At 34.3% G+C, this 117191-nt stretch overlaps 3 protein-coding genes and 1 long non-coding RNA gene across 4 annotated transcripts; 2 read left to right on the top strand and 2 right to left on the bottom strand.

Annotated features, from left to right (window-relative positions):
- Window positions 1–32646: 32646 nt before the first annotated feature.
- Window positions 32647–41313, bottom strand: LOC127874102 (probable E3 ubiquitin-protein ligase MID2). Its single transcript, XM_052418242.1, has 2 exons — window positions 40890–41313; window positions 32647–33888 (listed from the first exon to the last, which is right to left on the bottom strand). Exons 1-2 carry the CDS (start codon window positions 41219–41221, stop codon window positions 33651–33653), a joined length of 570 nt encoding a protein of 189 aa, XP_052274202.1. The 5' UTR covers window positions 41222–41313; the 3' UTR covers window positions 32647–33650.
- A 2559-nt stretch (window positions 41314–43872) lies between these two features.
- Window positions 43873–49102, top strand: LOC127874107 (uncharacterized). The gene is made up of 3 exons (XR_008046625.1): window positions 43873–44003; window positions 47014–47122; window positions 48867–49102. It is a non-coding gene; the product is annotated as an uncharacterized LOC127874107 (long non-coding RNA).
- A 2055-nt stretch (window positions 49103–51157) lies between these two features.
- LOC127872213 (uncharacterized) lies at window positions 51158–52417 on the top strand. The gene has a single exon (XM_052415542.1). The coding sequence runs from the start codon at window positions 51158–51160 to the stop codon at window positions 52415–52417; it is 1260 nt and encodes a 419-aa protein (XP_052271502.1).
- A 20854-nt stretch (window positions 52418–73271) lies between these two features.
- On the bottom strand, window positions 73272–103635 carry LOC127874086 (transcription factor 21-like). The gene is made up of 2 exons (XM_052418199.1): window positions 101887–103635; window positions 73272–75686 (listed from the first exon to the last, which is right to left on the bottom strand). The coding sequence occupies exons 1-2, from the start codon at window positions 102205–102207 to the stop codon at window positions 75552–75554; spliced, it is 456 nt and encodes a 151-aa protein (XP_052274159.1). The 5' UTR covers window positions 102208–103635; the 3' UTR covers window positions 73272–75551.
- Window positions 103636–117191: the final 13556 nt, after the last annotated feature.

The following is a 117191-nucleotide window of genomic DNA, read 5'->3' as shown; positions in this document are numbered from 1 at the left end:
AACAAAAGGGGGTCACTGCACTTTTAACAGAGATTTTTTGTTTTAACTATCCCTACCGTCTATGTCAAATTTCATAAAATACAGCAAGTAGGCAAAACCCAAGTACCGGTACATAGATTGCTATAAATATGCATAAACATTAGAAATTGTTTACAATCTTAACTGGGATGATAACAGCTTACCAAAAGACATTAATAAAAAACAATATTTAATCACAAACATAATACCCACCCCAGGAATCCCGATACCTTGCGGGTTGTGTAATACCATAGGGGACAGTGCTGTGCATTTTGGCATGAACTTACATAGGGTAAGTAAATTGGAAAAATTAAATTTTTCAAAGTCCAATTTGAAACAACTGTGTATTAACATTGGTAACAAAGGTATTGGCCTACATGTAGACAAAATCCTGACAAATTTTCTTAAACAAATGAGCGAAATGTGGCTCCCTGAAGTAGAATATCGGGCAAAACGGGCCATGTTCAGGCATTTAGGGGAGAAACAACTGCTTTAATTTGCAAGCCACTACAATAACTAAAGGATGTATGCAAACTTTCACATGTCTGCCATAACCTCTCAGCAGGGTTTCTCCAGAAAACTATTTATTGTGGAGAAATTTGCTTTTTTTAATGACAATGTTGGGAAAACATTGATACCATCTGGGGAAGACCAGGAAACCATATGTGGGCAGTGACTTTATAATTCTTTTTCAGCCATTTTGTTGCAATTTCTTTGCTTTGTAGAGGCCTACAGAAAGTGTATGTGGGCACATATGCATTGTACTTTAAATGCCTTAAATATGATCAATTGTGCCTTTTCAACACTCTCGAGTTTTATTTCTTTTTATCCACACTACTTTGGAAAATATCAAGAAAGACTTGACTGCTTTGTCGCATACAATTGGTTAGGTACATAAAAATTGTGTCATAATAAGTTTATATGTTGTTTTTTTTATGTATAATATTTATGTGGCGTGTTCTGAGACTTTTGGTGCTAATTCGGCAAGTGTCATAATGAGAAAAACTCAGTTGAAATGAAGTTACTAAACTTGCGCTTAATTTTGTTTACATTGCCTTAAGTTTTCTGTGATTCTACTGTTAAGCGTATTTAAAAAACATTAAAATCGGCACAGACTGGCCTTGGAAAGAATTGTCTATCAAACAAAATAATATTTGATTTTGACCATTTAATCTTAATGAGCTGACTTGTTACTCCCTTTTTAACGAAGTTGGCCATTGCTAATTTATAGCCGCAAACAAGACTTCAACACTTGACGTTGATACCGATTTTATACATTTAACCACACAAAGTACAGTTGATTAAAAGAATAACACTTACCTTGTTCACAGACAAGTTTAATCATTGTTATGAATTCTTGAAGGATATTTGCTGAAAAACTTAACAGATAAGTTATTAAATGATTACACTTTTAGCCATTTGTTAAAACATAATGTTTTTTTTATATTTTAAGTGTTAAAATTTTAACGTAATTCCCTATGTGTTCGATAACTGGTTCGTCCACCATATTGTCAATAATAACCGCAAGGGGAGTTAGACAGTATAGATAGATAGATAGATCCCACTTGCAGATGTAATAATGCAAGATGCCAACCAAAATGGGACAAATAAAAGCTCGTATTACAGCTAGTTGCTGTAACAAATTTACAATCACAAGCAGTCTTTGATTTTGTGCAATGACAATGATAGATTTTAGAGTAACAATAGTTCTCGTGTTGATATAATATGTTTGAATGTTGAAGACATTTTACCTATACTCGCTTTATTACAGTATGCATTTTTAATAATTTATATTACATTCCACCTGTGATCTTAACGGTATGTGTTGCGCAAAATTCATTGATGCATCTACATATGAGGTTTTTAGAACCCAGGAAGGGCCAATGTAATGTTTCTTTATCAGAGAACACAGTGACCTTTGACCTAATGGCCAAATAATGAAGTGTGATGATGTAAAACTCATTTAGGTCAGGTGTATCTACATAGGAGGTCTGAAGATTGCAGATGGAAGCATTTTTGTTCTGAAGACAACATTAAAGTTTTCTATTAGAGGTTGAAGTGACATTGACAGTTGACCTTGTGATCTGTCACTTGATTTGACCTGTAAAACTCATAGAGGTGCATCAATATATGAATTTTGAAGGCTGTAGGTGGAAGCACTTCCATTATACAGTTATAAAGTGATAAAGTTTTCTATAAGAGATTTAAGTGACCTTGACCTATGACCTAGTGACCTTAAAGATGGCGGGGTGTATATATAAAGCTAATAAGGTTGCATCAACATATGAAGTTTGAATGTCGTATGTTCATTTGTTCAATATTTGTTTCATGAAAATAAATCGGGCAGACAAACGGACAAAAAATCGGGAGGGACGTAACATACTGGGACAGAGACGGTCGGGACAAACTGATTCCTATATAGCCCCCAAACAGACTTTGTTGTTTTTAATGATGTGTGTGTGTGTGGGGGGGGGGCAACACTAGCATTGTGATAGCTTTTTTACATATCTAAAGTGGACATTGAATAACCACATACACTTACTATAGGCCTCTACAAAGCAAAGAAATTGCATTAAAATGGCGGAAAATTAGGTTTTTTGTCCTGAAAACGAATTATAAAGTCACTGCCCACATATGGTTTCCTGGTCTTCCCCAGATGGTATCAATGATTTCCCAACATGGTCATTAAAAACGCAAATTTCTCCACAATAAATAGTTTTCTGGAGAAACCCTGCTGAGAGGTTATGGTAGACATGTGAAAGGTTGTATAAATCCTTTAATAATAGTAGTGGCTTGCAAATTAAAGCAGTTTTTTCTCCCTTAAATGCCTGAACATGGCCCGTTTTGTCAAATCTTCTACTTCAGGGTGCCACATTTCGCTCATTTGTTTAAGAAAAATTGTCAGGATTTTTTCTACATTTAGGCCAATACCTTTGTTATCAATGTTAATACACAGTTGTCTCAAATTGGGCTTTGAAAAATTTAATTTTTCCAATTTAATTACCCTATGTAAGTTTATGCCAAAATGCACAGCACTGTCCCCTATGGTATTACACGACCCGCAAGGTATCGGGTTTCCTGTGGTGATAACATACAGTATAAAACTCGACCTTAATCATTAATAACTTGCATGTACTTGTTCACAGATTTCGGCATGTTTTGAAGTTTGTTTCGGCATGTTTTGAAGTTTGTGATTAAATGCTTTAAATTGATAAATGTAAACAACAGGACTTAAGAGCTCCAGTATAAAACAATAATGAAATTAAAGAAAGATTTTTTTTTTAACCCCACCTGTGATCGAACCACTGACAATTGTATGATGAACATTTCTGATGACACTGATAACAAAAATATTGAGTTGTGATAATAGCATCAGCGGTGTTGCTATTAATATATCCTCGGTTAAATAAACTGCCGCAACACTCCTTAATATTATGACATTTGACTGTTAAGAATTGAATCATGTGACATTAAATTGCTTTCATTATTTTTCTATTAATATTTAAAATGAGTGTATCCTTAATTACATGTATTGTTTGTCATATATACAGTGTAACTTGGGTGTTTATGCCCCCGGTACGGTGGCATATAGCAGTTCAACTGTGAGTCCGTCTGTATGTCTGTCAGTCTGTGCGTTCGTCCAAAAACTTTAACATTGGTCATAACTTTTGCAATATTGAAGATAGCAACTTGATATTTGACATGCATGTATATCTCATGGAGCTGTACATTTTGAGTGGTGAAAGGTCAAGGTCATCATTCAAGGTCAAAGGTCAAGAAACAAAATCAAGGGAAGTAACGAGCTTTAAAGGAAGATAATTTATATTTTATTTCATTTAGCAGGTACAGATCACTTTCCCAAGGGAAGTTATAATTTTCTTTAAAGGATATACTCATTTTTTCTATATGTTCTTAAACTATTAACTAAACAAACACAGAAAAAATAGCTTACATGTGGTAGAAAAAAATGTGGTAAAAGAAGGAAAATTATCAAGATGAGGAAAATCTCTCTATCCAACATTTTTTAAATTGTCTGCTAAAAACCTCCTAAAATGCCGTTATTCTTTAGAAATTAATTAAAGGTGTCTTTACAAGTAAACAACTGGTATGCTGTTCAATAAATTTTATATTGATTGTATTCATTACAATCTTAAATAAACCAATATACTTATTAGCACCCGAAATCCGGAGGTTTGTTTAAAATTGAAAAATATATCATTTGAAATATATGAATCACCAATGTCATGAGCTCCTAAAGGGGCTTTTTCACGTTTTGGTAAATTGAAAAAATAAAAAAATGTTGTTTCAGATTCGCACATTTTCGGTTTAGTTATGATATTTGTGAGGAAATAGTTATACTGAACATTTACCATTCTCTAAAATATCAATTAAATGCATCTTTTGACGATTTGAAAACCTGAAAATTATAAAACGTTGCAACGCGAAACGATTGAATAATTTGGAAATTTCTGTTGTTGTCGTTTTGTGAAACTACAAGGATTGCTTATATAAAGTAAAATAATACATCCCCTCATACCATGGATGGACGAGTCGTCTAAGCGGAAGACATTTTACTCCAGGACTTTATGGATCAGTGGTTCGAGCCCAGTTGAGGGTTAGTTTTTTCTTGTTTTTAATTGTAAACTTGTGTTTTTTTTTACTGGAGATTTTTATGTCCAATGTTTAAATTTATCAATATAAAGCATTTAATGACAAACTTCAATACATGCCAAAATCTGTGAAAAGGCCCTTTTAAAGCCACACACCTTGCCTCTGACTTTGAAACGAAAAACATGTTAATCAATACATATAGATGCAATTTGAAAGTGTGCAAAATTGTCATTAAATCTATACCCTAGTTAGCAAGATTTTTTTTTTCAAACAGTACCGCTTTTAAAAACGAAAGAAGGATTTCTAAACGTATACGTCCATTCATTTCGACAAACGCGATTATTTTTAAGTTTTAAAGCGCAAAAAACACGGATTTCTACCTTGTAGCCACCAGATATATTCTAAATGGAATATATAAAATTAAATGTATAGCTTAGTTAGCAAGTAATTCATTATTTTTCAAACGGTACAGCTTTTAAAACAGAAAGAATGCTTTCTAGACGTATATGTCCATTGCGACAAACGCGATTATTTTTAGGTTTTAAAGCGCAAAAAGACGGATTTCTACCTTATGACCACCAAATATTCTAATTGGCATAGATAACATATGTTTCTTATTTATACTTAAATTTACTATGCCAAAACGGAGTGTTGCTTGAATAATATAATTTAATGTATAATAAGACTTAAAAACAGTGTTGTTAAAGGGGAAATTATATGCTACGTTCAACTATAATTTTTAATGAATGTAACATAGTTGGGTTAAATATAATAGATGTAAGTTCTTTTGAAAAATACACAAAAATAACATGGCAAAAGAGATAATTGTAAGGCGAAGGAAATTGTTATTCACAGGTCTAATCATTTATAGGCTTTAAAACAATATTTAATACTGATAAAGTGTTTGCAGAGAATATTTTGACCAAAAAAATCCAAATAACCTATATTGCCTATATTATCGACTTACATAAAAAAAATGTAAAAAAACCTGAAGAAGAGAAACATACTTATACAATATTTATTAAAAACTGTGATTTTCCAGTTTGTCATTCGAGTAAAAAGTGACACAATTGCAAAATACTTGCAACTAAATGCAGGATTATTCGTCAATTGAATTCTCTTGGTAATACCTATTCATATTAAATGTCAGGAAATAATGCAAATCAAAAAAAGTATGATATAAACATAGTGTGACTAGAGATTAAACAGTATATCTTTTATAGACAATTAGAAGCCCTACAAAGCATGGTTTGTTAATAGCATGAAACACGGGCTTGAAATATACAAAAAAGCAGATGAGTTTGGTCCGATAACACACCATAACGCATAATATAAATATTTTTTTTATTTCACAAGTATTGTGCAAAATCTTCATTATCAGTTTATATTATACAATTCAGCATGTAAAAGTTACTTTTCTTATGTGCATCATGTATATTTATGTACCGTACCAATCAAGAAGCTCTAAACGAAATACATTGTATATAAAATTCAAAATTAATATATAAAACTCATATTGCTATATGCTTTGCTGTAATATTCTACAGGGAAAACAAAATTTTGCACACATTAAAAAAGTTACTTTCATGTTCATCTTGTAGCTAAATGCTTTAACCCTTTACCAAATGACACATTTTAAACGGATGTAGATGGCAAATGAAATTGAAATAAATAAGGTCATCCTCTAATACCTAATTATAACTTGTTCTATATACACCTCGTGCCATCAAAGATTGGAGACTATAAGGAATGAGTACAATTCGGATATTGCAAGGGTTTCACTAGGTCTTTGTCCATAATAATTAGGATTTTAACAATAATTTATATTGACATATTTCAAGAGTCTACAAAACCACGTCACAATGAAGTAGCATAATATCAATATTGTCGTGTTTATAATAAAGATTGTTAATAACAGTTAAGTTAAAATTCCTGAGCTCCAACCCTGTACCATACCCAGGTCTTCCGAGTTGCAACCAAAAACTCTAATAGCGTCGCTTAACAGCTAGCTTAACAGCATGGCTGTTGGAACAGGAAGTAACAGTATGTAACTACAACATAAGATATTTTTTTACAACACTTTAGTTCACTCCATTACTTATGCCAACATTGTTGACTGTTTAAGTGTGTTGCGAAAGAATATAATAATATCAAAAATAATTGTTTACTTGCAGATTGGCATATCCTCCTTCCAAACAAGATGTTTATTTGTTTGAATAACAATTGTCTGTCCCTATTCATGTTATAATTCATCATGATCTAAGACATACACTGTTTTAAAGTTCTGGTGGGGCTGTACACGCTGCTTTTTTCATGCTGCTGTAAAATTCTTCGATGGGGTAAATCAGTTGTGTTATCTCGATTGAAAGTAGTCAGTTGTGTTATCTCCATTGAAGATTCTCAGTTTTGTAATTTGTTTTGAAGGTATTTAGTTGTGAAACTCCCTTGAAGGTAGGTAGTTGTGTTATCTTCCATGTAAGTGCTTAGTTGTGTTATCTCCCTTGAAGGTGTTCAGTTGTATTATCTCCCTTGAAGGTGTTCAGTTGTATTATCTCCCTTGAAAGCAGTCACTTGTGTTTACTTTCTTGAAAGTAGTCAGTTGTGTTATCTCCCTTGAAGGATCTTAATTTTGTTTTTTTGCTTTGAAGGATGGCAGTTGTGTTATCTCCCTTGAAAATAGTCAGCTATGATATCTTCCTCGAAGGCTTTCAGTTGTGTTATCTTCCTTGAACGTAAGATGTGTTACCTCAATTGAAAGTAGTCATTGTGTTTTCTTCCTTGAACGTAAGTTGTGTTACCTCCATTGAAAGAAGTCAGTTGTGTTATCTCCCTTAAAGAAGTTAATCCAAGGAAAGTTCAGGTTACTCAATTTTCAACAATCGTGCGTTACATCAGCATTTTCTCACCATTTTGGGATGGGTATCAGTACGGGTCCAATTGGGAAAATGAGCGTCGTTTTCATCAAAATTGGAAAATTTGGAAATTTAATTATTTACTAAAAACTTTATATTTCATGTACAAACCATTGGTTATAATTAACAAACTAAGAAAAAAACAACACTTTTAAACAACTTCTTTGTGAAATTAATTTACAATATAAAGAAGTGAATACAAGCACTATGTAAAAAGGGTACATGTTAATTTCCGTAGGTTACATGGTCTTGAACCTGTTAATAGTCTTGTCAATCTGTTCACCAGTGATTTATATGTAGAGCTACAAATTAAATGTGTGAATTGTTCCTGTTTATGTCTGATTTTTACAATACGCAATTATTTCATTAAACTAAACACCCTTTCAACTGAAGCCATTCTTAAGGGCATCTGTCTAAATTGGACTTGACTTGGACCTTACCAGGTTTGGGTTAATAGATTAGGACGTCGATGAAACGTTATTAAAATCAACATCTGACAATGGTAATTTGGAGTGGCATTTAAAGAGCTACCTGTGACATCGCCGTATGTGTATCTGTGATATTAAACTGTAGCTAGTTAGAGGACTGCACTTTTGAACAGTATTTTTGGTACATTTGTTTTAAGTGTGACACGCAATCGAAATTCATGATTTGTGAACATGTTGCTTTATATGATGCTAAAATAAGCTTGACGGATTTATACCGCATTTTAGTTTCATTCAATAATTGCACAAATTTAAACATACTTGGTCTTCTTTTGTAAAAATTAGCCAAATAAGTATTTCTCACATTGTAATAGAAAGGACATATCAGTACACAATAGTATTCATCTTCAATTGTGTTCATTGAACAGTGTGTACATATTCGTTCATTTCTGGGAATATAATGATGTCTACCAGTTTCAATAAAAAGGCTATGGGATGATAACCGCATTCTTGCAATAATATGTCTGAATTTTCGAATTCTGCACGATATCTAACGACGAATAAAAAATGTCTTTCTTAAAATCGGCGGTAAACATTGCAATACTTTGCCAAGGAATTCAGGCTTTGGATTTTCTTAAATTATATAATTGGAGATAATGTGCATAAAATCAAAATGTGACACATATTTCTGCGTGCTTTTACAACCGATGAATGATTTCTACAGCAAGATCACTGACCCGTCTCTTAATGGGGCTATCTTTATAGTCGTCTGCCGGGAGGGGAGGGAGAGGGAAGGTAAGATTGGACAGAGCTTCTCTGGACCACGGATTTCTGGTTACATGAATATTACAATTCACCATTGTGACCTCAAACAACCAAAGTTTGGTCTTAGAAAGCTTGGATGACATTGTTATTCCAATTTCTTAAATACACTTTTTTATTATTGTACATCTTACAATGAAAAATAAAAAAGTGAAACTCCAGCTGCTGGAGCAGTATTGAATTTTCATTAAAAACAATTAAAAAATAATAAAAACACAATACCGCCACCAGCCTCTGAAGGCTGAAAATATTACAACATCGAAGATATGTACGGGGATACACGCTACTGCATCCACGCAGCACACATCAAACTGTTGTGCAATGCAATATAAAGAAGTGAAACTCCAGCTGCTGGAGCAGTATTGAATTTTCATTAAAAACAATTAAAAAATAATAAAAACACAATACCGCCACCAGCCTCTGAAGGCTGAAAATATAACAACATCGAAGATATGTACGGGGATACACGCTACTGCATCCACGCAGAACACATCAAACTGTTGTGCAATGCAATATAAAGAAGTGAAACTCCAGCTGCTGGAGCAGTATTGAATTTTCATTAAAAACAATTAAAAAATAATAAAAACACAATACCGCCACCAGCCTCTGAAGGCTGAAAATATTACAACATCGAAGATATGTACGGGGATACACGCTACTGCATCCACGCAGCACACATCAAACTGTTGTGCAATGCAATATAAAGAAGTGAAACTCCAGCTGCTGGAGCAGTATTGAATTTTCATTAAAAACAATTAAAAAATAATAAAAACACAATACCGCCACCAGCCTCTGAAGGCTGAAAATATAACAACATCGAAGTCATAAGGGATTCACCATGCATATCTGTTCATAGGTTTGTTTTGTGTGTACATGTCTGTTGTCTACGTTTTTTATATTGATGTAAAATTGTGCATGTTCAATGTTAACAATTATCGAAACTATGCCCCTTTTCAACTTTAATGGCAAACAATCATTATTCTGTAGTGTTTGCTTTCATTTTAAAAAAATGGGTGTTTTCTTTTAGTTGTGTGAGTAAAAATAAAGGACTGCAAAGAGTTTCTGCAGACTTATGCCCCTTTGTTTTTCCACAATATTATTTATAGTTTTTATGAATCTTGTGTCACAACTCCTCTTTAACCTATTTGTGGATCCGGCTCAAACTTATAGGTTGAATGACCATAATTTGTAGTAAATAGCAAAAACACATGTCGTGCCTTAAAGGGATCTTTTCACGCTTTGGTAAATTGACAAAATTGAAAAAAGTTGTTTCAGATTCGCAAATTTTCGTTTTAGTTATGATATTTGTGAGGAAACAGTAATACTGAACATTTACCATGGTCTAATATAGCCATTATATGCATCTTTTGACGATTTTAAAACCTAAAAATTATAAAGCGTTGCAACGCGAAACGATTGAATAATTTGGAGAGTTCTGTTTTTGTCGTTAAATTTTGTGAAACTACGAAGATTGCTTATATAAGGTATAAAATACGTCAAGTATGTGTACTCGGCGGAATAGCTCAGTCGGCTAAAGCGTTTTTACTTCAGGACTCTGGTAAGACTCCAGGGGTCACTGGTTCGAAACCTGTTCCGGGCAATGTTCTTTTCCTTTTTTAAATTTTATTCTTGATTTTTTACTGAAGCTTTTACGATCCAATGTTTACATTTATCATTATAAAGCATTTAATGAATAAGTTAAAAAATGCCAAAATCTGTGAAAAGGCCCCTTTAAGCTCCTCTTTTACTACTAGGTGAAATAGTCAAACTTTCATTGTTGAATGACCTTAATGTGTAGATCATTGTAAAGAAAGCAATGCTAGCTGCGAAATATATTGGCTGAATTATGGACCTCTCTCTGTTTGTCGATTGTAGGAAATGGATCAGTGTTTGTCTTTGACATATTTCTAGTTCCCCTTACGAAATAGCCAAATATATATTCACATGATTATCAATATTATTGAAACAGGTTGAGACGAATTGTTCTTATCCAAGATATATTTAGCTATCACATGAGCACTCATGTTGATTAACACATTCTTGTACAGAACAAAGACAGTCAATCAGTACAAGTATCAGATGGTCTTTTTGGCCATTTTGTTATCAGCACCGTTGTACCGAATGGGCGAGTTGCTTAGTAATGTTGCTGCAGTACTGACACTTTGTTGCTTAACACCTTATCCAATGTGAATAAGGACAACTGCATGTGGTTGTTAATCACATAATGGGGACATAAAATGGTGGACATAACTGCATTTATAAAAGTTTAAAATTATCATTGGTAAGAAACGTTATTCAAGGACTGAACAAACTTACATCCTTAGAAATATGATAGATTTTAACACACTATGTAAAACAGGCAGTTTATAAGCAATCTCGGCTATAAAAAGAATAACCAACTTGCATAAATGTTTTAACAGAACAGAACAGAATATTTACGACTTAACCATTTACAGCTCATCGTCACAACAATATTAACAGAAAAAATATTGCGTCAACAAAACATGTCATTGTATACAGTACATCAGTTATATAGTAGCATAGCTTAATGTAAGAATGCCAGAACAATATGAGATGACTCTTAATTTGCAAAGAGTTTTAAAATGTAATACTTGAACAATTCACATTTAAATAATTGAATATATATATTTTTGAAAAAAAGATCCTTTCACATAAAAAAATAATATAACTTATTTATTTATTGTCAGCCCTACGTTTAAAAGCTTTGATGCTAAAATTAGCTAGACGAATTAATACCGCATTTTAGTTTCATTCAATAATTGCACACATTTAAACATACTTGGTCTTCATTTGTAAAAATTAGCCAAATAAGTATTTCTCACATTGTAATAGAAAGGACATATCAGTACAAAATAGTATTCATCTTCAATTGTGTTCATTGAACAGTGTGTACATATTCGTTCATTTCTGGGAATATGTTGATGTCTACCAGTTTCAATAAAAAGGCTATTCTTGCAATAATTTGTCTGAATTTTCGAATTTTCCACGATATCTAATAAAACTGATCGTTCAAAAATATGTTTTAATTCTTTGTAAAGGTACATTGAGGAACTTTCATTAACGCCCGTTCTCCAATTTTAAATAAAAATATCTTTTAAAAGGTTTCGAAAAGTTGGAATAAAGGTGTTTATATGAACAGATTCTGGATACAACCAAACGTCATTAAAACCAGATTCTTGTAAAAGGTTTCCAGCTTTGCATGTCCAAGATTTGGAACTTGTAATGCTTTTTGCTTCTTCGTATTGTTTACGAATAATATTGTTTAAAATACAATTGACAGATTTTAAGTCAAAACATCTCTAAAAAGATTGTTCTTTTCGATAATAACGGCAAATATACAACGAATATCTTCTTACTTCGAATGTGTGGAGGATTTTACATTAAGCAGCCATTTACAGAATTTACGCTGTACACGTTAAATGATTCCAGCCTTAGTAAATCCCCAAGTATTGCAACCATAATTAAGGATCGAAGCGACATATGCACCAAACAAATTAAACATTATTTTGATTGGTACATTTAGCGATTTCGTAATACTAAATAATGAGTTCATCGCCCGAAGCGCTTTCGCCGACAGCGTTTTTGTAGCCTGTATATGGGCGCCGCTACTCGACATAACAATACCAAGGTAATTGAAATTTTGTCGACTTCAATTTGATTGTTATTATATAACCAACTGTACCCGACTGGCAAACGACCTTTATGGAAGATAACAATTTTTGTCTTGTCAACATTTACATTTATATTCCTATTTAGCAATATTCGTTCAAATTATTCAACGACGATTATAATCCCTCCCGCTGATTCAGAGAATAATACTGCATCATCGGCAAATAACAAAAAATAAATTGATAGCTGGTCAATGTTTATGCCGGCATTTATATCACTTTGTAAATGCATTTCAATATCATTTAAGAACAGAGAAAACATAATTGGTGAATATGTTTTCCTTTGCAATAAACCTATGTCGGATATAAAAAAATATGAGATACTATTCAAGTGGTTAACACCTAATTTAATTTGTTCATATAATAACCTTATTACGGCCAATAATTTCCTGTCGATACCGGGCTGAATAAGTTTTAAACAAAGATGCATGCGATCCGTGAAATCGTAAGCCCTTAAGTAATCGACAGAACAACAGAATAGTTTTTTCCTATCATCTAAGCGACTGTCAATCAATGATTGTTAAACGAAAATCGCGTATACAGTACTCTATCCCGGTTTGAAACCGAACTGTGCTTCTGTTAAAATATCATTTCCAAGAGGCAACTTTTGTAAATGCTCGTTCAAGATAATTGTGAAAAGCTTTGTAAAACAACTCACAATAGTAATACCCCGATAATTATTTGGAACTGAAGAGTCTCCCTTTTTGACGATGCTGGAACAGCGTCGTCCAAGGTTTCATAACCAGTAGAAAACTTTCTCAGAATAGATAGATAGATAGATAGATAGATAGATTTATTTCGGCATAGGAAGCATATACACAGTTTACAACATAACATAGAATAAAATAATAAGCAATTATTAAAAACTATATCATGTACAATAAACTATGACATGCTCACCAAACCAAGGATAACACAAAAAAGAGCAAGCTCTTATTTCCATTGTGGTCCTTATTATTGGTGGCATGACAAAAAGAGGCAGACCTTAAACATAACTATGTTGACTTTAAACATAACTATGTTCAAAGTAAAATAATTATTTAATGAAATAAAAGATATATATCACCGTTCAAAAGAGATCAAACTAATTATCACAGTAGTGCTCAGAAAATATGACAGGTGCTGGAAACTAAGATCAATTGATAATATTATCAATTATTGCAACACATAGATATTTTGACAGTTGCAATTTGATGATATGAGGTATCATGAATTATCTAAATTAAATATATTGCTAAAATGTATGTTATGAAGTATGAACTAATAATTATTAAAAATAAAAACCTAAGCCGAAGTTAATATCTGCTTATTAAAAGTGAAAAGATACACATATATAAACAATTAAATATTATTTATTAAATGACTTTAATGACAACCTTAAAGCCTTCTAACCTGTTGACCTCTGTGAGTGACTCAGGTAAAGAGTTCCAGAGTTTAATGCTGTTAAAAGAAAAGGATTTGGAACCATGACATTTGACCTTGGGTGAACAATACCCACCCTTTTTACTAAGCCTAGTGCTGTAATTATGCATAGAATCTTGGGAAACAAGTGTTCACTCAAGTAATCTGGAAAAAGGCAATTTCTTATTTTGAAGACATGACATAACATTATTTGATTTACTCTCATGTGAACTGGTAACCAGTTGAGGGACTTAAAGTGAGATTGGTCAATATGAACTCTAGAATCAAGGTCAAGAACAAACATAATTAACTTATTTTGACATGTTTGTAACTTATTTCCTAAAGACTGAGTTATACTATTATACCAAACAGAACAAGCATAATCATAATGACACTGAATCAGTGACATTACAAGAAGTTTCTTCGTATGCAAAGTAAGGAAATCTTTCTTACGATAAAGGAATTTTAACCTAGAATTGGCCTTTTTCAAAAGAGACTCAGCCATTGAGCAGAAAGAAAGGTTTTGGTCAAGGGTAATTCCAAGATACTTAACGGATGATGTAGAAGCAATGGGTGTACCATTACAAGATATATCAATGCTAGATTGAGACCTAAGTTTTTGCTTGGACCCAAACACAATTGACTCAGTTTTACCTAAGTGCAATGACAACTTATTGTCGATCAACCATTGGCTAACCAAGTTCATATCATCTGTTAGTGCCTTTTCAACATCAAGTACACTTTTACCAGAAACAAGGATTCCAGAATCATCAGCATATAATAACAATTTATTTTTAACCACAGCTGACATATCATTCACGTAAATTAGAAAAAGAAGGGGTCCAAGGATTGAGCCTTGGGGTACACCACAGGTTATACTTGCCTTAGAAGAAAAGGTACCGAAGACATCAACAAGCTGGTTTCTATCCGACAAGTATGATTTGAACCAGTTTAAAACGCCATCACTAAGACCGGATGCTCGAAGCTTCATGAGAAGAATTGAGTGGTCGACTGTATCAAACGCCTTCTGTAAATCTAACATAACCATGCCAACAATATTACCTTTATCATTTTCATACCTGATAAAATCTGTTAGGTGAATTAAACAAGTATCCGTGGAGAAGCCACTTCTAAAACCTGACTGAAATTTATACAATAATTTATTATCTTTAAAATAAGATTCAACCTGGTCATAAACTACCTTTTCAAGGATTTTAGAAACAACATTTAAAATGGATACAGGCCGGTAATTACCTACAGACAATTTGTCATCCTTTTTATAGAGGGGAACAACTCTTGCCGTCTTAAGATCATCGGGGACTTGACCTTGTATGAGGGACAAATTAATGATGTGAGTTAAGGGACGAACAATAACAGAGGACCCGTCTTTGACAAAACGCGAAGGTATGCCATCTAAGCCAGTAGCTTTCTTTGTACCAAGTGAAGTTAAGTATTTAAGAACTTTACTCTCAGTTACAATTGGAAAAGAATAACTATTAGCATAAACACCCTTATTTGCATAAAAAGAATTAACAAAATTTAAACCAAATTTGCGTACACTTTCAGGTAATTTTGCAACAAGTTTACAGGCAATAGTTGTATAGAATTCATTAAATGTTTCAGCAATAAGTTTCTTTTCAAAACAAATATTATTATCAATTTTTAAACACATGTTGGAGCCAGATGTAGCTGAACCTTTCTTGGAAGGCAAACCAAGATTTTTAAGAGTTTTCCATAAGGATGATGAATCATTTTTATTTTGATCAAGTACAGTGTTAAAATAATCTTTTTTAGCATTGTGAACAAGTAACTGAACTTTATTTCTAAGAGTCTTAAATGTTTTATAATTATCTACACTTATATCCTTTTTATAATTGTAAAAGGCTTTGTCTCTTTCATTCATAGCACTGAGAATGTCTGATTCTATCCAAGGTTCTGTTCTCTGCTTAATTCTAGTTTGTTTTACAGGAGCTATGTTGTCTATCACAGATAAAAATAGATGTTTAAAAATACACCAAGCTTCATTAACACTATCACATAACAGAACAGGAGTCCAGTCAATGGCTAAAAGAGTTGCCTGAAAGTCTTCTGTATTATAATTTTTAAAGATCTTAAAGTAACGTTGTTATGAGAACTAATAGGAATTTTACTAACTTTCCTAGTACAAAATATTAAACTATGATCACTAAAGGAAGTGTGAATTACACCTGACTGAGTAATGTTGTCTATATTAGAAACCAATATCAAATCAATTATGATTTCAGTGGTAGAACAAGTTCTAGTTGGTTCTGAAATCAGTTGTTTGTAATGAAACATATTAATAAATGATTTGAAACACTTTAAAAGAGTATTACATTTGTTCATGGACACATCAGTGTTAAAATCACCCAGTAAAATAGATTCATGTTCTAAAAAATCATTGCATGAAGAGCACAAAGATTCTAGACTGGTATAAAAGTTTGGTTGCAAAGAAGGTCTATACAAAGCACCACATAAAATAGGTTTAGATTTCGGTAATAAAATGTCAATCCAAATAGCTTCAAGATCATCGCGATTCAAATCGGCGGCCTATGTAAAAGACCGAGCCAGATCGATTGAGATAACTCGATTTTTCAGTTACTTCCCTTTTGCATACGCCACTGCGTAGAAGCATTGATAACATTTTCCTAGCAGAGTTGTCGTTCGTGTTTCAACATTCAACAATGGCTGCCTTAATGAGAGTCTCGATTCAAAACTTTCTTACTGCATACATTGGCTTGTTTCGCTATTTAGAAGCTGTCATTTAGGATATATGAATTATTTATTCACTAAATTTCCGCTTATGACAACAATAGTTGGAATTCGAAGGATATATAGTCGATGTGAATGAAGGACTTTCTGGATCGTAACAGCTTGACACGGCAAAACTGGCATACTGATTACTGGTATTTTTAGTTATCAATATAAGTCACATTGTGCTTTATAAATTGTATTCGAGCATTTTGCGACTTATTGAATGACTATGATACCCGATATCAACATTTTATCGGGGATTTGCAGATCACCAAGCTGTCCTGAGATTCAACATTGATTTCAAACTCTTTACTGGTTAGTACTCTTTCTTAGTGTTAGTACTATTTATCATTTTAAAGTTAAATGAACTGTGTCACAGTAAAAGAGACATTAAGGCGATTGTGGCCAGTTTAGATCTAGATCAGCCAGCAGTCGCTCGAAAGCTGTTTGCTTAAAAGCGTTTTTCTGACAATAACAAATAATTTAATTGGATACTGATTTGACTGCGCTTTTCCTGTGACCTGGCTCAAATAAAGAATTGTCATTGATCAAATTATTTATTTCGAACATTAATCAATTGTTTTTCTTGTCCCTCGGGATCAATGACTCCAGCACTTTCCTGTTGAGAATTGAATACTGCTAAAGGCGATGCTAGGGGGCGTGAGAGATGTTGCACCTTCCAGTATCGCTCGATTGTTCATTGTCGTCTCGGGTACTACGTACATGTACCCTGGGTACTCTTAAGTATACTTGCATGTATCCCGGGTACGGTAAATGTACTAAAATGTACCCGGGAAATTTAACCTTAAATCAGTCGTTGTCGACTATTTTTTGTAATAATTATATATACACATTTATGTCAATTTTCTGTAGAATGGCCTCTATATTATCGGAACACATACTCAAAAAGCATGTTGATGCAGTGTTTTTTGAAGAGAAGTGTGTTTAAGATAATCGGTTGCGCCGACATCGGATTTTGGGCGCGAATACAACTCGGGTACAGTCTTATATGGACCGAGTACAATTACGTTTATTTACTGTACCTGGGGTACATGTAAGTATACTTAAGAGTACCCGTGGTACATGTAAGTAGTACCAGAGCCGACAATGACCAATCAAGCTCCATTATCCCTCATGAACCGACTCAAAAAACCGAGTCGGCAATATTTGACTTAATTTTTGGTTTTGTTGCTCTCGAGGGATCGAACATTTCAGAATCTTCCTTAAAGCCCTACGGGTTTGATCCCCAGAAGCGACATTGAAAACTAGCATTCTTTGTTATCTAAAAGGTTGCTAAAACTGATTTACAATGATAATGTTAATTTTCTCTCACATGATGTTCATCAGTCATATTATATAAAAACTTACAGCAGTAGTAAACAACTAGACAATAATTAATGAACGCATCTTTCATTTGTCTTTGACACTTAGATTTTGACATGGCCTAGATTTAAATATGTGACTGGACTTTACCAGCACTCTTGTAACAGAGCTAAAGTTTAAATGTACCATTGAAGATCACCTAAATCCAGATTTGCTATTATAGACGTGTAGAAAGTTTTAAGGGTGTGACAAGTAAGCAAAAATTGGTCATTACCCAGAGGCCACAACTGATCTATGACTGTATTAAAACAAGAAAAAGCAGTGCCTGATTTAGATTTTCTTAGATAGTTCAATAAAAACTAATTTCATAAGTCTGGTAACAGTTTAACGGTAATGCTACCAATGTGTCACACCAGGGCCTTGAATTTGAAATCTAGGAAATGCATGGTCATTTCTTCATGAAATCAGGACACAAAATTGTATTTTAAGTCCTTAATTGACCTGGCTATAGTTCTCAGATTATAATAAGCTCAATCAGTATATTTATATCATTATTTATGCTTTGTGTATTGTAAACATATACACAATCATGCAGTTACATTATAGCAATAAATAATATCAAAGCTACCCATACTATAAAGGTCATTGACAAAGCCTATAGTCAAAATGTGAACACATTGAGTGTAATCGCCCTCTCGTGCCAGCAAAAACAACACGTTGACAGGTTGTCATTTTTGACAGTTCTACTTTCACTTTCATTTTGTGATATCAAACTTTTAACAATTATGTGGCTGAGAAAAATATCGCCATTGCTTTTTGACGATGCTGGAACAGCGTCGCCCAAGGTTTCATAAGCAGTAGAAAAATTTCTCACAATGGCGACCTATGTAAAAGACCGAGCCAGTCCGATTGAGATAACTCGATTTTTCAGTTACTTCCCTTTTGCATTCGCCACTGCGCATGAGATTGCTCGTCATTGATTACATTCTCCTAGCAGAGTTGTCGTTCGTGTTTCAACATTCAACAATGGCTGCCCCCATGAGAGTCTCGAGTCAAAACTTTCTTACTGCATAAATTGGCTTGTTTCGCTATTTAGAAGCTGTCATTTATGATATATGAATTATTTATTCACTAAATCTCCGCTAATAACAACAAAGGATGGAATTCGAAGGATATATTCGATGTGAATGGATCACTTTCTATGGCTTCGCCCACGAGAGACTTGATAACACTCGTGTCAAAACTTTCTTACAGCTTAAATCGGCTTGTTTCGCTATTTAGTAATGCAACAATTAATGGAATTCGAAGGATATATTCAATGTGAATGAAACACTTTCTGGATCTCGACAGTTTGACAAGGCAAAACTGGCATTCTGATGATACTGGTATTTTTAGTTATCAATTTAAGTCACATTTTGCTTTATAAATTTTGTTTAAGCATTTTGCGACTTATTGAATGGCTATGATACCCGATATCAACATGTCATATGGGATTTGCATATCACCAAGCTGTCCTGAAATACAACATTGAATACAAACTCTTTACTCAAATTACTGGTAAGTATGAATACTTTCTTCTTTCTATTTAAGTAGTTGATGTCATTACAGTCCAAATAATTAGACGTAATTTACCGTTTAGTCCATGTATATTGACCTCATATTTTTAGGAGTAGATATTATGTTAAAAGGGGCCTTTTCACAGATTTTGACATGTTTTGAAGTAAGTCATTAAATGCTTTATATTAATAAATGTAAACATTGGATATTAAAAGCTCCAGCTGTTAAAAATCCAGAATAAAATTCTTTAAAAAAAGTAGTCCGCAGCAGGGCTCGAACCAGTGACCCCCTTAGTCCTGGAGTAAAAACGCATTAGCCTGCTCGACTATTCTGGCAAGTATAAATAGTTGACGTATTTTATACCTAGTATAAGCAATCTTCGTAGTTTCACACAATTAAACAACAACAACATAACTCTCCAAATTATTCAATCGTTGCGCGTTGCAACGCTTTATAATTTTGAAATCGTTAAAAGATGCATATAATGGCTATATTAGACCATGGTAAATGTTCAGTAATACTGTTTCCTAAAAATAACATAACTAAAATGAAAATTTGCAAATCCGATACAACTTTTTTCAATTTTTGTCAATTTACCAAAACGTGAAAAGATCCCTTTAAAGTTAAATGAACCATATCCCAGTAAAAGAGACATTGAGGCGATTGTGGCCAGTTTAGATCCAGTTCAGCCTGCAGTTGCTTGAAAGCTGTTTGCTTAAGAGCGGTTTCTGACAATGACAAATAGTTTAATTGGATACATATTAGACTGCCCTTTTCCTGTGACCTGGTTAATTAAATTCAGAAGCCTGGTAACAGTTTAACGTTAATGTTACCAATGCGTCAGACCAGGGCCTTGATTTTGAAATCTAGGACATGCATGGTCAGAAGATGTCATTAAAGATTATACATTTTTTCAAACACATACAAATGCATACACATATAAATAGTAAAATGTACCAAGTCAGAAGGCATTTGACCTTGGCTGGTGCCTTGGCACACCAGGTGTTTCGGTTGCAATAGTTTGATGGACTCACTACTTGGATGTGTAGTTACATTATTTACAGTATATCAAACAGTATTTAGCATGAACCAATGATTTTTTCAAACATAAATTATTGATGTAAAATGCTTGAAGGAATAATATTTAAGGTTTAAGAAGGCATTTTCTTTTTGTTTTAAAGGATATCTTTGAAAATTATATTTTCATGATTTTTTTGGCAACAAGGGGTAATGCATTTTTAAAAAATGTGATTAATTTGCTGACAAAAAACTGGTACCATGAGTAGCATGAAACAATATTTTTTTTAAACATTTGTAATTGATGAAAAATGATTGCAAAAATAATATCTAAGGTCATATAAAGCATTTTTATGCCCCCCCCCCCTTCGAAGAAGAGGGGGTTTATTGCTTTGCACATGTCGGTCGGACTGTTGGTCTTTCGCTCCGTCCACCAGGTGGTTTTCCGGATGATAACTCAAGATCGCTTATTCATATTCATACAATGGCTGTCACTACAACGGAGAGCCCATATGCGGGCATGCATGTTTTACAAACAGCCCTTGTTTATTTTATTTTAATAGGTTACTCTGAAAATTCTATTTTTCATGATTTTTTTTTGCAACAAGGTGTTATGAAATTTAAAAAATGTTACGGGATTTTTAGACCAAAACTGTACTATGATAATACTATCACTTCGCCAAAACATTTATAATTATATTGTTTATTCTTGAAAATGTATTTCCCCTATTCACTAAATAAAACACTTTTGATCAGAAAATTCATATATAATGATGTTTACTTTTATTTTCAAGAATCATAATGCCTTTTTTTAGTTGTATTTAGCCACAAGTTCTTGTCAGCCACTTAAGGGTTATATGTTTCCTTTCTTTTACTAAATGCAAAGTGATTCTACACTTTGAGACATTCATAAAATATTTTATGTCTTTACAACACCGACAGGCTAATACATTTATATATCAAGTACTTCCATACTAACAGGACCATTCTAGGCGGGCAACCTAGCAACCTTGATTTGTTCATATCTTCCTATCAATCTGTTATATGTGTTATGAGTCATTTGTTCGGAGAACATTTAATGTTTGTTATAACTTTTAAATAATTCAATGTTCAAAGTGATATTGTTATTGACCGATAAACCAACATACTGATTAAAAGGGAATATTTTATTAATTATTTGCATTTTATCTTACATGAGAAATATTTGCCTAAATGTTTTTCAAACTATAGAGAAATCTATATACAATTAATAATTGACGACGTTTAACAAAAAAAAAAGAAATAGTAAAATGGTTTCCGCTTATGCCTAGGATCATGAAACTTCATAGGTACATTGATCATGACTCGAAGATGACCCCTATTAATTTTCAGGTCACTAGGTCAAAGGTCAAGGTCACAGTGACCCGAAATAGTAAAATGGTTTCCGGATGATAACTCAAGAACGCTTATGCCTAGGATCTTGAAACTTAATATGTTGATTGATCATGACTCGCAGTTGACCACTATTGATTTTCAGGTCACTATATCAAACGTCAAGGTCACGGTGACCTGAAATAGTAAAATGGTTTCCTGATAAAAACTCAAGAACACTTATGCCTAGGATAATGAAACTTCATGTGTACATTGATCATGACTAGCACATGACCACTATTGATTTTGAGGTCACTAGGTCAAGGTCACGGTGACCCGAAATAGTTAAATGGTTTCCGGATGATAACTCAAAAACGCTTATGCCTAGGATCATGAAACTTCATAGGCTTATTGATCATGACTCGCAGATGAACCTTATTGATTTTCAGGTCACTAGGTCAAAGGTTAAGTTCACGGTGACCCGAAATAGTAAAATGGTTTCCGGATGGTAACTCAGAACGCTTTTGCCTAGGATCATGAAATTTCATAGATACATTGATCATGACTCGCATAAAATTATGACCCCATTAGAGGTCACTAGGTCAAAAGACATGGTCACGGTGACCCGAAATAGTTAAATGGTTTCCGGATGATAACTCAAGAACGCCTATGCCTAGGATCATGAAACTTCATAAATACATTAATCATGACTCGCAGATGATTCCTATTTAATTTCAGGTCACTATGTCAAAGGTCAAGGTCACAGTGACCCGAAATAGTAAAATGGTTTCAGGATGATAACTCAAGAACGTTTATGCCTAGGATCATGAAACTATATAGGTACATTGATCATGACTCGCAGATGACCCCTAATGATTTTCAGGTCACTATGTCAAAGGTTAAGGTCACAGTGACTCAACTTTAAAAATGGTTTCCAAATGATAAGTCAAGAATGCTTACGCCTATGATCATGAAACTTCTTAGGTACATTGATCATGACTCGCAGATGACCCCTATTGAGTTATAGGTCAAAGGTCAAGGTCACGGTGACTTGACTCAGTAAAATGGTTTCCGGATGATAACACAAGAAAGCTTACGCCTAGGATCATGAAACTGCATAGGTACATTGATCATGACTCGCTGATGACCCCTATTGATGTTCAGGTCATTAGGTCAAAGGTCAAGGTCACAGTGAGATAAAACAGTTTAATGATTTCCGGATGATAACTCAAGAATGCTTACGTCTAGGATCATGAAAATTCATAGGTACATTGATCATGACCTGCAGATTACCCCTATTGATGTTTAGGTCACTAGGTCAAAGGTCAAGGTCAAAGTGACTCAAAGCAGTAAAATAGTATCCAGATGATATCTCAAAAATGCTTACGCCTAGGACCATTTAACTTTATAGGTACATTGATCATGACTGGTATATAACCCTTATTGATTTTCATATCACTTGGTCAAAGGTCAAGGTCACAGTGACTCATAACAGTAAAACTGTTTCCTGATGATAACTCAAGAAAAGCAAGGCATATGATCATGAAACTTCATAGGTAAATTGATCATGACTGGCAGATAATCCCTATCGATTTTCAGGTTACTAGGTCAAATGTCAAGGTCACAGTTACAAAAAATGTATTCACACAATGGCTACCACTACAACTGACAGCCCATATGGGGGGCATGCATGTTTTACAAACAGCCCTTGTTTGTCTTATGTTGGTAAATGTTCATCTCTGTCAATTCTAGTTTAAGTTTGAAAGACGGTCATATGTAGGTCATATGTGGTCCAAACTAGGTCAACAAACCAAATCACAGAAAAGGTGAATGAACACTCCAGAGGTCACATTTTCTTCCAGATCTTCATGAAAATTGGACAGAATTGAATGTTATCCCGATGAAATAAAGTTTCAGATTGAAAGTTGGTAGTTTGTCAAAAACTAGGTCATTAAAATATAGAAAACTTCCTTTACCTTTCTACAGGTCACATTATCTTCCTGATTTTCATGAAAATTGCTTACAATGATCTTAATCAAATCAAAAGCTGAATTTGCAAGTTGGTCCTGGCAGGCTAAAGCTAGGTTACAACTTAGTCAAATCATACACAAGTTTTTGACACTATTGAAGGAGTTTTGAGTGAGCGATACAGGTCTATCTTGTTTTAGAACAGCCTGTAGTAAGAAAGGGAAGGTATTGTATTTGTTTCAAAAGTAACATTTTATTGTTATTGGAGGTAACTGAGCAATTATATGATGTCATAGTTTTGGTTATTTTGCTCACTTGTTATGATGTGACAAGGTGAGCTTTTGTTATCACTCTTTGTTGTATTTTATCCAAAGTTTATTGTGAACACATAAGATAATTTGGGTGTCACCTCTTTGTCAGATTTTTATGAAACTAGTCACCTCTATGTCATTTTTGTTTTCATATTTTATCAAAAATTAGGGAACTAGGTCAAATATAAGAAAAGCTCTGTTAATACTTTAGTGGTCACATTCTCTCTCTGATCCACTTGTAAATTGGTTAGAACATTATTTTAAATGATATCAAAGTCAAGCATGAAAGTAGAATATTTAACATTTAGGTCACAAGGTCTAGTCTCAGTGATTAACAGGTCACGTTCCAAAGTGGGTCATGTGCTTCCAAGCAGTTGATCAATAACTAAAATCATTAAAATCCATGTTAAAACTTACATTTTTTACCTGATCTTCATGGCAATTGATCAGAATGTTCAAATAAATAAAAGTAGGATCTTGGTTACAAGACTCAACTAGATCTGATAGACGCAAATAGTTTGTTCATACTCACAATGCATTTTTTTTCTAGATCTTCATGAAAAATAAGTTAACACCACTAGGAAACAATCAGTTTCAGGTGAGCTACATTGTGCTGTTAAAGCTATCTATGTATAGTATAGATTGTTACAAAACCTTGTTTATCAATAAAAATAAATGAAAAAAATGGCTTTCTAAAACGTGTAGTCTTGGATGATATATTCATCAATTTGTAATCTACGACAATCTTTTGAGAAGAAAAACAAAGTTTGATTATTATTATACCCCAACATACTGTGATTGGGGGCTAGCACAGGAATCCTAAATTATGTTCCTCGAAAAACAATGGGTTAGCATATTGTTGCTGTTTTATCCAGTTGTCTGGACCATTTCTCCCAAAAGAATTTTAAGTTCAAATATGAGATATTTAGGTAAATAAATTTCATTGAACTGATTGAAGGGATGCAGTGTCCAAGAACGAAAACGATTGCACCACAACCATTAACTATTTGCCTGCGGATAAATGACAAGCAATAAAAATTACACAATTGCGGTGATGTAGATTAACTTAAATGGATGCTTATTTATGTTATGCTTTCCGGTGATTTATACAGAAATATCAGTGAAATAAACTGGTATTTCACTTTTTTAAACAGTGAAAAATAACAGTGAAAATATCGATATTTTTTGCATTTTTTTCTGGGAACATCGATATGCCACCGAATCCAACAAATATCTTCTATATATCCATCCTCTTCAAAAGCATCGTCAAACCAGTACTTTCAGTACTTTGATTATAAAGGGGGATAATCAGGCCTGTGGACCAGCTACTGGGAAATTTGCCTGAAATGAGTATGCAACTTAATAGCAGTTCCAATGCAGGTCTTATAACATGAACACTCTCTTTAAAATATTCGTTTATGATGTTATCCGACGAACGCACCTTATTGTTACCCTTCCAACGAAATATGCCTGTCTAGTTAAGGATAATAACTTGCCCTTTCGTTACAATAGTCAAATTCTTAACAAAATTAAAATTGTTGTCATTATCACGAAGGGCCCCACTATTTGCAAGACTTCTAAAATGTTCGACAAACTCGTTTAAATTAATTGTTTCCGCTTTCTGATTCGTAGACGGTTTACTAAACAATTTCCAAAATTCTTTAGGTGATATAGATTTCATAGTATCCATCTTGCGGCCCAATTAACGGTTATAATCTGCCTTGCATTTGCGACATACATATTCGTAAGATTTTCTTTTCGCAAGTACTACTTGTCGGGCGTTATCATCCTTGTTCAAATGAAAATTGTAGAAAGCCTCTTTATATTCTTTACGTTTCTGTTTACAGTCCTCATCGTACAATTTTTGTAGGTTTTTATAATGTGTCTCAATTGTATATGTATTGGAGTTTACAGTACGCATGAAAAAGATTGCCTTTTGTCGTTAAATAATTGGTTAACATTTACACCAAATCATCCGTGTTAATACTATTTTCTATACCATTTATTAACTGGGACTCGAGACTTGCAATGTCCATTGATATTTCGGAAATTAAAGCATAACGGTGTTCTGTATTCCATTTAATAAAGGTTTGTGCCCTAGGGATAGACACGCTATTTTTTACGTAAGTTTTAAGATTAAATTCAAGTGGTGCGTGATTGGAAAATTCATTAAAATCTTTTATTTCAAAGTGCACACTATTTTCAAAATTTGGAATATGCGTTAAAAGGTAATCTATTACACTTTGCCCGTTGTGAGTGTAAATTTTAGCAATCCGCGTTACATCGTATAGCGGAGTACTTTTGTCCTGACGGACATGAGAAAACAAACCGGTTTCGCAAGTTTGTTTGTGTAGGGCTATTTATAGAAATAAATAGCGTTCGATTTCAGTTCTAGCGAAGGCGTCTACGTGGCAACATCAAATTTAAACTCATGTTGTTGTTGTATACAAGATTATATGTGTATGTTTATGCTGTGTGTATGTTTATGAATACGATTTTTTTAAGAAGATGCTCGGATAAAGGCCGTCATCCCTATATTCTGAAGAATGGATTAAGTGTATGGCTACGGTTCACACGTTTCTTCCTTCGTTACGTTTTCAACCAGAGAAAAGTACAGGGAGTTGTTGTGGGCGACTACCATTCTTGTGATGAATATAAGGTTTTATCTGTAGTTAATCGGAAAAGAAAAGTACTTTATGGTAACGCGGTTCAATTTTAGAAAGTTATTTTTAAGCTTGAACCAGCTTGAACCAGGCGAAATTTACATAAAAAATTACTACAGATTTTACCGGAGCAAAAATTTATGCACATAATACAAATATGTGCAAAAATAATACTTGTAAGTATAGATTAGAAGTTTTGTACTTGCTATATAAAAAGCAAGTTTGTATTGAAGCTATATGTGAACATGTTGCCACAATATATGCGTCTCTCGCAAATCGCACAACATAGTTATTGTTTACGTTTGTTTAAAGTAAAGTTAGGACCAGGTTAATTTGCCAATGTTCTTATCGTTATGCAATCTACCGTTAAAAACTCGAAAAGTTGTAGCTATACATAAATCTAATAGTCCCCAAAGCGGTTTGACTTCGTATCACAAGTTGCCCTAGGCAGTGGATAATCAATATCAATATAATCGTAATTATTTAAACAACGGTCATGTGCTATATTATCCTTTTTAAGCCTATTCTTGAATTCGTATCCCCTGTCCCATGAACAGTTCCAAGCTTTTCAAAGTCGTTTATATCAGATTCTAGCATCTTAAAAATGTCGCTATCAAGTCTGTTATGTATAGGTGTATTTTCGGGCGCTATATATGTAAATCCAATGTATATATCATTTTTCATTTTAAAATTTGTTTTATGAAGTTTAATCCATACTAAACAGTCGATTTCATTTTTAACAAGAGACACTCCTTTCCGGATGTTATCGTTTATAATTATATATTCCGACTATGTTGAAAGTCAATTCAATTATATTTTGTAAACAAAGGCTTCCGGCCCAAAATACATAGTGATACATTATAACTAACTATTGGATCGTATCAGAGTTGTGTCTAGTACATACTTATAAAAATACATACGGGTTGTGTTAATTAATTAATATAGCAATATACATTATAAAGTTGTTCATATTTTAGATATTAACATATATCCAAAGTACTTTTGTTGTTATTGATAATTTTCTATATATGATACACATATATACTTAACTTTTAAAAAATAGTTTCATCATTAGAGCTCATTAAGCTATAAAAATTAAGCGGTTAATCGCCTGAAGAATACCAGTTATAAAGATAATTTAATGGTATTTCATTATATTTGGTACAGTTGAAGATAGTATGGTATTCGCAATCCAAATATCGAACTTCGTTTGTAGAACAATCATTACATGTCTGGTCTCTTTTTGTACATTATTGTGTCTACCCAGTTCGATATGTAATTTATGGTTTGAGGCACGGAATTTTGAAAGTGCAATCTTATATTTTGGTGTTAAATCAATTGATAAATACTTTTCTATGTTAAGTAGGTTTGTGTTATGTTTATAATGATGACATCGACTCGAGTTTGAAACGTCGTCGTGCCATTTTTGCGTACAACAATCAATAACGCGTTGCTTAAAAGATGATATAAACATGTTTTTATCACCAACATCTTGGCTTATCCACGCATAACCAAATCCGTATGTGAACAACACATTTCTTATTTTCGATGCCCAGCAGATTCGCCCAGCGTCATCTAGTGATTTAAACAGTAAATAGCAATTTCTCGGATAACGATGCGCGGGCATTTGTAAAAGGTTACACCAATAACTAATACAATCCGTAAAATAATTTACACACAATGGATGTCTACCACATTCTCCCAACACAATATTTGTGTTTTTATTAAGTTTCAGGATTTTTTAAACAAAAAGTGGTGCGAACAGTTTCGATTGCTTGTATGTACTCATATCCCCATATTTGGGATCCGTAACAAAGAATGGGTTTGACCATGGAATTCAAACTTGTGAACATTTCGAGAGGTTGAAAGTAACCAAATGGCTTTTGAAAATTATTTATTGAGAATATATCCTTTTGTGCTTGGGCAGCTAGCTTATGAAGTGCCAATTTCCAAGATAATGAAGGGGTTAAAATGAGGCCCATAAACTTGTATACTGGTGTTGTTTTTACATCTTTGCCCCGAAAATACCAACGTTCCGTGCTTTTTAATAATCCACCATTACGAAATACGATTATCTCGGTTTTAGTGAGATTTACTTCCATTTCTGTGTTTGGACAGAATAACTCAATTAAATTAATGTGTCCTTGTAATTAGCTCGGCTGTCTTCGGAGAAAACCCGAGGTCTTGTCATAGCCAGCTCGTCATGTCGTGTCGTGTCCGTCGTCGTGTCCGTCGTCGTGTCCGTCGTCGTGTCCGCGTCGTGCTAAAACCTTAACATTTTGTCAAGGTTTTTTAACATTGGCTCTAAAATCAAAGTGCTTCCACCTACAACTTTGAAACTTCATATTAAGCTGCACCTTGATGAGTTCTACACGCCACACCCACTTAGGTCACTAGATCAAATGTCAAGGTCATTGGGACCTCTTAAAAAAATCTGACAAGCTTTCATTTCTTCAAAAATGCACCCGCAGCCGAGCGGTGCTCTTGTTTTTGTTTTGTTTCCGCGCAATTTGCGATATCGTCAGCGAACATTAAATAAAAGATGTCGGGAATATCAGTGGTGACAGAAATACCAGAACCATAGTTTTCACGCAGAAAGGAAGATAACTCGTCTATTAAATTTCATTTCAATAAAACATGATATCGGGAAATGATCGGAGTAATCTCTATCTAATACTCTGAAATCTTTCAAATGCGCATTAAAAAGTTCTGATGACGCTATTATGTAGTCAACTACGCTTGAACCGTCATTTGAGAAGCAGGTAAATTCGCCATTTTTATCGGATTGAAATCGGCCATTAAGAATATGGATATTAAAAATGCAACATAGATTTGCGGGAGAGAGGGCAAAATTATTCCCAATTTTATCTTGATTTTGCCTAGGTATTTCGTATGTACTACCTTATAGTCGATTTCACCGTAGATATATTCTAAAGTATCACATGGTATAAAATCGAGATAATCTTTCGTTCTGCTATTCAAATCACCTAACAAAAACAGAGACGTACCGGGATAGTCAAACCTAATTTTTTCTAGGTCATCATAAATTTTGGTAATAGTAATACCGTTAGAATAATCAGAATAATCAGTACTGTTATAAATAGTCGATCCTTCGGGAGATACATAGGTAAAGTACATAATAACATCCTTTATGTCATAACATTTGGAAAAACAAAAGTGAATTACAACACAATCAACGAAATTATTATATACCCTTTTTACAATATTAAGTGATTCTAGCTTATTGTGTCAAAAGACACTAATGCCACCACTATTCCGTAAGGTATTCAGTTTAAGTTTTCTGACATAATCATATCAAGAAAATCCATCTAAAAAATGTTGCCCCATGTTTCACACAAGTTTATCATGTCGAACGTCTGTAAATATATTTTTTTTATTTCTGTATTGTCCTGATGTTTGTCTAAGCCGGCAATGTTTCGCGTGAATATACTGCATTTTTCACAAGGGTTTTTGTGTAGGCCTTGGCCCGATTTCTATGAGATGATTGATTGGCTCGGAGTGTCGTCATCCTCGGAGATGTCCGAACGAATAGCGGAAAGATTGTCGGTAGCCAATGGAGAAAGGCTGTCATCGGTAACGGATGGTCCATGTGGTATTTCGCCCTGGTGCCATTAGTGGTCATCGAAGCGTCGTTCGTTAAAGCTGTTATTGTTATTGTTATACCCACGTGGATGATGTGCACGTGGTTGAAAACTCCTGCGTAAAGCGCTGCCTCAACACTTTGTGTATTGGCATTAAATGTGTAGATATCGTTGTTTATGTATAGTTTATAGAATCGTATGGATGCATAGTTGCACTTTTTTTCGCTCAATGATCGTCCGTTCGCCTAACGTATTCCGGTGTCGCTTGACTCGATCAGAAAAGTCTTGCTGCACAGAAACAGGCGCGTTTGATTTCAATGTGGTTTTTGCTTTGTTGAAAATAAATTCACTATCTTTGAATCTGGTAAAACGAACTATAAGTGTACATTATGTTTTATTGCGAGATTTCACTCTGTGTGCCCTATCGATGTCTATATTATCTACTTGATCACCCAGTCCTAGCGTGTTTTTCATAAATTCCCTCAGTTTTTGTTCTGTAGTAGCCCATTGTTCATTGATAGCTCCTGGTATGCCATGAAATTTAAGATTATTGCGCCGTGATTGGTTGCAGTAATTTCCAGTTTTTGTTCCATGGCAGTAACTTGTTGTTTTAGATCAATGTTATCCTGTTTAAGGCGTTCGTTGTCTGATTTAAGATCACTGATCGTCGACATGAATTTATCCATTTTTGAATCTATAGTTGTATTATCAGTCGAGACTTTATGATGTTGCTTATTCACATCGTTCCTTATCGTCGAAAGCAATTCCAGAATTTCGAGACTGTTGACTGACCTGTTTTCGCCCCGCGTGGTCGAGTTTGTTTCTTGTGACCATTCTTGGGAATTCGGATGGAAGACAAGCGGAGTCGCATACGTTGATATACGTCTTTGTTTTGGATCAAACGCTGTTTGATGGGTGTTCTGAGACTGAGCGCCATGTTTGTGTATGTGTTTTTCTATGTGTTGCTCGACTCACGGGACGGTTGGGTACTGACCCATCTAGCGACTACAGAGCGGTATCTTGGTTGGAATGCTGTGTTTTGCGCTTAGTTCCGGTTTCTTTGGGGGACCCGGGTTGGATTTTACATCGCCACATGTGAGATTTATGGCGGCAATGCACATGGCAAGTCGAAAACTGGTTAAAATCTTACAATGAGCACCTTTAGAAATCACAAGCGTTTTAATCCGACACACTGTTTTATTTGGTTGGCTAAAACAACCAATACGCACTCTCCAAAATACAATATGTATCCCCATATTCTTAAAATAAAATGAACTGCACGAGGCTTCAAAAATACTTCCATGCTTATCAAGCAAAGTATTAACATTGATAATGTTTATAAACATAATAAACATTTAGATATACCTCTGTTTTTCGATCAACAATGAATACAGTTTTTTTTTAAATATTGTCATGATAATGGTATTCAGTATGTTAACGATATTATAACGACTGTGGATAGTTTGTGTCTCTTCAAGAGCTCCACATCAAAATGAATAAATCAGTAAACTTTTAAAATTATGAAGGCTTAAAAAAGGTTCTTGCTGCATACTTTGCCTCAGTAAAAAATGTCAAATTAGACCAGTATAAAGTACATTCAAATCCCATTGTTGATATATATAAAACAACTATAATTCTAAATTCATGCATTCATGCACAAAGATATTATACATTATGTTAAATGGAATTCCAGTACCACAACAAGCCAAACAATATTGAATAGCATGTAATACTTAGCAAATGATTCCATAAACATTGGCTTGTCGGATAGTAATACATGCACTTTTTGCAAAATGTCAGAAGAATCAACTACCCATATATTCTGGGAGTGTAACGCAGTACAAAAACTTCCTAAAGATTGCAAATATACAAATACTAATAAATTGCAAAATTATACCTATAGGTGATTCAACTGTGATATGTAAGACAGTGATGAGATGTTGTTTATAAATGGAAATGATGGTAATGCTATAAAAAGTAATGAGTCTAATGTTCTTGATAAGAATGAAGCATAACTTTCATGTAGTATTAAGTACATACACAGAACATTTGATTAAATTAATGAACATGGATAAATATACATAGAGACCTCTTTGGACATTGAAGTATAGTAAATTTCAAGTATAAAGACAAGTTATATTGTAAATGTGATACAGTGTTGTTCTTTATTTTGATACACTGGTTAAGTGGTTAATATCAATACATAATTGTTTAATTATTAAGATTTTGTTTATTTGCATTGTTTTCATTTAAATGCATGCAAGCAACTTTTTGTAATTTGGTTCAACATGTTAAGCGCATTATTTACATAACATAGATTTGTTTGATGGGATTACTGGTATATGAACATTATAACATTTTGATTTCAATGATAGTTAAAGCATAGGTCTTTGCTATAATGATAGCCATAATTATTACCTGTATTTCTACCTGATGCATCCTCGTACATCTTGCTCACCAACCTTCCATCCACAGTGTAGTGATACAAAGCTGTACTATCTGTAACATACAGCTTACCCTGGTGATGGGCAATACCACAGCAGTAATGTTTGAACTTCAGTATACTGTCCTTTATCAACTGACCATTGGTTACTCTGATGATGTTGACCTCGGAGCCATTATACATAGTAACAGCCACCAGACTGGAAACCATATACTACACATGGATGTTGGTCCATAAGGTAAGACACATTGGTCCACCACCTTTAGGTCTGATCCAGCAGCTTCACATTATTGTTCCTCAAGTCTGTTAAGAGGAGTTGTCCAGCAGCTGTCTCACATATACCTGTTATGTGGCATTCATAAGAATCGTTCTTTACTCTTACTTTATACTTTTTACTACTCGTCACTTTGATGACTTGGTTTGGATCCCATATCGATGACGGTTTGGTAACATGACTTGAATGATGTAGGTTGCTGAGTATTTGTCCCAACCCTGAGAGGATGGACAGGGTTTGTTTGATGGTTGTATCAGGATTAAAGGTAAGTGTCATCTCATTCTTTGTTGTCATGGATTGTAAAACTGCTTCTGTCTTGAGGGTCTGGTCACGGCATTTTCTGTACTTGATAAATTTCAGTGCTTTACTTTTGTCTTTTCTTCTAAGCCAAACTTCTTTTAAGCCTGTTATATTTTTGATAGACTGATTGCAGTTTTCGATGTCAGTCTGAATAGATGTCCTCATGGTGGCCAGCAATGTATCCAATGCTTGCTAATTATTCATCTCTAATTGATCCAAAGAATCATTAATTGTCTTACGTAAAGCTTTGATTTCTTCCAGAATTTTCTTGTAAGATTTCTCAATAGAATTCATATTTTCCTCAAAGTCATCTTTTTTTTGTATCAACTGCCTGTGTTGTGAATTTAATGTTTCTGACAACTTCTTGAAGTCTTTTTTTAGATTGGAGTCTTTCAACTTGTCAGCTATAAGTACAACATGATTGCATTTCCTGCAAAAACAAACCCACATTAATTCATGTATGTGTTTTTCCAAGCATTTTTAATATTCCCAGATGTACAATTTGTAACCTAAGAATATGACTTAAACTTCCAAGTAAATATTTTAACATTGTCGTTTGGACCAGAAGGGCGCACAGTACTAAATAACTTACTATAATACACAGGATAATTAATGATTTTGGTAGATTATTGATTGTAAGGTACAATACTTGTATTAAATGCGCTTTGTGTTAAATTGTCGTATTTGGTAAAGTTCAGTTACCTCGAAACATTCTATGTGCCTAAAACTAGAATATTAATTTAGTCAAAATGAAAACAAGATATATGCATGAATATTCAACCACAGAGGTAAAATGTACGCTTTTACGCAAAAAAGCCCATGACATATGAAATATGCAAAGAAAGAAATAAAAATCAAAATGTCAGATAACAGGTATAAAACCTTAAATCACAGATGGTCGTGAAGATTTGTTTATGCCAATTTTCGAAGAAGCAGAGATATATTGCATTGCACCTGTCCATCGGTGGGCTGTGTATAGGTCATATGGTCAGTAGACCATTTGTTTCTGCGTTATATCTAGAGAATGCTTTGAACTATTATCATGCAGATTGGTATAGTGGTTACTTGGTTGGAAAGGGAGTCATCAGGTCGAAGGTAAAGGTCACATAATTTTATTAGATACAATTGTGTTTCCACACAATATCTACAGAACGCTTTGACCTATGGCCATTTAAATTGCTTTGCTGGTTTCTTGGGAGGATAGGAAGATGCCTATGTATTGAGACTAATCAGTTAAAAAATCAAGGTCACATGTTCTTGTATCTTAAAACTTGCTTATCAATATATTATTTGGTATGCTGGCCATTTAGATGAAGGATAGTATTCATAGTAATTTCAAACTAAAAGATCAAAGGTCAAGGTCAGTTTTTTCAAACCAAGGGATCAAACGGTCAAGGTCACAGGGAATACTTTTGCTGCATATATGTTCTCAAAAATATTTGTTGTTTCACGAGTGATACCGTAAATGAAAATCGATAATGTATCAAAACTAACACATTTTCTTTGTTTATGCTTTTTATGCCCCCGGATCGAATGATCGGGGGTATACTGTTTTTGCCTGTCTTTCTGTCTGTCTGTCATTGTATGTGTGTGTCTGTCACTAAACTTTAACCTTGGTCATAACTTTTGCAATATGGAAGATAGAAACTTGATATTTGGCATGCATGTGTATCTCATGGAGCTGCACATTTTGAGTGGTAATGGTCAAGATCATGCTTCAAATTCAAAGGTAAAATATTTGGCTTCAAAGCAATAGGGGGCATTGTGTTTCTGACAAACACATCTCTTGTTTGAGAAAGTACAAGTGTTTAACTAGCAACATAGTTAAAAATGAAATTTGTGATGTCAAAATAATGGGGTGATTTCTCAAGGTTTGAATCAGGCATTGATTACCATCCTAAATACATTAATATTGGGAACCAGGAAAATGTTGTAACTGTGAAAAAGTGAAAATTATTGATAATTTTCACTGATATTTTTCACTAAAATATGTTTATTTTCTTTATGTTCTTATGTGAAACATAATATCAGCATTAATATATAATAATGTTGTTTGATTTTGTATAACTCCCACTATAACTTGTTGGTCTTTGAATGAAATGGTTTAAAGACTAAAGGTAACACAACAAAGTCTTGGTAAATTTAAATTGTTTTTGTTATATCTTTATAATATTGTACACATTGTACACATGGTTACAAACCACACAATTTAAGCAAGAATTATTACCCTGTTTGAACTTATATAAATACCCTTAAAAATACATTGTTTGCATCAAATAACTTGCTGCAAATTACTTAATGTTGAAAGAATCTTGTGAACTGAAACATTTAGAGAATGCTTTGATGTGAGAGTTTCGAAGTTAGTATGTTGGTTAAGGAAAGAAAGAAGCCTACCAGTGTTCATGAACGTGGTGAGTCTTTTTGAATGTCATAAATATCTTTTGTTAAGATTTTGTCTATACATGGCTTTTTAAGTATAGCCTAACATGCGAAAATGCTGCAACATGCAGTCTTAAATTGTTTTTGCTTTACGATGGTGCATAAATTTAGGCGAGGGGCCAAGGGCTTTTTAGTCTCGCTTCTTTTCAGAATGTTTATGCCCCCGGATCGAAAGAAACTTGAAACATGAAACTTGCTAATTTGATTAAACGCCTATTTATATAATTATATTCAATGGCGTTGTACAAAACATATATATGTACATAAAATTGATAAAAAATAAGAGGTATTGCTAATATTATGCAGCATTAATTAAAGGATTAATGATCTTAAAATGTGTGATATAAATAAGAATGCTGTAAGGAACTTAAGCAATAAAACAATACCGGCTACACTATTAAAACACAGTAAAAGTAAAATATTATGTAATAAATTGATATAACTAGAGTTAAGAAAATAATTATAATGATAATATGAGCAAATATTTGGCAATATAAATACACTGTTTTTCATTAACTAAAAGGATACGTAAAAGAATATTTCTGCACTCTGGCTGTCGGATCCCACAGCTTCCGGTCACCTGTCATACTAAAGGACACTTCTTTTGGGTTTTAACCTTATTTGAACTATCGTGACTACAAGTCACAAATAGACTGACCAAGTGTGACTACAAGACACAACTTGAAGGTTAAAATTAAAGTGTGACTATAAGACACAACTAGAAGGCCTAAGCATGACTAAAAGACAGCTGGTTGATGTAATTCAATCATTGAGCAAAGAAGCCCTAATGATTCTTGGTTACCAGTCACTTGTACAATAAATATCATTTTCGAGCAAAGAAGCCCGCACAATTCTTTAATTGCTTGGTCATATGAGTCCTAGTGACAAAAAACCCGTACAACTGAGTTTCGATTATTTTTTTTAAATCATAGGTTTTCAAATTAAAATAGGTTGTAAAAGTCTCTGAAGAGAAATGTTTTCAAATTCCTTTTGAAAATGTTTATTGATGCGGAAGTCCGGATGCTTGATGGAAGGTCATTCCACAGTTTCGGACCAACAACTCCGAAACTCCTGTCCATGAAAGTTTTTCTCTTTGTGCGTTTCACATCATAACATCCGTCATACGAGAAGGTAGATCGTAGGTCACGTGCTGGTACTTTTTCTTGTAATAGTTCTGTAAGGTATTTTGGCGCGTTACCAACAGAACAATTATACATGAAGTTCAGTAATTTGAATGTTATCCTAGCCTTTACTGGTAGCCAGTGTAGTTCATACAAGGCATCTTTTGAACTGTCATATTTCTGTCGGCCGAGTACCAATTTGGCACACATGTTTTGGATGCGTTGCATTTTATTTATTTCGAATTGAGCTGTTCCATACAAGATGAGATTACAATAATCTAGATGGGATATTACCAAAGACAAAACGAGTATTTCTGTTGCTTCTTTTATTAAGTATTTCCTTATGTTTTTGATTTTAAGGTAGTTGTACATGGCTGTACGTCACTTAATTTTGATGTGTTCTTTAAAATTTAGTGTTTCGTCTAAATATGCACCCAAATACCGTATGCATTTTTCTGCTTTAACAGTGTCACCAGCAATATCTATTTCTTTAGATTGACATTTATTTATTTGGTGTCTACTACCGAACATGATGAATTCCGTTTTTGATGCGTTCATTTTCAGTTTATTCTCGTTCATCCAGTTGTTAATAACGAGTGCACAACTTTCAAGTTCTTGAATGGCAGTTCTTTCAACAGAAGAATATGTAGGTTTGAATCGCTTGTTTGCGGTGTGGTCGTCTGCAAAACCGTAGACTGTGATGGAGGGAGGAACGACATCAAACGGTGTTCCAGCGTACGTCAGGTAGAGCCATGGACCAAGACAACTACCCTGGGGGACACTACACTCCAGAGAACGTGCCGCCGAAAAAGCTGAATTATCACTTATGCGACAGCTTTTTGGACGAAGATACGAGTCTATCCAGTTTAGTGCCGTGCCACATGCACCGTATTGTTTTTGCAACACGTCTAGTAGAATGACATGATCGACTGTATCGAAGGCAGCACTCAAATCAATGGCGATAAGTGCTGTAACCTCTTGTTCTTCCATACCTTCGAGTATATCATTGACTAGTCTAAGTAAAGCAGATTCACAAGAATGGAATTGTCTGTAGGCTGACTGATTTTTTGGAGGAGATTGTTTTCATTTACGTGTATATTGAGTCTAAACAGAGCAGCCTTTTCAATCACTTTCGATAGAAATGATAGGTTGCTCACTGGTCTATAGTTGGCATAACTCAGGTCTAGTCCAATTTTCTTAAGAAGTGGTCTTACTATTGCCTTTTTAAATTTTGAAGGAAAAACTCCTTGACTCAGAGAGAGAGATTAACCAATTTTGTCACGAACGGTAGTAACTCGTTTAAAAATGATTTTATTACTCTTGTTGGCAATGATTCTAGTTCGCATGATTTTGTTTGAAGATGATTGATGATCTCTTTCACTTCATCTTGGGTTAGCTCCTCGAACATACCGAAACATGGCACTTCCTTGTGATCGGGTGTGCATTTTTCGAAACTTGCAAGGGCATCTCGAATTTTGTTAATTTTATCAAGGAAGTGATCGGCAAAATTTTCAGCTATCGCGGTGTCGCTTTCACCTTCCGGCATAGGGTTATCAGTATTTTTTCCTGTTAATTCTGATACAAACTTGTTGAGTTTTTTAGAATCTCCGTGAAAATCAATTACTTTTTGACTAAGCGATCGTTGCTTCTCTGCATTCAACTTGAAAGTGTATTTATTTCTGGCATTTTTGAAAAGTTCATATTGGTCTGGTCCACATGCGTTCCAGTTTGCGTGTTTTACGTTTTAGTTCAAGAATGTTTTCATTAAACCATGGTTTTGATGCACGATATTTTGTTTTTCACAATGTATGGAGCGTGTTTATCAAGAATTCTACAGATTTCATCTTCAAATTGCTCAACAAAAGTGTCTGCTTTGTTTGCTGTTATTGACATTTCATTGAGGTCGTTAGTAAATGCTGAGTGGTCTATGTTTTTAAAATTTCGAAATGTTATTGTTTGACTCTTGATATTTTCTTTTTGTACTTTGGTAACGACTTTAACTACACAATGGTCCGAAAAGAAAGGGCCTGGTTCACACGAATTGATTTCAATACCATTTGTAGCCTCAGAGATTACTAGGTCGAGTGCATTTCCCTCTGTGTGTGTGCTGAAATTAACATGTTGTTCCAAACCCATTGCTACAAGAGAATTCTTAATTTCAGTTACAACACTGTTAGTTTTGTTGACATGCAAGTTGAAATCTCCAAGAATCATAAGATTTGAATAGTTGGGAACAATGTCCTCCATGAATTCGAAAAATTCTGTTAAAAATTGATGTCCAGTCCCTAATGATTGTGGTCTGTAAACGCCAATTACATTAATTGTAATGTTTTTGAGAAACTGTTGCCATATACCATGTTCAAATGTCCGGGTATTACTACTTGACACTTTTCGTACAGTAACCCCAGTCCGACAAGTTAAAGCCACTCCGCCGCCTGTTCTATTTGAACGATTTACAGTACTCATTGTATAACCATTTTGATTTAAGTCTGAGGTATCTATTTGGTGTTGCTTTTCATCTGAGAACCAGGTTTCTGTGAATACGGCAAAGTCGATTTTTTCTTCTCTCAGATATTGACCAATCAAAACATCTTTGTTTCTGACAACAGAATGACAGTTCAATGTAAGGCAAGATATTTTTTCGTTTAGACCATTTAGTGTATTGCAATTCTTGGGGTATGAGAGGTTGTTTAAGTTTGCATCTGAAATATTTTGTGTGCTGTGTCTTTTCAAAGATGTTACAGTTGGAATTTGTGATGGTAAACTTTGTAGATTATTTAAATTTACTCCACTATTTGTGTCCCATACACGTAACTCTTGATCTCTACCGCCTCGGGTACCTCTATATTTCAAAAGATTGTATTGCTTTAAAATGGTTAACATTCCTTTGTTTGGTATTGTATGATTTCTCGACACTGCAGATAAAGCCAATAATTGGTCCCTATTATATCTAATCAGACACATTGTGATTGCAAGTATGTTAATCCGTTTAGAAAGTGATCACCACAGGTAAAATATTAATCCGTTGAGAAAGTGTTCACCACAGGAAAAATATTAATCCGTTGATAAAATATTCCCAAAATATTAACACAGATCAAATAGTTTCTACTAATATTCTACTTTTAGCATATCTTTTTTTAAAGATAAATTAAGTATTGCATCCGTCAAACATTAATGAATATCACTGACAAAAATCACATTTTCCTGTCACTGGTATTCTCAAAATAATCCGAAATATGAGAGCACAAATTTTGGCAGCCTACACTTTGGCGCCCACAGATCGAAAGATCGTGGGTATATTGTTTTTGGCCTGTCTGTCTGTCATTGTGTCAGTCATTGTTTATGTGTGTCACAAAACATTAACCTTGGTTAAAGTTGTATAACTTTTGCAATATTGAAGATAGCAACTTAATATTTGGCATGCATGTGTATCTCATAAAACTGCACATTTTGGTTGGTAAAAGGTCAAGGTCATCCTTCAAGGTCAAAGGTCAAATATCATTGTATTTTTCGTTCCTAAAACATTAACCTTTGTTAAAGTTTGGTCATAGCTTTTTGAATATTAAAGATAGCAACTTGATATTAGGCATGCATGTGTATCTCATGGAGCTGCACATTTGGAGTGGCTAAAGGTCAAGGTCAAGGTCATCGTTCATGGCTAAAGGTCAAATTTATGGCTTCAAAGCGGCGCAATAGGGGGCATTGTGTTTCTGACAAACACATCTCTTGTTTTATAAGAATTTTATATGGATATTTAGAAGATGACAAGCATTTTTGTGTAATTTGTACAACATTAAAAAATGAAGGATTGTCAAAAGTTTGTTTAAACCTGTGCAAAACATATTTTTATAACGAGTGCACCTGTACTTACTGATGATTGTGGACATGGCAGACATAACATATCAGCTGACAGTGGTCCTCACAGAATCCTGTCAGTTTTTCTTTCTGGTGCTCCTGACATTGCTCCAGTGCATCCACAGTGGTCTGAGGCCATTTGCTGATGTTCTTCGTGCTTAAAAGTGCATGCTTGTTGAAAAGATAGTTATGATGCTCCACACATTTGCTACAGTACAATTTAGAACATTCCTCACAGTAAAATTCAGCGTCGTCGGTATTTCTGTTATTTTCCTTACAGGTGTTACAAGAAAAGTCATATAACCCGTCTGATCCTTTATTGATGGAACTCTCAAAATTGGAAGCCATTTGTATCACTATTGAAAACTTCTTTCGTTGTTGACATAAACATTGAAATACAATCTTAGTTTATCTGTGTCAGGTTAGATCTGGTCATGTGACTGCTTATTGCGTCTAGCTTAAGTTTTCACATGTACCTCTATATTGATTTACCAACTTGTTCGATCTGATCACACCATGATATAGGAAGACGATGAATGTAAACAAAATAAACCTAAAATGTGGGTCTGTAAACGTTATCAGACACTTGAAAGAGGATAACTGCCAAAGATGGAAAGTTATTCGGATGGCCTGGTGTAAACAAAATGGCAAGTGACAACACGTTTAACTTTATGAACATAATTATTATGACGGCTTTTCTGGATGTAACCTCATTTTGCAGATTTGTTTGAGGTTTAACATGCGCAAATACATCCATTCTTTGTTCAATATAAAGTTTGCAATATTTGCTATCAATTTTCATCATACCCAAGATATTTTCAATAACATTGGCATACATAGTTGGAAAGATAAGGCCATAACGTTTTGAAAACACACCTTAAAAAATTATATGTGCTGTTACTCAAATTTTTCACCATAGAAATTACACACCCGCATTCAATGGCATGAGGGTTGCCTTTTTATGTCCCCGAGTCTATAATAGGGGACATATTGTTTTTTGCACTGTCTGCTTGTTGGTTTGTTTGCTTCAAGCGTTAACATTTGCCATAAATTTTGCAATAAGAAGAAAGCAACTTGAAATTTGGCATGCATGTGTATCTCATAGAGCTGCACATTTTCAGCGGTAAAAGGTCAAAGGTCATATAAATGGGGGCATAGTGTTTCACAAACACATCTTGTTTTTCATAGAAAAACAAACAAGCAAAATGATGAGAGGCTGGAATTGAGTATTACAATAAAGTACAGTCAAAGGGGTAGTTTTCTTGTAGCTTGTATGTTAAATTCAAAAATACAAATTCATTAAACTAGTTTTCACATTTTATGCATCAATTCATTCAACCATGGTTGCTTATTATCAAACTGACAGCATGTTTAGTTGGTGTCAGGATTTCAAGTCTGCGAATTTGTAACCTTGATCTTTACCAGACATAATAACATAAATGTGTCGGCATGTGCTTTACTTGTTTTCCAGGAGGTACACAGACAGTTATTTATGACTTTGTCAAAAAACGTATGCACAGGACTTTACATCAGTTGTAATCTAAAATAAAACAAAATGAGTCACAACGGGAAAATATATAATGTTAGATTTTTTAATGTGATGCTTAATCAAAGAAAAACATCGAAAATCAATTCATTTTTTAGCCAGCACTGCTTTCTAAATTCCTCATATGATACAGTAAAAAAAAAGGTTGTGATTTTTTTATTCAACTTCTGTGTACACGGTAAAACAGCCAGTGAAATTTTATTTTATTTTGGCTGCCAATGTACAATAGTTATATTATGGGCATTTTAATATGAATCTGCAACAAAACTGTTGGAAAAACAAAGCTGTCAGAGGACGAAGCGCTCAACTATTCGAGTGCATGACAGTATAACGTAGGCACTCATGGGGATATTGTTCATATTTAATAAGGTCAATATAGTCATATTCTAAGTGGAAGAGAACCATAATTAAAACATTGATCGCTTATGTTTTAAAGAAGTTGTACTTTATAGACGATTCTGAGTTCAGGTATATTTTCCACAATCCATTGAAAATGTGTAAAGACATAACACAAACTAATAAGATTTTATTTCAAGTTTGAATTAGCAATGATGGTTGGATGTCCTTAAAAAATAAAATTAATTAATGTTTGTGTGTTGTTTTTTTTACCATGTTTTAAAGAGAAAAATCTTTTTGGGTAGGTGGGGGCGGGCTGGGGGTGGATAGGGGTCATACTTTTAATTTATTAGATGATCTTTCAAAAATAAAAAAATAAAGGGAAAAACATTTAAGGGGGGGGGGAGGGATTCTGGGGTGGGTGTGGGGGATGGTTTGGGTGGAGTCCATTGTGGAATGTCAGGTAAGTGTTGTCTTGTCAAATAGTGAATCAAATCTTATCATAAATAAAGAAGTTATGTCAATTTAATATAATTTTACTAATTGGACCAAGAGAGTCAATGTCATTCAAAGGTCAAGGTAAAATTCAACTTGCCAGGTACAGAACCCTCGTGATAGTAAGAAAGTATATTAAGTTTGAAAGCAATAGCCTTGATACTTTAGTAGTAAATAGGATCTAAACGCACAATTAAACAAAATATTCTAAGTGACTAACACAAAAAGCGCCATAATTCCATTAAAATGCAAAACCAGAGTTATGCAACTTGCCCTGTACAGTCCCCTTACGATAGTTAGCGAGTTTTCCAATTCTGAAAGCAAAAGCTATGATACTTTAGTAGTAAAATGGACAAACGCACAAAACTTAAACACATTTTAAATTATCTTAGTATAAAAGGGACCATAAGTCTTACAAAATGCTTGTTACAGTTGTCTGCTCTTGTTTATAGATTGGGGTCATGTTGGTAAAGAAGTATGCAAAATATGAAAACAATTTGTCTAGGGACATAGTAAATATATGAGGTGATACGCAAACTTTAACATAGATTTATCAATAATATGCATATTCTAAGTGAAAAAAGGCCATAATTCTTACAAAACGCTTGATACAGTTGTCTACTCTTGTTTGTAGGTTGGGGTCATGATGATAAAGAAGTATGCTAAATACAAAAGCAATATGTCAAGGGACGCAAACTTTAACATTCCAACACTCACGCAGATGCTCACGCAGACGCAGACGCCGACGCCGGGGTGAGTAGGATAGCTCCACTATATATATTTCATATATAATAGTCGAGCTAAAAATGATCCTTAAGTTTACAAAGTATTGAATTTTAAATGACCTTTTAAATATACACTATACTTAGATTGTTTTTTACTATATAAATAAAATAGTTTAACTTTTAAAATAAACCATGTTTTAAATAAGATAAATATGTTATTCATGTTTCCCCATTGACAATAGATTAGCCCAGAATAACACTTGGATCACCATATATTAGGCCGGGGGCACTTCCCCCAGTCATAAAAAGCCCGGGTTTGTGAAATATGACACTCCATTAATAGTCTACTGCAATACTAAAAGTTTTTCAAGGTGGTTTATCTACCTTTGCCGTTTAAATACAAATTGTTCTTCCGCATTCAGCTCTTTGTTGATATAGCACATTGAGTGTATTATAAAGAGTTTTAAACAGATTTTGAAAACCTGGAGTCAAATTACCCTTGGTCTGAATTGTTGATAGGTTGATATAAACTTTTCAGATTCAGATATACTGAAATCATTGTTATTTGCTTTCTTCATACTTGTTGAAAGCTCTACAAATATTGCTTTCTTTACATTAATCTTCACAACTTTGTTGAACAATACAATTGAAAAATTAAACAAATTCACTGTCGAATTTTACAAATGGTAAACACATGAATGAAAAAAGTAGGCAGCTTATTTTCTGCAGTATAAAATGATTAAATTGCAATTGGCTTGCATCACAAGTAGAATTAGTGGAGCTCTAGTAAATCATTACACGACAAGACTTTATAGTTTATTAATAGATAAAAGCCCTTCGCCTCAAATACAGTAAACAACAATACAAGTCATTTTACCAATTGAGTTGTGTTAAATAAATTTTAATCTGTATATTTTTCAATAATTTGTTTACAAAGAGTGTGGTGCATTTTAAAAACGTGTTTGCCTTTGAAGTTGGCAAAGGATAAAGTAGGTTTAAACATTGTTTTCACAATAATATTGTACCATATCAGAATATATAATTTGACCATGATATCAAACTACAAATTACAAATATTCAGTAAATGTAAATCATAAAAAAATTTGTTCATAGGATTAAAAGCAAAGGTAGATTTTCTTGCCTGAGCCGCAAGTTTTTATGTAGCTTATTTTCATGATAGTGAACGGTGAATAAAGTAGTCTCAAGTATTAATATTCAGACCTGTATGGTAATTAAGAAAATGCTTGTCTGACCGAAGTGGACCATCAACATGATAAACCATAATTTCAGTTTATTTCAAGACAGAGAAAAATTGTGATTGTAACTAATTAGCATTATTGTTTCAGTTTTTGATGTTGCGAGCAAAAAGAAATATTGGTAATAAAAGTTCTGAGGAAGGAAGAACACTCCTATAATGTACAGGTTGAAGATAAGTGTGTTGCTGTCATTGTTTCTGTGTATATCGTCTGGTAACACATCCACGACAGGTTATTTAGGCCTTTGATATATTTTGTATCAATGGCGAGCAGTGTTCATTGTTTGCTTTATTTACCATCGTTTCACCCCACACACAAGAAGCAGGGAAAATTTGTTTTGCATTACATTTTGTCCGTTGGCAAGATGGCAGATATCTTGATAATGCTTGACCGATGATCATGCTTCAGGTCAAGGTCGCTGAGGTTTGTAAAATTGGCACATGAAATTAAATGGGTTAAATAGTGCTTTTGAGCACAGTAATAACTAAACAAAGCATCCCTTAAGAAGACTTCCAATTGCGATAAAACACTATCAGAAAATTAGATACCGTGAACTTGTAGGATATATTATGGTACTGCGTTGGGTAAATATTGTTTGGCATGTAATCCTCTTACGGTGTTTATGATAAAAAACTTGTTTCAGCCAGATTCATTACCCATAAATTTATTTGTGTTGATTCCTTATTTCAAACGGTGAGAGTATTGAAACCCTTCACAACTTTTGTTATTTGGAGAAGGAAGGTAGAAATATATTTTCTGCAAACATCTCTTGCTTCACAGCTGCTGACCTGGCCACATAACTTCTATGGCCATGATAATTAATACTCGTCAATGTTTCCCTAAATCTGATTCAAGTAGGTCAGTTGTAAGTTTCTGGCTTAAGAATAAGCAATAGAACTGGTAAACCGGCTTAGGTAGAGAACAATACAGTATTAACTGATGCTGAGATATGACTGAACTTACTGTTGAAAATTGCAGAAAAAAATCAACATGAACAATAAAAACTATGCGCCATGTTGAGAAAACTGGGATGTATTCATTTGCATCAAGTTTCATCCCAGATAAGCATGTGCAGTCCGAATAGGCTAATAAGGCCCACCACTTTGTGCCTTTTATGGTATTTTTTTGTTTTAAGGAATTTTCTTCTCTAGTTTAATCCAATCCAAACTAATCTTGGTAGGCTGAACGGAACGTCAGTTACTTGCAGGCTGTTCTGGTTTTATGCTGGTTGCATATAGCCATTTAAACTTTGCTTCTGATTTGGGAAGGGTTCAAAGGGAAATACTCAAAGGAATGTTTAATAATAGCTGATAGTAAAATGCATTTTGAATGGCATGTATGAATTGGACGTGTGATAAAATGAGTCTGATGAATTTGCCATAATGTGTTGCCATATTAATTTTTATGAACAACCAAATAGTGCATGAGGCAATCTGTGTGTGATATTAGTAGCAAAATTGAAAGACATATGTTAATGTATGTTATACATATGAAATAATTAGCACAAGAGTTAAATGAGAATGAGTATGTGTCTTATTATGTGTCTTACAACTAGCAAATATATATATATATATATATATATATATATATATATATATATATATATATATTTGAATGCGCGGTAACTATCGAATAAAATGTTAGAAAACAAGCATTTGATTTCAAGCAAATATATACATTTTCCAACTAAATGTATGTAAAGTAAACAATTATTTGCAATAATATGAATTGTACTTGAGTCCCTTGCTATTATTTCATAATGTTATATTTACGCAATTTCAGATGTTCCAGTAATCCATGACAAGTTGCTGAAGACTACAGAGGAATGAACGATCACACATCTTCATCAGGATCGCTGAAGAGCTTGTTTTTAGCTCTAGATCACACAGAGGTATGGGCTATCCAATGATTTTATATCTAGATCACACAGAGGTATGGGCTATCCCATGAGTTTATATCTAGATCACACAGAGGTATGGGCTATCCCATGAGTTTATATCTAGATCGCACAGAGGTATGTGATATCCCATGAGTTTATATTATAGAACTCGATCGAACAGAGATATGGGCTATCTAATCTTTTTAAATCTAGATCACACAGAGGTATGGGGTATCCCATGAGTTAATATCTAGATCACACAGAGGTACGCGCTATCCCATGAGTTTATATCTAGATCACACAGAGATATGGGGTATCCCATGAGTTTATATCAAGAGCACACAGAGGTATGGGCTATCCCATGAGTTTATATTAGGAGCACACAGAGGTATGGGCTATCCCATGAGTTTATATCTAGATCACACAGAGGTATGTGGTATCCCATGAGTTTAAATCTAGATCACACAGAGGTATGGACTATCCCATGAGTTTAAATCTAGATCACACAGAGGTATGGGGTATCCCATGAGTTGATATCTAGATCACACAGAGGTATGGGCTTTCTCATGAGTTTATATCTAGATCACACAGAGGTATAGGCTATCCCATGAGTTAATATCTAGATCACACAGAGGTACGCGCTATCCCATAAGTTTATATCTAGATCACACAGAGATATGGGGTATCCCATGAGTTTATATCAATAGCACACAGAGGTATGGGCTATCCCATGAGTTTATATTAGGAGCACACAGAGGTATGGGCTATCCTATGAGTTTATATCAAGAGCACATATCAGTGTTTATATCAAGAGGTATTGGGTATCCCATGAGTTTATATCTAGATCACAAAGAGGAATGGGCTTTCCCATGAGTTTATATCTAGATCACACAGAGGTATGGACTATCCCATGAGTTTATATCTAGATCACACAGAGGTATGGGGTATCCCATGAGTTGATATCTAGATCACACAGAGGTATGGGCTTTCTCATGAGTTTATATCTAGATCACACAGAGGTATAGGCTATCCCATGAGTTAATATCTAGATCACACAGAAGTACGCGCTATCCCATGAGTTTATATCTAGATCACACAGAGATATGGGGTATCCCATGAGTTTATATCAAGAGCACACAGAGGTATGGGCTATCCCATGAGTTTATATTAGGAGCACACAGAGGTATGGGCTATCCTATGAGTTTATATCAAGAGCACACAGAGGTATTGGGTATCCCATGAGTTTATATCTAGATCACAAAGAGGTATGGGCTTTCCCATGAGTTTATATCTAGATCACACATAGGTATGGGCTATCCCATGAGTTGATATCTAGATCACACAGAGGTATGGGCTTTCTCATGAGTTTATATCTAGATCACACACAGGTATGGGGTATCCCATGAGTTAATATCAAGAGCACACAGAGGTATGGGCTATCCCATGAGTTTATATCAAGAGCACACATAGGTATGGGCTTTCCGATGAGTTTATATATAGATCATACGGAGGTATCGGCTATTATGAGTTTATATCTAGAGTACACAGAGGTATGGGCTATACCATGAGTTTATATCAAGATCACACAGAGGCATGGGCTTTCCCATGAGTTTATATTAAGGTCACACAGAGGTCTGTTCCATGAGTTTAAAATCTATTTTACACAAAAGGACGAACAAGTCAATGATTTTTAATCTATAACACAAAGGTATGTGATATTTAATGAGTTTATATATTCCTTTATTTTCTCGTTCAGAGAGAACAAGCAGAGCATGTTAAAGACTCACAGGTGATGGAAGTTACTAGTGTTTTATTCATGGAAACATCGATGAATGAAAATACATTATATATATAAATGTAAGTTAAAGTAAATGCAAGTGAACATGAGGGTGTTAAAGCAAATGTAAGGGAACTAACCCAAACAGTGTTGTCAATTGAAACTTATGATTTATTTCCCTTCTTAATTTTACAGTATAGTACAATGTGTAAGTATCTAACTACATTGGATGCATCATTTTAATGTCAACATTCAGTTTTGGATAAATTTCAGCCAAATTACTAACTTTTTGAGTGACTGGGTTGCTAGTTTATGAGAGATAAAGAATACTAGTCCCTTGTCCGGTCAGACAAAGCACATTCTCTTGTTTAGCTCATGACCCACAACGTGCTCATAGTGAGCTTTTGTGATCACCTTAAGTCCGTCGTCTGTTGTCAACATTTTGCCTTGTTAACACTCAAGAAGCCACACATTGATCTGATCTTCATGACACTTGGTCTGAAGAGTTATCCTAATGATATCTTCGTCGAGTTCGAAACTTGGTCACGTGAGGTAAAAATCTAGCCGCAGTTTCCTAATAAGACTATATTAAAGCATGATAACACTCTTGATGTAATGAGGATGTTGTTCCACAATGATAATGGTGGTGGTGGTAGTGGTAGTGGTATCGGTTGCGGTTTATTTTTGCAGAAATTCAACATAGTATTAAATTGCAATGACAAAAAAAATATCCTACAGTTAAAATATTATTTGTTTTAGGATTATACCAAGGGATTATCAAGGTAGTACATCAAGGGATTTGCACTCATCAATAAACACAATTTATTTGGACGGTATATCAATTCAAAGAATACGCTTGTTACAATATTATGTCTTAATACAAGTAGCCTAGTTGTGTAGTATTAAAGCATTATTTTGTAAGATAAATAGAAAGAGCTATATTATTAAAATATTATTTTCTAATGTAAGAGTGTAATGTTGTATTATTAGAACACATGTATATCATTATTTTTAATACAAATAGCCTAGTGTTGTTTGATCGAAATATTATTTTTCAGGAGAAATAACCTGGCTTTTTATTTTTTGAAAACTTCTTTTAGAAAATAGGTCAGTGATGTATTATAATAATAATATTTTATTGTTCACTTTATGTCATATAATTAATACGTGACAAAACATTATGAGGGAAAGTATCATATTTCAAAAGATGAATATTGTAATTTGAATATTAGGCTATTTATTCAAGTTAAAGGGCAACCGCTACTTAACAAAACTGACAATTCAGAATTGAAACTGAGATGTTTGGTCTTGCATTCAAGTGGTTATTTGCAAATTCATTTTTGTCTCATGGAATGTGATCTAAATATTATCGTGCAGGGTATATTTGCTGTAAGTGCAGCAACTCTGCCAAGATCCCATTCCGCGCACAGGGTGACCACATTACCTGCATGGACTGCTGGCGTCAGGTGTTTGAATCCACGAAGCAGTGTCCCTCTTGCAACAAGAGGGTGCGTAGACGCCATCGTGTGAGACTTGTGTTTCCAGCCCCACCTAGTGAATGGATTGATCATGCGGATGCGGGTGGCGTCTGCTGCAAAGTTGACGTCAGTTGCAGCACGGCAAGGTCATGTGTAGCACAGAATGAAGTCACTTGTGGAAAGGCAGGATCATGTACAGAAGAAAGGTGGTAAATTGAGTTGATCAAAGGCTGGTGTTTGATGTGTTTTGTTGATGTCAATATCTACTTTGGTGTGTGACCCAGTTTGTATACTCCGGTAAGTAGTGCTCGCGGAAAAGCTATTCTCGCGGTATTTGATAAACAGCGCCACCTGCTTTGTTTACCTCGTCAACAAGGTTCCGGTTTTTCTCAACTCGCTGACAAAGCTGATTTCAGAAGAAATGAATCATATTATGGTAAGATTTTTATTTTAAGTTGTCATAAATTGATATTTGACACGTTTTCTATCCGAAAATAAAACAAATTTGAGTTTTCCATTCATAAACCGCTTTGTTTTGAGACGTCTGCCATCAACACAGGAGGTTACAATATAGTGAATATAATCAACTGAATCCCTGTCCAATTTTTAAATCGTTCAGAATGTAGTAAATTCATTTTCCGTTATTTTCCCCCCACATCAAAGTTGTGTTGTTTTGTTTATTTTCAGAAACAAACACATGCAAGAAAAAAAAGCCCTATGACAGGGATAATTTATAGAGAGCTTTCCAGGCAACCTTGTCCGGGACCTCAGTGTATAGGGTAGCTAGCACGTATGTATGGGGTTCCTGAGTCAACACTGAGGGATAGGACCAGGGGGAATGTAGCGCTGGACTGCACCATGGGGCCAGCCAGACTCTTCAACCTTGAAGAAGAAAAGCGACTGGCAGACCATAGTATCCATATGGATACTATTGGTTATGGATACCCAGTAACTGAAGTCCTCGGTGTAGCAGCGGGATATGCCAAGTCGCTGGGTAAGACCATTGCTAAAGATCAACTGAGCAAACCATGGTTGTACTCCTTCTTGAAAAGACACGAGGAGCTGAAAGTTGTAACCCCACAGAAACTAACCTCTTCAAGGGCTAAATGTTCATCTGAACAGACAATGTCCAAGTACTTTGCAGAACTACATTCTGTTCTCCAACAAAATGACCTTTTGGAAGCCCCTGAGAGAATCTACAACACTGATGAAACAGGCTTCTCTACGGAACACACTCCCCAAATGGTTGTATGCGGAAGTGATTGCAAGCCACAGGCCATCACATCGCCAAAGACCAGGACTGTGACAATTGTTATCCCACCATTATATGTGTTCCCAGGGAAGCGATGTGTGGATCATCTATTAGAGGGCGCACTCCCAGGTTCATCTGGAGGAATGTCAGACAGTGGCTTTGTCAACAGGGGCCTGTTTGAGACCTATCTCATGGGTCATTTCGCAAAGCATGCCAGATTAGACGGAGCCTCGCATAAACCAGTTCTGGTGCTTAATGATGGTAACAAGGTCCACTTATCCTTGACCCTTGCTGACTGGGCAAAAGACCACAATGTGGTTCTATTTGTGTTGCCACACCACACTAGCCATCTAAGTCAGCCCCTTGATGTTGGGATATTTGGTCAACTGAAGAAACTATACAACAGAGAATGCCAGTCCTACATCCACAGCAACCCTGGGATATCTATCACTAGATATGAGATTGCCAGATTAACAGCAAAACCATACACCAGAGCCTTCACACCAGAAAACATAACCTTTGCATTGAAAAAGGCACGCATATTTCCATTTAATGACTTAGTGATCATCAACATACAAACTGCCCCCTCAACAATCTACCCCATCAATGATGTTAGTACCAACCAAAGTGACACTGAACCAACAATAACAGTAATCATAGAACAGTCAACTGTCAATAATAACAACAATATCAGTACAGAGATTGAGTACCTGAAAAGTGGGCGGATAACAACCGTGACACAGAGGTCTCGAAAAAATATATATTCCACCGCCAACAGTCACAGGGAACTTGCTCTCTGAATCAAATGTAAACACAATGAGAGAGCAAGCAGAAAAAAAGAAATCCTCAAATATAGAAAAATCAACTAAATCAAAGGAGAAAGCGTCCGAAATGAAAGAACAAACAATGGAAAACAGCAGACAACTAAATTCTAAAACCAAACCATGCACTTCTGGAGTCAAAACCAAACACATAATTGACCAGCATGAAGAAGCCGCATTAGATGACAGCCAAAACAGCACTGATACAGAGGAAGATGTGTGTTGTGTGTGTCACAAAAGGTTCCCAGCAGCGTTGAAAGGATGTTCATCCCTCGTCATTGTAAAATGGGGTCATTGTGACCAGTGTGGACACTGGGTCCATCTGAGGTTCTGTACCTCTGTGTCAGTCTTAAGGAGAGACTCTGAGTTCAGGTGCATCCATTGTCCACAACCGCAGGCTGAAGAGTAAAAAATAAGGACAGATGAGTAGCACCCATTTGCTTGATGAGAAGCAAAAGCATTTGTGACAATACTTAATTTTTTTCTTTATTTTTTAATATGAACACATTTTGCATTGAGTTTTGGAGTTGAATAAATGATATTGTAATGTAACCTGTTTTTTAGTTCCTATAGTGTAACCCGCGGACTAAGCTTACTTGCCTTTAAAGATAATGGCTGCTAACTGTATGGGAATAATTTCAGTTTTTTAATTAGTTTTGGTTGGAAGACATGTGTAATACATATTTAAGTAAAAATGATTTATTAAACGGATGGGTATGTGAAAACAATTAGATATTTTGTGTTTTATGAAATATTGGCAAAAATCGGCTTACTACCGCGAGCACTGCTACCTCGAGGCTATGCAGGAGCATGCATGTCTAAATGAACAATCACTGACCAAGATCTTGAGCCTTAACCAGGTTTTAAGCATTATGATGCCTCCTTGGATACTTATAAAGGCCTGGTGAAGGTTTACCAGCAAGGTTAACGTTTAAATGTAACAAGTACATTTCTCTGTAACTAATGCAGATTAAATTCACCTAAATAAATTGGTAAAAAAGTAAATTTATCATTTTTGGCACAATCATATTATCAATTAATGATCTTTCATCTTTATGTCAATTGTGACCTATGGAAATGTGGGCTGCCTTTTGACAGCTCTTGTTATAAGTTAAATAATTCGTCCAGATTTTTAATGATGTGGCTTGATATTTAAAATGCATCAATGTTAAATAATGCTGCTCCTGTATATGTGCAGGTAAACTATTCATCTAAATGTTTAATAATTATAACAGATATTACATTAATGTTACTTAATGTATAATCTTGTGAGGTAACGCTAAACAATGAAGCTTTATGTATTAATGTTACTTAATGTATACTATTGTTTTGTAACACTTAATAATACAGCTTTATGTTTAAGCGAGATTATACGATTTTGTCAAATAGTTATTAAGTCATATAAAATATGTCAAAAAACGTATTCAACATATATTTTATAATTAATTAAAATAAAAATTAAGAAGAACATGTGTCGAAAATTGCGAAATAAGCCAGATATTTAATTCTGAAATAGAAAAAGGCTGTACAGTCGAATTCGCCAGCATGTAAATCATGCATGTACGATGTGAATCTTTATTAAGTTTAACGGTCCATTTTAAATTCCTGCAACGATATCGATTCATACGACACACGAAAACTAACTAATAAAACGAATGCTTCAGTTAGTGTAGGAAAATATGTACGAAATGTCTTCGTCACAATCGGCTCGGGGCGCTAATTTGTCTTTGCTGCATTTTATGAAATTCGTCTCCAATGTATACTTTTTCTTGCCTATTTTGTTTTATTGTAACATATTTTGTCAAATATTACAATTTAACACATATAAATTTAATCGTATAATCTTGCTTTAAGTATTTTGAGGATTCCTGATTTATATTTAAAAAATGTAGTTAAAGCTTATCAAATGAAACTTCTTATGCATCTGTACAAATAATAGAAACGTGCATACAAATGTGACTTTTAAAAGATAATGCTCAACATGATGCAAATCACTGGAACCATAAATTATATGTTATAAGTTTAACCATAATAATGCTTATTTATTTTTTGTCAATGGTTGAGTTTGTATCTGAGTGTTGCTTGCTGAGTGTAATAAAGTTTAAGGTGATAATATTGACACTGGTCACGATAATCTAGGGATCAAATGAAGCAACTGATGCCAGGAAACTGTGCCACATGATTTCCATTACCAATATTCCTGTAAGTATTATGTGCACTTACATGAATTATGCATGTTTTTATTTTTTTACTTGATGACTTACTTTGCTTATAAAATTTCATGACCCCCCCCCCCCCCCGCGATGAAAAATCTGCATATATTTGTCGAATTATCTGCTTAATGTCTCTTTGAAGTTCTCGTCTCCTCCATAACAGTACCATATTTTTAATGAGCTTAGCATAAATGGATGCCATCATGAAACCTGTCTCGGAGGTTAAGGTCACACTGAGAGGTCAAGTCTCTTTGACCGTATAACAGCTTAAACATCCCAGTCTCATCCATAAAGTTGTAATAATGATTATATTGATGAATTAAAAAGCTTGCACACATTAAAATAAACATAAAAAGACGCATCGCGTTTAACATATTTTCGCTACCACAAATGTCAAGGTCACACTTAACACTTAAAATGTTAAAATTTGGTTATAAAACAGCTCGTCTGTACTGAAAATGTGTCATTCATCATACCATTTTAAAATTAGTTACCACATATAACCAAAGCGAGGAGACGGTATTTCGCGTGTAAAACATCTCTGCTTAACCGGTACATAGGAGTCAGTGTAATGCTCGGAGGTCAAAGATCATTTTGCGGTAAAGGTTTTGTCCATAATTAAACTGTTTTATTAATCATGACATAATAAGATAATTTACCACAAATGACTACCACGAGGGGACTGAGTGTATGCTGTATAACGCTTAGCGTTATCCAAAAGCTCAGGGACAGGTTGAAAGGTCAAAAGTATAAATTGTTCATAAACGGCTTGTTTTTTTTACGTTAACGGAGTTTTCAGATAAAATTGGAAAGTAAGGGCATCCGTGCCCTTTGGACGCTCGTATTATTATTTGTTGAAGGTACTTGATCACATATTGTCGAAATAACAATTTTCACAGATATTAATATAATACAGAATGTCAGGAAGCGAAATAACTTTAATGACGTTTAGAAATACTGAAACCCGTTCGTAAATGAGTAATCAGCGTTAGAACATAATACAATTACAAATCATTACAATCGCGAAACGATTGAATAATATGTATTGTTGCTCTTGTTTTCGTTATATTTTGTAACAAAAAATGTGTTGCTTTATAAATGTATACGCTGTTTGACGCTATGTAACACAACGAATTGTCAAGCGGTTAAGACGAAATATTTTAATCCAGCAGCCATTTTTTCGAGCCCAGATGGGGAAAATATGTTGTTTTGTTGTTTTTTTTTTGTCAAAGTTCATAATTGTTTTACAGTTATGCTTTTAGTTTTATTAAGTTTAATTTGTTTAATGTAAACAATTCAAAGACGAACTATAAAATGCCAAAATAACAACTCTCTTTTATGATACAGTAGTAGAAACATTTTATGATATCTCACTTTTAAAAAATAGTTGGGGTATAAAGTTCTCTTAAAATTTGTCCCAATGTTCCTGAAATCATTAAGAAGTTAACTTATTTGGTGGTACTGGGGCACAACCCGAGTCTCATAATAAGCAGCTCTTTTATAGAACTCTATGTTAACTTCTAATATTAACTTAACTCTCGGTTAGCGTCGATTCTTTTAAGATAGGTACCCCTTGGCTGGTTCGTCAATTGTCCAATCGTCCGAAATTCGACAGGATCATTCCGAGTTGAGTCAAGTCCCGCCATGTTTTGCATATATCCCGCTAGTAAATCTCCCACGGAAAGAACGCACGCAAAACATATTCATCGCTAGCGGAAATAAAAGAAATTACATGGAAGAAATCATTTTGAGAAATAAGGCCGTAGAAAATTCAATTAAAATGCATGGATTAAAGTTTCGTCTAATTCTTTCATAATTAAATAAATCGCTTATGATATCTTGGGAGCAGAAACGTTCAACGGTGTTGCAAGGTCGTAAAAAGCAATGTTTTTGAAGCATTCTCTCATTTGGGTTTCATTTCAAATAATTGACAAACGGCCGATGAAGTCCACATTTTTAAGCTCCAGATAACAGATAAGCGCTCATGTTTTTCTTTTATAATTAAATGCTAGAAAAATAATGTATTGAAAAAAGTCTTATCATTCAATCAAAATCCCTATCGTCGAGGCAGACTAGAGTGTGCATAAATTGTCTTAGCGTGTCTTAAAAAATCTAGAAATTCACTGCAGTCACTAAGAACCCGACATAACGCTCTCGTGGATGAATTGTTTCTACCTACGTGTAGACATTCCGTCGGTATTTGATATAGTTTGAGGAACGAAGCAACGCTTGTCAATTGAAGTGGCGTGTTTATATTTGTCATGCTACTGTTGAACATTTATCAAATAAAAAACGGTGTATTTGTTGGTATACAACACAGACAAACGTCTAATAGAGAATGAACACGAAATAACTTGTACATGAAAATAGATTGTTATGTCCTATTTTTGTTGTCTTTGGAATAAAGAAAATGTATTCAACTATGAAACAAGTGTGCATGGGTTATTATCTCTTTGAGTGTGTGCTATACTCAGATAACGTAATTCAAGATATTTCTCTGAAGAAAAGTATTCGTCTCTGCCATTACTACAGGTAGCTTTTATTGGCATTAAGGACTTACTGTTAATGTTGCCTTGTGACTTTGGTTTTCTTCCAACATGGCCCGTGATCATTAATCATAAATGTTATGGACTATATGTTAAGTGTGCTTTCAAATTGAACCAAGATCGTTGAGACACATGCTTAATTACATGTAAGTTTATGTTTCGATGCAATGGTCTGAGAGAATGTTATATCTTAGATACGCTACAAGATTTCAACATCAAAACTAAATGGGTGTATAAATATCAATGAGATGAATTGTAATGCATAAGACCAATTACCCTTCACTGAATTATTTTTTATGATTGTATCGTATATCAAAGGCTTTGCACCCATCTTTAAACCACATTTTTGGCGGGGGATATCAATTCAACGAATTTGCATGTGTATTTATCATATTTAGTTATGCTTGTTATGCTTAAAATACAAATTATTAATAATACACTTAACAATACCACTAAGAAATAAGAATTTAATTCAATATTTTACCAACAAACATTTCCTGTATCTTGCTTGGAGCCGATGTGAAGTGGTGTGTTGGAAAAGGACCCAATAGGGAGTTTTACCAAGACTATGGAAATTGTTGGCCATTTCGCATGAAAATATTTTTAAAAAATCTCTGAAAACATTAAATGCGCAATGTTGCTATTAAACACATCGATTATATACAGCAAACAAATACACATTGGATTTATGACAGAGTAATGTTTACCGCATTTCCCTAGACACTATTCCTTTTTCCATGTGAAATGAGATTTTGATTTTATTTTTTTATTGTAATTCAATATTTGCTCTTTTTTAGATGGTATTTCAATGTTTACTCACACGGGTGAACGAGTAAAGGGCGCTACGCGACTGAAAAACAAACTGTATATCTGAAAATAGTTTACGTTTTAAATGGTTGCTAGTCATAAGGGTAAATAAAGGATAGAATAAAGATAAACGTTTTTGATGCGTTTATCGAGATTGTGTGCATTTGAATATATTGAGTTAATGAAACACTGTATTAAAAGGGTTTCAATATTCAGTTGAATTTCTTAATATTAAGAAGTGAAACTCCAGCTGCTGGAGCAGTCTTGCATTCTCATTATATACAATAAGTTTGTCCTTTATTTAAGGCACGTGACCAATGGCCTCAACAGTACAAAACAGCAGAATATGAAACAACATAGACACATTTTTAAGAATTAATGGAATACTTTTTTTTCAAACTAGGACAAGTTCATCGTTAAAAGATATTAGCTTGCACAATCTAAAAAGAAGGAAATGTTACAAACACATTCCCACGACGCCTCCTCTGGCATGACCAACCTTAGTGCTACTTACAGCTTTTAACCTTAAATTGTCCTTTAAACTTCTACCCATAAATCTGCGTCATATGGTTTAATCTCCATTAATCAGAACTCGTGTTATTTAATGTGCGCTATGAGAAATAGCGTTTAATAAATTATTGTGTTACATTTTTAAACAAGTTGTTATCTTTTTTCATTAAGTACCTATGACAAATTTGTGTATGCGTACCATTATTTGTTCCTGGAAAGGAATGTATGTAAATTGAATAAACTTGTTTTCAAATCCATTTATCACGTGTACATGTTAATGCGTCTAGTAATTTTATGAAGTAAGAACCTGAATTTACATATTGCTACTTGGCAGGTTGATAACAATCGCAAACAGGCCGCTATCGTAAACATTTGTCATCACAATGACAAGATCCTCTATAAATTGTCCCACAAAGCATTTAGTTCAAAGCTGCTAACGCGAGTGCGGTGAAGCGAAATTGTCAGGAGGCGGATGGTAAGCTCTTTTCGCAGACTTTAAGACGGCATTCCATTCCATTTTATTTTGCGTAAAAATGGCATCCGATAAAGCCTGACTGCCAGTTCTTTCGCTTTTCTATCAGTTTTGCTGGAGGATTTTAATGAAAAGTAATTGTCTCACAACAAAATTTTGCCCGACTATTATAAAATAGTTTAAGCGTTACCACACACCCCTTCGTCGGCTAATGATGTGGTGAGGGTTTGCGTTAAACAAGTCCATGTAAAGTGAGTCTTAATAGTTTATAATTTCAGACGTTTTCGGGGTCATTGGCACTGGCAAAGCCTTAGTTTCGAGCAGAAATTTAGTAAAATTTAGTTAAGTCCTTATTGATAGCTACATTTGTCAGGTTGATGTTTTTGTGCAACAGCTCCAAATATGTATATTTGCTAATGATAGTATAATGATAAAATAATTAAAATGTTATATCTGTGCTCAGGGTCTTAAAAACATCCCTTACCGAGTTTAATAACTGAAAAGAAAGTTTCCAAAATTAAGCCCGTTTTGTACTTATACAGCCAGGTAAAATTTGCTTGCAAGATGCGATTTAGCTTCTGGTTATATTACAGGAAAAATGTCTCTTTATAAAACGCAAATATTCATATTAGAATTGATATACAAATAAGATCACGATACGAGGTCACTGAGAATAATCCATAACTGCGGAATTATTTCTCTCTTAGCTCACCTGAGCACTAAGTAATCAAAATGAGATACTATGGTCACCCTATGTTCGATTTGAGCTTGCTTTTAGTTTAGAAGCCATATTTTTCATCCAATATGGACAAAATGTAGGCCGCGTTGCGTTTTAAAACTAGATCACCGCATCAAGTCTTATAAAAACATAGTTTCCACTATAGAGGTAACACTTATTACTTATTATCGATGAAACATTGTCATAATGTTTTATCTTGAAAAGCGCGAATCTTTGTCCATCATGTTAAATCTTAAATAAATTAATTATCCAAAACGTTGTTACCACTATAAATGCCACCTTTTTGACTTAATCGTGATAAAACTTAGTCACAATGTTTGCGTTTACAATATGTAGGTCGACTTCGAATCTGGGTCATGTTCGTACAAAAACTCGGTAACCACGTCAAATCTTACAAAAACGTTGTAACAAATCCAAATGACACCCTTAAGACGCAATCTGTGTGAAATGTTGTCACTATGTTTATATTGAAAGTATATGAACCATTTGAGAATCTGGGTCACGAGCATCTACAATTAGGTCACCAGCTAAAAAACGGAAAAAAACAAACAAACACATTGTTGCCAACGTTGATTTCATATTCATAATCAGTCTTGGTGAAACTTGGTCATAATGTTTATCTTCACAAAAAGAAGTTTGATTTTTGGTGCAGTCGGGTCAATTAGATGTCTAGTCCATGTTTTCAATGACTTAAACACTTTCTTTAAATGAACTCGGGTGAGTGCATAACGGCCATCAAAGCCCTCGTTATATTCTTTGAATATTCTGTGTAAATGTGTTAGCTATGATTCATATTTGTACTTACACCATATATATTCTCTTTAAACTTCCAACATGTTTTTGGTTATGTTGTGAGGTAACAGTGGACTGCATTTGGTATTCGTTGTAAATTTCGTCAGTAAATCGTGCCCAAGTTATGCAATATTTATACTTTGTCTATTTTTTTGAGAAATGAAAACCTATTCTGAAATAAATTATTGCATTTGGCACATTGATTACAATGCGAATGCGTCGCTATCACATGCGCTTTTCATCACATACATGAACCTCTTTTAATTACCCCAATTGAGCATTTGCTTTTAGTACGACGAAACGAAATTGCCAGGAGGCAGATGGTTTGTAGTTTTTTGTAGTTTTCTAGACGACATTTTATTCCAAGCGTTTGTCAACAAGTAAAGTCAATTTTGATAAAGCTAATTTACGGGTTCCAGTCGATGTTGTTATTGTTGCCAAAATAAATGCGGCTTCGCATATAAAGGTTTTATGGTCAGGAGTGATCTTATAATACTAACTGATGATGCATGAGTGTAAATAAGTATATATTTTTTGTGGCATAATCATAAAGTCAAATTAAGGAATATAAATACACTCAACTTTCACGCATCTTGTCCGAAATATTAGAAATCACTTGAAATCCGCCATTTGTATGTCAGTGAAAATGTTTTTCTCACTTAGCCTATACCCAAATAGTAAGTGAATTAACTATTCACTGCAAAAGAAAAATGTCATGAAAAATTTACTTTATTATTTGACTCTTCAATTCTTCAAGGGGCCGTCAACCAGATTTACGAAAAAAGAAAAGTTCTAAAATACCGTGTGTTTTTTTTTTTTATCAATTATTAGTTTATATTGATTAAAATATCACGACTGGTATATTACACTACTTGAAAAAAGTTCATATTTTCAGTATATCCGGTAATAAAATTTCGCGATGATATTTTATGTCAAGACAGCTGAATAAGTGATGTGTCGCCTTAAAGACATGCTCGTATGGTGAATATGCAAGAGTAAATGATTTAATAATCCCAATCTTAAAGGCGAGCTATCCATGTCCAGTGTTCATTTGAACAGTTTGCATGTCCTAATATTAATCCATCTGTTAATGGCATTTAACCAGATTTACGAAAAAAAGAAAAGTTATAAAATACCGTATTTTTTGCAATTATTAGTTTTATATTAATTAAAATATCACGACTGGTATATTACATTACTTGAAAAAAAGTTCATATTTTCAGTATATCCGGTAATAAAATGTGAAATCGAAAGTACATCGCGAAATTAGGTGACATAATGATATACACACTATAAATAACGCAAGTAGATTGATCAATTTATTATATTAAATATATACAATTCACTGGGCATGCACAATTTGCATTCCTGGGTTTACCAAGTGACGATGATGATCAATCTTCTTGCGCTATTTATATTTAACTTGTAGTAACCTGGTACACATACCCAGTAAAATTGTATTACCGAATATACTGAAATATGAAAACTTAACAACTTTTTCAAGTAACATAATATACCAGTCGTGATATTTTAATCAATATAAACATAATAATTGTAAAAAATACGGTATTTTAGAACTTTTCTTTTTTTCGTAAAAATCTGGTTTACGACCCCTTTAACAGATGGATTAATCTTAGCCTATATTAGGACTTGCAAACTGTTCAAATGAACACTGGACATGGATAGCTCGCCTTTAAGATTGGGATTATTAAATCATTTTTTCTTGCATATTCACCATACGAGCATGTCGTTAAGGCGAAACATCGCTAATTCAGCTGTCTTGACATAAAATATGCGCCGTTGCTTTAATTTATTATCGTCATTAAGTATAAACATTGGTAAGGGCGATTGTAATGTGTTAGACTTTAATAGGTTCATAATTTATACGCACTGCAATTTTTGTTTTTACATCAGATTGCCTGGGGAACATAAAAATAAAGGTGATATTTCCATTTGCTGAAAAAAATCTCATGTTATTTTTTTTAAACGGATGCCACGAAGAAAACAGAAATACGTGACAGTAACGTTTTTAAAGCGTAAAGTAACGCTGCAAAATTACTTATGATGTCGTATTTTTTTTTTAATTTAATAATGCATTTGCAACACGTCATTTGTATTTGCTTTGAAATACATCAAGAGTAAAGTGTTGCGGACAAGGAAAATAGTGTCAAACGTTTTTCTTAATATGTATCGTTGTAATAAAACTTCACTTTGCTCATTACATATGACCTAGGTTTTTTTCAACGCAGACTCAAAATTCAGATACAAAGTTTGTTAAGAGAATCATTGACTTGCTATTTTTGCAGTAAATAAATTATAAAATAATTTTGAATTAACCCTTGAGTATTTGTGAAATAGCAACGATTTGGTGCTCCGAGTAAGGCATTAAACAATATGCAACGGTTTGGTGCTCCGAGTTAGGCATTACACAATATTAAAGCGTTAGGCAGAGATATGCTCGCGATTGATTACGACGACAAACAGCTGTTTATTGAAATGTAAACAACGAAAGAAAATGAAGCTACCATGATTTGAGCCGTTCTGAGAAAACTGTGCTTAATGCATGTGCGTAAAGTGTAGTCCTAGATTAGCCTGTGCAGTCCGCACAGGCTAATCAGGGACGACACTTTCTTCTTAAACTAGATTTTCGGTTAAAAGGGACTTTCTTTAAACGAAAAATACCATTACATCGGAAAGTGTCGTCCCTGATTAGCCTGTGCGGACTGCATAGGCTAATCTGGGACGACACTTTACACACATGCATTTTGCCCAATTTTTACAGACACGACACATTTTATTAAAATATTTGAAATGAAAATGAAAACAATATTTTGCTGCACCTTTTTCTGCGTTCTTAGTGAGTAGCTTTGTGACGTTTAGTTCTTTGTACACTCGAAGATCAGCTTTGATCATGCTGGAAAAAAGTATAGGTTATGGTTATAGGTGCTGAATCTGGATCTTCAGACATTTGTTAAAAGAGAACTGCTGCATTCTCCGACATCAATCGGATAGACAGCAAACGGACGAGTTGATGAGCTAGATTAATAGGCAATGACAACAGTTTCAATAAGTTTTAAGATGACTTCAAATTATTTTATCAGTAGTCGTGTGAAATGGATATCTTTCGTGCAGCTAATGCCTTTATTTTCAAAGCCAATTATTTTACAGATTCGGCATCTGTAATTCATGCTTAATGAACACACATTATATTGCTGAAACCGCTAATAAAATAAAACAAGAGGGCATAGAGTTCTCTAGGTCACTTTAGTTAAGGGAAACATAATGAAATTTTAAATGTTAAAGCCACTTAACATTAATGTTAAATGCTGACAATTGATGGACAAACAATTCAAGACAGTGTAGCACTTTTTTACCATAAGCACAGTTTGTTAAAATTGATTTATGTTCTGTATTAGTTTTTGTTATTCAAAGCATTTTTTTTAATAGAAAACTTGCTATTTGGTACACAAGAAACTGGGTCTTGCAGTGCAATTTATCGCCTGCCTGCGCGTTCGATGTTTACCGTCTACGCTGCGTGTGGCGCCGGACAGCGTCGTGAACAGCTTAATGGCCATCTTATGGCGGTCGTTTCCTTCTTGTTTTTGAACTTCCGGTTTGCGAATCCTTAATTTATGCTACTGATTTTGTCCGATTGGTCGGTTTTACGGCAGATGACACAATACTAGAGACAAAAATCGCATTTACATTAATCAATGCTCACAACATAAATGCACGCAAATGTGAAATCTAATCATAAATTTATTATTAATATTGTTAATTTATGATTATCAGATTATGCGTATCAATAAAACCTTATAAAATTATATTAACCTTACATCATCATAATCGAACATTTCCTGTCACAAATGTGACTTAGCATGTGCCGCAATATGTCTTTTACTAATAATACAAATTTAGTGCACGTCCGGATCAATATAATTTTGTTAATTAGAAATGTGTGCGTTTGTTGAAGTTTTTTATGTCCTTCCGCGCTCGAGGCTGCAGCTAGTAAGGACCTAGAGTGTGCACCAACATTCCTACCTAACTTACTGCTGGAGTGTGCACCAGCACTCCTACCTAACTTACTGCTGGAGTGTGCACCAGCATTCCTACCTAACTTACTGCTGGAGTGTGCACCAGCATTCCTACCTAACTTACTGCTGGAGTGTGCACCAGCATTCCTACCTAACTTACTGCTGGAGTGTGCACCAGCATTCCTACCTAACTTACTGCTGGAGTGTGCACCAGCATTCCTACCTAACTTACTGCTGGAGTGTGCACCAGCACTCCTACCTAACTTACTGCTTTACTCACGAAAGCTGGGACGAATTTTAAATAATAACTGCAATGTCCAGCGTTTTGTTTGTACTGGCCATTTTTAATTGTGTTTTTGTGATTTATTGTGGTCTTTTGCTGTGGGGAGGGGGGTGTAATCCGGGTCGTCTTAATGAGAAGCGCGTGTAACCAACACTACGCACACCGGACAGTCTTTCATTAACTATAACTGTCACTGCCATGCTTTAAATAACCGCGCATGCCGGTTTATCAGAGTGAATTTGTAGATTATTTTTAAAAACTGGTTTCACATCAATGCAGGTTTTTTTTATCCCGTGATATTATTGTCAAGATATGTCCTTGACAAATTTTGACTTGAAAATTAATACGGGCAATAACTGTGCGACAATAAAGTCATAATGTGATGATTCATGTTCAGTACACTTCTATCCAAAGAATTCTATCTGCGTACATGAAGTTTAATGTTAAAACCTTTGAAAATAATCAGTATAAGCTTCAGACAAAAAATGAGCAAAGAAGAAAAACTCTGAAAGTATTGAAGTTTCAAGTTGATACTTTATATTTTGCGATATAAGCCGCGGACTTATCTGTAAAATCAATGTGGAAGCAAGAGTTATTGCTCTTGTGCACTGCACATTCCCTTAACTTGAACTATCTACAACTTAAGTTTATAGATCATACCTCAGTTTGCAAAAAAGTAAGGAAGTAAAGCAAAAATTTAACACAAATGTTGATACCTAAATCGGAACAACTTTGACGTCGTGTTTGACCCGCGGACAAGAAAGTTTGAATTAATTAGCGAAATCACATTTTATACGAAAAACGCTATTTCGCATCCCACAGTTCTAAATGTCATGTTACGGTTGTTAAATTCTATCTTCATAAATCAACCCATAATTTCAATATTTCTTTCTCCTTTCCTTTGATTTACGCTGATGTAGGTAAAGTCATAAAATTGTCGCGTACGTCAAATTTGATTTATGTGTGTGTGACGCCGCCGCCTTGTAACGTCACATTACGGACTACCGCCGCGTGCTCTGCTTTTAAAGAGACGCCGTGTACGTACATAAGTTTTCCTCTTGCACAGTACATTTAATTTACAAATAATGTTTGATTTTATCTGCTGATAATCAACTCAGGGTACGTAGGTATATTTAGGTACACATCCGACAGAAAAATAAATATATAATTGTGTTCTTACATTCTGTGATGAAAGTTTATGCATAGCGAGTACATACGATGTTGTTTACATAGTTTCAAAACACATAAAATGTTGAAGAAGTAAAAATGACTAACAGTTTAAAACGTGGTACAGAAAAGTCATAGACATAGGTGGTTATATTTTTTTAATAATGATCTCTTGTAGAGTAGAAAACTCAGCATTCTGTGCAGATTTTTGTTCGTAAAGCACATATGAAAAATGTTTGCTCTGCAGCAAATACGCGAAAAGTGTCGGTATCGGCTGAAACTTGGTCTTTTTAATTGCGTTCAACACAATTTAACATATTGTCATTTTGTAAGACAGTTAATTGAATTTATATATTCATGTATGTTTTAAGACTGAGAAAACACAATGTTTACATTAAATCGTATATACAGTCAGGCCGCCTATAAAGTAACACTAACTACTTCCCGTGCGATTTATTTATTAATTATACTTATCAAAATTTATCTCAAGTATTAATACAATAAGTTTTTCTGGTTTACACGCTTACCAATCTTTTTTATTTAGCCCTGCTATATTTTCAAAATTGAGTTTTACATTTGGCAACAATATTTCTCAATCCCAAAACATTTTTTCCCAATAAAAAACACGTTAATTTATGTTGTAAACAAAATTTAGGGTCATGTCAAACATTGTATTGCACTGTAAGTTTGTGAAAACAAAGTTACTGATTGAAAGCACATATAAATTGTTTAAAAAATACATTTCACTAATCGTGATAGAACAAAAAATAAAGCATTCATTAATAATGAGAAAAAAACATGTCACCACTCATGCAATATACATAATAATATATGTGTATGTATGTATAATACCAAATTATAACTAACAAAGAAACCGAGTAAAACTCAAATGAAAAATTAAAACAGATCAAGTAACTTGTGTATTGTATTTATTATTAGTAATAATGTTAGAATTATAAAGCAAAAGACACGAAGTTAAAGACAATTATTTTATGATTATTAAAACAATAATTGGCAATATCAACAACTAAATTAAATGTAGACTGTAGATACAGATCAAGGGACGTACACTGTATCTTATTTGTGGAAAGTGAAACACACATAAATTATTACAAAAAAGTGATTAAAATATAATGATCCTTTTTTATTTATATGTGACTTCTATCACATACACACTCTGAATGTACTTAAGAATATTTTTTTGTTTAACGGTTTGATGAGTCCACACGAGGAATACCAAAATGAAAACAAAATGCCCATTTTGACGGTAAAATTCAATATTGAGTCAACCGCTAAACACAATACATGTATTTGAACCGCGAACCCTGCGTCTAATTTCTAAGCGAAATCTCGCAGTTACAAAAATGTTGAAAACAAAATTTTAGTTTATTGAATCTAGACTTAATACACTTTTTTTCATTCTATTGTGTAACTATATTAATGACGTATAGGACGCAGGTAAGATTTGTACTAATCGTGGTTAACGATTAAACGTTTGAATCTGTCATTCAAGCGTTAGACTCTCGAATCTGTCATTGAAGCATTAGAGGATAAAGAACATTGTTGAAGTATTCTTTTATGACCCATGGGTTGTTTTAAAAGCTCGGATAACATGTTGAAACAATGACAAAATACTATTTTTTAATAAGGAAACGTTAAGGACAACATTCAACAGTATCTATTATTATTTCCAAAAATGAGGAATTTCCGCTATCGCTTTACTATGCCCAGGTTCGCTACTTCTTTTTTGAAATGTTAATTAGTTGTTTTACAAGGACACTTGTTTTCTTTGTCAAAATGAAGATACACAATTAATCATAGTATAATATGATTATGAGGTCTTGGGTAATATAACATGTAAGATAATGTGTTTTTAAGGAAAACAAGAATGGATATACACGTATCCTTTTCATGACGTTTGAGTCAACATTTCAACACCAATAACTTATATAAACAAAGTTTAAGTGTAAACAAGAAAAACGATTATCAACTAACGCCTTTTAAAGTACTTCACATATTCTGTACCTTTAAGGACCGTTCAAAACGACCGAGTCCCTTTAAACATCATTGTAATGTTCTTTCTAATTTCAAGTAACTGTTGAAACCGCAGATTTAGCAAACATGTATTTTGTTGATGTCGTGTGGTTTTCCTTTGGGCCAAGGTCGTTTCCTCGAACTATTTTGCATTTCATATACGACCCAGTGGATTCGTGATTTGAATTATTTTCAACATATTATTTTCAACATAACATTTACCATTAAAACTTTAAATGGCATTTGCTTCGAGGATACTACTGCTTTGAATAAGTATATAATTCCTATTCTCAGATTTAATAGAGTTACAAGTACGAGATTGTTGTTTAATGCGCTTATGTATTAAACTATTTACATTGACATGGTTTATTTGGGTACAATTTGCCTTTTCGCTGCATATACGAGATGCCTTACCCCCGTCACACCGGACTGGCGTCCTTACTGCGGTTTACGGCGACCCAGGTCGCAGTGGGGATGCCATAGACGCCGGAGGAACGCAGTAAGAACGCAAGTCCAAATTCCAGCAAATTCGATGCAGTGTATATCAGTAGAATGTACACAAACATGTACAGTATACAAATAAAATGGATGTGGATACTATCATATTATTGTTAATATTTCAATATAGAACTTGTCCTCAGAAGAATAAAGATTCTGCTCTGGAACCAGCCCCTGAATGCTTACCATATACTCAAATGTGCATGGTTTTAGGTCAATGACTTCATTCATCGGTATACTGTTACAACGATTGCTACTGTTTGCCTATTTGTTTTCTTGACTAATGCTAAACATATTTTACCAGCCCTTGTATAGTTGGTGTGACCAACTGTCTCTACCAGCCCTTGTATAGTTGGTGTGACCAACTGTCTCTTTGGCATTCATGTAGTTTAATATTCTTAAATTGAACACGCTTCTGCTGCACTGTGAGCAAACGACTCAGCTGTAACGGAAGCGAAACGACTCCGCTGTAACGAAAGCAAAACGACTCCGCTGAAACGGAAGCAAAACGACTCCGCTGTAACGAAAGCGTAACGACTCCGCTGTAACGGAAGCGAAACGAATCCGCTGTAACGGAAGGAACACGACTCCGCTGTAACGGAAGGATTACGACTGCATTGTAACGGAAGCAAAACTACTTCGCTGTAACGGAAGCGAAACTACTCCGATGTAACGGACGGAACACGACTCCGCTGTAACGGAAGCAAAACGACTTCGCTTTAACGGAAGGAACACGATTCCGCTGTAACGGAAGCAAAACGACTCCGCTGTAACGGAAGCAAATCGACTCGGCTGTAACGGAACAATAGACTCTGATGTAACGGAAGCAAAACGACTCCGCTGTAACGGAAGCGAAACGACCCCACTGTAACGGAAGGAACATGACTCCGCTGTAACGGAAGCGAAATGATTCCACTGTAACGGAAGGAAAACGACTCCGCTATAACGGAAGGAACACAACTCCGCTGCAACGGAAGCAAAACGATTCCGCTGCAATGGTAGCAAAACGACTCCGCTACAACGGAAGCAAAACGACTCCGCTGTAACGGAAGCTGAACGACTCCGCTGTAACGGAAGCGAAACGAGTCCACTGTAACGGAAGGAACACGACTCCGATGTAACGGAAGCGAAACGATTGCACTATAACGGAAGCAAAACGACTCCGCTACAACGGAAGCAAAACGACTCCGCTGTAACGGAAGCTGAACGACTCCGCTGTAACGGAAGCGAAACGAGTCCACTGTAACGGAAGGAACACGACTCCGATGTAACGGAAGCGAAACGATTGCACTATAACGGAAGCAAAACGACTCCGATGTAACGGAAATAAATTGACTCCACTGAAACGGAAGGAACACGACTTTGCATTCCTATCAACACGATTCCACTGCAACAAAATAAACACGAAACCGTTGCAACCATAGCAACACGATGCCGCTGCAATCCTAGCAATACGACTTCGCCTCAACGGAAGCAACAAGACTCCGCTGCATACCTAGCAACAAGATTGAACTGAAACCAAAGAAATACGACTCCGCTGCGACCATAGCAACACGATTCTTCTTCAATCATAGCGGTAACACTAAACAAACAATGTTGCAACCATAACACATTGGCTTTGCTCAAAGTATTGCAACACGAATCCGCTAAATAAATCCGCTGCAACAATTGTAAGTTGTGAGTTCGTGCCATTGCGATTCCGATGCAAACCATGCAACACGACTAAGCTGTTAACATAGAAACGCGATTTCGACGCAACCATAGCAACTCGTCTCCTTTGAGCAATCTCCAATATCGTCTGATACTGACGGATTCCTTAAGCAACATATAAGTTAATGTATGTATACAGATGCATGCGCATATATGCGTTTACAATTAGAATTGAGCAAATGTGTGTTTTTTAATATAATATATGCTCACGCATTGATAACTTCTAATAAAAGGTAAATGCAAAGTTTTTTTCTGTACAGTACATTATACCTTATAAAAGTAGATGAAAAAATCTGCTCTAAATGATACATAATCATTTATTTGAATTACTTGTTAAAGGATATACAAACAAAGCTGTACATTTACATATATGAATGCGTCATGCATATGCTAACATATGCTGACGGGATGACACGATTACAACATGGAGCATCATTTTACATAACAATTTTTCATACAACTCATACATTTTAACATAATACAAGTGAGCATAATGCGTATTCAGAAATTGTACTTAGAAAGTAACTATATTGCATAGGCATTTTGAACTTTTCTGCATCAAACAACCTAACGTTGGTCATTTAGTACAAAATCAAAAATATATATTTAAAAACGACCTCAAGCAAAACCAATAAGCTTTAAAATTCTTTATCACCTGTTTATGGTATAGCTTTTTTGTAAATTGATTCCAAATAATGATGATGGATATAAAGCTTGTAAATAAGACAATCGTGTTGTACGAGTAACCAATTTATCAAAACACGCCTGATTAATTTGAATGTTATTTATGTATTACAATTTGCAATGTATCTCTCATATTTTTTAAACAACTCTTAACCCACATACATCAATCACATTTTACAAATCAGTAAGTGTGTTCTAACGGAATACTGAAAACTTTTCTTCGTATTTATTAAGGATACACACTTGAGAATAAATATTTACAGTTTTTCTTTATTTCCACATGCTCTATAATTGTATTTAACGAGGCTAAGTAATGAGCTATTTTCTACAATACGCACAATGTCAAGAGCTATGTTCACATATTGTGTTACGACACTGCAAATGAGTGAAACCAAAACACATGAATGTTTAAGTTTTTGTCCAACACACATTTACGTAACGTAGATAATTATATAATGAACAATAAATAAGCCGAGCTCTGTAAAAAGGGGGGTGTAATGCATATGCTTAAAGTGTCGTCCCAGATTAGCCTGTGCAGTCCGCACAGGCTAATCAGGGAGGACACTTTCCGCCTAATATTGATGTTTGCTAACAAGAAACTTTCTTGAAATGAAGCATACCATAAAAGCGTTAAGTGTCGTTCTGATTAGCCTGTGCGGGCTGCACAGGCTACTCTGAGACAACACTTTACGCACATGCATTAAATCCCATTGTCACAGAGCACGGCCAATATATAAAACGTTCGTGAATAATGAACCAACTCGCAGTCATGCAATTGAAACAACTGTGTACAATTATTGACTTTTATTAACATTAAAATAGTATTTTATAGAATGTATAGGAAAAGGCTGGCATTGCTATAAGAAAACTTAAATTTAATTGTTATTGTATATGGGATTAAATAAAAGTATAAAAATTAAACATGAAAAACACATTGTTTTAAACACATTATAATTTGCTTCAAGTTTTTGTTCCCGTTCGTCATTTAAACATATCATCGTCAGAATGATGACACGCGTATTTATATTTAAAAGTTTTATATGTAAAATCAAGTTAACCAACAATAATTCAGAATTTATTACCTTTGCGATATAAGGGCTTTTCCCAGTGACTGTGATCCGGCTAATTGACCTTTTTTAGAAAGTGGATACTGACTTCATGACTTAACATAATTATCGTCAGCACTTTTTTTGCAAACAACTTTTATTACAAAATAAACATTTATCATAGTTGTTTTAAATTAAAATATATTTATACAGATAATGAATTATTGTTGCTATCTAATTATTATTGGGGTTTTTAACCTTGGTTGCATTTAAATATAATACTGCATTGACTTTTCGTAATATAATGTAAATCTATGTGAATTGAATAATAATAATAATAATAATGGGGATGATAATATTGATGATAATAATTATAATCACAACAACAATAATAATGCCAGTTTACGTTTTTTTAAGTTTTTAACTTTATATCGTTTCTTCCGATATTGATGGGGCTGTACACTAGACCGACATACACATTTATTAGCATATTCGTAATATATCAAATATATCGAAAATTTCCTTGATCAATATAAATCATCCACGAATGAAGAATACAAATCATGCTAAATCATATTTCGATTGTGGACACCAAAAATCCACTTAGTAATTCAATTACGGCAATAAAAAATCCGATAATACATTATCTAATTATGCAATAATTTATGCGGAGGCAAATAACACAAATCTTTCTTGAACATGGAGACAATAAGATTTATGGCACACAAAAACCGCCTCAGCTTGTCTACAACTGTCAACGCATGACGAACAGTCGTCAGTCGAATATTTGGCAATTATTGGCTTTTCATGCGCATCACCAATACCTCCACGAGTGCAATAAGTCACTTTTTGTAGCACTTTTCACGCTTGCACTGTTTTTTTGTTACTATTAAGTTACTTTGTTGTGGCATTTACACGATTTTGCGAGCATGCCTGAGGGATTACGCAGTGGATGCACTTATTTTGGGATGCTATATTTGATCAAAACACTGAAAATAAGTTTTTACTTTTACGTTGCAATCAGCTCGCAGTTGTTTTTGTTTTTGGTTATATATCGTGCTAATTTCACAGTTTGTCAAATTAATTTTTCATTTTATATGAAAAACTATAGTGTTTTTTTTTCATTCCCTGAAACACAATGTTCTGCTAGCTGAACCACTTTAGCAATATTTTATATATATATATTTGCCTTGTTCGTGACTCGAAATGTCTAAACGTACATACACAAAAACATTACGTTTTAATATATGATAAAATCCATACTGTGATGTGCACGATATCTCATAAACAAGACCACGTCGTAAGTTATTTTATTTGCATCAAGGCACAAACATCATAATATAGACAAGTATAAGACAATAATAGCACTTCGTTGTAGTACACATTCTATTTGAAAAACTTGACACACATAAGTGTTAAGCATTTAAATCAAACGCTTTACAAAAAGGGATACATCGTCTTTAATTACGACCTCAGACATCAACGTGCATTCAATTAAATAATAAATAATTACTTCTATATAGAGGCCATCGTCGACATCCCGCAAATTTCCAACATCGCAAAGTAATCAAACCATACAAAGTAGATAACATGAATACCATGGTAATAATTTCACTACCCTTATATTAACCCATTTCTTAGATAAATTAAGAAATGATCTCATCATAAATTACCATCACTTTCATAGGATCTGTAAGGAACTATAATGCGCCTTCAAGATACAATACAAATAGTTTAAATTTTATATTAAATTGTAAATCATTCATAAATAAGTGTGCTGTGAACATATTTATTTTAAAACAAATATCATTACTGTTTATTTTTTGCTCTTTAATAAAAATCATTGGTCGCTGCGTCAGTTATTGTCTTCCCCGTCGTAATCCATAGGAATACCTTTCGTCCATCCGTCTGTCACTCTGCCAGTTAGTTTGCCCGTAACCCTTCCATGTTCACTGTATACATGTATATGCTATACTCTTCAGCCGATTTTCATGAAATTGGCTCATATATTGAGGCCATTTAGACGATATGCAGAAGAAAAGAGTCAGTCACGATTGCCATTGTTCAATGTAATAGGTTTGAGCTCCATTTCGGTGTCTGCTCATGGCCTTTTGAATGATTTTCATTATTTGTCTGTACTGGTAGGGGAATTGAGACGATGTGCAGAGGTCATGAGTAAGACATGCCGGCTAAGGTCAAGGTCATTCTTCTCTGTCCAATGTTTTTGCATAAACCATTTAAAAAAAAATCATGAAACTTTGTTACTTTTTGAATTCATGGGTTTGTCACGCTTGCTATCGGTCAATGATAAACTCAAAGGTCAAAAGTTTGAGCCTCTATATCCGTGCCGGTCATTTGAACGTTATGAAAACGGCATAAGGCATTCAGTCATGTCAGCTCAATGTCATAGCTATCCTTCAAGGGCAAAAATTGAGCATCTATTGTCCATATCTCCTATATGAACTAAATAATTTGCACGAAACTTCGAAACATAATAAAGATGTGCAGAAAGCATGAGTCAGTCACGCCGGCTTATGGTCAGTGTCATATTTGAAAGTCAAAAGTTGAAGCCTTGTTTTTGTGTACGGTCTGTATATGATTTACCCATTGAAGGATTTTACTTACGGAAGGATCAAACGTAATCAAAATGTTTAAGTAATTGGGAGAATATACAAAAGGCTTGTTTAAGTCACGTTTCTAAAGATCAAGGTCACCAATTGACAGTCAAAAATTCTCGGCGGGGATATGACTTTCTTTTGGACTGAATTTTTTTCAAATTGCCATGAGCGTTTCATAGGCCTGCCTGGATAGTCACAGAATTACCATCCACAACCGTTCTGTTATGTAATCTGATCGCTTCATAACCATGGTTACTGATAGTTTTAAAAATGCCATACTTACATAAACCATTATTATGTGTAACATACATATTGAAATACGTTCGCAAAATAAAAATATAGTCTTAAAACGAAAAACGTGTATACAACATATTAAAAATGTATGTTGGAAATACAATTGATCTACTGCATTGTATTGGATCTAGGTCAGAATCCGAGTATTATGCATTTTAGTGGGACATGTTTACAGATTCTCAAAATTACATTTTTCTAACAGATTAAAAAAAATGACACAGAGCGAAATAACACCAATGACGTAGACAAACTCAGAACGATTAAATAATGTTGAATCATTATGCTATTTTTGTTTAATTATGTTACAACACGTGGATGACCAAAATACAATTTAAAAAGCATGAACAGATAAGTCCGGACGGCCGATTGGTTCAGACAACAGATGACAGTGGTTCGAAATCCGAATTAGAGGAACGTTTCATTTATTTCTTTCTAAAATTATATGTGTTCTATTATAGTGAATCTCTACAGTTCCGTGGTTATAATCTAGCATTTTAAGGCATCTATGGACACACTTAAAAATGTCCCAATCTGTAAACAAGTCCCTTAGCACTGATCAAGAACAAACAGCACTTCGATTTATCATCCCACACAAACCTTTTCGAGTAAAACCAGTTATCGCACAAACTGTGCCATTTGTTTATGTCAAATCATTTGAACACGTAATTATGGTGATTCAGTAACTAAATCCTCGAGACAATGGTCCTCGGATAAACTGGAAGTGTCTTTGTCACTCCTGGAACTGTCCGTTGGAGAGTGGTTTGGGTTGTCGCCCTTGTGTTGAAAACTAAATGGCCAGGTCTGGAAATATAAATAATACTAATAACAATAATGATGATGATGATGATGATGAGGAGGAGGAGGAGGAGGAGGAGGAGGAGGAGGAGGAGGAGGAGGAGGAGGAGGAGGAGGAGGAGGAGGAGGAGGAGGAGGATGGTGATGATGATGATGATGATGATGATGATGATGATGATGATGATGATGATGACGATAATGATAATAATAATGATAATAATAATAATAATAATAATAATAATAATAATAATAATAATAATAATAATAATTGTACACGTCCGGTATACTCAATGTATTTTACGTTGAAAGTGACTGAATTACGGAGATACCCGTCCGGTTTCCGGTTTTCAGAGAGTTCGGTTTATTCAAAAAAAATTAACAAAGAAATAGAAGGAGAAAATACGGGACTGGCCCGACCGTCCGGAATCGGCAGAGTTCCGGTATTTAGAGAGTCCGGTATTGGCAGAGTCTACGCTAATAACAATAATAATTATACTATTACTACTACTACTACTACTACTACTACAACAACAACAACAACAACAACAACTACTACTACTACTACTACTACTACTACTACTACTACTACTACTACTACTACTACTTCTACTACTACTACTACTACTACTACTACTACTACTACTACTACAACAACAACTACTACTACTACTACTACTACTACTACTACTACTACTTATAATAATAATAATAATTATTATTACTACTTCTTCAAATAATAATAATACACATTATTATTATTATTTTAAGTATAATCATAATAAATTAATAATATTAAATTATGTTGCAAAAGAATGAATCATCTTACAAACAAACTGATATCTTGAACGTGTGGTCTCATTACAGGACTATCGAGCCTGTGTCTACGCACTGCTCGTGATAATAAATTAATAATAACATCGTTAAGCGTGTCTAGATAATGACCACGAGATAAATTGCTAATTAATGCAGATAATTTCGTTATTCCGTTTTTGTCGTGTTGATTATGTCCTTTAATGACCCTGATTCGCTCACAGGCAGGCAAAATAACAAAACTTGCGTCGGCGATAAAAAAAGAAACAAATCTTCCAATCTCTGCGAGCTCGAAATGTGTAGTCATTGTAAGTATTGTGTATATATTGATGCCTTAAAGTGTTTTAATTCAAATAAATCAGACGCTAGTAGATCAATGCTTTGTCATTATAAGAAAGTTTATAAAAATTTAATACGGAAAAAGAAGGGATGTGCATACCGTACAAAAATGTCTGATATTGAAAACTTAAAGAAAAAAAAACCTCGCGATTTTTGGAAATTTTTCAAATCAAAGAATAAACTAACCAGCCATAACATTTCATTGGAAGATTTTAAGTTATTTTTTGAAAACCTTAGCAACAGTACTTTTAATTGCAATAATACCGAGGCAGAGCATTTTTGTTCCAGCTATAATTTTAGCGAAGAAAATGTTGTGTTTCCAGAGTTAGACCAGCCTATTAGTGTTGATGAAGTTATATGTGCAATTAAAAAACTAAAGAGAAATAAGTCAGCGGGTGTTGATTTTATATTAAACGAATATTTTATAGAATGTAGCGATATATTGTGTAACCATTTATGTGATATTTTTAATTGTATACTACAATCTGGTTTTTTCCCTGAAAAATGGACACATGGAATTATAATCCCATTACACAAAAAGGGCTCTGTAAACGATATTAATAATTACAGAGGAATTACACTTGTGAGCTGTTTTTCAAAACTATTTACTACAATAATTAATAAGCGCATCGAATGTTTTTGTGAGAATAATAATAGTATTTCGGATGCACAGTTCGGATTTCGTAAGGGTTATTCAACAATCGATGCTATATACATATTAATGTCTATTGCACAAAAATATATTAATGACAATAAAAGGCTCTATGTAATATATGTAGACATGATGAAATGTTTTGATAGTATATATAGAAATGCATTGTGGTTAAAATTGTATAAAACTGGCATTAGAGGTAAAATATTGCAAATTGTTAAAGACATGTATGAAAATGTTAAATCGTGTGTTAAGTCATGTTCTACTTATTCTGACTACTTCCGTTACTCAGTTGGTCTACGTCAAGGGGAAGTTATGTCCCCTTTGCTATTTTCTCTGTTTGTAGAGGACTTAGAGATGTTTTTACAACATAATATAGAGTCTGGATTAACCATTGACGATGTTTTACTTATATTACTCCTTTTCGCCGATGATATGGCCATATTGGGTAAAAATCCAGAAGAAGTACAAAACCACTTGGATAATCTGCTTGTGTATTGTAATACTTGGGGCCTTAAAGTAAACACTTCAAAAACTAAAATTATGGTTTTCCGTAAGAGGGGCCGCCTACGCAAAAATGAGGCATGGACATACGATGGCCAAATCATCGAAACAGTTGATAACTTTAATTATTTAGGTACTGTTATACATTATACAGGTAGTTTCACATTCAACCAAGAACATTTAGTAGGTAAAGCCCTTAAGGCTATGAATACTTTGCTATACAAGTGTAAAATGTATGATCTTAAACCTAAAACACTTTGCCAGTTATTTGATGCATTTGTTGGTTCTATTCTTAACTATGCCTCCGAAATATGGGGTTTTACAAAGTCTAAAGAAATAGAACGTATCCATTTAAAGTTCTGTAAACGAATGCTACAAGTAAGACTCAACAGTTGTAACGCATGTGTTTACGGAGAGTTGGGTAGATACCCACTTTACATAAATCGTTTTATAAGAATGTTAAAATATTGGTTTAAAATTAGATTGAGTGATAATATTATTCTCCAAACTGTGTATAATATGAATGTTGTAGAGTGTCATAAAGGAAACATCAATTGGGTCTCACATATTAAACAGTTGTTAAACGATTATGGTTATGGATATGTTTTTAATAACCCTAGCTCTGTGTGTGTTAATTCTTTTATATGTCAGTTTAGAAATAGACTTATAGATACATTTAAACAGGAATGGTTTGGTACATTAAGTAACAGTACTGTATTAGACATGTACAGAGTTTTTAAACCTACAATTGTATACGAATCTTACTTGGATTTGTTACCAAGGAGTTTGCGTACCCAATTTGTTAAGTTAAGAATTTCTGTTCACTCACTGAGAATCCAAACTGGGAGATATGGGCGTAATAATATTCCTCGCAGCGAAAGATACTGTGTTTGTTGCAATAGTAGGGAAATTGAAGATGAGTTCCACTTTGTTTGTATTTGTCCATGTTTTAGTGTTTTACGACAAAAATACCTTAAAAGGTATTTATATGTTAATCCATCTGTGTTTAAGTATCACCAATTACTGACTTCATCCGATAAAAACGAACTTGTCAAGTTGTGTAAATATATAAAAGAAGCATTTGTAATTCGCAATTCATTTATCAATAATACCATATAGAGTCTAACCGGTATCACCTACAAATCTTTCTGTCATTATATGTTTAGAAAATTTACTATATGCTTTTTCTTCATTTGTATTTTTTGTGTGTGTGTGTTTTATATATATATTTGTTTTCAACTTAAATGAAATGAAAACGTGACATATTTATTTTATACTGTTTGTATTAAGACGATGTACTTATGTATAAGTCTAAATAAAATGTCTGTTCTGTTCTGTTCTGTTCTATATAATTAAAAGTACAGTACATTCGCAGTAACATATTATTTGAAGTAATTTTGACATTTGTTTAATTAAACAAATCTACGAAATTTTACTGTTGATTAAGCATCTGTGATTTTAAATCAGTCTTGTATATATACAGATTAACGATTTGACGATTGTCAAACTCGTTGTCACAAGACAAGACCAAAGTAAGTGTGTATCGATGAAACAATAACAAATAATTATAAAACATTTGTGTATGTTTTGCTCGAGTGGTTTAACACAAGTGAATCGCTTATATATATTAAAACAGGCTTCGGAAAATTAAGAAGTGTTAAGTCAACATCATATATTGAAATAATAATGTCTCTAGGAGTTGTTTAAATAAACTACAACAATAAATTAAAAACTGTCCAGCCGACTTTCATTTTCTATACGTATCTCTTTTTTGGAGCCTTTATCTGGCAATAATTAGTATAACACGCACGATAGCTTACAATGGATAGTTAGTTATGATCATCTTTTAATTATCTTATTTTCACAGACCCTCATTCACTGTCTGTGTTAAACATGATTTAGTTCCTTATCTTCAGTTTCACGATATGCAAACGTCGTTTGCAACACATAATAAACTTCTTTACGACCTCATAGTTTGATTTACGGCAAACCATATGTTTTACGACATTAATGTTGTCTGAAACAAAATACCGGCCGATAAATGCGAATCATTGTGAGATTTGATAAACCGTGTAGGCATAATTAATTCTTAGTTGTTAGATTCAAGATTGCCGATGCACCTCCGATATATGTAATATGTCGAGTAAAAAATCGCGTTATGATTCGATTAACTGTTCTACTACCTTTGACAGGGGGCCTGCGTATGTGGGAGCTTACCGCGTTTAAGCGAGAAAGTTGGAGCAAAACTTCAAAGATGGCGTCGTTTTAGTGTTTTTCGTGAAGGAGTAGCGGATATTTTCACCCGGTAAGCCAGTTTATATTTATATTTCTTTTGAACGAATACGCCCTTTCGGCTCTCCGGTGTTTGTGCTTCCCTCGGTTTTTTGTTTCAAGATCGTAGACGTAGGGATAAAAAAGTTATTGAAGGTAAACCGTTCACAAATCTGTTGTCTCCTTACGTGACGTTCGAGAAATGGGATGTGCAAATATCATTTTCTCTTATAATTAGGGATGTCAACGAATATCCGAATATTCGGTCCCGGACCGAATATTCGGATACTGTTTTCCGAATCGAATATTCGGAAGAAAAAATTAAAAATCGAGTAATTTCAAAGACTTTGTATTCGTAAAATTTGCTTCAAACATTGTCAAAAAAGTTGTTCCTCGTGTCATAATGTTTATTCCGGTAGGCGCGATAATGCGTCGCTATGGTGATGACAGTATACCGGTCATAAATCCCGCTAACAAAGCCAGAAACTTTGTGTCAAAATTATGATAGGTGCAAATGGCGTCGGCAATCAAAACACCGACCTGCACTTGATCCAATGACTCGAATTACATTTAAAATTATCAAAGATTAAATGAGTAAAGGAAAAGCCAACTTTGTGTAAAAAAACAAATAAGACCGTATGGCAATTAAAACACCGACCCGTCTTGATCTAATAACTCGAATTACATTTAAAATGATCAAATATTAAATGGGTAAAGAACGAGCCGACTTGGTGTGAAAAACAAAACAGATCGTATGGTTATAATCACGTTGTCCAATCAAAAAAACTTTTGGAAAATAATTTACTCAACCTCTAATGAGTATTTGCGTATCGTATGGTCCAAACATTAATTAATTACTCAATATTCAATCAGGTATTATACTTAAAGAAATGTTTTTGGTATTTCACCCTCATTTAATTGAAAATATTATAATTGCTACACGCATAAAGTAAATATCTGTCCAAGCAAAATGCCACCTACGCCTTCCGCTGCTTGGAAGTATTTCACGACATCATCCGATAAGAAGTCGCCGATCCAAGTGTCTTTTAAACGTGGCAACTTTAAAAGACTGACTGTTTAGTCTGTTAAACAGGTTCAAAGTGTGTTGTGGCTATGTACATAATTCGTTTAAGTTCAGCTTTAATTATATGTAGATCTAACTGTTTTGTCATGTAATTATTTTGTCGTCATGTAATATTATGTTTCTCGTTCTATTGTTGATGTACGATATTAATAGTTTAAAAACAGTTTTTGTCATTCAATTTTAACAATAAAAAATAATCAACAAAATCAGCTTCGAATTAGCTACGGCAACGCTGTGTCAATATTTAGTCACTTCCGGTGAACTTCCGGTAAAAACGAAAGTAGAATTCATGGAGTAATGGTACGGTAAACAAAGTTGACTTTTTTCCAACAGATGTTGATCGAATATCCGAATATTCGTTCGGAAGGGTGACCGAATATTCGAATACTGAAATCGGTATTCGTTGCCATCCCTACTTATAATACACAGTATTGATGCACGTGTACGGTAAAATATAACTAAAACCATGATTATTTCATTTTCGTGACGCCGTTTTATCTCTTATAACTAAGTTATTGCCAAAAACTATTGGTTTTACCCCTCTTTTTGGAACAGACTTCCTTTAAAGCACATTTTGGGACATGACTTCTTAATACACGAACTTTCTATCGTGAATGAATTTACCATTGATATGAATGTTTTAAAGAACGTTTCCTCTATTTAAATGTTTACCTCTTTCATACTTTTCAAAGATACGAAACCTCAAGCTACATTAAAAAAGATGAAACATAACTTGTATTGTTAAATAAACTGCGACATTATACGTGGGGAGCTTCACTTTTTTGCAATATACATGTACTATTAAGCAGCATAGCGCCCTTTTTGGAAGGGATATTATGTTCTGAAGTTATGTAATCGACTAACCGGTTCGGAATCTATTTTAAACTAATTGGCGGGTGCACACAGCAGCGGATAATATGCAGGTCAAAAATAGATTTTACATCCGGTGATGCTGGTTTTGACAGCCGACGCATATATACACTTCTGAATGAAAGGCTTCATGAACGTTGACGTCGCTCTTGGTTACCAGAAAAATTCCCACGTACGGATTTCAACCGTCATTGTTTACACTCTATTAAGTGCACAAGTACTTGAATTTGTATAGCGTTTTTTAAAGGTGTATGTCCAGAGCGTGTTCCGGGAAAACATGGCTTAATGTATTTTTTTGTTCAGCTCTATAATATTTATATCAAATCTGTATAAAAAAATGTCGGTGAACATTAATCCGGTGTTAATTTTTAAAAATATTGAGGCGTTCATTAGTTATGGATCTAAAACGGAGCATTAATCCGCATATTAAAAAAAACACCGGGCGTATTGCATATTAGTTCGGAGACATGAAATTATTTCGAAAGAAAGCAATAAGAGGTTCAATTCTATATGAGCAAGTCTCGCTGCGCACGATTACGCTCTTACTTCTCGTATATATTTGACTCTTATGAATCTTGGCAAATACCTAGTGTTTTACTTTGCTTAATCTAAATGAAGTTATGCATCTATATGTACTTTAAGCAGCATAACATGACTTCGAAATGACCAACAGCTCTTTCATATGTGAAAGAGATTGACACGAAATACCTACCCATCTATAATAAAGTTTATATGTGTACTTCAATATTATAGTTTTATAGCATTTTATGTGGTGCAATATAAGTGTTTTCTTAATCATTTTACTGTAGAATTATAAAAATATTGTACACAAAACCTGCCGACCAACTGAATCAATTCACCGATTTTAAAGAAGATAGGTTGTGGGGTGGCTGATGTACGTGATAATAGAATGTTTATCAGCCCTTTCAGTAATATTTTAATTAACTAAATGTATTTTATGACGTGTCGACCTTATTCTGATATGAAATTTTCTTTAACCATTCTTTTACTGTCTATTCAGATGACGAAGGTTAAAGGGCGATTATAAGTCCATCTTTCGTTGCAGTATAAAATTATGTAATTAGGAATTTAACATTAGCGGAGGACTGGGATACCATTCCCCATTCATGGACCACATGAGTTTAAAGGGGCCTTTTCACAGATTTTGGCATTTTTTAACTTATTCATTAAATGCTTTATATCGATAAATGTAAACATTGGATCGTAAAAGCTCCAGTAAAAAATCAAGAATAAAATTAAAAAAAGGAAAAGAACATTGCCCGGACCAGGTTTCGAAACAGTGACCCCTGGAGTCCTGCCAGAGTCCTGAAGTAAAAACGCTTTAGCCTACTGAGCTATTCCGCCGAGTACACATACTAGAAGTATTTTATACCTTATATAAGCAATCTTCGTAGTTTCACAAAATTTAACGACAAAAACAGAACTCTCCAAATTATTCAATCGTTTCGCGTTGCAACGCTTTATAATTTTTAGGTTTTAAAATCGTCAAAAGATGCATATAATGGCTATATTAGACCATGGTAAATGTTCAGTATTACTGTTTCCTCACAAATATCATAACTAAAACGAAAATTTGCGAATCTGAAACAACTTTTTTCAATTTTGTCAATTTACCAAAGCGTGAAAAGATCCCTTTAAATGTAGGATATGCAAGAGAGAGTCCTTCAACAGAGCCGGACTAAAACAGCAAATAAAACAAACGAACCAAACAAAAAATGGCTGATGTATTATGAGTTTTTTGTTTGTTTTATTTTATTATTTCTACATACACAAGTCTGACATATAATTACTATGAGTGCTACTTAATTACACGTTTTGTTTCCGTATATGTCATGATGCTAGTTTCTCACTTTTTTATGAAAATACCATTATCTGTGTTACGTCATTTCTTCCAACGATGTCTCTGCATACATTTTCATTTGTATTCAGCACTTACATACATGATAAAAAAAAGATTTGGGTCGGAATGAATTCGTTATGCACTTGACATATTAACTTACGATTAAAGGCAATGTTAGGAACAAACGAAAGAATTTTTCTATGTGAACCAATACTTTATTCCCTCAATACAACAGTCTTAAATAATATGTATTCACATATGTATAAAAGAGAAACAATACAAGTATATATTGATCATTTCTACTGAAATCATATCGTGTTTTGCATTTGCACAAATCTTTCTATCCACAGCAAATTCACTGTTTGCGATTATATAGAGAATAATAGGTTAGTGTTGATTATAGATCAGGTTTATCATGCGAGGCTTAGAAAACAAAAAGCACGAGCCTTGGCGAGTGCTTTTTCGTTTTCGTGCCGAGCATGATAAACCTGATCTATAATCAACACTAACCTATTATTCTATTTATCCCACTTTTTATTCAGTAAACTTTTTTTATTTAAACAAAATAAGTTTTCATGAGTGTTTGTCGTACTTTGATAATGACTGTAGTGTAACCAAGGTCAGTGTATTACTCCGCGTTCCAAAAATAACCGCTGATCAAATAATCATTTTTTTAAATAAGAATATCGTTCTGTAACAAAGTGTCGAGCGTTATTAATTACAATTTTAATCATATTGAATTGCAAATCTTTAAGTTTTATGATATCAATATGACATTAAGTTGTTATATACAAGGAACTACATTTGTTTACAACGTAGCCTAACACCACACACAATTCACTTTCGATATCAAACTATCGAGTCGATCACGAGGTGCACAATATTTGCTTCTTTGTTTGTGGTTATTTCGTGACGAAATAACAAAGATTACTTGGATTTAAGCTAATTATATACATTAACATTTTGAATGTTGAAAGTGGCACCAAAGAATTGTGAGGCAAAGTTGTTCGAACTAGAGAAAGACATTTGCTGGTGAAGTGACTGGGTGGGCGAACATCAAGATCAACTTGTTCGACGGTAGACAGTGATTGTCTAGGCTGCATTTCGGCCATAGTTTCGGTGCATGAAGGTGAACAAGAGGAATCTGTTGGATTGTAACATTTACTGGACTGAGCAAGAATGATCACTTTTGCTGCTGTTCAACAGATATGTTGGAATAATTGGTTATGGACTGGACATGTTTGTGCCCTGTTATGGCCATGGTTTCAGTGGCTGGAATGTTTGCATTTCGAAGTTTTTGGACCAGTAATTTGCGAACTGAGTGGTTCGTTATTTTATTCTCTTGTGCTTGAGAAAGCCGGCGTCTTTTGCCATGGCCTTCAGCATCTGACCTAACTTGTTGACACCCAATTGTTGACGCAAGAATCACCGGGATGCAGTGTCATTTGTGCGTATTGCCAGGTAGAAAAGATGCTTTGAAGAAAAATCAGATGGACGCATATCCGAGTACAGCTTGTAAATGAACACAGGATTTCTTGGTCCAGACGATTGTTTTCTACGGTCAAAAGGGAGCAACTCGAACTGACTTCTTCAAAGGGGAGCAACAACAACAGAACCTATTTGCATAGTGTTAAATTTACCTAATACTAGGTTTTAATGACAATAAATGACAAAAAACTCGTTTTTGCTACTTTCCTTTGTTTTAAGGTCATTAAGATTGACAAACATTTGAGATTGTTTTTATTATTGATGCACTTGGCAAATACAGGTGACGAGGTGCGTGGGAAAAAGTAGTCCCGGTTCGGCAGTTGATGACGTCATTTCGTGCCATTGATTATAGCCTTGCCGTTGATTATAGATGAAATTTAATCAACGGGGCTTTAATCAACCGATTTCGCTGTAAAAGTGGGATAAAATATAGTGACCAACTCAGAACTGGTTTAAAAGAAGGTCGTCCAAAATGTGTCACATCAAAGTCACATACATGTATCAGTATCGTTATGGTAAAACGTGTCAAATGTCATTGTATTAAATAAACAATTAATATTTAAGTTTTCATTAAAAAACATCCACCGATATGCATCATCTGAGCAGGTGTCAGGTATTCCAAATTGCGTCATGTAAACCGAATCGCAACAATGGCAGTATTTGGTTACAGCAACCTTATACTAGTATCGAAACGGCTTTACTCTTTTCTGTTTTTCATTACACTTATATTGCACGTACATGTGATTGTTTGGCGTGGTACTTCGACGTAATCTTTTTTGTTTGATTGGTGGGTTTTCATGTACCTTTCGCTTTCTAGAGCGGTACACACTTCGTTACGCCGTCTTTTTTAATCTTGGCATCCTCGACATATATAACTGGCGTCTTGATATCTGGAAATAGTAAGCATTGTATTCCGTTTAGTAGGCATAGTATTCCGTTTGATGCATATTCAAACATAAGTATGTCCATATGTGTTAAAATAAACAGGTAAGAATAACACTGTGTTAATAATACCGTCGAATGTCTTATATTTTACACACACTAAATGTTAGCGTAAAGTACGCGATAAAACATATAATGATAAAAATTAATATTATAACAATTAATAAACAAGAGCACCGCCTTGCGGGTGCAGAAGGCTCATCTATTTTCTTTTTAAAGGTGAAGGGACTCTCATTTTCAATCACAAAGGAGGGAAGGATGGAGTGAAGAGGGGTGTATAGTGTGGGGGTGTGGAATTTATTACATTATCGTCCAAAAATGCGAAAAAAAAACGCAAAAAAAAATCGGGGGGGGGGTGGGGGGGAGTGGGGGAGTGTGTGTGTGTGTGGGGGGGGGGGATTTTTGGGTGCGATGGTTGGACGGTATTTCAAACATAAAATAATAAAAATAAATATTTGTGCCTTTTAACCGTTTCAAAAAAAAAAAATGGGGGGGGGGGTGGGGGGGGGGGGGGGGGTAAAGTGTGAGGGTGTGGTGGTAATTTGTGAGATGATCTTAAAAAAGAATTAAAAAAAATAGGGGGGGGGATGCGGGTGGGGGTGGGGGGGATTCTTGGGTGCGATGGTTGGACAGTATTTCAAACATAAAATAATAAAAATAAATATTTGTGTTTTTTAACCGCTTAAAAAAAATTGGGGGGGGGGTGGTGGGGGGGGGTATAGTGTGAGGGTGTGGTGGTCATTTGTGAGATGATATTAAACTTAAAAAAAAAATGGGGGGGGAGGGGTGGGGCACAGGGGATGGTTTGGGTGGAGTCTATTGTGGTATGTCAGGTAAGAGTAGTTTTGTCAAAGTATCAATCAAATGTAATCATAAATAAAGAAGTTATGACAATTTTAGCAAAATTTAATAATTTGACCTTGAGAGTCAAGGTCATTCAAAGGTCAAGGTAAAATTCAACTTGCCAGGTACAGTAACCTCATGATAGCATTAAAGTATTTGAAGTTTGAAAGCAATAGCCTTGATACTTAAGAAGTAAAGTGGATCGAAACACAAAATTTAACCATATATTCAAAGTTCTTAAGTCAAAAAAGGGCCATAATCCCGTAAAAATGACAACCAGAGTTATGCAACTTGTCCTTTTACTGTACCCTTATGATAGTTTGCGAGTGTTCCAAGTATGAAAGCAATATCTATGATACTTTAGGGGTAAAGTGGACCAAAACACAAAACTTAACCAAATTTTCAATTTTCTAAGTATAAAAAGGGCACATAATTCTGTCAAAATGCCAGTCAGAGTTACATTACTTTGCCTGCACAGTCCCCTTATGATAGTTAATAAGTGTTGCAAGTATGAAAGCAATAGCTTTGATACTGTAGGAATAAAAAGGACCTAAACACAAAACTTAACCAAATTTTCAATTTTCTAAGTGTAAAAAGGGCACATAATTCTGTCAAAATGCACGCCAGAGTTATCTCACTTTGCCTGCCCAGTCCCCTCATGATAGTAAGTAAGTGTACCAAGTTTGAAGGCCATAGCATTGACACTTTCTGAGAAAAGTGGACCTAAACGCAAAACTTAACCGGACGCCGACGCCGACGCCAAGGTGATGACAATAGCTCATATTTTATTTCAAAAAATAGATGAGCTAAAAAAGATAACTCTTGATTTCCTCAAGTGAAAATGATTTCCAAAACATTCGCACCAATGCGGAATTCATTCACGAAAGTTATTTCGCATAAAACCTTCTAATAGGAAAGAGCTGTTAATCATTTGGAAGTCAGGTCCCAAAATGTGCATAAAAGGAAGTTTAGTTCCAAAAAGGGGGTTCAACCGTTATAATTCGGCATTAAATGAATTAATAGACATAAAAACGCGTTGAGATAATAAAATAATCGTGATTTATGTTATATTTTACTGTAAACATGTACAAATACTGTTTATTGTGAGAGAAAATGATATTCGAACATCCAACATCTCGAAGGTCAAGAAATTAAACAACAAATTTGTCGACGGTTTTGCTTCAATAACTTTTTTATTCCGACGTCTACGGTATTGAAACCAAAAAACCGAGGTGAGCACAAACACCGTAGAGCCGAAAGGGCTTATTCATTCACAAGAAATATAAATATAAACTGGCTTACCGGGTGAAAATATCCGCTACTCCTTCACGAAAAACACTAAAACGACGTCATCTTTGAAGTTTTGCTCCAACTTTCTCACTTAAACGCGGTAAGCTCCCATATACGCAGGCCCCCCTGTTTGAAAAAAGCTTAAATTAACCAAATTTTGTTGCAGGCCCATTTTACCACAATTATTGTTCACATAGTTGTTACAGCGATCTTACTCATCTCACAATAGAAGAATTACCCGGGCAAGTTTGTGATATGTTCTCACAATAGAAGTATTACCCGGGCAAGTTTGTGATATGTTATAACAGTATAACATTTATTAACACATAAAATGCGTTGTATTGTCAGTTGCAAGTATGTAAATTAGAATGTGACATAATCGCATCCTATTTTAACAAATTAGCTTTGTTTTGATTTGTGCAAACCATACGCTTTTCATGATTATGAATAACTTTAGACGGAAGACTTCCTAACCAGGCACGTCCCCTTTTTCGTTTCTGTTTTCCTAACCAGGCACGCCCCCTTTTTCGTTTCTGTTTTCCTAACCAGGCACGCCCCCTTTTTCGTTTCTGTTTTCCTAACCAGGCACGCCCCCTTTTTCGTTTCTGTTTTCCTAACCAGGCACGCCCCCTTTTTCGTTTCTGTTTTCCTAACCAGGCACGCCCCCTTTTTCGTTTCTGTTTTCCTAACCAGGCACGCCCCCTTTTTCATTTCTGTTTTCCTAACCAGGCACGCCCCCTTTTTCGTTTCTGTTTTCCTAACCAGGCACGCCCCCTTTTTCATTTCTGTTTATGTAAATAGTGCCATGAGCTCCTGAGTGCCATGTCAATTCCTGATTGAACGTTGACAGATATACTTGACCACTTCACTAGCAAAACGTGCCAATCACGTGATTACTTCATTCCGAAGCATGCCGCTACCTCGTTTTATATTTACGCTCAATTAGCATTTAGAGGAAAAAATGATGTCATTCGCTGTCCAGAAAAAACATCATGCTATAGTTTAGTGTTTCTTTATATCTATTTATAGATTATATCTTTTCTTCAACATGACATTATATTTTAGACCAACGTTTTTAATATTTTGTTTTACTGAAATCCTTACCGAAATTGTCGACAAAACAACAACACATTAATAGTGAAAGCATTATTCGCGCAATGTTTTCATTATTTCCAAGCCGAAATCGTTTTTGATTAAGACCAGATTCTGTAGTAAAAATAACTTATTCGAATTTGGAATTTGGAAAAGTAATATTACTACTAAATTAATTTTATCAGTTCGAAATATTTTTATATGAGTTTTTAACGTATTTCTTTTTAATAGCCATGCTCTTTAAGTGCTTGACTAGTAAAATGTCTTCAAAGGTAAAATAAAAAAAAGATATTTTTATATTATATGAATTTTTATTATCGATCTGTGCAATCGGATGTACTTTTTATATTAATCCTTCCATCGACTCAAATAAAAACAACGACCGAAAAACAGAACGGAAAAATATATGTCCTTAATTTACATCGGATTAGATATGGGATATGGGTACCGATAGTGCTATCTATTCCGAGTTTAAATGGATTGTAAGAAAACGCACTACGCACGATCGTAAGCTCTGTGACTTCGTCATACTAAAAAGAAAAATCAGAAAAAAATGTGTTGATAGTTTACACTCACGATGTAATGCAGTTGAGCATAATAAAAACCAATTGTGAACAAACCAACCATGTTGAGCATTATAAAACATAATTATATGTGAACAAAAAAAATCGAGTTGAGCACCATAAAGCATAAGATAGGACAATCACAATCGAGTTGAATTAGATACAAACGTGGATACAGAAAGAAACCTTAAATTGAAAAGGCTGGTGCACTTATACTCGTGCAAAGCGTTGAGCCTGCAGAAACTGTCTGACAAACGTAGGGTTATGCTTTACATGCGGATGCAAATCGAACATTTTTCCACATTGTAACTTTGATACGAATTATCTTGCCCGAGGCACGACTCAGGTCGATACGATCTGTGTGCATCTCACTCATCGACAAAAATCTTCTGACAAACCAACAGCTCTAGGAATCTAGTGTCAATTAGTGTTTTGTTTAAAATGAACTCGTTTTATTTCGTTATTTCAGCAAACAATATAGGCTTCTTTCGCAATTTTGTAAAGAGCTGTTGGAAGTGTGGTACATGTACTTGTATACAATTTTATTTTTAATGTCATACACTATATGAAGATGTTTTACATATATAATTGGTCAACTTATTTGATGGTAGAAATGATATGACGCCCTGACGAACATAAGTATGTAAATATACACGAATAAATGAATGAATGTATGAAAACCAAAAAAAAATTATTAATTAAAATATGAATATAGTTAAATATGGATATCTTAAGTCTCAAAATTTATAGAATGTTTACATAAAATAGACAGAACATATCAGTTTGTTTTTTCGCCTACTCATTTTGCATGTTTTAATACGTAATCTCTCTATAAACCCTTTTGTAGTTTGTACTTACAATGTCTACTATAATTAGTGTTCATCTGTTTGTTCGATGACGGTTATAAACATGAATAATTTAATAAAAAACGTGTATGTAAGAGCTAAATTAGAACGAACAAAAAACACCGTGGCAATTTTAGATAGATTAAAAAGATGTATTGTGTCTTGTTCTGAGAAAACGGAGCATAATGCATTTGCGTAAAGTGTCGTCCCAGATTAGCCTGTGCAGTCCACACAGGCTAATCAGGGACGACACTTTCCGCTTAAACTAGATTTTCTTTAAACGAAAAATACCATTAAAGCGGAAAGTGTCGTCCTTGATTAGCCTGTGCGGACTGCACAGGCTAATCTGGGAGGACACTTAACGCACATGCATTAAGCCCAGTTTTCCCAGAACGCGGCTCAATTTATTAAGCTACTGATACTCACGCATGAAGTGATTTACCAGGGATATCAATTGAAGCAGAATCCTGCTTTGTATGCAAGCATTAGGAGGTCTCCTCACGTTTGACTCCTGCAAGCATTAGGAGGTCTCCTCACGTTTGACTCCTGCAAGCATTAGGAGGTCTCCTCACGTTTGACTCCAGCAGCATTAGGAGGTCTCCTTACGTTTGACTCCTGCAAGCATTAGGAGGTCTCCTTACGTTTGACTCCTGCAAGCATTAGGAGGTCTCCTCACGTTTGACTCCAGCAAGCATTAGGAGGTCTCCTTACGTTTGACTCCTGCAAGCATTAGGAGGTCTCCTCACGTTTGACTCCAGCAAGCATTAGGAGGTCTCCTTACGTTTGACTCCTGCAAGCATTAGGAGGTCTCCTCACGTTTGACTCCTGCAAGCATTAGGAGGTCTCCTCACGTTTGACTCCTGCAAGCATTAGGAGGTCTCCTCACGTTTGACTCCAGCAAGCATTAGGAGGTCTCCTCACGTTTGACTCCTGCAAGCATTAGGAGGTCTCCTCACGTTTGACTCCTGCAAGCATTAGGAGGTCTCCTCACGTTTGACTCCTGCAAGCATTAGGAGGTCTCCTCACGTTTGACTCCAGCAAGCATTAGGAGGTCTCCTCACGTTCGACTCCTGCAAGCATTAGGAGGTCTCCTCACGTTTGACTCCAGCAAGCATTAGGAGGTCTCCTCACGTTTGACTCCAGCAGCATTAGGAGGTCTCCTAACGTTTGACTCCAGCAAGCATTAGGAGGTCTCCTCACGTTTGACTCCAGCAGCATTAGGAGGTCTCCTCACGTTTGACTCCAGCAAGCATTAGGAGGTCTCCTCACGTTTGACTCCAGCAAATAAACTGCCTTGCATCATTTTGAGGCTTTTGTAACCGTCTAATTCCAAAATATATTTCATATCGTTTAATTTCTTTTTTCCATTGCATTTCACTTAAATATGCACAAAACAACATTTGTTGACTATTTAACAAATATGTACAAACAAATTAACTCTTGACTTCGTTATTTTTACCCCTTAAAATTGTAATTGACCCCTGACATTTTCAACATTTGACTCCTGGTTTTCAAAATCTATTGAAATCTATCATTTACCAGTATACATAAAGATCAACAAATACCGCCTTATACTATTATGCTATATAAAAACGTCCAACAACAAAAAGTGCAATACGAAGGTTTATTACGATAGGAAGACTCTAAAACAAGTAACATTGGTGTAAAAACGCTAAAATACAAATGTTCTGCAACTTTTTAGCATCTAAAAATCGTTTCACGATGTCATCTGGTTCCGTTTTACCAATGATCTCGAGACAAGATCGGTTTCATTCGGTTTGCGTTAATTTGCATGATTTGGACAGCACTTGCTTGTGCTTTCTATTAGGTCCGCGCGCTATTATAATAACGGACAATTTCAAAATCATGGGAAATCCCAATTCCTTCCTTTACGCAGTTCCATTCAGTTATGCATTCAGTTACGTATTACATATACACTTTCATTTTTTCACGCTCTCTATTTTTTTTTCTGAATCGCTAAGAGCTGGACGTCCTCGCTTGAGCTCCGCTAATTAATAACATTATGATTATTCATGAGGACTACATCATACTTCCGACGCTGCCCGAAGCCAATCTCGCGTTTGCTCGATAATTTTTAATGGAATATATTTTCCCACATTTTTTTTATATAAAAACGAGCATTTTGTATATCTTGTAATGAATTGTATCACATCTAGCGTTGACAATTTTTCAGTTGCTATAAGGAACACTGATTTTTTATGGGTAAACTTTATTTTACGAAGTATTCGTTGGTTTGGAGTGTTTATGGCTCTTTAAGTGCATGATGTTTGCAAAGAAAACAAACGTCATTGGCCGTCCGAACGATGGAACGTGTCAAAGATTTATTGATGGGAGATGCCATCATTTACGGGACACCATTTGCCATCATTTTTCTATTCTCATTCTCTTTTCTTAAATTGTGTGTATCATTTGGTTATACTTTTAATACCATTTAAAAGATATAAAACATATCTCTTTTTGCAATATTTTAAGACAAATATATTTAAAACGTTCTCTTAAATCTTAAAAATTCACATAAAACGCCCAAAACCTTCCGTAATTTCATATATGCGCATCAACAGTCGTTATCTTCTAAAGAATTCGATAAAGGCAGTAGATGCAAGTAGTATATCGTGTTCAATTTAATCATCGAGAATCTGAAAAATTATTTTGATACAGGTGAAGTACAGGTAAACAACACGCCGTTTATGTGTAGCAAAAGTTATCTTATATCACGAAAGTCACGAAAGTGTAACAACTGGATGTGCTCCTTCCAAATAAAAAATCTGGAATACGGAGTGCAAAAATATCTAAATATCTATTCGCGACAAAATTTCAGTCAGCGGATTTCCATAACGGGGCCAGATACGCCGATAAGCCGCCGTTTAATTTCCCAGGAATTCACAAATTTATGCGTTATTTTGTCAGTATACACGCATTAATGTTGTCTTGTGTGGCATTTCTTGGTCGAAAGATTAATCGAAAACCATGATTTTGTTCTTGAGTGTTTATATGTCAAACTTAAATGTGTTAACAGACACAAATATGCAATTAATTTCAAATTCTCGAGATTACAATCGAGGCTGAGCGGTGGAAAGGGCAAAAAAACTCTCTCAGATTTTGACGATTGCTTAGATTTTAAGTGGATAAACACAAACAACAAAGCATAACAGCGTGTTCTTCCGTCACACACATGCCCTGGATTTTTATTCTGTGATTATATTAAGGTTCGCACTGTCGCAAATTACGAAGATGACATTGGCATTTATCGAGATAAAATGGAATTGTTTAAATGTATGACCTTTACCTTCTTGATTTAACGAATGACCCTGAAATGTAACGATCACTTTTTTTAAAAATTTAAATGATTATTACGCAAGAGAATTTAACTAAGCAACACGCAACTGTGTACTGGCTTTATCTTTCACGTTGTATGACATATATACTGTAGCAATTACGCTATATGACCTATGTACTGTAGCCATGACGTTGTATGACTTATGTACTGAATCTATGACGTTGCATGACACATGATCATCACATGTACTGGAGCAATGACGTTGTATGACATATGTATTGTTGCAATGACGTTTTATGATGCAGCAATGCATTAGGATTGCATACGTACTGTAGCAATCCCGTTGTATGACATATGTAATGTTGCAACTACGTTGTATGATGCAGCAATGACGTTGTATCACATTAGCACTGTAGCAATGACGTTCTATCACATAAGTACTGTGGCAATGACGTTGTATGACATTAGTACTATAGCAATGACGGTGTATACTATTTGTACTGTAGCAATCCGTTTGTATGACATAATTATTGTAGCAATGACGTTGTATGATATAATTTCTGTAGCAATGACGTTGTATGACATAAGTACTCGAGTACTGAAGTTTTGTGACATAGGTACTTGAGCAATGACGTTGTTTAACATAGGTGCTGTAGCAATAGCGTTGCGTGACAAATTTACTATAGTAATGATGTTGTATGCCATAGGTACTGTAGCAATAACGTTGTAAGCAACAGGTAATGGAGCAATAGCGTTGTATGGCATGAGTACTGTAGATATGACGTTGTATGGAATAAGGAATTCAGCAACTACGTTGTATGACATAAGTTATGTAGGAATAACGTTGTATGGCATAAGATTTGAAGCAATTGCGTTGTATTACATACGGTCTGTAGCAATGCCGTTGGATGACATACGTACTGAAGCGATGCCGTTTAATGACATAGGTACTGTAGCAATGACGTTGTATGATATATGTACTGCAAAAATGACGTTTTACGATATACAATGTATGAACTGTTGCAATGAAGTTGTATGGTGCAGCAATGACGTTATATGAATAAGTACTGTACATAGCAATTACGTTCTGTCACTTAAGTACTGTATCACGGACGTTATATTACATAAGAACTGTAGCAATGACGTTGTATGACATAATTATTGTACCAATGAAGTTGTATTACCTAAGTACTGAAGTTATGCCGTCTTATTAAACAAGTACTGTAGCAATGACTTCGTATGACATAAGTTCATGTACTGTAGCGAATACGTTGTATGACATATTACTGAAGAAAAGAAATTACGTTGTATGACATCAGTACTGTAGCAATAACGTTGTATGACTTTTTTTTGTAGAATGACGTTGTATGACATCAGTACTGTAGCAATGACGATGTATCTGACATATGCACTCTAGCAATCACGGTGTATGCCATATTTACAGTAGAAATGACGTTGTATGACATCATTACCATATCAATGACAGTGTTTGACATATGCACTGTAGAAAGAACGTTTAATGGCATTTGAACTGAAGTAATTATTAAATTTGTATAACACAAGTTCTGCTGTCAAAATTTTAAATTGCGTTTATTTTACAGTAATAACTGCAGGTGTCATAAGTATTGATATCGCGTTGTAAGATAAATATATACGGTGACGGTATTTAATTAACTAGGTACTTTAGAACTGATATAATTTTTAATAAATTTCACGTTTTATGGCATAGATGCAAATGAATGACAATGATTTAATAGTTAAGACGTTCTGGTAGACGTATAACGATATTTTAATGTCTTGGTATGTAATATGAACATACCTTAAATTTTGCCTTAAAATTTAGGCAATTAATTAAAATTTAAATTAAGTTTTGCCGTAAATTACGCATATATTGATTTGCATCTATAAAATATATTATACAAAATATGTGTGTTCACATGTTAATGTAAAAGAGTTTTAAAGAGACACTAGCACGCGATAAATATTTTGAAAAATAAGCGTTTCATTAACAGCCCTCCTTCCCCTATTGAGGTCGTGCGCCATTAACAGCCCTCCTTCCCCTATTGAGGTCGTGCAGCCCTCCTTCCCCTATTGAGGTCGTGCGCCATTAACAGCCCTCCTTCCCCTATTGAGGTCGTGCAGCCCTCCTTCCCCTATTGAGGTCGTGCGCATATTATCTTATCGATCCGGTGTTTGTATACGTTTACTTAGCGTAAATATTTCTATGAATTAGCGTTTCGCGCACACAGTGGCCACGTTATGTTTATAAGTTCTATATGGGGTGCACAATGCTTGTTTATACTACGGGATATAAAATGTTTCTACTTGAATGAAGGATTTACGGTGGATTAGTGTATCGGCCTAGGTGTAAAATATGTTGGTTTCATGTTACAGTACCAGTAAACATTCTTTAAGAAATGATAAGAACGTGGGCCGGAACATTTTTGGTATATAATTTACTCTTAGAGAGTGAATAGTCAACTTGAACATCCTTTAACCCATTTATGCCTAATGGACTCTCCCATCCTTCTAAATTGGATCAAGTTATTTCCAAAATTAGGGATGTCTAGTATACTTATTTCTATACTTCTTTATTCCTTTACGCAAACAGCGCAGACCCAGATGAGTCGCCGCATCATGCGGCGTCTCATCTGGGTCTACGCTACGCTGTTTGCCAAGGCCTTTTTTCTAGACGCTAGGCATAAATGGGTTAATTGAGTTAATAACTATTTCAAGAATACATGTGATACCCTGAAAAATCTTGCAAAACGGGCGATATCAAAACAAACATTTTTTTTAAAAAACAGCATTAATGGTGTTTATTTTATTTTTATGCTCAATAAACGACTTAAAAATAACAGACCAGACAAACTAAAATTGTCGATGAAAGGTCATTTTAATGTAGGTCTTTATACCTTGTACACACACATTTGTTTGCCTAGGGTATTAACAGAGACAACTTAGCAAAATGGTGTTGGAAATTGAGGGTAATTTTCTAATTAAAACGAACTTAAGAATCGTACATTTTTATACTTTAGGTCGACATTTAATGCATATGATCCGAAAATTAGTGTTGTATTTATAAGTAAATTATTAATAATGACATGTTGAGTGCAAATTTTCTTGCTTTTATGGTTGTGTTATGTCGTGAAAAAATCTACATCAATCGAATTTCATCCGATATATCGACATGCTAATAAAAAATATTATCAAAACATTATTTAATATTACTTTTGGAATTAACTTGTGTATTTCTTTAAGACAGTGAACACCATTTTATTTATTTTCATTTAGTTATATTTATTATCTGTAAAATATAAATAAAAGCTTATTTGACTGAACAAACACAATTAACAATAAACCTGTCATAACATATTAACAATCAACAAAAATCGTGTTGCTTTGAGTTATCAATCTTCACTACTCGGATAAACAGACAACATGATGCTTATAGATGATGGTTTTATTTTATTTTTGTTTGTATTTAGTATATAAGTGGTCTTGCAATATAAGACATATTTACAATTCGGAAAGTTGTTTACACACTATATGCAATAAAGCGTTGAAACGGGCATGAACTATTTGCGTTATTAAGTGATACTCAGAACTTAACATGGCTGCCGAAGTTTATATAGCAAACAATAAAACTCCAGATTGTCAATCAGGAGAAAAATTAAAACTCGGATCTACGCATGGGTACGGTCGTTAGGAGTCTTAATCGGTTTTAGGTCAAGCAGGGATCTACGCAATGGAACGGTAATTAGGAGTTTTAATCGGCTTGAGGTCCAGCCGGGATCTTCGCATTGGTACGGTCATTAGGTGTTTAAATCGGTGTGAGGTCCAACCAAACCTCCCACTTAGCTCAGAATTAATCACAAACCAAACGCACTTCTTAAACGATCTCATTCAAACATACCTATGCTGAAAGAAAAAAAGAATGCTAAAAATTTATACATAAATCGAAAATATAGTTTTAGTGTTCTCGTGTCGTAAGTAAAGAATATATTCACTTGATTAAGGGATAAGTTTTAAAGGGGCCTTTTTACGTTTAAGTAAATTGACCTTGTTTAAAAAAATTTGTATGAGATTCGCAAATTTTTTATGTAGTTCTGATATTTGAGACGAAACAATAATACTGAATATTTACCATGCTCTAAAATATCCATTATATGCATTTTTTACGATTTAAAAGCCTGAAAATTATTAAGCCTTGCAACGCCTAACAATTGCATAATTTGGAGAGATCTGTTGTTGTCGTTATATTTTATGTTACTACGAAGGATTGCTTATATAAAGTATAAAATACATCACTCAGTGTATGGGCACGGATGGCCGAGTAGTCTAAGCCATAGACTTTTACTCCAGGGGTCAGTGGTTCGAGCCCAGCTGAGGGTTTATTTTTCTTTAATTGTATTCTTTTTTTACTGAAGCTTTTTAGATCCAATGTTTGCATTTATTAATATAAAGCATTTTATGATTACCTTCAATGCATGCCAAAATCTGTGAAAATACCCCTTCAAAGTTATTAGTAGATCTACATAGTAAAATATATGATTTTAAACTTATCGAATTAGCGATGTATTCATTGAAAATAGGAAAGTTGTAAGAAAAATCATATTTTTTACATTATTTTCAAATCCAATTAAAAAATATATCTACGGCAAGGGGGTAATCTGTCAAGTAATCAAGTGTTCACTCAAATCGTTGAGGAAATTTCGTTGGTTAATATATTCCTATAAAATGTCATTTCATATCTTGATAAGTTGTCTTAATTTCAAACGTTGGTGGGCATGGCATACTTGATGATTTAAACATATTTCAAGAACATACGAATCCGCTAATTGTCATATGACCCTCCGATTTAGTATGTGGTAAAAAACATTTATAGCTTCATAAGTCGGTAGGGTTTCTTATGAAAGTACAATATTTATTAGGTCATTCTACAGATTAAAATGACAATTTTAAAGTCAATGTTACGCCACGTTCGTATGGAATTTCACATAAATTTCATTTATTTTATAATATTGCAATATCAAGTGTGTCTTCATCACGGGTTCAACCCATTCATGCCTAGCGTATAGAAAAAATGCCTTGGCAAACAGCGTACACCCAGATGAGACGCCGCATGAGGCGGCGTCTCATCAGGGTCTGCGCTGTTTGCTTAAAGGAATTTCTGTAAGAAATATTCTAAATATAGAAATAAATATACTAGACATCCCTAATTTTGGAAATAAATTGATCCAATTTAGAAGGATGGGAGAGTCCACTAGGCTTAAATGGGTTAGACGATAAATCGCTGTCAAGCGATGCCTGTAATCGGCCACGTGGCGGTCCATGCATAACAGTATGACTTGTTTTTCCACGTTGCTGATTTTCTAATAAAATTAAGCTGGTAAAATGGCCAATGTCTTGCATAAAGAACTTTTTGACCGTAAATACGATTCACTGTTTGTAAAGGCAGTGTTAAGAAGTATCTGATATTGTAATTAAAGTCAAATCTTTTAAGCAATTGTCAAATTCCTTATATCCAGAAACAGGTATTCTGAGGCACTTTCCAAGCTTTTTAATCCACATTAAATTTATAATTTTAAATATACATATTATATTGATAAACTATTGATTGATTCGCATATTACTAAATGACGCTTAACAATGTTTTTGTACTTCCAGAAATTGCATCATGCTCTGAATTTATGATGATTATATGAGTCGCGTTCTGAGAAAACTGGGCATAATGCATGTGCGTAGTGTCGTCCCAGATTAGCCTGTGCGACGTTTGTCAGGGACGACACTTTCCGCTTGTATGACATTTTTCGTTAAAATGAAGTCTCTTCTTAGCACAAATCCAATGTAGGCGGAAAGTGTCGTCCCTGATTAGCCTGTGCGGACTGCACAGGCTTATCTGGGACGACACTTAACGAACATGCATTATGCCCATTTTTCTCAGAACACGACTTACATTGTTAAAGAAATGAGCCAGCTCGTTTATTTGATTTTTTGTTACAAATATATATATAATTTATTATAAATTAATTATTTATAGTATTATGCAAAAGATATTTGCATATTGGCGCCATAAAAACTCGCTTCTACATGGATGTTGAATAATTTGCCATATGTATAATATTACAACGTTGAATACAATATTGGGGATACTTATACAATTTCGGGTAATAAGAACATACACATCATTTATAACAAGTATGTTTTGTAGTATGAAACCTATATCGCGATTGTATCATTTTCATATAAATTATTTAAATGAACTCCCGGTTTTTTAAAATTAATTTAAGACACAAGCAAATGTACTAGTTTTTTTCGTGTGTTGAAGCACAACGGGCCGTACATAAAGAAAAAACATAAATCATTTAATAAATGAATATACGGTTATTTTTATTATTGTACGTGTTAATGGGAATTTATAACTGTACTACTACTACTACTACTACTACTACTACTGCTACTACTACTACTACTACTACTACTACTACTACTACTACTACTACTACTACTACTACTACTACTACAACTATTATTACTACTACTACTACTACTACTACTACTTCTACTACTACTACTACTACTACTTCTACTACTACTACTACTACTACTACTACTACTACTATTAATTCTACTACTACAACTATTACTACTACTACGACGACGACGACGAATAATAATTATAATAATAATAATAATAATAATAATAATTATTATTATTATTATTATTATAATAATAATTATTATTATTATAATGATTACAACAACAAGAAATCAAACTAAGAAATAATATTGAAATATTGAAACTACAAATAAAAAGAAATCAAAAAGGAGCGCAAAAAAAACACAAGAAAAGTAACACCAAAAGATGCGTTCATATATTGGTTGGCTGGAGATGTAGCAACGATGTGTTTAATCGCGGTTGATCGTCGTGGATTTTCAAAGTAAAGTAAGTAAAAGTAAGTTATATGATGGGCATTTAATAGAAAATAATCGAATATATTAAGTCTCCGCTTTCCCATATTTCGAAAATAAAATAATAATAAAGCTCTAGAAGATGAAGCTAATAAGTAATACATAAAAGCTGTGAATTTCATTCCGCCTATGTTAAAACCTTGACCAAACTTTATAAAATTTTAACTTTTAACTAAAATGGTACTTTAATTGTCGTTAAAACACCCACACCATATTGATCTACCATATAAAGAAAAAGCATAGTTATTAAAATAAATATAGTAATAGTGTCGAGTTATTTTTGACGTCAGCATTTTGATTCTGTGTGAGGATTGAGGATTGATGTTCGAACCCATACCGGAGTCACCTTTTTTATTATTCTTGTTGTAATGCTATTTTTGAACATTATACTCTAACATGAGACAAACACTCATAGCATAACATTGTGAACATGATTCGCTATATCAAAGCTCTAACAACATCACCAGCAGGTTACTCACCAAATTAAGCGGATGAATGGCCGTTGTTGGGTTACACTCGATCTCGTCGTCATTACCGTCCAGTATCTGCTTCAAATGCGCGATATAGCTGGAGGCCAGCCTTAAAGTGTCAAGTTTGGATAGCTTTGTGTCAGACGGAACCCACGGTAGCGTCGTTTTGAGTTTCGAGAACGCCTTGCTGAGGACGCGCATCCGGCATCGCTCCCGTTCGTTGGCGGCGTGCCGCTGGATCGGTTGGTGTTGCTTGTTGACCTTACGGAGTGCCGCGTCCTCGTCGTCGTCGTCGGCGCTCAACTTAGCGTCCTTCCGGCGGCGAGGCATTGTCCTTCTTCAAGTGTTAAGATGTCCGTGGTGGACTTTTACCTTCAATGTATTTAAGCTCCTCTTGTCTGCGAAAGTGATATCAGTTGCACTTGTCGTTTGAAGGGATTTGAAATGCACTTTTACTTAAAAGCGATTCAAACTGCACTTTCCCTTAAACAGGATTTCAACTCCACTTGTCCGTTCGTGCGCTTTTAATTTGACTTGTTAACTCTTCGTTTAAGGATATGCTGCAGAATACTTCCCATCAAGGCAATACGCTAATAATAGTTGTTTTCTCTGATTGTGTCTAACATTTCAACTCAATGTTAAAATTAATACCCATTCGTATTATTATCGCTTCATAACTAATTTCCTTTTATTTCACACTGTGTGTTATTTGATATCAAAATAATTATGTCCTGATCTATCTACAAAAGTACGAGACCTTTATGTATTTATAATCACATGAATGCTGAATTAACACCAAAATGTATATTTCTTTTTATACCTAAAAAAGTAAGATCACTTTTCCACATGAGAAATTCAAATATCGGTGTCTATGTAGCGGATATCCTTTCACATACAATCCGGGGCTCTCGCCTCATTATAAACCCGAAATTTGCATCGATCTCGATCAATAGTTGGTATGCTTTATGTCAGTCCTTTTCTTGTAATCATAACATGCCTTCATCTGCCATCGGCACTCTCCGCAACAGTCAAATGTCACACTAACACCTGTCTGTACAGCGCCCCGCCGTTGGGCTTATCGGACTATCCATTGAAACCCGAGCCTCGCTGGAAAGTCGTTGCGCGGTGTATAATACGGTGTTTCCCGTGCAATAAACAAGTCACCGAAACGCTAATTATGTCTTAATTGAAACTTTATACGAATACAAACCAGAGACCGCAGTTAATAGTGTTTTATGGGTTGTAAAACAACGCACGTCATTTATGAACGGTAAAAAGATTAGATAAATTTGATCCACTCGTCCGAATTTTATATTACTAACGAGTCGGAACCACATGCGTTACCGCAAGCTGAATATTTTGTATCGTTTGACTGAATGTACCAGTATTATAGTACCCGAAAATATAATTGTATATTGGTAGTACATATGTAACCGCTTTATTCAATGCGGTCACATCGCAAATAATGCAACGATATTTTTGTGAAAATAATTTCGAATTAATGAAAAGTTATTTTTTATTTCAGCACACTCAATTTAAAATTGTTCCGATCAAAAGCGTTCTTTTTATTATTTTCTTCCAACAAAATGAGGAATATCACATAAACATCAGTTTTATGGGTTATATCCGTACGATCGTTTTCGAGTAAATATTGCTGCGCTTTTTTCCGCACGCACGTGCTAAGCGCGATTTTATCGGACGATACAGCAAGGAAGTGTCCGTCTGTCAATAAATCCCATAATTCCACAGCTGGACGCTGTTTCCGTTCGTAACGTCAGGCGACGTTGTGTTTATATACACGCGCGGACTCGACATTGTAATAACCGCAGGTAGGCGTGTTCAAGAAAACAGGCGGAGTTTGAAAGTGTTCACGCCTGCAGAGAGAGCAGAGATTTCATGTGTAGCCTCACGTGCATGCAAATATCATTGGACGAGAAACTGCTTTCACGTAAATTATGTGTTATGGAGTTTGGCCTTTTGTATTTACAGCGCAGTAACATGTTTTATGAATAGGCTCAGTTTCATGACAAACCTCATTATGTTTGATCCAGATTTCAACAAGCTGTTAAAAAATACACACTTTTTTAGAAGTTAAGTATACGTGAGTATCGATTACTTTTACTTATTCATTAAAGACAGTTTTTTTCTAATAATAATATTAATAGTAATAATAATAATAATAAATTAAATATATTATTATTATTATTATTATTATTATTATTATTATTATTATTATTATTATTATTATTAGCAGTAGTAGTAGTAGTAGTAGTAGAAGTATTAGAACAAACTATCTTTGATAATAATAATAATAATAATAATAATTATAATAATAATAAGTTAAATATTTATTATTTATATTATTATTATTATCATTATTATTATTATTATTATTATTATAAAACATGTAAATGAACTTTTAGTAGTTTAAATGTACGGAGAAAGAACACGATCATCCCTGAAAACAAAAGGTGTTCGGCGTTTTTTGCGTCGTTTGACTTTTTTTCTTATATTTTCAGCTTAGTATTAATTCAACTCGCATATTTTTTTGTTTTGTCACATACTTAAAACAATATTGCAACGTACTACTCATTATAAATGCATTAATACACTAAAACAGCCAACTACAAACACATCTGGATAGGTCAGAGCCACAAGGCCATTCTGTTTAAGTCGTTACAAAATGCCAAAGTAAATGGCATAACATTTGTTTTTATACTTAATGTAAGTCAAAGAATATTGTACGTTTATTTAATGATTGTTTAATGAGATGAAATATAATTGGTTTAACTTTCAAAGGTCAAATAGAAAATTGAGCTTAAAGGAATGAGATCCTTAAATAATTGGGAATCATCCGTGATAATAATAGGATATTCTTAACAAGTATAAAGAATTAACATCAATGAGTTATTTATTTTACCGCACTCTGGGTCGATTGATGAGTGGTCACTTTGACATATGTAAGCAATCATTCAACTATATGGCGGTTATATAGTGGTAACACTGACATACCTGTTTTATGAACCATTTATGGATTATTTATGCATTACTTATGTCTAATTTTATGTTTCAGAAGATGATAGATTGGAACGACATCAGTGCGGTAGGTGTCGGTGTGTGTGCTATTATATATGAACCCTGCGCTGTGAAAATGAGGTTTCATGCATGTGCGTTAAGTGTCGTCCCAGATTAGCCTGTGCAGTTCGAACAGGCTTATCAGGGACGATACTTTCCGCTTTTATGATATTTTTCGTTTCAAGAAAGTCTCTTCTTAACAAAAATCAATTTAGGCGGAAAGTATCGTCCTTATTAGCCTGTGCAGGCTGCACACATGCATGAAACCCGTTTGTCACATAGCAGGGCTCATCTTTATGTCAAAGCATAATTGTAAAAAAATTATGAGAGTTGATAAGGGGACGTAATAACAGTTTCTTTTCTCCAATGTCATGTACGTGTTGTAAGTGAAAACACATTGCCAACATATCGCCCCATTGACATTAAAATTAAATGTCACCTTGTACCTTTTTGCAACAATGGGGTGATATAGACTTATCAACAAATGCATTCCGACCATATGACCATGACAATTTGAACTCTAGTCGTAAGTATTGAATAAATCCTTTACACATTTGTATTTATGGACTTATTATAACATGCATATTTTTATGCTCCCCCAAAATTTTTGGGGGGAGCATATAGTCGCCGCTTCGTCTGTCCGTGCGTGTGTCCGTCCGTGCACAATTTTTGTCCGGGCTATTTCTCAGAAATTAATGACCGGAATTCAATTAAACTTTATGGGAAGCTTCATGTGCATATTATCAGCCGGTTCTGGTCACTTATGGCCCTTTGAAATTTTCCATTAACTGTACATATAGTGCAATTCTTGTCCGGGCTATTTCTCAGCAACTAATGACTGAAATTCAATGAAACTTATGGCAAGCTTAACTACCGTGAGGAGATGCGCATGTTATTTGTGGGTTCTGGTTAGATGATTTATTTAGAGAGTTATGGCCCTTTGAAATTTTTAAGTTGCTAAACCATCCATCGTATTATTTTGTCCAAAGTTTGCCCCTCAAGACGTTTCCTTTAATCTGAATATATAGTGCAATATTGTGACAAAAAAACTTTGGGGATCATCACCCGTCTCCGACGGTTTCTTGTTTAATTCAGCGATGGGAACAAGCTACAATCATAGTGAACCGTTGACATGTGTCCAATATACAAATACGTAAAAGAAATATCCTTTTTGTGAAGACCACTCTACCTACCATATAGGTCGAACCGATGTCAGGATTTTCAAGTCAATGTCTTATAAATGCATGTTTGATCTCGTCCGCTTAACTCAACGAGAGAGCAAACCGAGTTAAAATGTGATTTTGAACGGTCTGATTCCCATTGACTTATAAAGCTATGTATACAATTTTGTGATTAATTGCACACACCACTTAGTGTATGGCCTACTATGTTGTTTTAAAAAGTTCCGTCCCACTACGGAACTGTTAACGTTTCGAACAACTTTTCAATACTCCTGGTCAAATTTGTTAACAACTTGTATACTCACGTTCATTTGTTCTTGTCGTCTACCAAATCGAGCTGAATTTACAAATTTATTTAAATGCTATTTACTTTCAAGATTTTGCCAGATTTTCAAATAATTGCACACTAAAATGTTTGTTTGGAGGTAGGTTAGAAAGTTTATTCACGTGAGTACGCTCTCCTGTATACAAATGCCACCATCGCTAAAATAAAAAATTTATTTTTAAATTTTGCGTTATTTTTAAAGGTTCCTGGTCAGTTTTGTTGGAAATTTACTCAAAATGTGTATAAGACGGTCCTATCAAGTCCGCCTACATGACCTAGTTTATGCGGTGTAGTGGGTAACATTTTAGTTTTTTCAATGAAAATCAAAATAACCACGTGGTGATTTTATTTTGATGCACCCATGACTTACGTATTATTTCAAATACTAAATCATTCGCTGATTAATGCCAACAAAATTTACGATAAACATTTGCGATGCAAACTGATCAGGGGCGTAGCTGCTATAAGGCACAGCTGGCCCGGGCCTACATTTTTTTAAACATGAAAAAAATAAAAATGCTTCAACTTAGAAAAACGCATTAACATGTTGACCCTGAGGGGGTGAGGTGTTAAAAATCTGCATTTTATATTGGCATAATGCTCAGACAATGGATTCTGGTCGTGTTCAAAGGACATATCTTCCAATTATCAACTCTACTTCTTTTTATGTGCATAGATTCTAGCTCGCTTCTTTTCACATGACGTGCTGTTACAAGTTTACATAGATCTACATATAGATCTACTTGTCTCCCTTTCATAGCTACAGTAAGTTGTAATTGATTATCGTTGGGTTTTTAAGAAACATTCCGAATGATGTTTATGACGCGGACATTTAAAATGGAGCACTTGCCCCCGTATCCCGATCCATTGACTGAATCCGGGTCGGTTCGGTGGAATAAGTGGTGTATTAAACTTTTAAATGTTTCTCTGTTACATATTGTTTTCAAATTTAGTTCTGTGGTATAAAGATAAGACAGTAAAATTTAGTTATCTGACATTGAGTTTAAACAGTAAACTATCAAAGAAAAAAATGCCAAAGTTTTACATTTTCTTATCTTAGTATTTGTCTAGATATGCTTTAAATCTCATCACAGGCGTATAGGATTTACAAATTTTACGGGGAAGGACCCCCGGAATTCCCGTTTTTATGTATTATAGCCGGGCCTACAGATCACAAAATGCTAGCTATGCCCCTGCTGATTGTTATTTTGTCAAAAGAATTCTGGTCAGTTCTGGAAATCTACTCAAAATGTGTATTGGACGGTCCTACAAAACCTGTTCAAGTCCACATTGTTTATACGGTGTACTGGGTTACATTTTTGTTTTGATGAAAATCAAAATAGCCACGTAGTGGCTTTATTTGAGGCAACCATGATTAAAGTATACTCGAAAATGCGTATTTATTCAGTAATTTTTTAGAAAACAATCAAAATTTACTATACACATTTGCTCCGCAAACTCATTAAAACTATTTGAATGAAATTTCTTATGATTTATGATCGCTATGACAAGCAGTGTGTTACTTTATATCGACGTTCATCGCCATCTTTTTGTCCTCGTGTACATCCTAAACATGCAAATATTTATATTTTGAGAATTTGGATCAATTTTGGGTTTGGTTTAATATCTTGTGACCGTACTAGCTCTCGTTGGAATAAACTGTGTTTTTAAGTTTTTAAAATGAATGAGAAAATTGTAAAAAAAAATGAAGTTAATATTTAAAAAAGGCCACTACTTTCATTGTATTGACTTTGACCAAGGCCTCAGTCGGTACTATTTTGAATACCTGCATTTGTCTAGTAAACACTAACATTCTTTTATAGCTAACTCGTGTAATGAGCACTAAAATAGAAAATATTTTTGAAATATATTTTTTTAAAGCTTACATGTTCACATTTAAAGGGGCAGTCAATCAGATTGACGAAAAAAGAAAAGTTCTAAAATACCGTCATTAAATGTTTTATATTTATTAATTTAAACATTGGATCTTAAACTCCCCAGTAAAAAATCAAGAAAAAAAAAGAAAGAGTCCTTGTGTAAAAAGGGTAAAAAGTCTCCCATTTAGACCACTCGGCCATCCATGCTCATATGCTCATACAACGAGCGTTGCATTTTTCGTGATATACAGCAATCTGGTTGACCGCCCCTTTAAGTGTGAGTATCCAGTCATGGAACTTACACACCCGTGTTACATTTGATCAATATTGCCAAAATATATGAAATAAATAAAATAATAAATACAATAATAAATAACGTAAATATATATATATATATATATATATATATATATATATATATATATATATATATATATATATATATATATATATATATATATATATATATATATATATATATAAATACATTAATAAATTAATGCATTTATAAATATGCAAATCAATGAATAAATTAATAAATAAATAATAATTATAGAAATCCCAAAATCAGACATTTTTGCATGGGAATATGCAACTTCACATACGCACAATCTTATTGTGTACGAAAGTTCACGCCATCAATCTTGTTCAAATCCTGTCACACCAAACGATTACATTTTAGATACTCTAACTGAAACTTCTACATAGGAAAAGAGAATTCCACAGCAATTATCAGGATTCTTGTTCATCTCAGATGTGCATTTATTGATGAAAATATGCCTATAGAACTAAATCAATACATTATCAAAGTACCGCGTCTTGCGAAAATGCCTCTTTGGTTTTTTGCGCTCTATAAGATTATCTTTTGTTAAGTTTAAACTTGACCTTCGATCCAAATACTCAAACACAGTTGCTTATCCCCTTCCTTCTAGCTATCAGCAATATTCCAACCAAGTTTAACGATCCTAGACAATATTCTGTAGCTCCATGATATTGCCAAACAACAAAAACAACAACAACACATGTTTGGGAAATGAGTACATTAATAGACATAATCGTTTTATTTCTAAACTCATCAGGGTCAGAAGCACGAAGTTGTTCTCATGAGCTGCCAGAAGCAAATCTCGCGTTCGCTCGTAAATGTATGAATATCGTCGCGTGAAATTTAAATGGAATATATTGTCACTAAAACTAATAAAAACGAGCATTTTGTATCTCGTTAAATCTTTTTTACCAAACCATATCTAGCGTTGAATTTTTGGCTATTGCTATAAAGAACACGGATTTTGTATGTGTTAACTTTATTTTATGAAATATTTTACGAAATATATGTTGAGTTGAGTGTTAATGGGCTTTAATGAAAATGAGACTGACGAAGGGTTAAATATTAAAATTGTTTTATTACAACAAAGAACCACTAGTAGAATTACTTGTAAATTACATAAACTGTAACATATTTGAATAAAAGCTACTAGTTAGTATATACAATTTTTTATTCCGTCTGCATGCGCTCATATCCCACTGTAGGCATATTTTCTTGCATGCCTTTATAAATATGATATGCACATTGGATGCACTTGATGCTTCTTATTAAATGCTAATTATGTATTGTTAAGTTTAAAATATGCTAAAGATCGTGTTTCAGGTTTTTCTTTTAAATATATCGCTCGTGATGCATTTTTTGTATAAACACAGTTTACCTTTTTTGTAAATTTCGGTCAAAATATGACATTATAATTTTATTACTAATGTTCTTCGTTTTCTCTCTTTTGTTATAAGTTTGCGATGTACGATATTTAATGATTTGAATAGTATATGAGTCACGCTCTGTGAAAACGGGAATTATTGCGAGTGTGTACTGCTAAGGCTTATCTGGGACGGCACTTTACGCACACGCATTAAGCCCCGTTTTCCCAAAGCAAGGCTCATTTGCTAGTTGTACGTTAAAAGAAGCACAGCTCCGCCAAGGACGTCGTTAGCCGCAACGCTTACATATCTACCCTATCTTTATTGGTAACACAAGACATGTACCATCCGGCAATTTATCACTGTTAAAATAATCTATTAATTAGCTCTAACAATGTAAAGGGTCACATGGGGCCTCTGTGTATCAAAATTAACCCCCGGAGATTCGGCGAAAATAAGCCGCTATCGTGCATTACCCTGCAGCGAAAATGCTAATTGGAATACCTCGGCGTTTATCGCGCGCGCACGACAGTGAGCCAAATAAACCATTTCCTGTACAATGCGCAGAGCGGATAAAGTTCCAATGCAGAAAAATAAATCTGATATCTCCCGATGTAAGCGATATCTTTGATTCAAAGGAAATCTTTTAAAGCATACCAACGAAAAGGGATAGACGGTGATTAGGATAATACATGGTGTTTATATGAAATATAGGAGCATGTGATTACTTCTAAGAAAATGCGACCCGTTCGAGATAGCGTATCTTTGTTCATGTAAACAATACATGATTCTGAAAGTGAGTGTTTATTGTTTTATTCATAAAATCCATTTCGGATTCCGATTTTCTTTGATTAACTGCTACTGATAATCAGTTTTGCCATACAATGTTAAAGGTTAAGAAATCGATCAAATCGCGTCATATCATGGCTTAAAAAAAACACATTTACCTATGTAATACTTCTCACAGAAATCATAAAAGTAGTGCGAACCTGACTACAGCGCAGTGAAACATAGTTCTCAGTAAAGTGCGCACCTACTTATTAACGCTTTTAGAATAAAAACATGTGTTGCAGCGTTGTCATTAATCGGTCTAAAAGCAAATGCTCATCATTCTGATTGGTGCCTATTTCACATTTCATTTTAATTCGTACGATGCATATCGATATTTTTGTTAATTGATTGATATTAAACAGTCCGTCCATACGATTTTCAGAAAAGGAAATTTAGTCTTTTTGAATTACACCTAAAGACGATGACACTTGTTTTCATTATTAGGATGATGAGTTTACTGATAACGCTATAAAATCAATTTGGCATTAATTGTTTCTATTAGTCATTTTCTGTTTCCATATGCCCGACCGACCTTTATTTTGGGTCATTATCCCAAAAGATTTCTTTGTCTGTTTTCCAGTTTGAATTTTTATTGGTGATTATTTAAACAAAAATCACATTTGCGAGCATTTTGCTACATTCAAATATAATCGCTTTCTTGGATTTACATTACGTAAAATAACCTTTATGAAGAATGTCTAATAGAGACAAGAAATATATCTGCATGTCATTGCATATACGTATCATATTGGGAATCGTTACAAAACGTTTAACGGATCTACCTTACCTACTTTTATGGCGATATTAGTGGAGTTTTTGTTACCTAACTAGGCTATCAAAATGTTGGAAAATAGGTAAGTCGTGATGCAGTGGACTAACTTCATGGGTACTTTGTTACATATGAAGAAGCACATATGACAGCAGCAGCAACAACAGCAGCAGCAATAACAGCAGCAAAACTGAATGGTTATAGTAACTTCAGAAACATCATCAGGTCCATCACCAAAAATCCCCACAAGAAACAAGTAAAACAGCAGTAGCAGCCGCAGTATCAGCAGAAGTAGTCGTAATAGTTTTGCCATAATCATTTTTTTTCCAAGTACATGTCGAAGAATCTGTTTAATCTACAACGAGCGTCTAGGCATTCCGAAACCAAGCGTCTACTCGATCAAGATGGATAAACAAGATAAATGGCGGATTAATGGCGATTTTTCTGCCAGTTTGAATATTAATGCGATATTTTCATGTAAACAATTTGTAGAATCTCGGCGATGAGCGACTGATAGAGCACCGAGAATACAAGCCACTGAAGACCACCTATCAGAATGTCCATCACTTTGTGGGATCGTGTTTCTAAATTATTCGTGCATCAGATGTTAGACTTAGCATCGAAACATTAAACTGCAGATATCATAGCGTTTTCATTTTTAAGCATTTCATTTTCACCGTAGTTTTCGGTCAAACTTTGACCTACTTCGCAAATTAATACTTGATTGTAATGTTGACAAACTGTTCATTTAAGACACATTAACAGTATTGTTACCGATATAGCATGAATTTAATTTCTTTAGAAAAATATTATAAATCTTGCTTCAAGAACAAAATAGTCTATATGATCAATTCGTAAATGGTATGGTTTTACAGTATTTACACTGTAATGTTCAGAGGCATAAATATGTTTGTGCAAAAAATGACGTTTTAAAAAAAAAAATTCTCTTTCACTATAATATTTCGAATAACAGTTAATATTAGAAACACAATTGCATCATAAAATTGTAAATATTAAAGAAACAGTTGCATGATAATGCTTTATACTTCACACAATATTTCGGTAAAACACCTAGTTTTCATAGCAACTGAATTGGTAAAACAATAAATAATGTTAATTAACCCATTTATGCATAGCGTCTAGAAAAAATGCCTTTGCAAACAGCGTAGACCCAGATGAGACGCCGCATCATGCGGCGTCTCTTCATGGTCTGCGCTGTTTGCTTAAAGGAATTTATGTAAGAAATATTCAAAATATAGAAATAAATATACTAGACATCCGTTATTTTTAAAATAAATTGATCCAATTTAGAAGGATGGGAGAGTCCACTAAGCATAAATGGGTTAATTGTTTGATGAACGGTCATGAGTACGAGCCTTTTTTATTAGAATTACAAGCATACCGTTCAACAAGAATTACTGTTATATGTAAATATGTGACCTTAAAAAGTAAACTGAACTTTACTACATATCATCAGATAGTCTTGTTTTTTGTCAGAACCAATATATAATAGGTCATATTCAACTTATAAATTATAATGAAAGATGATATATCACAATCCATAACAAATACAAATCTTTGTTTCACCACATACGCTCGATCCATCAAAATTACCGCGACACCACAATTGTATGCGCCAAGAAAAAACTATTTTGTAAGTAATGATATTTTGTCAGTAAGGATAGACGCTTGAATAAGGCACTTAATATCGTTATAATTCTTCGTATTTTTATCCATTTTACGACAAACTAACTAAACATAAAGCAAGCGTCGGCGTTCATTTCAACATGTCAGATTGTTTTTGAGTCAAAATGTATTTATATTAATAGTTAATTCTTCATTTTTTGTATAAGTTACCACATAAAAGGATTTATTTGCAGTTAAACACTGATGTTCCCACATTCAACTTTGTCTCAAAACTCGTGTCGAAAACAGGGCGATAGCTACGATTATTGACAAAAACAACAACAACAGAGGGCACACGTTTACATGCCGATTATTATGTTGTTTTTTTTTTACTTTCAACGCCTCAGCAGTAATTCTAAAAAATTCCGTGCCACACAAAAATCTGACACAAACGGATGGACGGAAGAGAAGGAGGTAAGGATGGACAAGGCAATTACCCCCCCCCCCCCCCCTCATTTGATAGTCAGCCACAATGAATACATCATTTCTAGCTTCGTCTGCCACAATTTTGGAATGATGAATACAAGTCTTACACTTCATTCTGTGAAAAAGAAAAACAGTTGAGTGTGTTTGTGTATACTATCGCGGATATATATATCATAATCCAAGAGAAATATTTATATTAAAACAGATATCAATTGCTTTCTGTGTAATGTCATTCATAGGGTCTTGCTATATATATAAGCCTTGTTTTGTGAAAACTGGGCTTAATGTATGTGCGTAAAGTGTCATCCCATATTAGCCTGTGCAGTCCGCACAGGCTAATCATGGACGACACTTTCCGCCTAAACATGATTTTCGATGAGGAGGGACTTCCTTGAAACTAAAAATACCATAAAAGCGGAAAGTGTCGTCCCTGATTAGCCTGTACGTACTGCACAGGCTAATCTGGGACGACACTTTACGAACATGCATTAAGCCCAGTTTGTCAGAACGCGGCTCATATCATAACAACGCTTCTAAATTAGTGCTATGAAGAGATTTCCTAACGTTATTATACTGAGTATCGCAATTTTTAAGATTTCATGCGAAATAAATGATCACCTTATAACGAAGTCTATTACATCTTATGTCTAGGACTGACGCAAATAATTTATCTGATTTAGACGTAAAACCCTTTGTTCCGATCATATATTAAATACAGTATCCGGACATCATGGCCAACCATATGTAAATACATATCAATGATGTGTTGAACTTTAAACCTTATGCTAAAACACATTGCATAATTTTTGGGCCAAGCGTTCAAATTTTGAATTGAAAATTTAAATAGTCTAGCTGTTGAATATTTGCACGCGAACCAACATAATTGTATTTAATAGTCAAACAATATTATTTGTTATGCATTTCATATTTACTCATCTTTAATTTGTATTCTTGCAGGATTCCCTGTCTTGGCCATATTTTTATTTATATAGTAATTGGCCAAAGGCAGAATGCGGCATTTCCAATAAACTTTGAAACTTTTGAATTACTTTATATAACAAATAAAAAACGCTTTTGCAGTATTACAAGAAATATAGGGTATCCCTTAATGTGACACTGCTTGTCAGGTAACGAGTGTGCATTATCTTCATATGTAATCTGTTCCATACATTTGCAGCGTTCCACAATCAACCCCACGTGCAATTATCACACGAGAAGACTTCCTATAAAATAATATACCAAAAAGCGGAAGGTGTTGCCCTTATTAGCCCGTGCGGGCTGCACAGGCTTATCTGAGACGACACTGTACGCACCTGCATTAAGCCCCTTTTCCACAGAGCTAGGCTTATATTAATAGACAATGTTCACATGTGTATACAATAATGACACAAAAACTGAAAGTGAAGAGAGATTTAAAGCTATCAATGGTAATAAACTCATGAATTATGTCAGAACTACAATAAAAGTATTTTAAGTTTTACGTGTTTCTTTTGTAATAATTTAATCTGGTACGGTCATTTAGTTCAGTTAAACTAAATAACAATGCTCTATTGGTTTCATTTTCTATTTGTTTGTTATTGTTACACCGACTGTGCATGTGTGCATGCAGTCATGCACTCCACTTTAAAGTAGATTTTTAACACTTTATTTATCTAGTTAGATTGCTTAGAGTTTCATAAATACTAATCTATATAAATAACAATATATAATAAGTATTATTTAGTTAGATTGCTGACAGTTTCATAAATACTTATCTATATAAATAACAATATATAATGAGTACGTTATTTCCCATTCAAAATTATATATAAATTTCAAATCTGACATTATATATTCGATAAGATTTATAAAGTAGATCTACATAAACCGTCGGTACATGGTAAACGTTTTTTATGTCCTTTTTAAATTATAAAGTGTAAAATAAAGTAAGGCTCTAATTTGTCAAGTGTCTGATAAGCCTGTGTTGGTTTGATAGAAAAACTATCAAATGTGTTTCAGGTCTCTAATAAAACAATCGTATAATAATAGGATGAACCTGTGCATTACTTGAATTTTTAAACTGGAAGTACAGTCAGGCCACTCCAAATTGATGTGTTGGTCGTCGGATTTGCAGCACCTATTTTTTCAAAATGGAAAAAAAGAATATTTTTTTTACCGCTCGCACTCATTTTTGTGTCCTTCTGTAACCATAGCGCATGTGTTGTTTTTTTAATTTGTGAAAAAAAAAACAATCTTGCAGAAACGATTTTGACACTGAATATAAATGTCAAATATAGTGTTTCGTTACCTTTTTAATCGAGAACTGTAGTTGCTCGAAAATTCGATCGAGACGACCAGAAAAATGGCTTCCTACGTGACCGTTTTAACAAATTGCGGTGAAAAGTTGCTGTAGCGAACCCTTATAAATATAAACATATCTGCTTCGTTCTGTGACTTATTTGAATGTGTTTGTTCACGTTCGAACATGCAACTATCAGCATATACCGTTGAAGCATGCTCAATTTAACAACATAGGGAAACATGACGTAAGTGTTGTATGCATTTTCTTCATTAAATGGGCATATTGACGGTATTTCACTATATGTAGGCAAATTTTTCCTATAACACAGTTTTAAGTGAATTAAAAATAAACATACAATCATTAAAGGCTGGTTCTAAAAAAGTCACAGGGACAATGTTTTAGAAGTATAAAAATACATGGTTGACGGAACACGCTTTACAGCTTAGAGCTAGGTCCGTGTATTTTAGAAACATCAAAACAGTTTTTTGTAATGTGTATAATGTATTTCAGAAAAATATAATACCCTACTAGCCATCGATATGCCCCTTTTAAAATAAGGTATCGACACTGGTTTATTAACTTATATGCATGGCCTTTGTCCGACTGTCTGTCATTATAATTTTGATGATTGTCCCTCTTCAAGTGCAATTGGAACATAGTATACCTTTTCACAGCTTGCAACATGGTATACCTTTTCACAGCTGTCACTATTGCAAACCTCGAACAAATATAAGCAGCAGTAGGTAGACATGTGTCCCTCACTTATATGATATGGTTATGTTTCATGGTCAAAGGTCATATGCAACTTACTCCTATAAATATGAGGTCGATTTACATCGAACTCATATCGTTTAACGTCAATTTGCTGTAGCATCGTTCCGACATGAAATCATATCGGAAGCTTTAACGGCTGCAAATTCATATAACAGCGAAGAATCTTCATGGAAGAGTTGTTCAATATAAAAATATAAACATTATTTTACTAATTGCATTAGAAGATGTTTAATTAAAACTTACAAGTAATGCTATTCCTAAAATGAAAACACTAGCTTTAGACTTGTGTTCTACATTTTAAAGTTAAAGTGATGAAACCTAATTTTAGTGCATTTTTATTTGAAAAGTATGTTACTCATTAATATATTATTGCTGGTTTGTACAAAGATTATTTTCTTTGTAT

Source organism: Dreissena polymorpha, chromosome 3 (assembly GCF_020536995.1).
Source record: "Dreissena polymorpha isolate Duluth1 chromosome 3, UMN_Dpol_1.0, whole genome shotgun sequence".
NCBI classification, from domain to species: domain Eukaryota; kingdom Metazoa; phylum Mollusca; class Bivalvia; order Myida; family Dreissenidae; genus Dreissena; species Dreissena polymorpha.
This window is presented reverse-complemented; position numbering and strand designations above follow the sequence as displayed.

Coding starts and splice junctions, on each gene's coding strand:
- LOC127872213 (XM_052415542.1), top strand. CDS start 51,158: ATGTATGGGGTTCCTGAGTCAACACTGAGGGATAGGACCAGGGGGAAT.
- LOC127874086 (XM_052418199.1), bottom strand. CDS start 102,207: ATGCCTCGCCGCCGGAAGGACGCTAAGTTGAGCGCCGACGACGACGAC. Junction 75,687..101,886: donor CCATTCATCCGCTTAATTTG/GTGAGTAACCTG, acceptor TTATATTTCCAG/ACCTGGCCATTTAGTTTTCA.
- LOC127874102 (XM_052418242.1), bottom strand. CDS start 41,221: ATGGCTTCCAATTTTGAGAGTTCCATCAATAAAGGATCAGACGGGTTA. Junction 33,889..40,889: donor TGCCATGTCCACAATCATCA/GTAAGTACAGGT, acceptor TTGTTTTTGCAG/GAAATGCAATCATGTTGTAC.